The sequence below is a fragment of the Sturnira hondurensis genome, unplaced genomic scaffold, assembly GCF_014824575.4.
Source record: "Sturnira hondurensis isolate 20B ecotype Veracruz unplaced genomic scaffold, ASM1482457v3 Scaffold0022201, whole genome shotgun sequence".
Lineage (NCBI taxonomy): Eukaryota > Metazoa > Chordata > Mammalia > Chiroptera > Phyllostomidae > Sturnira > Sturnira hondurensis.
Genome location: NW_028094832.1, coordinates 11034764 through 11160335, shown reverse-complemented (window position 1 = coordinate 11160335; position 125572 = coordinate 11034764). Strand labels below are relative to the sequence as shown.

Genomic DNA, 125572 nt, shown 5'->3' with positions numbered 1-125572 from the left:
GCGTCTTTCCTGCCCACTCTTTATATTAAGAGGTAGCAAATCAACCATAGCAGGTTTGAAAATAGGAGATTATTTGAGAATAAAGTTTCAAAAAATAATTTATAGGGAGAAAATGAAATAGGCTTTCAAATGCACCAAGCAGCCTAGAATTGTAAAACTGATAAATCAAAAAAATCAAAAAGCTGATAAATCATTAAGAAATAGACTTCTGGTCAATATGGCAGAGTAGGTAACCTCTGAAATCACCTGCTACTGACCAGAATTACAACTAAATTATAGAAGTATCACCACTGAAAACCATCTGAAGACTAGCCATACGGAAGTCTTAACGACGAAGGATATAAAGAAGAAACCACATCAAGACTGATTGTAGGGGTGGAGACGTGGCCTGGGGAGGTCCCACACACAGTGTGACAATTAAGAAACAGGAGGGATATCTCTACTGCAGAAGCCCCCTACTGAGAAACAAGGGGTCCTGCCCTCACATCAGGTGTCCCAGCCTAGCGTACCGGAGCCATGAAGTCAAGTCCCTATAACATCTGCTGTGAAAACCATCAGGGATTCTGTCCAAGAAAAAGCTGCCAGAGATGAGATGCTGCCCTTAGAGGGGCCACACAGAATCACTTGCTCACAAACTCCCTCTGAGCACCAGCACAGGGGCAGCAGCTTGAAAAGTGCCTGAGACATATGGGAAGGAACTAAATTGACATACTTCAGGACAGTGGCTGAAGGGGTAGGGATTGGGCACTGTTCTCCAAAGATAAGTCCTGGCAGACACCACTGTTGAGCTCTCCAACTTAGCTGGCCCAGCTAAGGTGGGCACCAAATCTGTGCTTTCCATTAACTTGACTAATACCATTCACCCCTCACTGGTGATTCCCTGAGACCTTGTTCTATCCACACTGCTTGCCTGGCCCAAGCGTTTTCACTGGCTGCTCCACAAAATCAGCTCACCTCAGCTTGTGCTGTGGACTTGCCCCCAAATCTACAAACCTCACAGGAGTGCTCTAGTTTTGCACTGCAGATTTTCTCAAATGTCTACAAATTCCACATAAGTGGCAGCTGCCCCTGAATCCTAGACAAGTAGTGGCAGGCCTCAGTGTGCACTGTAGCTTCTGACAAGTGGCCCCAAGCCCAGCACAAATGGTGACTGGTCTCAGCTTGCACGGTAACTCCCAACAGTTGGCCCCAAGCCTGGCATAAGCGGTGGCCAGTCCTGGCCTGTAACATACCTCCAATTAAGCACCCACAAGCCTGGCACAAGTGGCACCTAGTCTTGGTTCTCAGCGTAGCCTCTCCCAAGTACCTCCAGGCCTGGCACAAATGGTAGCTGACTTTGGCCTGCACTGGGACCCCTCCCAGAAGGCTCTAGATGATACCAGTTCCATAACTGACACACCTGAAAGGCAGCCTCAGCTGGCATCAGAGTCTATGTCATGTGGACAGTCCCCATGTAGTCCAATGTAGTTATAGCCAGCCCTCACAGCCAATCAGCTGAAGACAGCTCCACTCACTGATTAGCAGCAGTAACTGAGGCCCAATACAACCTACACAGAGGACAACCCTAGAGCGCCAGAAAGACTGACTGCCACTGAGCCCTACAGAAAACCTACATAAGGCCTCTCTGTCAAGACTGGGATATGTAGCAGATCTACCTAATACATAGAAACAAACATGGAGTTGACCAAAATGAAGAGACAAAACATGTCCCAAATGAGAAAACTCCAGAAAAAAATACTAAATGAAATAGAGATAAACAACCTACCAGATAGAGTTCAAAACATTGTTTATGAGAATGCTCCTTGAACTATGGGAGAATACATGAACTCAGTGAGAACATAAAGAGAAAACATGTAAAATGAGATAGAAAACATAAGAACTAATCAGAATTAAAGATACAGTAACTGAAATGAAGACACTAGTGGGAATGAACAGCAGATTAGATGAAGCAGAGAACTGAATCACTGGTCTGGAAGACAGTAATAGAAAATCCCCAGTTGGAACAGCAAAAAAAAAGATTTTAAATGAGGGTAGTTCAAGGGAACTCTGGCACAATGTCAGGTACACCAACATTCACATAATAGGAGTCCCAGAAGGAGAAGAGGATAGGGAGAGGGATTGAAAATCTGTTTGAAGACCTATAACAACTGTGTGGTTAAGGATGCAGAGGCAGGAGCACATTTCTTTACTTTTTGACGTTAGAAGATACTCCATGTATCTGATGTATTTCCTGTCCCAGTCCTAGAATCAGCCATTTTTCCAAGGAATCTTTGTTTCACTTATTGAAGAATGGTATTAAAAACTAAGATCTCGTAGTCAAGGAGGCATAGATAAATACGGTTTGCCTCCATACACAGCCACAGCAAAAATTACAACTAGGTTACAAAACAAATAACCCAAAATCATCAGAAAATCAAGCTGTATGGAAGTCTGATAACCAAGGAATTATGCAGGCTGACTCTCTTCCTTTAAGATGAAAGGGAAAACTTAAAGGAAGATTGCTCTGCCCAGTAAGGCTGTCATTTAAAATCAAAGTAGAGGTCAAGAGTTTCCCAGGCAAGAAAAACACTAAAGGAGTTTATCACCACCAAACCAGAAATGTTAAAGGAACTTTAAGTAGAAAAGTAATATGAGCCTGGCTGGTGTAGCTCAGTGGATTGAGCACGGGCCTACAAACAAGACAATTGTGGTTCGATTCCCAGTCAGGGCACATGCCTGGGTTGTAGGCCAGTTCCTGGCGGGGGACCCACAAGAGGCAACCATACATTGATGTTTCTCTCCCTCTCTCCTTCCCTTCCCCTCTAAAGATAAATAAATAAAATCTTTTAAAAAAAGAAAAGTAATATAAAAAATATAAATAAAATATAGGAAGGAAAAGTTCTTACTGACAAGACAAACAGTAAAAAACAGTAGATTAACCAATTATTAATCTAGTACAAAGGTTAAAGAAAAAAGTAGAAAGATTGTGTGCTTACAATAGATTAAGGGGTAAGAAGAATAATGAAACCAAAAATCTCTAAGAGATATATAAGAAATAAAGGAAATCTAAACAAAACACTGTAGAAAGTCATCAACATACAGGAGAATAGTAACCAAACAGAACAATGTAAAACAATCAGAAAACAAGGAAAGGGCAATAACTATTTACCTATCAATAATTTCTTTAAGTGTAAATGGATTAAATGTTCCAATCAAAATATGTAGGGTGGCAGCCCTGGCTGGTGTAGCTCAGTGGATTGAGCCCAGGGCTCTGAACCAAACGATTACGGTTTGATTCCCAGTCAGGGCACATGCCTGGGTCCCAGGCTGGGTCCCCAGTGGGGGCCATGTGAGAGGCAACCACACATTGATGTTTCTCTCCCTCTCTTTCTTCTTCCCTTCCCCTCCCTCTAAAAATAAAAAAAGAAATAAAATATTTTTAAAAAATACATTGGGTGACTGAATGGATTAATAACAAAAGACCTATATACTGCCTAAAAGAGACCCACTTCAGATAGAAAAACACACAGACTGAATATGAGGGATAGAAAAATAGTTTATGCAAATGGAAACAAAAGGCTAGAGTACCAATATATCAGAGAAAATAGACTTTAAAACAGGCTACAGCAATCAAAACAGCAAGGTACTGGCATAAAAACAAGACACGTGGATCACTGGAGCAGAATAGAGATCCTAGAAATAAACCCACACCTGTAGGCCAATTAATCTATGACAGGCAAGAATATAAAATGGGGTAAAGATAATGTCTTCAAAAATGGTGCTGAGGAAACTAGACAGATACATGCAAAAATTGTAATTAGACCACTTTCTTATACTATATATAAAAAAATAAACTCAGTGGATTAGAGACTTAAGTCTAAGGACTGAAACCGTGAAACTCCCAGAAGAAAACAGGCGGTAAACTGACATTTGTCTTAACAATATGTTTTGGATATTTCTCCTCAGGCAAAGACAGCAAAAGCAAAAATAAACAAATAGGACTACATCAAACTAAAAAGCTTTTGCACAGCAAAGGAAACCATCAACAAAACAAAAAGGCAACCTACTTAATGGGAGAAAATATTTACAAATAATATATCTGATAAAGTATTAATATCCAAACTATATAAGAACTCATACAGCTCAATATCATAAAAATAAACAATCTGATTTAAAAATGGGCAGAGAATCTGAATAGACATTCCTCCAAAGAGGACATATAGATGGCCAATAGACATGTGAAATAATGTTCAACATCACTAATTATCAGGGAAATGCAAATCAAAACCCAGTCAGATATCACCTCACAGCTGTCCAAATGGCTATTATCAATAAATGATTAAACAGCAAGTGTTGGTGAGAATATGAAGAAAATGAACCCCTTGGGATGTGGGATTGTAAATTGGTACGGCCACTATGGAAAACAGTATGGAGTGTCCTCAAAAAATTAAAAACAGAACTATGCTATGAGCCAGCAATTCTACTTCTCGGTATTGAAAGAAGAAAAAACAACACACTAATTAGAAAAGCTGCCCTGGCTGGTGTGGCTCAGTGGATTTAGTGCCAGCTTGAGTAAATTGGTTGCAGGTTTGAATCCCAGTCAGGGCACATGTCTAGGTTGCAGACTGGGTCCCCAGTAGGGGCATGCAAGAGGCAACCACACATTGATCTTTCTCTTCCTCTCTCCTCCTCCCTTCCTCTTTCTCTAAAAGCAAAATAAATAAAATCTTTAACCAAAAAAAAAAGAGAGAGAGAAAGAAAAACTATATGTACCCTTAACGTTCAATTCAGCATTATTTACAACAGCCAAGGTGTGGTGGGAGCAACCTAAGTGTTCATTCTTTTTTTTTTGTCTTAGTTTCTCTTTTTAAAAATATAGTATATTGATTATGCCATTACAGTTTCCCCATTCCCCCCTTCATTCCCCTCCACCCCGCATAATCCCTCTCTCCACACATTACCCCACTTTAGTTCATATCCATGTGTGACAAGTTTTTTAGCTTCTACATTTCCCATACTATTCTTGCCCTCCCCCTGTCTATTTTCTACCTACTATCGATGCTACTTATTCTCTGTACCTTCTCCCCCCTTATCCTTCTCCCACTCCCCTGTTGCTAACCCTCCTTGTGACCTCCATTTCTATGGCTCCAGTCCTGATCTAGCTGTATACTTAGTTTGCTTTGTTTTAGGTGTGGTTGTTAATAACTGTGAATTTGCTGTCCTTTCACTGTTCATATTCTTTATCTCCTTCCTAGATAAGTCCCTTTAACATTTCATATAATAAGGGCTTGGTGATGATGAACTCCTTCAACTTGACCTTATCTGAGAAGCACTTTATCTGTCCTTCCATTCTATTTTTTGTTTTGTTTTTAATATATATATTTTATAGATTATACCATTACAGTTGTTCTATTCCCCCCTTCATTCCCCTCCACCCTGCACACCCCCTCCCCACCATTCCTCCCTTTAGTTTATGACCACGTGTCTCAAGTTCTTTAGATTCTGTATTTCCCCTACTATTCTTGCCCTCCCCCTATCTATTTTCTACCTACCGTCTATGCTATTTTCTGTGCCTTCTCCCCCCCTTCTCCTCCTCCCACTCCCCTGTTGCTAACCTTCCGTGTGTTGTTCATTTCTATGGTTTCTATCCTGATCTAGTTGTCGTCGTGGTTTGCTTTTGTTTTAGGTGTGGTTGTTAATAACTGTGTGTTTGCTGTCCTTTCACTGTTAATATTTTTCATCTTCTTTTTCTTATATAAGTCCCTTTAGCATTTCATATAATAAGGGCTTGGTGATGATGAACTCCTTGAACTTGACCTTATCTGAGAAGCACTTTATCTGTCCTTCCATTCTAAATGAAAGTTTTGCTGGATAAAGCAATCTTGGCTGTAGGGTTTTGGATTTCATGACTTGGAATACTTCTTTCCAGCCCCTTCTTGCCTGTAAGGTCTCTTTTGAGAAATCCTCTGACAGTCTGATGGGAACTCCTTTGTAGGTGACTGTTCCCTTCTCTCTTGCTGCTTCTAGGATTCTCTCCTTCATTTTAATCTTGGGCAATGTAATTATGATGTGCCTTGGTGTGTTCCTCCTTGGGTCCAACTTATTTGGGGCTTTCTGAGCTTCCTGGGCTTCCTGGAAGTCTGTTTCCTTTGCCAGACTGGGGAAGTTCTCCTTTATTATTTGTTTAAATAAGTTTTTCACTTGTCACTCTTCCTCTTCCCCTCTGGTACCCCTATAATTCAGATGTTAAAATGTTTAAAGATATCCTGGAGGTTCCTAAGCCTCTCTTCATTTTTTTTTTTAAATCTTGTTTCTTCCTTCTTTTCTGTTTGGTTGTTTCTTTCTTCCTTCTGGTCCACTCCCTTGTTTTGAGTCCCAGTTTTCTTTCCATCACTATTGGTTCCCTGTGCATTTTGCTTCATTTCATTTAGTGTAGCCTTCATTTTTTCATTTAATTTGCAACTAAAATCAACCAGTTCTGTGAGCATCCTGATCACCAGTGTTTTGAACTGTGCATCCAAAAGGCTGGCTATCTCTTTGTCACTTAGAAGTGTTGGCTCTGGGGCTTTGAACTGTTCTGCTTGAGCCATAATGTTTTGGTCTATTCACATCTGTTAACTACGAGGGGCAGAGCCTAGGTGTTGACCAGGGCAGGGCAACCTAAATCACTGGGTTGTGATGCTGTATGTGGGGTTGGGTTCAGAGAGGGAGTGATGGTGCTTGTTCCCCTCTCCCCCAGATTTTGTTCCCCTCTGCCACTTCTTACAAGCTAATTGGGCCCTTCTGGTGCTGGTTCCTGGGTGTGTGGGCTTGTGTACATTCTAGGACCCTGTGGGTCTCCCCAGTGAACTCTCCTGTGAGGCTGGGATCCTCTCCTGGCACCTCAACCCCAGAAAGTTTTTTGAATCAGTGCTTTTAGGCTTTATTTCCCGTCACTGGGTCCTGGGTTGTGCAGTCTGTCTCACTGACCTTTTTAAAACCTGCCTCATTTATCTGCATACAAATGTGTGTCCACGGTCAGCCAGCCACCTTGCGAGCCTTACTGGGTTTTCGTCCCTGCGCCTGCCCAGGTCCGCTAACCACTGCCTTTTTTTGCTGGGACCCCTCTCCACAGGCCACCAACTCCGCCCTTCTTACCAGTCTGGATGAATGGTTTGTTGTTGTTGGACTTTGGTACAGTTCAATTTTCTAGCTGTTTTGGTTGTGTTTGTTTCTAAATCTTTGTTGTCCTTAAATTTGGTTGTGCAAGAAGGTAAAGTGTTTCCACCTATGCCTCCATCTGGGCCAGAAGTCTAAGTGTTCATTGATAAGATAAACTGATAAAGATGATGTGGTACTATAAACAATGGAATATTACTCAGCCATAAAAAAGAACAAAATAGGAGATCATCCTTGATCTCAGGCTCTGACTGCTGTGTGAGCCTTCTAACTCATCCTATGAAGCCTATGCCAGCTATACTTTTCTTCCTTCCCTTCATCTCCAGCTGCATCATTGCAACTCAGCCACCATATTCAAAATGTGCCTGGTCCAGGGTTCTGTCATGAAAAAGACACTGGAGGCACTTAAAGACTTCATCAATGGAGCCTGCTGGGACATCAGCTCGAGTGATATGAACTTGTCTCACTCCTCTTTAGTGCAGCTCTGTTCTCTGGAGGCTTCAACACATAATGCTGAGACTGCAGACTGGCCAGGGGTGTGAACCTCACCAGCACATCCAAAATACTAAAATGTGCTGGCAACAAAGACATCATTACCCTAGGGCTGAAGATAATGTGGACACCTCAGCACTAGTATTTAAAGCTTCAAATCAAGAAAAGTTTTCGGATTATGAAATGAAGTGAATGTATTTAGATGTTGAACAGCTTGGAATTCCAGGACAAGAGTATAACTGTATAGTAAATATGCCTTCTGATGAATTTGTACACCTGTACTGATATCTCAGTCATATCAGAAATGTTACTGTTAATTTCCGTGTCCAAAAGACGGAGTGAAATTTTCTGCAAGTGGGGAACTTGGAAATACTAAATAATGTTGATAAAGAAGAGGAAGCTATTACCATAGAGATGAATGAGCCGGTTCAGCTAATTTTGCACTGAGATATCTGACCTTCTGTACAAAAGCTACCCTACTCTCTCCCACAGTAACGCTCAGTATGTCTGCAAATGTAACCCTTGTTGTAGAGTATTAAATTGTTCATATGAGGCATTTAAAGTACCATCTACCTCCCAAGATCAAGGATGAAAAAACTTAGACATTTTTAAAATCCAAGAAAATAAAATTGAGCTTCTTGAGAACTGCTTCTGAGATTCCAACATGTCCTTAAGTCTCTTCTGTCACCAAATTTATCACTGAGTAACTACATAGATAATGTTTTTTGTCAATTACCTCTTCCCCAATCCCTTCCTCCATTCCCTACAATTTAAAGGATAGAGTCTCAAGTCAAATTTGGTCCTATTAACCTAGAACCACTTCTACCTTAACTAGAAATATCCTTTAGGATTTTTAAATAAATGGTTTTGACTGTCAATGCAGTTTTAAGAATTATGTTTTCAACTTAAAAATTATTTGAATTTCAAACATCACAAGACAGTCCCTTTATTTGAACCATGACTGTTGCAAGTAGCCTGGAGAATTCACAGCAAATGCTACCTTTTTGTGTAAATGTGTTTTATTTTTTCAATCTAGAACAGCCAGATATACAGTAGATGTAGCCATTAAAAGTACACCAAATACAGTAGGTAACCAGATACTTGGGGGGATTCATTTGCCAAACTTATTTTTAAATTATTCTAATTTGAGCTTAAGAAATGAAGAGGGGAAAATAGAACTGGTTCTAGATATTTTCATTATTTTAGCAGAAAGTAACATTTCTCTTAGCAGAAACTAACACTTTTTCAGAAGCACAATGTATTCAAAGTTGTGTGGACTTTATAAGACTAGCATTATGACAGGACGGTGTTTCTCTAGCCCAGGGAACATTTTATAAGAATCTTAGAAGTTTTACTAGATCTGTGATAGGGCTCAAGGAGTGTGTTGGCACTATATATATATGTATACACACATATTTTTTTTCTCCAGTATAAATAGCCTGATTGGGACTTACTCCCTTAAAGGATGAAAATGGCTTATATCCCATGGATATGGGATTCAACCAAGAGAGTGAAAAGGCCCAGCAGCTGTAAAACAAGGGTTGTTTAAGTGTCCCCAGTAACTGTGCTACAAGGTCACAAATTGGTATCCTACATACCGAGAACTGCATTATTACAGTCCTTTTCCTGTTGCATTTTGTGTTTGGTGGATTAGATGACTGGTTTCTTTGTTGTTCCTCGACCAAGTTCCAGTTACTGGACTGAAGAGCTCACTGTATCCAGTGAGTAACTACTACCTTCAGTGTCTGGGAGGAAGGAGACTGGCAGCAGAGGGGTGATGAAAATATTTCCTCTAGACTGCTGATGGTTCCAGGACTACACATTTGTTAAGGTGAATAATTAGATTCTGGGTTGTGATGCTGTATGTGGGGTCGGGTTCAGAGAGGGAGTGATGGTGCTTGTTCCCCTCTCCCCCAGATTTTGTTCCCCTCTGCCACTTCTTACAAGCTAATTGGGCCCTTCTGGTGCTGGTTCCTGGGTGTGTGGGCTTGTGTACATTCTAGGACCCTGTGGGTCTCNAGTAACTACTACCTTCAGTGTCTGGGAGGAAGGAGACTGGCAGCAGAGGGGTGATGAAAATATTTCCTCTAGACTGCTGATGGTTCCAGGACTACACATTTGTTAAAATTCATCTAATTATACTTTATTGTATATAAATTGTAAATTATACCTTAATAAATCTGACACTTTAAAAAAAGAATGAAATCTTGCCACTTGCAACAACATGGATGGACCTAGAGGGTATTATGTTAAGTGAAATAAATCATACAGAGACAGGCACATACCATATTATTTCATTTATATGTGGAATCTAAAAAGCAAAGTTAACAAATCAAAAAAACTCATAGATACAGAGAACAAATTGATGGTTGCCAGGTGGGTTGGGGGATGGGCAGCAAAGGGGAGAGGGATTAAGAAATACAAATTGCCAGTTACAAAAACCAGTCACAGGCATGTAAAGTACAGCATAGGGAATATAGTCAATAATATTGTAATAACTGGGTGTGTGCCAGGTGCGTATTAGACACATTGAGGTGATCACTTTGTAAGGTATATAAATGTCTAATCACTGTTGTACACCTGAAATTAATATGATATTGTATATGAACTGTAATTGAAAAATAAAGTTAGAAAATTAAATAGACAAAATATTTTTAAAATATATTTTATTGATTATGCTGTTACTGTTGTCCCATTTTCTCCCTTCATTCCCCTCCACCCTGCACACCCTCTCCCTCCCACATTCCCCCCCTTTAGTTCATGTCCATGTGTCATAAGTTCTTTAGCTTCTACATTTCCCATGCTATTCTTGTCCTCCCCCTATTTTCTACCTACCATCTATGCTACTTATTCTCTGTACCTTCTCCCCCTCTCTCTTCCTCCTACTCCCCTATTGCTAACCCTCCATATGATCCCCATTTCTGTGACTCTGTTCCTGTTCTAGTTGTTTGCTCAGTTTGTTTTTGTTTTAGGTGTGGTTGTTAGTAATTGTGAGTTTGCTGACATTTTACTCAAAATGATCTTTAAAAAAAATCATTGAAAATATTTCTGCTGGCCATGCAGGTCCTTTATTCAGAGCCCTGAGGTCTCTGGCCATGGCGTTTGTTTAGCTAAGCCAGGGTGGAGGAAACTGAAGCAGAGAAGTGGGCTTCCACATCGTATTTCTTTCATATGTGACTTAATGCCCCATTGCCCTGGCTGAGCTGTCATTTTCCTCACAGAGGCCACCACTGCAGACAGTGGCTCAGTGACCAACAGAGCTGAAGGATTCAGATAGCATTGGGCCTCCAAAGTACAGACTTCACTGAGAAGATGTGGAACTGTCCACCTTTATTTTTCTGAGCATCCAAATTCATCCTCAATGGACATTTCCCAACAGAACATTCCTGTGACAACTGGAAGTGTTGAATTGTTTTGCTGAGCATGAAAGTCCCAAACCTGAGAGCAGCTCACTCAGCATCCATAGTGGCTGGAGCCGTGTCCCACGTGAAAACCAAGTGAAAGTTGATGGGTGTCTTAAAAAAATCTACATCATGGTGTGTGATGTCAGTGAGCTGGATCACTGTCCTCTGGCGTACTGGGTGGGCATAATGGGCGGGCACCTGGGTGGGAGGGTGGAGGGGGTGAAGGGTCAGTCAGGATGAATCTAACCCCAAAGTGAGCCATCCCCAGGAATTCTTTTTCACAGTGGATCCTGGAAGTAACTGACAGGAAGTGTGTGCTGCTCTCTTAAGAAGGCTGCTAGAAAACTTACTAGTCTCAGGACAAGTCTGCATACAGGCTGTGGTCAGGAGGCTGAGGAGACATCCATTTGCTAAGGTTAGAAGAGAAGTTCAGCTTTATTTTTGACAGGTTTTGGATTATGATAGGCTGCTATGCTATTAAGAATGGTCATTCCACAAATCATGTGTCCGTGTGGTTATAGGTTGGGCTGCATTGGGCCTGGGCCCTCATCTTCACACACATGTGGTGGGGGCTCTGGAGATGGAGCTTTCGTAACTAGACTCAAGCAGGTGTAACAGTCCTCTCGGCAGATCAACCCACTGTGAAGAAAACGACACGGCACCAGGAGATGCCTCAGAGAAGCTGGATGCCCATGGCCGATGCTGCAAGTGGACAGTGTACACTCAGATCTTTACAGTCCGATACTAAGATTAGTGAGGATGAACACAAAGACGTCAAATCTATGGCAGCTCCCATTATAGACCTAAGCGTCACTCAAGGTCAAGGCAATTTTTTTGTTTGGAGTCTTGCCTTCCCTCCACTATAGTGCACCTCAGGGTAAAGTGGCTGAGTTTGAAGGAGGGTACCAGAGGCAGGCTCCATTTACAGCAGTTAAGCCTGTAGGAGGGGCCTGTGCTGACACCATCAGTTCTGGGCAGTTAGGCTAATCACATAGGAGTGAGTGATCTGTAGAGGATAACAACAGTGCTTCTGGGAAGGAGCTGTCATGCACACTGCTGTCTGAACCAGTCTGTTTCCAGCCCATGAACCGTCCTGGTTTCCTGCTTCTGCCAGACAGACGTCCTATCACATGTAAGCACCTAATTTACAAACAAGTTCCAGCTACTATCCCATAGGTCTAGTTGGGGCTCTTTGCCCTCCTTTGCTTTCAGCCCCAAGGTTGCATCTGAGCAGGCAAGTGACAGCTCCCTTTTGGGCCTCTCCAGGGGGTGTGGCAGGTGGCATTGGTCATCACTGTCTCCTGGTGGCTAAAAGGTATCCTTGTTACAGCTTTCCTGAAAGAACAATGTGTTTAAATTCTTGGCAGGACAGTGGGCCTCTCCTCCTCTTACCCAGTTTCCCCACAGACTGTCTCAGGTTTGAGCAAAGGCCTCAAGTCCCCTGTCCTGTGTGCTCTCCCTCGGGTCTAGAAGGGGGCCCTGTGGGAAGGCTAGGCTTGAAGGAAGAGTCACAAGCAGCCTGCTGGCCACAAGAAGGGACTTGTGCAGCCCTTTCACCCAGGACACTGTAAGACCTCAGGTTTGAACTGTCACAGCTGACCACTCCTTCCCATGATAATCTTGCCTGGCCTTGAGGTGGTAGCCAAGAAGGGAGCCCAGGGCTGGATGCCTCTGCCTCCTTGGGGTCTGCCTGGGAATGCCTGTTCTGTCGCCTCTGTGCTAGGATGAGCATGTTCCTTGCCCACGTGCCTGCAACCTCTGGGGCTCCCCCAGCCGACACCCAGCCAAGTGCTGAGGCCACAAGCAACTGCTCTCACCAGCACCCTATATTCCACCTGCTCCAGGTTTCTGCTCTGTCTGGGAGGTGGGAACACAGCTAACCAGAAGCAGCTGGCCCTGCTCTTTACACCCACATCCCTCCTGTCTTTCCTGACTTCAGTCTGCTGTGAGGGCCCACCCAGTGGGAGAATGGGCCCCAAGCAATCCCCTCAGAGGGGCAGCTGTCCTTGGGCCACGTACCCAAACCTTCCTCCAGCTCTGCATCATGTGTTCATGCTCCCCAACCATGGCCCTCCAGGCAGCAAGTTCTCTGGTCCACTTCTCCTGCTGGGTCACCTCTGCAAGACAGAAGTGGGGCTCAAGGTCTCAGTTCCGTAGGCCTTTGTGGCACCTTGGGTGCTCACCATGGGGTAGGTGCCAGCGAGTGGTAGTTGACCATCCCCCTGCAGAGGCCCCACTGCTGGGCTGAGCCAAGCCTGAAGCCAGGTGGTGGTGTGTAAGGGATTTATTTACCCCTGAGGGCCTCGTCTTCTTGGATGTGGGGACTACAGCCAGTTAGTTATTCCTCACCGCTGCCCTTCTCCAGGCTACCAGCTCTGGTGGCAGTTGCTCCCCACGGTATGCTGGCTGGCCCTGTCCTCCACATCTCACTTGCACTTCCTGCCCAGGCAAGAGAGAGGCTAATCTCTCACACCTCTTGGAGTAATGCAGAGACCCTGGGCCTCGGGTGGGCAGGGCTGAGGCTCAGAAATCAGCCTGTGGCCTCCCAGTAGGCCAGCAGACACTGCATTCTGGGAACATTACATCACCTGTTACTGGATCCTCACAGCCTGCCAAGTGTTTGATCCTGGATTATGAAAACGAGTTACAGGGATGTCTGATGGCACAACCCTGAGCCAGTTTTTCCTTACAAACACAAAAATGAGCTGTGTTGTTGCTTTGGACAAAAAATAGTGCCTGCCAGTAGTTTCAGAAAAGGGGTACAAGAACCTATTCCCCTCAGGAAGCAGAGCTCACATCCTGAGCAGACCTGAGAGCCTGCCTGCAGCCTGTGGTCATTTACTGCAGGGCCCTGCAGGAACCCCTGACAGAGCACATCCTAAACTTATCCTGCTCCCATACCTTCAGTAAGGTCTGGGTGAGATAAGAAAATGCTGAGGTGTCTTCACTGTGATTATGTCTGCTATCTGTAGAGTGATTTACCCAAGCAAGTTCCATCATCAAAGTCAGATTCTACCCAGTACTGGCTGAGAGTGGTGTGACCATGGGCAAGTTATTTAACTTTCATCATCTGCCAACTGTGGATAACAGTTCGTACTTCATAAGACAACTAACTGACTTAGATGAGGTAAAACACAAATGGGCCCTGGCTGGTGTGGCTCACTGGATTGTGTGCCAGCTTGTGAACCAAAGGGTTGCCCATTGGATCCCCCGTCAGGGCACATGCCTGGGTTGTGGGTCCCAGTAGGGAGTGCGTAGGGAGGCAACCACACATTGATGTTTCTCTCCCTCTCTCCCTTCCTTCCCCTCTCTAAAAATAAATAAAGTCTTTAAAAAACACACATCAATGGGCTTCAGCTACCTAGCTACTGACAGCACTGCTCACCTAACTCCTGGATAAGACGTCACAGTTCACAGCACGTTTACACGATTTTTCTGTTGTTACCCTGACAGCAACAGGCAGGACATTTTACAGAAATGAAAAGACCAGAGGTTCTGGGCGGTAGTAAATTTCTACAATGATTTTTTCTGCCTCTAAAACCCCAGTTAAAATGATTTAAAAAGCCATTTAAATATCTATCAATCTACACACACATACATACTTTTGAAAACTGGGGAGGAGCAGAGGAAACAGCAAAAGCCTGGTAGTTGAAGCCTAGAGGGGCCACTGGAAACTGCTGACTTAAGGAAGCTGAATCCCAGGCTGAATGTGGAAACCAAGGAGCAATCTCACAGAATGGCCTGGAACCTGGCCATTGCTGCTAACAAGCAGCCCTCTTCAAAAGCTGTTTAGAAGCAGAATCATGTCCCCCAGGGTCCTTTCCACTCAACCCAGCCAGGGAAGTTCCCTCCCTTGCTCCACAAGAAATCGATCCATCTCAGAGGGCACAGGACTGGAGGGCTTGTGCATGTTCTCCTGAGGGTGGGGCTTACACTGAAAGCATAGAGGTTCACTGCTTTCCATGGTAAATGACGAGGCCCTGGCCTCCTGCCTAAGTTAAGTCCCCACTGACATCCCAACGGAAATCCTGGAGGGTCTGTCGCTCCAAGTGTGGGCTGCAACCGGATGCCCCCAGAGGACTACAGCACATGGGAAAGTGAAGAGGTACTGTAACAGGGTGCAGCCAAGAGGGGAGCCCCAAATAGGGATTTGGAATGGGGTCCAGAACTCAAGGTGTCCAGGAAATATTAGAAAAATATATAGGATGTCCTCACCCCTCCCCCACCACAGGTTTAAGTTGAGGGAAGGGACACTTGGAGCTGGGCCATTGAGAGCTATTTTGTACAACCACAGCTTTGCAGCTAACCTCTGGCATGGTCATTTAACCTATCTATAGTCTTTAACTGGTTTCATAGATATGTTAAATAGCTGCGGCCTTGCTTTGAGCCAGGGGGATGGGAGTGACTTCCACCCAAGATGTAACTGGGAGGTAGCTCCCCTCTGGTTACAGAGCCTGCGTGAGAGCTTGGAGAAGATTGGCTTCATGCCATGAGGCCACATCTGCCCAGACTTACGATGGCAGCCCGGTAAAGCTGGAAGAATACGTGAATGCTGGCAGGTGTAACTGACTGTGGGAGGAGTTAGAAATGGGGCTTCAGAGGAAGATTAGCACTAGGATTTAAACCCAGACTCAGTAGTCATGTGAAGAGGGAACCACGTGGCTTTGGCAGAGTGGGGACCCCCACAGCTTTGGGGTGCTCCCTTTTGCCACGTGGCTTAGGAAGCAGGAGAGACTGCCTGGAAGAAAAAGAGTGAAAGGACTCTTGCTGGTGGGCCATGAGAAGGTGCCACATGGTTTTGGATTAACTGGAGATTGTGGTGGCGACACAGCTGATGGTGCTGGGAGCCTGAATCATGAGTTTCTGCTTCTTTTCCTGAGATATGGTACCCCAGATTAGGGCAGAGGGAGAAGGAAGGACTGTGTGTGTCTATGGGTATCCTAACAGACTTTAATATTTTAATGAAGACATTGGATCACTACTTTAAGTCTGTATAGTTCTAAATAAACATTTACTTTCCTTTTCACAAATCTCTGGCATTGAGAGACTCCTCTGGTGGCGGGCATAGCACACCTAGTGCAGGGTCCTTTCGGTAACAGTATATCATACCCACCCACCCCCTGGCCCTGTTCTGTAACAGTACTAGGCAGACTGATTTCTCTGATGTTGGTGCCCACAGGCATCATCTAGAGAACTTTGATTCAGCAGCTCTGGAGCCAGACCCGATACTCTGCATTTTTAACCAGTTTTCCAATGAGCTCCCAGATAATGCTAATGCTGCCAGCACCCAGACCACACCTTGGGTAGAAAGGGCTTCGGCAAGAGGGATCTTTGTGTCTCTCTTTTAAATGTAAGCAGACAATCAAGGGCCACGAGATTTCTGAGGAAAAGAGAAGACAGAAAAAACCAGCAGAAATGGAAACTTAGAGGAAGAAGAAAACAATAAATCAATCCACATCCTCAGAGAGTAAAGCAAGAATACTATATCCATGAACCAAGAACAGAATTTAACGACAACAGAACAATACAAAGCTCTTACTAATAAAAATGTGATAGATGAAAGCTCAGTACAGGTGTGCATGATAAAGTTAAGAAGAGCTATCAGAAGTAGAGGGAAAACGGAGAGACGACAGATGACAAAGAGATGATGGACGGGCAGTGGGCCAACCCAAGTGGGCCAGCATCTTAGAAAGTATCTTCAGAGAGATAACAGCCAATGAAGTGAAGAACAGTGAGCAAATGTTCAAGAAAACCTCCAAGAATTGAAGGGCAGGGGCTTCTACATGTAATGGGCTCTCCAGGAATAAAAACCTGAACTTGCTTGGTGCTAAAAGTGACAGTAGTCATATATAGTCACAGGTAAGGTTTGGGAGCCAGAGGTTCCCCAGGCCTTGGCTTCATGGAGCAAGCCTTCAGACGCAGAGGTAATGACTTTAGGCCAGAATTGTTCCCCCAGCCAAACTCTCATCTGAAGTGTGAAGACAGAGGAGAAACATAGGCTGTGGAAACACTGACTTCCCAGATGCTCCGTCTGAGGTGGGCTGGAAGACAAACTCCACAGAAAAACAACGTAAGTGTGCCTGGGACACAGGACACACAGTCTGAAGTCTGAGAAACAGACCCTCCAGCCTCCAGGCATTAGCCAAGGGAGGCACTTGGCCCCTCTTACAGAAGTTTGGGAGGCTGAGGAGAGGACAGGACACCAGTTAAGTCTGCTGATCAGGGACTTAAGACAACTTGAGAGTCTAGTGTAAAATTAAGAACTCAGAACCAAGCAGATGGAGCTCAACACAGTGGTACCTATGCGGGAAGCAAAAGCACAGGAAGGTCCATCATAACAGACCCACAGGGCTCAGCCATCCCAATAATGTCACACACTCCAGGAGGACAGGAGACCAATATCTGTGGCCTGGGGAGGCAGGCTGAAGATGAACTTTCATCTTTCTTAGTGACAGCAACACTGAAATGTCACCCCACAGCCTGCTGTTGGAGACACAGAGTAAACAGTGAAAAATCCTGGCCTAGGAGAGAGCTGCAGCAGGGTCGGGAGGAGGGGGGCACCACTTACCATGCTTCATCACGGTGACCTGCACTTGGGAGGTCTGGCTCCCCACTGATGAAAGGATGGAGCAGCGGTACTCAGTGCTCTCATGGATGGTGTCCCGCAGCCAGCTGAGCATGTAGGCCCTGCCATCTGGAAGCATGTGGGTCTGCACGGGGACACATGTCTCCAGTTTGTGCCCATTCTTCTCCCAGACAAAGCGAACATCCGCAGGACCTGGAGGCACACAGGCCAGCTCCACCCTGTGTCCAAGGACCCCGCAGGGACCCACAGAAACTGCCCTGGTGCAGGGGCAGGGGCCGAGAGCCCGAGAGCCCGTCAGATTGGGGAATTCTGTTGTCCCAGCTGCACTTGAAGTGACAGGACAGCATTCAGCTCTGTCCCTGGCCTGCCTCTGGAGTAGGCCCCAGGGCAGTGCCTGCTGTGGTCCCCAGTGACCCCAGAAGAAATAGACATACATGCTCAGTGCTCTCACTACCCCGTGTGCCTGCTCCTCAGCCTCCCTCAGGTGTGTTTCTCAAAATGTGTCTGCACGCTGTGATCCCTGAACACATGCTTAGGCCATTAGGGGCTGCACTTGCTTCTCCTTTCTCAATGAGCTGTGCACCCAGTGCAGTGCCTGGTGGCAGTGCTCTGGGGGCAGGGGTCTGTTCTGTGCTGGTGCTCTGGGCCTGGGCACTTCAATCCCCTCCTCCACCACCACCTGGTCCTGATGCCATCACCTTCAGCCAAAGCTTCTGCTCCTCAGAGCCACACCCATTATCTCCACCAAACAAGTGACCAGAGCTCCTGCCCTTTATGGGGCCTGGCTGGGCCTTGACAAGCAAATGGGTGTGACTGTCCCCAAGAGCTCCTGGGTAGGCCAGGGGACAGGCACCACAGCACTGAGAAGGGCAGAGGGTCCATCCCACATAAATAAAGACATGGAAGAGAATAGAGAATGGGTCCCCCCACTTTCCTTCCACCCCTAGTCGGGGCTCAGTTCTGCTTAGCCAGCCGTGGGCCAGGAATGCAGCATAGGCACCCAGGCTTCCCGCCACTGGGACCAGGGACCAGCTTCCAGCCTAGTACTAAGGGGAGAGAAGGGTGGGCAGTGAAAAGCAGTGCATGAAGATTCAGAAGCAAGATATAGGCAAGACCTGGCTTCTGGTCCCAGCACTGGCAGCATCCTGTTGGGGCCGCCTCCTCATCTACAGAGCAGCTGGGTGGACCTGTGGGTTTTAGGCCTCAGCCCTAGGCCAGGGGCTGTGCCAAGACAGGCCCAACTTCCATCCTTACTGAAGGACAAATGAGCAGGACACCTCCACTGTGGTCGGTGTACACACTGGCTTCCATCAGGGTTTGCTGAAGAAAGGAGTGAGCACCACCAAGCTCCTGCTGGGGTGTGTGCAGACCCACTAAGTTAGGACAACCACAAAAGCCAGGCCAGGCCCAGACAGGCACAGCAGCCTGGTCTAGCCCCGGAAGCCCAGGCCAGTCATAGCTCAGTGAGAGCAGTGATGGAGGCACGCCTGCAGACTCCCTCCAGGCACGCTGCCCCTTCTGCTGCCCCTCACTTCCATCTGCACTGGGCAGGCACCCCAACAGCACAGACTAGGGGACACCCACCAGCCCCCTTGCCCAGGAACCTGGCTCCCTGACAATTGTCTCTTAGTCTGTGTGGACTCTGCCCACTGCAGGTGGGCCAGAGCTGCCCCACACCACCCGAGACTCAGTTTTTAAAGGCCAGATTCTTCCTAGATGCCCACTAATCTAGGAAGGATGAAATAAAATGTGCCTTTGTGGAAGACAGTCAGCAGCAGAAAGAACTACATCTGTTTTCCTATGGCTGGAGTCCACAGAGCAGAGAGAACATATCACGGAGCAGAGTGATTAACAAACCAGCACAGACAGCAACAGACGTTTGGGTGTGTGTGCATGTGGGAGTGCGTTCATGGCCATATTCAGGGGGAAGCAGATGTGGAGGAGGCCCTGAACACAACCCAAGGAGGGGAAGGTATTGGGCAGACATTTGGTACATCTTTTAGAAAAGAGGAGACTTCTACTTAACAAAGATTACTTTCCGTGGATCCTTAGCACCATCAGGTCCTTGCACGGCTCCTCTCAACCCCTGTGCAGTCCCTTCATCAGCCTTCTACCATGGGAAGGGTCTGCAAAGAAACTTCCTCCCCAGGGAAGGTCAGATCCTTGAACCACACGGTCCTGAGAACAATTCCTGAGTTGATGATCGGACCCCATGGAGGAGAACTGACGCTGTGCCTGTGAGTGAGAAGTCGGGAAACGTCCAACAGGGGTCCCATCAATGACATGACAGCTACCGTGTTGTCAAACTAACATGATGGGTACACAATGTGAAGACACAGATATATTCACAGAAAAAAGGCCTAAAAATGGCCAGAATGTTAGTGGTGACTACCTTTCAGTAGTTTAATTTTAGGTCATTTAAATTTTGCTCTTATACTTTCCTGGAGTTTCCGAATTCATTATAACAAACAGTACTTTTATAATAAAAACAAAATGCTATCTTGAAAAAAAGAAATGTGCCATAGACCCTGAAGGAATTTTTGAAAGTTGTTCAAAAGTGCTTTGCCCGGCAGCCCACTGGCTGTCCTGGCCTAGTGGACAAGCCTTCCCAAGTTTTTTCACTTTTTTTTTATTTTCTTACTCTGCCACCATAACTTTTTGTAGTTTTGTGCTCTGGCCATAGATAACATATAGGCACACAGGCACATGTGAACATATACAGTTATCTTCCTCTACACGTAGGCATGTTCAGGTCTACACACACCTGTATCTACAACCATAATCGCACAATGTACTTCATGACACAACACCCTGTTTGGGCCCTGGCTGTCAGGCATCTCAGTGGACTCTCTTACTTTAAAAACTGATTCTTGTGAGGCATTATAATCAAGAGCAACACTTTGCTTTGACCAGACACTGTGGTCATTTTTAAAAAGGCCCAGTCTCCTTCCTCATCCCCTGGTACTGCCTGCTGATGACGCCCCCTGGCCTGGAGCCCCCAAGATGAGTCACAGTAGCATCTGGAAGGTTCTCACAACCAATGCTGGGATGAGGAACCTGGGTGGCCTGAGCTGAGGACTGACTTCCCACCCCAACGACATGGGCTGGGACCTTTCAGGGGCAAAATTGCCCAGAAACCACAGCTCCTGGGACACGAACAGTACGAAAAACGCCATGTGCGCCTGTCATGAGGACATCCTTAATCAACATCAAATGTTCTTTAAATGTGTATTTAACCACAGTAAACAAAAATGTTAAAGAAGTACTTACGTTCCACTTATTCTTTAAAAAAAAAACTATCCAACTCATTCTGAATGCAGAGGAAATTAGAGAGAGAGGGAAAGGGAAAGTTAAAACTGGTCAGCAGGGTCACCACACTGCAACAGCAGTGGAGACCCAGGCAGCCCAAACCTATCTCTCCCACAGGAGCTTGCCCCATGGAAATTCAGCATGCGGGGCCTGATTGCATGGCCACCCGGACTGGCCTCTGTGGGCAGGGGCTGGTGGGAGCCTCCATTCCCAGCATTCACCTCAGGGTCCATGCCTTCCTACCCAACCACGGCCCACGTCATATGAGGAGGCCACTGGTGTGGAGCTTGTTCTACTTTTTAAAAAAAGATTTCATTTATTTATTTTTAGGGAGGGGAAGGGAGGAAGAGAGGGGAACATCACTGTGGGGTGGCCTCTGGCACACCCTCTACTGGGGACCTGACCCACAACCTAGGCATATGCCCTGACTGGAAATTGAACCAGTGATCCTTTGGTTCTCAGGCTGGCACTCAATCCATTGAGCCACATCAGCCAGGGCTGATTCTATTTTTTTGACAAAACCAGAAACCCTGACACCGGTGGCTTCTCCCTGAGTAGTGAGACCAACCCATCCTGGAATTGGGAGCTTGAGAGCCCAAATGGAGGGGATGTGATGGGGATCCACCCCAAGTACTTGGGCCACATCCCTGCCAGGTGCCCCCTAGCTGTCAATGCAGCTCCATGCAGGAAAGCCTCATCCAGGTGCCCCATGCATGTGGTCTACCCCAATCCCAGGGCCATCTGCCACTGAGTTAGCCTACCACCCATTCTCATGCCCAGGGTCCTGACAGCAACTAGAGGCCTGGGTGCACCTCTGGGGGGGACATTCTCGAAGCACCCAGAGGCTGCATGCACCAAAGACACTCATGCCAGACTCCCAGGACCGTGCATTGCCCTGCAGGTCCTGGAGTCCACAAAGGCACAGAAATCAGGCAGACCCAGCTGGGAAAAGGAAAGGTGCTCTGCCAGGTCTCCACCACCCAATTTCCTTGCCTGTCCTCTTCAGTGTGTCTCATGTGCTGGACTGTACCTGGCAAAGATGTATTACAATGTTGCAGAGATATGGGGGGGGTGCCTACACAGTCTCTTAGCTTCATGGGGGGGCCCCTTCTGTGAATGAAGCTCCTGCACACAGGAGACTCTGAGGAACTACAGGACAGCACCACTCTGTTGTGAAGGCATATGGATTATCATATAACAGAGAAGAGACTCAGCTTCTGGAAAAACCACCTCACCAAACATGCTAAGCATTGCGACTCTAACAAGGTGATGGTGGGACACCTTGCCCCCAATGTGGAGAGACAACCATTTCTGGCAAATGACCAACTCATGAGTCAACTACCCCCCACAGGTCATCCTTGGCCTTTCAGGAACCCCAACACACACACTCGCACCAACCGTCCCTGCAGGAGCTTGGGCACTAGGACCCTCCTGAGATCCAGGCTTCCTTTTGCTGCCCCTCTGACCCCAGGGGCTAATGGGGCTCTGAGTGCTGACATTGCAGTTAATACATAAAAGGCCATTCAAACCTGAATATCCAAATGTTACCTAAGGTATAGGAGGTCCATTCTTAGCTTTAAAAATGACACTGGTCTAGCTATGACTTAGAAGGGCAGTCACATCAAGGATGGGGACAAGGCCCACGGGATAGAGAATGGTTCCGCCTTTGTTACAAAATTCTGTAGATCTAGTTCTGCGTCTGTAGACCTGCACATGCAAGTGCATGGTCTGCATGTGAATGGATGTGGACACATCACTGTCCACTGCTGCCACCTCTACGTCCACATTTACAACAAAGCTACATGTGCTTACGTGCAGGCAGTGAGGTTATTTCACTGCTTGTCTGTGAAATTCTAATTTTGCCACAAGGAGCACAGATTTTCATTTCAGAAAAGTGAAACAACTGCATGCTTACTTATTTCTTCAGTTTGAACCCCCTTTTCTTCCTTTTTCAGTATTCTCCTATCTCTGCATAGTGCATGTAGACCCCTTCCAGATGGAAGGCAGCAGTCTGGACAACCACTCCAGAACCCAGAATTCTTGCCATGTTCAGGCCTCAGACCCTGAGTGGAGGCATGGCCACAGCACAGTGTGCAGGGTGCTTCAGACCAAAAAAGAACACACACATAATTGTACACATACACATCAGTATGTGTGTACATGCACATACATATACACATGCAAAGGCACATATAGGCATGCACATGCAAACATGCACATACACACACATTACACTGAGAAGTCCAGAAGACAGAAGGAAGAGTCTTGTTCTGACTCTTCTTGATCAGAGTCACTGAGCTTTGAGGCTGTGGCCACCTTTAGAAACCAACCTCGTCTTACCTGGGCCAGAGCCTGAGCCCCTGTGTGATGGTTTCATAAACTGAGCTCTGTGGTGACTTCACAGGAAGTCACCTGGAAAGGGAGGAACCTTGGCTATAGAGGAATCAACCAACACTTGTGTAGACCATGACTTGAAGAGTGATTTGGCCTTTAGTCCACCATCTTCCAGGACTCAGGGTTTGGGGTGGCCGGAGACACTGCCACGTTAACCATCTACTTGAGCAACCACATTGCACAGTGTGAGCCAGCATTGGCTTGTGCACTAGGTTTAGGGGCAAGGGGAAACACATGCCTATATTGGACGTGTCACTGGAGTCACCCAATGCCTATGGCTGTGGTAGAACAGGCCTAGGAAGAGGTTCTATGTGGGGCCTCAGAGGGCCCCACTCATCTGCTTCATCCCTCAGTAGCAGATTGCTTTTAGGAGCAGCAGGTTGAGGAGTGGGTGTTTGAAGGCCCATCAGTGAGGCCCCTGAGGGCCACTGCCTGGTTTTTGCCTGCTGAAAAGAGCAGAGAAGGGAGTCTTTCTAGAGTGTGGAGTAGGAGCAGGGCTTCGGGGTTGCCAGAGGCCACATGAGGATGAGGGGTGGTCTGGGATGAGGCCTGGCCTCCCCCAGCACTGTCTGGTGCACTCACTTCTCCCTCACATGCTGCCAAAGAGGATCTGTTCTTGGGGGAGCCACAGGCACCACCCTATCTCCAGGAGGCTCCAAAGATTCCAGATTGGGGTGTGGTGTGCATATTTGTGTATACTTTGTGTGGTGTGTGTGGAGTACGTACCGTGTATACTGTGCTGTATGTGTGCTATGTGTGGTGTGCATGATGTGCATGGGGTGTATGTGATTTGGGATGGAGTGTGTGTGTGTGGAGTGTGTATGTGTTTGGGATGTGTTTGTGTGTGGTTTATAAGGTGTGTATATGTGGTATGTTTATGTGGTATGTGCAGTGTGTGTGGCATGTGTAAGGTGTTCAGTTTGCAGACCTCAGCCCATTGGGGGCAAATGCAGAGCCTTGGACTCCTTGGGGTAGCCTTGACCCTGAATATGACCTAAAGAGCACCCCCTCCTGGATGGCTCACAACAGGCTCTCTAGAAAGGCCAATCCATCCCAGGCCACTCCACTGTCTCAGGTTGTGGCCTCAGTGGAACTAGGGAAGGTCCATGGTGGGGCAAACGACTCTGGAAAGAAACAGTAAACCTATGAGCAGGAGGGCAATGGAGGGCTGGAGGTCCTCAGTTTCCCTGGTCCAGCTACCCTGAGCACCTGCTCCTCCTGCTCTTTCAGATCAGTGGTGCTGAGGGGTCTGCCCTCTTGCCTCCTCACTTCCCTCTGTCCACTTTACCTGCTTGGGCTGCAAGGCCACCAGCATCCCTCTAGGACCCACCATGCAGGCACTCTCAGAAAGTGGGCAGGCTTCCTGAAGCCCCTCAGCAGCAAGTGCAGTGAAGGCATGGCCATGTGGTGGGGCGAGGACTGCTCTGACTCCTCATTGCTCCTGCCCAACAGCTGCAGGAGGCCACCTGCAGTGCATTTACTATGTTTTGAGCACCCTTCCCTCCCTTTGGCCCCAGGCCTTCCATAATCTTTGTAACTAAAGCTCCTGCACTAAACTTGCCATGTCTGAAATACCCAGAGTAGCTTCTTGTTCTGATCCAGCCACGACATCTGTTTTCCCAGGCCCCAGTCTTCACCCTTTCCCCACCCCAGAGGCTGTGTGCATGCATACACCCAGAGAACAGGTAACACATACCTGAGAGCTCACATGTAAAAGTGCATGGCTCCCCACCACAGGGCCTGCCTGCATCCATCCTCTGCCAGGTAGTAGGAACCCAGCACCATTTCCCCCACTTTCCCACTGAAAAGAAGGGTGCCAGTTTGCCCGCAGAGGCCAGTTCCAGGGGCTGGAGAAGGTCCTGGGTGCTGCCCCAAGGGAATCACTGGTGTAGGAGCAGTAGCCAGGTGGCCTAGCCCAGAGCAGAGGCCTGGGCCATGTGGACCTGTCCTTGAAGTCTGGCTTTACCACCTCCCATTCTTAGGCAACTTCCCCTGCCCACCATCCATGGCCTGTGCAGAGCCACCAGTGGCCACACGTGCTGGTTCACAGCAGACAGAGGACGATCAGAGGCCAGTGAGCTCACTCAACAGGGGGATAAGCAGCAGCTTGACATTCTTAGCTTCTCATAGTTTAAAACCTCAGAAAACTAAACAAAACAGGATTTGCTTTTTTCCGTATTAAGTTCATTCCTCTTCTCAGTAAAGGACGGGGCTGCCAGGCCTATAGTGTCTTGTTTTCTCTTTATGGCCACTTAGATGCCCACCCACAGGCTCCAAAGGTGGGTGTGCCTGATGTCCCATCCCAGTACTATCCAATGAATGCCTCCCAGGTCTGAGTGGCATCTGCTACACTTATGGTCTTTTCTGCATTTAAATATCACCAAACAAGTTGTTAAAGCAATTCCTATTCTGGAAATTCTGAAGTTAGTTTTTGAAACATCCAAAATCCTCAAACCCAACTTGTTTTCAGACATGTAAGTAATCCTATCGACCGGTGATTTTCAACTGGTGTAATTAGCTTTTGTGTGCCATGAGATGAAAAAGGTTGAAAATTGCTGCTATAAACCAGTGATTGGCAACCTCATCCTTTGGGCCACATCTGACCTGTCTGATGCATAGCTTTCACTCACTGGAAGCTGCTCGGCAGTTGGGACAGAAACGCTGGTCTGCTAAGCCTAAAACAGTTAACACACAGCCTTTGTGGGACAAGTTGGTTGGGCCCAGCTGCTTAGAGAAATAGCTATGGATCACTGAGGTTGGCAGCTAGAAAGGTAGTGTTGTTGAAGGAGGCCCCTGCAGCCCCGCACCCCACCTGGACAGGTGCCCCGCTCACCTGTGGCCTGGCAGAAGAGGTGGAAGGTCCCCAGGGCATGCACGTGCTGGGCCTGGTCACTGAGGAAGGGCGGCAGCAAGGTGACCCGCGGGCGGCTGTCAGGCCCAGAGCCCAAGGCCAGCCAGGGGCTTCGGGGAGAGGAAGATGAGTCGGGGCCCAGACAGGACAGGGAAGAGGGCCCCGGAAGAGGGAAGGACATAGGAGATGAGGCTGCGAGACAGAGGACAGAAAAGAGAGAGGGTACTGAGACAGAAGTCATCGGGAACACATCACATGCAGAGAAGGAAAACAAGCTCAGGAAGAAAAAGGTACCCAGCGCTGTCCTGGCCTCCTGCCTAGGCGTGCATGGAGGGGACGAGACATCCATCCTGCCCATCACACCCTCTGGGGGAAGGCCCCATGGCCTCAGCAAATCACGTGCCCACATTTAGGATATAAGCTTCTCATTTATTTGGTTACTTTCCAAATATATACAATTCCAAGTAGAAAAATAAAAGCAAAGTAAATCTTATAATAAAACACAATTGTTTACACCAAAACAGTCAAATCCTATCATGCTGGAAGATGAGACTGTCCACACAGGCACACAAAAATCCAGAGTTTATTGCTCTTTGCCATGGAAAAAAGTCTCCTCTTGTGGGTATTTGGATAGCGGGAGCTGGAGTGTGAGGTCAACGATGTTAAACTGAACCACTTGTCACATCTTAAAGACAATGCCAGGCCATGCAGGTCTGCCACAACGATGTCTGTGGGCAGCTGTGGACACAGGCCCATCTTTCCCTGCTGCCCAATTCTCTTCTAGCTGTGGACGGCTTAGGTCAGCCAAGTGGAAAGTCTGGGTGGGTAAGAGGTGTGAAGTGGAAGCAAAAAGAAAAAGGAGATGTTCAGACAACCAGAGTCTGTCTGGGCAGGAGGCTGTGACCAGTGGCTACAGGCAATGGAGTGTGAAACATCTGCCCCCTAAGCCCTGGGCCGGCCCAGCTCTACCCAGTGGGGCTACCATCCCTCCCGCAAAGCCCTGCCTGGTGGTCATGGAGGGCCTCCATGCCTTCTCTTCGAGAGTTAAAAAGAAAAAGAAAGTATAGAAAGAAAATCTCTCTGAAATGATGCTTCCCGGAAGGAATTAAAAAGAAAAAGTCAGTGTGCTCAAAAGACGGCTTTGTCTGCATTTCTAAAAGCAGAAAGAACATGTTTAGCAAAATTAAGTTTATCCCTGAGAATCTGAAGCAACGTAAGCCATATCTTATCCAAACATAACAACAAAATCTAGAAGATGTACATCTTCTGAGTATTAAAATATCTGCTTTAGTAATTTAAAAAGTAAATGAGCTAACACGCCAACACAATTAAAACAAAATCCTACAAAATAATTACGCAGAAGAAAAGCTTTGTGCCAATCTGGACAACAGGTGATAAGTTACCAATCTGATAAACTAAAAAGTCATTTCCAATCTGGAATTAAATTATCTTTCAGTGGCTGCTTTTTGAGGAGGTGACGCTCAAGGTACTATTCTTCCCAGGTCAGTGGCAGTCCAGCCATCTTCCCGCTACCTGCAGGTATGGCTCACAGTGCTCCAACTGACCGAGGGAGCCCAGGTGTGATGTTTGCCGTTTTCCGAAAGGACAAAGAGAAACCAAGTCAAAGTGGGACTCAAGAGAAAAGACACAAGACTGAGATTTGTGGAGGATGGGCTACCTACATGGCACAGGACAAGGTTACTGCATGGGAACACAAAGACCTCTCCACAGGCAACACCTCAGTCCCCATCCGCATCTGAGTCAGCAAACTTCAGCTCGCATTTGACGTCAAATGGCTTGTCCCTGACAGGAAGGTCATCGATTCTCTGCGAGTCCTCCCTGTCAGTGGGTGCTCTGCTGGCCATGGTGTCCTGTTCTGTCTCATAGCCAGTGTCCGGGGCTGGCTTGGGCTGCCCTCCGTTCTGCTGGGAGAAGCTGCCCTGCTCCACCAGTGTCTCTTTCACACTCTGTTCACAGTCGGAGAAATCTGAGGTGGGCTGCTTCTTCTCCAGCAGCATGACAGAGCGGAATTTGAGGCACTGTCCAGGCAGGTAGCCCTTGTAACAGTTGTAAGAGAAGAGGCAAAGGCAGAGGACAAAGAAGAGAAGGAAGAGGAACATGAGGAGGCGGGTGTCACTGGACTTGAGATACATTGTCTTCTCTGACTGCACCTGGGAGACTGTGTTTATGACGATCTTTGGTTCACAGGATGTACTGGTGGGTGCCAGGCTGGAAGGAGTGGTAAGCTGCACAGCTGGGGTCTGGGGAGAGGAGCCTTGGATGGGCCCTGTTGATACTTCAGGGGTGATCCTAACACCTTTTGTCCAAGTGGTTGGTGAGGAGGAGGCCACCGGGCTCCATGAGACCATCTTGACTGCTAGAACATGCTTGGCTACCACCTGTGAGACCGTCTTGTTCTTGACCCTCTCCTCTGACAGGCACTGGTATACCCCACTGTCTCCTTCTGACAGATTGAAGATGAGCAGGTTCTTCCTACCCACCAGGCTGTACTTAGGGCTCTCAGCCTTTAGAACACCATTCTGGAACTTCCATACCACCCGTGCCAGGTTGGACTTTTGGGAGCATTTGAGTTCTGCTGTGCTGCCATGCTTGAAAATATGCTGCTGGTAACTTCCCTTAATTTTATCTGGAACATCAAAATAAATGCGCAGAGCGTCAACAACCCTGCTTGCTACTTAAATTCTTTTAAAAATAGGCAATACGCACAAGAGGACACAGAAGTTTCACCCACTGGAGCAACATGGAATCTTCCAGAACAATTAAGGAGATAAAGACATGTATGGCCAAAGAGCAAAGATGAGCCATAAATGGGAGATTATGGAGACAAAGAAATTGGAGGCATCTCTGAGCAGTAGAATTCCCATTTCACACCCTGGTTTCCTGGGAGAAAATGCATCAGGCGGGGAGGGGCTGAGCATCGGCCAGCTGCACGTTCTGAAGCTGCACTCTGAGTCAAACATGACATGCTTTTGCTAGTGGCCACTGCACACATCATCCTGAGTGGTGTCTCCTCCTCCTAAACCTGTCTTTACTGATAACAGTCATCAGGTCAGGGACTCGAGGGCAGAAGCCCATGGGCATGTCTGCCTTCTAATGGGACACACCTGGCCCCCTGGCAGGGAAGTGGGATCACCCAAGGGGAACACTACCCGTGTCTTGATTTGACTGCTCGAGGACTAATCTTTCCTCCAGTTCACAAGAGGTACAGGTTTCATTTAACAAGCCCAAGCTAAGAGAAGAGAGAAACATCTTAAGAGCAGACATTACAGCTTGGGATAAAGAGTGATTTCCAGTATACAAAAATACTATGTGGCTTTAAACATCCTTTTCTGCAATACAAGGTTCAGAGAAAGGTCACGAGGTCTGCCAAAAGATACCGGGCCTCTGTTCTGAGTAGAGCAAGAAAAAATGCAAAATGCCACATCACCAAAGCATCATGAAATGTTTACAAGACTGGCTAATCTTGAAGGAAGCACAGAGAGAAGGAGAAACTTACCGGGACAAGCAGACGCATCCCCGCTCATCTCCTGAATCAGACCCCTGCAAAACAAGGGGCACAGAGTTCACACACATGCTCTTGAGGTGGGGCAAGTGGGGCACCTGCATGCCTCACATCCCACCGCTGGGTACCTGCTTGAGCTATGGGTCTCGTGAAGGACCACACAGGCTGTCTTGGCAGGGCTCCAGGCACAGTACGGGTCCCGGGCCAACACGCAGTCCTCGCAGGTGCTGTGCTTCCCGCAGAAGGCCACGGGGGTCTGGACCACACCTGAGTTGGAACCGGCATAGATAAAACTTCTGTCCTGTGGGTGTAAATAGATGAGAATGGGTGAGCTCCAGGCAGCCAGCAACATGACAGGGAGGGTGACAAAGTGCCTCCTGCAGGAGGAGCAAGGCAGGGTCCCAGAGTGTGAAAGCATGAGCAGCACATGATTTTCGAGCAAGATCTGCACACTTAACTGGGCCTTGGCCCAGACCCCTCCATCCACATCCAGGCATCTGCCACCCTTTGACCACCAGCAGAGCACATCTCTGAGCCTGTTCAGCCCCCTCTGGGAGAAAGACCCACCAGCTGGACACACCCGGCCTCACTGAAGGCCAGAGGCCGCAGGGCACAGCCTCAGAACTCAGCGTGAGCCCTGGAGTGCAGAGTGCAGTGTCCTGTGTCTGCATCCAGCCCAGCCCACAGCAGGGGGCACAAACAAAGGTGGCTGGAGAGTGAATATCATGCTAGCAAATGAAACAAAAGTGATGAGGCATCCGCTTGTCACATGTCTGTATTTATGAGGGAGGAACATGCAGATGAAAACCAGACTGCCACACTCCGAAGCAGAGCAGAGCAGAGCAGACTCCCTGGTGCTTGGTTTGGGATGTCCCCACCCTCTGACCCCCTGGGTAGTGCCCAGAGCTGGCAGAGGGCTGGTACACAAGCCATCAGGGCTGGCTGACTTCCTCACTGAGCTGGGCTAAAACAATGCCTCACACAAGTCCACAGGAGCAGATCTGGGACTTGTAATGTGGCTGTTGGCGTTCACTCTCTCCTTTGCCTGGGAGCCTACATGTCATCTTGACATCCCAGAAAGATCTTCTGGTTAGCATCAGAAGATTTCAAGTTCACACAGAGCTTAGTATTTTGACTCAGATGAGACACAACGGCCTTCATCCTCAGAGGACAGGTCTAATTAACTTCAAAGTCTGGCTGAAGCTCAAAGTCCCTGATGTGGCCCTACATCTCCTGGCCTGTGACGCATCTAAGGTCACAAACCCAACATGTGCAAGCACAGCTGAGAGGAGGGAAGTCCCCTCTGCCATTCAGTCACACTGTGGGACAGACAGCAGAGAAACCAGGCCCACTGCCCGCCTGTGCATGTCAGAAGAGACCTGGGCAGAGGAGGCCACATGCCCACCATGGTCAGAAAGAGTGAGGGTGCCACAGAGCACAGTTAGGGAGTCATGTGGCTTGAAGAGGTGAGGAAAATCTCCTGGGGTGAGAGGCCAAGCAGGCAACTTCAAAGGGCCATCAGGAGCTACACAGGGACCCTAGCAAAAACATGGACATGATACAGCACAGAATGGGTAGCCTGGGCCACCTGGAGCGCCCCCTCTGGAGCCCACAATGACACTGTGGGAATGTGGAGCATCCACCAAGAGCCCTGGGCCACCAGATCCTCTCAGATGAAACAGGCGTGTGCCGGGTGAAGGGCCTATGGGGACTCCCGGCACTATCATCCCAACTCTTCCTTGAATTTCAAATTATTCCAAAATAAAACACTTTTAAAGGCCAAGGAAAAGCCTGCTGACAAAGGACTGTCCAGCATCTGTGAGGTTTATAGAGCATACCCAGCCCTTTGCCCCTGCTCCTTGGCTGCAGCACTGGGCTCACCCTGCCAGGTGTAGTCTCTGTGCACAGAGCACACATTCAACCCTGCGGTGGGTGCCTGGTGCGTGTGGACAGAGCTGAAAAAGCTGTTTAAGATGTTTTCTTTCCTTTGCCATGTAGGCAGTGTCTTAAGACCAAAGAGTGTCCTTGTGAAAAAAACACAGCTTGCTCGGTGAGCTCAATGACGATGGTGCAAAGCACATTTGCCATTCATTCCCCAAAGTATTCAAAGCAAGAAACCAAATATTTGTACACCTATGTTCATAGCAGTGTTATTCACCAGAGCCTAGGAGTGGAAGCAACCCAAGTGTTCCTCAGTGGATGAATGGATAAACAAAATGTGGTCCATCTGTACAGGGGAATATCATTCAGTCTTAAAGAAAAATTGTGACACATGCTACAATATGAATGAACCTGATAACATTACATTAAGTAAAGTCAGTCAGTCACAAAATATAAGGTCCCTAGAACAGTCAAACTCAGAGACAGAAAGTAGAAGGGTGAGTGCCCGGGGTGGGGATGGGAGGACTGGGGAGTTGGTATTTTAATGTGGAGAGAGCTGCATGACGATGTGAATGCACTTACTGCTGGTAAAAGTATACACTTAGAAAAGACAAAATGGTAAATTTTATGTGGTATGTATTTATAACATAAAACAAATCAAACGCACTTGTCATCAGGGAAGAGACAAGGAAATGAGACGAGGAAAGAAGAGGGGCCACGTGCTATCCTGTCTGCGCTTCCACAGCCCTGTGGCAGCAGGGCCAGGTGTGAGTGACACTGAAGACCTTATTTGCGGTGAGCATGGGGGCTCTTTTTACCCTTGAACACCTTCTTCCTGCTGTACCAGCAGCATTGCTGGCATCCCCCTGACCCACCCTGAGCCCGCCAGCCTAAGGACAAGGCAAAGTAGGTCATGGTGTGCAGGGTGCATTCCCACCTGTTCTAGGCAAATGAGTCACACCACAGTGTGGGGGGCTCTTGTTGGAACAAGCCAGCTGCTCCCCTGGGGTACCAGGTCTTCTTGCACTGCCAGGCCCCACTCTGGGCATAGCTATGTAATGAAATTCTGGCTGAAGGCATGTGAGCATAGGATTGATCCATAACTACCCACACCAGACCCTGCCGCCTTCTCCCAACTACTAGATCAGCATCCACCCAAGTACCCTGCAAGCCTTGTGTTCAAGATGGCAGGGCCTGCCTGGGTCTCTGAATGACATGTTGAGCCGAGTAGAGCCTCATTGTCACTGTATGTCTGCAGTGGGGCCTGACCTTTGTTCTGATGAGCATTCACCAATTTGGAGGCCTCCAGGGTGCTGGCCCCTGCACCTGAGCAACATGGTGGCTGCTGGAAGGGCTTCTGGTTCTTCTTTCAACAATGCCAGGGGGTCCACAGTTTGGAGCCAAGGAAAAAGTGGGTTGGAGTGGGCCTGACCCCATAAGCTGAGTGGAGACTCTTGCCAGCAACCAGGCTGGAAGAAAGTACTGAGGGGCTGTGAAGCTCCACCCACACCCAGAAAGGGAGGGCCACTTGAGAGGGCAGAAGGTCACACCCAGAAGCTCAGCAACAGAGTAGGACAACAGTCAGGCCTGAGGCCCTGGACAAGGCTCTGAAAAGGGCTGCAGGTGGGAGAGGCTGAGTGATGGGTATGTTGGCAACCAAGAGGAATAAGCCACAGGGCCCACCTATGATTTCTAGTTATTAACCCTGGCACTGCCAAGGCCCTAGAGCCCATCAGCGCAGGGGTCACAGTGTGGGGATACCCACAAGAAATGAGGTCTTGTGCCAGTCAGAGGGTAGGGCTAAGTGAGGCCCCTTGTGTATATGGTCTGCTATTCTCACTGTACAGATCAGGAAGCTGAGGCAGGGCTGGCCTGCCCAGACTCATACAGTCAGGCACCATGGGACCAGGATTCGGACCAGATGCCCTAGTGCCCAGCCTGCCCTCTGCTCTACACAGTTCTACCCCAGCTGTAAAATGGGTACACATTCCCCAGGCCACTGTGGACAGATGGCAGGAGATGGCCTGTTGCCAGTGGGGCAAATCCAGCCCCTTGGCTATTTCTATACAGCCCAACTGCTAATAATTGACTTTGTATTTTCAATTGGTTAAAGAAATGAAAAGGCATATTTGTGACATGAGATGGAAATTTCATGACCTGCAAGCTTGGTGTTCATAACGAAGGCTTTGCAGGAGTACAAGCGGGCCCACTTGCTCATGGGTGGGCCCTGCCACCCTGTGCCAGAAGACAGAGACCAAGACCATGCAGCCCTCGGAGCCTCACAATCTTGGTCCTTTACAGAAAAGGTCTGCACACCTGATGTAGGAGTTACTGCCCCATCTAAGGGGAGGGAGTGGCACCCAGAGGAAGGTTTCTATGCTGATGTGTGGGCCACATCAACAGCATACTGCTGATAGGGTCTCACCTTTGCCAAGTTCAGGTCACTGTAAGTGCTTTCATTGTAGGCCAGCATGTAACCCCTCAAGCATAATGTGGGCTCCAACTCAGTGAGGGTCTGCCAACTTTCAGAGCAATGTTGCATCTCCCCAGACTGCTCTCCCCTAGCCCAAATTTCACAGAGCAAAAGACTCTGTGAGAGCCCAGTGGTGGGCTGCTCTGGGCTAGACAGACAAAGGGGCCTGGCCATCCCCAGCCCGGTGACCACTGAGATGCCAGGCCATGAAAATGCCACCCCTGCCTATAGCCGTGCGGTCACTTTACCTTCTTGGAAGACAGCAGCAGGGTCTGAACTGGCTCCAAGTCCTGGAAGAGCTGTGTCTCCTCGATAATGTGAACGTCGTTCTCAAGGCTAATGGCTTTGTGCAGGGCACCACGGTCTGCAAGGTCAAAGCACAGGTCAGTGACTTGCTCTGGAAGGAGAAGACGCTGCTGTACTATCAGCCAGAGCTGTTGGCAGTCACCCGTCTTGCTCTCTACTCCTTCCCTTTGCAAGAGACGTGGAAACACATGGCATTTTTGTATTAGAAATAGAAAAAGATAAGCCATGGCAAAACAAACAATGGAAACTCAAGTGGTATCAGTTACTCCCAGTGTTCTATGAAGAATAAACTAATTTTCATTTTCGACGCCAATTTCCCTATCAGTGCAGCCAACATTGTGACATAAGACCAACCTAAAGTGGTTTTTGGGCTCCACCAACTCCCAGGAGTGTCATCCTGCAAGGTGACCCCTGACAGATGAGGGTAGGGCCCTCTGTGCTGCTCAGAGGTATGGCTAGAAGGCACCCGGGGCCACCCTCAGCATTGCCAACCACGACTGTGCCAGCCACTGACTCCCATTCCAGAAATACTTGTTTCCTAATCCACGGGCTTCCAGGAAACAGTGCTTCCCATGGCAAGTTAGGACAGGCAGGAGAGAGGTGCTCTCATCTGGCTCTCTTGGCACCGACCCTGACCTACCAGACCTGAATTTCCAGGGCCAGGACTTGCATTTCCAACAAGTGCCCAAGTGATCTGATGGTCACAGAGATCTGAAGCCACTAGGGTGTGGAGACTTCTCAAAAACTGAAACTGCCCCGTGCACCTGAGGGAGATGGTAGCTCCACTCAGCAAAGGCCAGCTGGATTTACCCGAGGCTTGGGACCCACCTGTGCTGAGAAACATGACGTCATAGATGGTCCCATCCAGGGCCTGGATCCGGTCCACCACAATCTGTGTATAGTTCACACCACTTTTGATCAGCCTGGGCCTGTTGTCTATCGGGGTCACGGAGTCATCCATCAGAGGGTGGTCTTTGACAAACTGCAGCGTCTTGTCAGGCAGAGTGAGAGAGCTGGAGAAGTTGGCTGCCCGCGCCTCGTGGTTGATGCACTGCAGAGAGCAGACACTGCTGTGTTAGCCATAATCTGCAGACAGTCCCCATGTGCTCTGCACAAAGCGAGGCTTCCAGGAGGCGTAACACTAGGGACTGCAGAGTGGATTTCTTGAAAAAGGGGAAGAACCAAGATGCTCAGAAATCTGAAGACATAGTGTCACAAAGTATGTAGGAGACACAGTGCCCTTTTACTCACAAGACATAATTATGTTCATAATACATAGTCAGGGAGGTAATTTTTTACCTATTTATAAATGAAAAAATATTAAGTTTTTGAAATAAAAAATAAGTACTTATTATTTGATAGCTTTCCCATAAGAGAAGACTGGTAAAAAATTGCTAGAGATGGTCCAATTCTAAACAGCATAAAGGTCAAGAGCATGAAGTATTCTTTTTTCTGTCCTAGGTCCTGATGTGCACAACCCAAAACTTGTGACCCAAGTGAACATGTTTTACTTAGTAATACGTATGGAAGAAGTAATAACTGGCACCAGGGAGGAAAGACAGTCTTGAGGGTGAGCCCCAGGCACTAGGCCACCCCCTTAGGTCACAGCCCCACTCCTGGGCCATGCACACAGTCTCACACACCAGTCACAGAGTGAATGCTCACAGCCAAATCAACCTGGAAACTGAATTGGTCTAGAAACTGATTTCTACACAAAATTTACTACTTTTTTTAAAAAAATATTTTATTTATTTATTTATCTTCAGAGGGGAAGGGGAGAGGGAGAGAAACATCAATGTATGGTTGCCTTTCGTGCGTCCCCTGCTGGGAGTTGGCCTGCAGGGAACCGGCCTGCAACCCAGGCATGTGCCCTGACGGGGAATCGAACCGCGATCCTGTGGTTCGCAGGCCGGCGCTCAATCCACTGAGCTACACCAGCCAGGGCTAAAATTTACTACTTTTAAGAGACAAAGTATGATTCATATTAATAAGTAGAGAGTACATGAAATCGTGTGTTTCTCTACAGAAAATAGAAAATGAAACAGATCTAACTATATTATGCAACATTAATTCCACAGAACACCCTGTCCCAGCCAGAACAGAACCCTGTTGGGGTAGTATGTGGCAACAGCAGTTATACAACATGCCAATGAGAGGAAGTCCCATGGGGATGCCCACTCCCTGCAGAGACAGACATGGACCGGGGCGCAGCATATGGGTATGTGCTAGGTGGTGCAGGGGGTGTAGCATGGTCACCCCACACTAGGTTCCCACAGCCTGGGCCCCTTTCACTTACCGCCCCTGGCCTCGGCGTGGGCACAGCCCCATTGTAGCGTACCCACTTGGTGTGGGACTGCTCCACTGTGGCACTCTGCATGTACTTCCCTCGGGAAAAGACCGCCTCGGCTGTGGAGAGGTTGTAGGTGCACACGGCCGACAACCCCACATTGTTCCTGGGGAAGAAAGGGCCACATGACTGCCCAGAGGGTGGGAGCATGGAGGAAACCCCCAAAGCCTTGGCACTTACAGCTGTGGGGTGAAGACCCCGTAGAACACGGGCTCCTTTAGGCCTGGAGACCTGAGGATGAAGAGGGCCCGCAGCACATTGAAGATGAGGTTGCTCTCTGGCTTGGAGCAGATGAGCCTGGCCTTTAGGAAGGACGTCCACTTCTTCTGTAAGGTCCTTAGGCCACCCTGGTCCCCCTGAAATGCAAGGATGTGCAGGTAGGACAAGCGCATGCTCCCAGTGCACAGGTGACAAATCAGGCACTTGGGTCCAGAATATCTCTGTCTGAATGGAATGAAGCCATGCTGAAAAAAGCCAACTGCAGACAACTACGTGGCTCGACACTCCTTCCATGTAGCTTGTGCTGTGGATTAAAACCAACGCAACAAAACTCCGCTGATGAAAAGCCACCCAAGGCAGCTAGAACAGCTGTTCAAACCTGCCCACATTCAGTGTCAGAGCGCCTCGCTGTCTCACACTTTCATGGCTCTGACCCTGTGGCCTCTGCATGTCCATGAGTGATCTGTCCTGAGTGACCTGTGCAGTCAGGACCCAGTGGATGCATTGGTTCCTTAGTCCATCTCAGGCCAGTGTGTGCAGGTCTGATCTTCTCCCAAAAATGTTCCTCGCGGGAGAGCAGGATCTTTACTTCCTTTCTATCCCCAACATATTCTGCTGAAGTGCTTTGGACCTACCAGATTCTCCATAAACACTTTTTAGTGACAATCATAGAACACACCTACTGTGACCTGACCCAGAGAAAAATATCGAAACTCAGAAATAAGGATACAAAGGGATATAAAACTAAAGCATCCTTGTCTATTTTGTATACAACTGAAAGTGAATCCCTCACCAACTTTACACTGAAATGGTGAAAGCCCAACTCCAACAGAATTTGGTTAATATGGTGAACAAAAAGTAACTTTCTATAACTGCTAATTTGTACGTTTTAACCCCTTCACCTTTTCCACCCATCTCCCTAACCCCTGTCCCACCTGGCAACCATCAAAATGTTCTCTATATCTATGGTTCTGTTTCTGTTCTGCTCTTTTACTTTGTTTTGATAAATATGTGTTGCCATTTTATTGTTCATATGTCTGATCTTCCTCTTCTTCTTAAAGAAGACACTTTAACATTTCATATAACACTGGTGTGGTGATGATGAACTACTTTAGTTTTTTCTTGCCTGGGAAGCACTTTACCTGCCCTTCGATTCCAAATGACAGCTTTGCAGGGTGGAACAATCTCAGTTGTAAGTCCTTGCTTTTCAATACTTTGAATGGGGATGTAAAGTACAGCATAGGGAACAGAGTAGCCAAAGAACCCATATGCATGACCTATGGACGTGGACAAGGGTGTAGCGATTGCCTTCTCAGTGGAGAACAAAGGAGGAAAAACAAAAAAGTAACTTTCTATAACCCAGGTGAGGTCTGAGGAAGGTGTGTCAAAAGCAGACCCTCTGAGGACAGGAAGCCAATTACCGGTCACTCAGGGTGCCAAGCTTCCTAGGTTTCCAGCTCCTTCCACATGCCCCAGAAGGAAGAACCATCCACACTGACCCCTGTGGCACTGAGGAACAGCAGATAAACTGACCTTTTGAGGGAAGTATGGGGCCTGGGCGAGGTGACTAATCCTACATTGTGTCCCTACAGATGGAAACAAAGAGAAATGAAGAAATGGCCTCACCTTGCACACCCTCGCTACCCGGGGGATCATCAACTTGAAGACAAACTCATATTCCACAGACACCTCTGTGAAGAAGAAGTAGATCTTGTCGTCCCCACCCTCGGTGCTCTCCGGGCTCTCTCGAATCACATCAGCATAGACAAAGCTGGGCTCTGCAAGAAAGAGACACCTGGTGGTCCTCCAAGCCCCGCCCCGAGGAGTCCGGGCAACCCCTGCACACAGAGAAGTTCCTGGGCATATCCCTGAACATGCCAAGGAGCTTGGGCATGTTCCTACACATCCTCCCTGCAAGACACGGAGGGTGCATGTGTTGTGCCCCAAACAAACTTCAGTGTCCAGAGTGATGATGGTGCCCATCTCGTCCTCCTCAGCCCAAAGAGGTGTCCTGATGTGGTTCTGAAGCACATGCTCCTGATTGAGTTCATGCCCCAAGAACTCAAGGCTGGGCCTTCCAACTGACAAGCAGCCTGGGGCCCAGGAGAGCCAGATCCCACCACCCCAGAGACCTGCTAGTAGATGTGTGTTTGCTGGTTTAAATGGTACATGCCTCAGATAGACAAACCCCTGACCAGCAGGCCATCCCACGTAAAGGAGGGACATGCTGTCCCTCACATTACCTGACTCTGAGAGTCCAGGATGCTTCCAAGCCCAGGCCCTGTTGGCTGGTGCCCAGGAGAAAAGCCTCGTGTGAGTGGCCTTGAGCCTTCTGCACCGTGAAAGCAACGTGGGCACATGCGGCCCAGAGGTAGCAAGACAACAACATACACTGGTCTGACCAGCCTGAGCTCCCATGGACTATCAGATCCTCACTTTAGGAAAGCATCCTTGATCCATTTTCTAGAAGGGTAAAGGCAGCCTTAAATACTTATCTCAGTGGGAAAGAAAACATGGAAGCCCAGGTGGCTGGCTACGCAGCCCCAAGCAGTTCCAGAAGCTTACCCACCACACCAGCTGACAAGAGCTCGGGCCCACAAGAAGTCAAGCCACCAAAAGGTTCTAGCATTACAGGGCTATGGGGCTCTCCTGGAGAGGAGGCCACCTGTATAGAAACACACCTTCAATGTCACCGCCTGCTTCTTACCGTTGAGCCAAGGTATTGCATACTCCGTTCTCAGAGGACTATGGGAAGAATTTCGGGAGATGATGGGCTCACTTCCCAAAAAGTTGTATGATGTCCCAGAATAAAGTTCTCCATCTTCAAGGCCCAGGAGGAATGAGGAGAAGGGAGTCAGCACCAGTGCTGGGACGGACACTTAACCCCCCACTTTCCTTTACACTCCGACCCCAGCCCCGCAGGACACAGAGGGACCATTGCCTGCTCCTGGGACACGTTTCTTTGACAAAGATAATCATATGCTCCTTGTTCAATTGTTTTATGAGAGTCAGGGATAATAACTAACAGGAACAAGTGACTCCTGCCTTAGGAAAATAAAGGGTGACGGGGGGACACAGGCTCAGGGCCTGCTTGTCTCAGTGCCTGAGACAGCTCTAGGGCTCAGTCGCAAAACTCCCTGCCAACAAGAGTGTCATCTCCAAGTGGCCAAGTAACCCAGACAATCTACACAAATGATGGCAATAAAACAACCTCTCCCCACAGGTCCAACTTGTGGACCATGGTGGGGTTGACTGTCCTTTTGACAATGAATTCAAGCTCATGTCACAGGGTCTAAGGAGAGGCATGCGTACCTTCGCAGAGGACAGTGAGTATGGGAGGGGATCAGGGGGAGACTATGGTAAAGGGAGGCACTGAGAATCCTGTGTGGCTGTTCCGTAGGCCCTGTTCCAGGGCCGTAGGGCCCTGCCAGTGACGGCCATCCCATAACACAACTCACCAACCATGACAGACGTGTAGCTTTGCGCTGGGTCAAAGGGGCATCTTCCTTTGCCATCTTCATTTCTCCCAAGAAATTGAAAAGACGTTAGGTTCTACAATTGAATGGAAGAAAGTATCATCAGATGCCTGAATTTCAGCAGTAAGAATGCATTTCTGTTGTATCATCAATTTTAGACTTGCTGTTTGGGGCACTGAGGGAAGAGTGCATGTGCAGTGGGCCAGAGCAGTCCAAGGTCCAGATGCCAGTGCCCTGGCACCCTGACTCTGAAGAGCTAATCAAGACCTTGGCACCTCAGTTTACTCATCTGTGAGATGGACATGGAAGAGCCGGTGCCTCTAGGGTTGTAAAGTCCGGACTTTGACACTTGATAAAGACCTTTGTCATAGCCAGGCCACCGTCACAAAACACAAAACATGACAAGGAGAAGAAGGCATGATGTTGGATCATGGCACATTAGTGCTTCTTTCTATCAATACTGTACTTCCCAGAAGGATTCCCATGCCAGCTCTGTACCAGGGGTCACGGTCCCATGAGTCTTGCCCTCAGTTATGACAGTTTACAGACAGGACGCTGGGGCCTGAGTGGGTCCCAGCTGTCCCTCCTCACACAGCTGAAAGTTAGAACAAGTTTCTGTTGTGTAGAGTGGAGACTGCCTGACACCTGCCAGGAGCCCCACTCTACTGTAAAGCTGACCAGGGGAGGGGCCCAGGCCTTACCAGGTGGTCACAGGCTGGCTGGAAGGCATTGGTCCCACACACATAAAGGGCGGTGGCGCCAAGTGGCTGTAGCACTCGGATATAGTTGAGACATTCAGTCTAAGAAGAGAAATGCACAGGTCAACCACCATGAGCTTCCAATGGATGCCCCCCACATCCACACTCGCCACACTGCTCACTTCAGAGCTCTAAATTAGCAGAGCACATGCTGACATCAGCTCCTGCATGAGCAGCTCCGCTCCAGCTGCACCCTCTCTCTGATGCTCCCCCTTTCTGCACCAACCCCACCCTGGCTGCCCTCCCTGTTGCTCATGGAGATCCTGTCCTGCCCCTAGGCAAACCTCAATCTGTAGCCAGGCTGAGTGCTTTGGTCTCTGCAATGTCCATAGCTGGCTGTCAGTGCTAAATGGGGAGTTTCACTGCAATCACTAATTTATGGCCAAAAAGAAAAGATGTGCTGGCCAAAAAAGCAATGCAAGCTGACCTCAAGTCTTATCACCCACCACAGAAAAGGTGTTTTTACTCACAGAACACACAAACCCTGCATTACTGACAGACTTGCAGAGGCGCATGCTGTGTAGGGTTCTTTTGGCCTCCTCTTCTGGGGGACCCCACCCTCCTTACCCCAACACATGACACTGGAAACACTGCTTGGACATTGGCTGTGTTTGGCCTGCCCAGCCTGGGGGTGAGGCTCAACTAATGAGGGGGCTCCAAGCCTAGCCCCACATCAGAAAGGCCACAGGAAAACCAGGTGCCACTTAAGAACCCACTTTAGGCTGAAATGAGATTGGGTTACATGCACTATCATTTGAAATTCTCACCACTCAGGAAAGTTTTTTTTGTACTATAATTGCTTTTAATCTGGTTGGAAGTAATTTGTGCTCCCTGCAAGAGCTGGGAGGGACCCCTGTCCAGTGCACGGCCTTAACCTGGGCCACACAAAGCTCTGGCCTAATTTAGCTTGAAGACAACTCCCTAAGACATCTGTCATTACATTGAGATGCCTACATTTCCCTCATTTCCTAAAGTAACATTGGATTTAGTGACTCTAGTGAAACGATTTAGCATTTTGCTAAAAAAGTTTAGCAAAACATTACTTGTCTTTTAAAAAAAGTTTTAATCATTTTGAAAACAGCCAACAACTGCTAAGATTTACCATAACTCAGCTGTCTGGACCAACTACCCAGGGAGACAGGGCTCTAGGAGCTCGAGACCCTGACATTTGTCCAGCACAAGCTGGGGGCAAGGCTGCCCTGCGGGTGGGGGACAGCCCAGCGCTCCAGAGGGAGATGAACACTCAGCTCACCTCTTCCCTTGGCCACCACACCAACACTGACACTTAGTCCAGCGCTCCCTATATGGCCACCATGTTGAGGAGCCCAGTATCTCCCGGAGAAAGAATGAGTGTTGCCAAAAATCCAGAAATCCTATCTTAGCCCCTCCAGGCTGCTGGGATATAGGGGGCATAAACTCCATATTTTACACCATTAGTCAGCAGGCACCAGAAATCACTTTCCATTGTTATAGTTTTAGGTCATTTGAATAAATTCATTCAGTTAAACTTTAAAAAGCATTTATCAAATGTCTATGTTTGATTCTTATTGTGAGACCTAATCTCACCATCTGGGAATAGACGGGTAGGTGAGTTGTGAGAGACCCAGGCTGCATCCCAAAAGTAGTGGCATTCATCAAATCAGTGAGGTACTTACTTGTGTGTTTTTGTAGCTTGCAAAAGAAATTACCTGTTTTGATTTCCCCTTTTCTGCACATTTTGCTTTTTTATCTTCCGAAACCTCCCAATATGCCTGTCAGGAGGAGTAAGAATCTACTTCAGTGCATAGTCCTCCTTTTGAAAGCAGACACTGGTGTAAGAATGCACAGTTTACAAAGCACATGGTGGTATGACAGCAGATTTCTCCCAAGACAGTGAAACACAGGACTGCAAAGTGAGGCTGAGAGAGCAAACACTGAGTGAAGGTTCTAACTCGGACCCTCGTCTCAAAGTCAGAGGGGCCTGGGAGGACTCTCCCAGGTCCCTGTTATTCACTGCTAACAACAGCAAAAACTAAACTACTGAAAGTGGGGAGGATTAAGTTTATTAAAAAGCTAAACTGTGGGTACTTTCAAACATCAAAGTGTATTTCTAAAATCCATTCAATGATGACAGGGAGCAGAGAGGTATAAGGGGACTAAATGGTAATGAAAAAATATAATAAAGATCGTATGTTAAAAATAAAAAAATAAAATCCACTTAAAAGTGGCCCTAGAGCCCAATAAAAGCAACCTCAACATTTACTTCCATTATTGGCTCAATGGCAGGATCGAGGGGCTTCTGTGAATTTTACATGACAGCAGCAGCTGGACATGCCAAAGCAATATCGCTCAGGTCGAGCAATGCCCACTGAGATCTGTGTTCCTGCTGCTTACACCAGGTGGACTCATAAATGGGACCGTGAGGCCAGTGGGTCGCTTGCCCTGCAGAGGATGGACAGCAGCAGGCCACATGACTGAGGGCTGCTGCACCCCTGCCTTTCCTCTCCCATGTGGGGCTATGCCATAATTGATGCTGAATATATATTTTTTCTTTTTTTAAGATTTTATTTATTTAGAGAGAGGGGAACGGAGAGAGAAGAGAGGGAGAGAAACATCACTGTGTGAGAGATTCATTAACCGACTGCCTATCATACACTCCCAACTGAGGACGAAGCCTGCAACCCAGGCATGTGTCCTGACCGGGAATCAAACCAGTGACCTTTTGGTTCACAGGCCAGCACTCAATCCACTGAGCTACACCAGCCAGGGCCAAATATATATATATTTTCCACCCAGAGAATCAAAGCCAGCAACTTAGGCTCAAAGGTCAGGAAGCAAGCAGGGTTCTCAATGGTAAGGAGGTGAATCCCTGCCATGTGTCCTCCACACTAACTCAGTTTCCAGTCAAGGACTGAACAGCAGGCACAGCAACAGAACAGCACGTTTTCAGAGAAACAAAGTCCCCATTAGGACACCTGAAAGCAGAATCAAGTCTCATTTCAAACAGCAACTTCCTTTAGAAATGTCAACACATGATTTCATTATTTACACGAATTGCACAAAAACGGGGGGACACGAACTTGACAGGCCCTTGATCCCATTGATGGGATTCACTGAAGCCTGGCCATGGCTTTCACTTTTTCTTCTCTTTTATGTGGAGGAAGCCCTAAAGCTCTCCCTCACCCTACTAGGCTATAATGACGCCATGCACAGAACAATGACAGCTCTGACTGAGCACCCAGGTGGTCACACATGCACTTTATTTTCAAAGGGTAATGACCAGAAGCTCATTTATGTGCCAAACAGAAATTGGTACTATGTGCGCCTTGGCTGGTATAGCTCGGTGGACTGAGTGCCAGCCTGCAAACCAAAGGATTGCCGGTTCGATTCCCAGTCAGGGCACCTGCCTGGGTTGCCAGGTCCCTAGTAGGGGGTGCACAAGAGGCAACCATACAATGAATTTCTCTCCCTTTCTCCTTCCCTTCTCTGCTCTCTAAAAATAAATAAATAAAATCTTAAAAAAAAGAAACTGGTACTATGCTAGACTCTGGAGATTAAGACAAAATAAAAAGTCTGGGGTAGAAAATGCACAAGATTAGCCTGAACCATCTTGATTTCACAGACTGAGAAAATTATACCACTCACTAAAAACTCACAAGCCAAAGAGAAGCTGCCACTGGTCAGGGAAATGACAACCTGGGCATCAAGTGAGGACCTGAATGCAAATGGATCAAGGGGCTTTAAACACATTTAAATCCTTGAATCCATGGTCATACAAAACAAGAAAAAGAAAAAAACTCCCTGTCTCCTTGGGATGCAGGCATGTCTCCTTTAAGGGTGATTTATGGCTCAAACATGGAGAAAAAAAATACAGAAGGAAAAATACAGAAAGTCCCACTTTCTAATGCTTGACAGTGCAGGACTGCAATGGCTGAGGGCCAGGAGAGGAGCACCTGCCTCGGGGGTGGGGGGCCCTGCCTGTACTAAGGACGCCAAGAGCCAGACCTGAGAGGCTGGGGGCGACAGGGCTATGCTCTGTAGCTGCTCCGGCTGTCCCAGCAAGGGCACCCAGGGAGGCTCCTAGAAATGGGGACTCGAAGGACAGCGTGCCCAAGGACATGGATAGCCTGATCGCCACCCGATTTGAACTGTATAGTCTAATATCACTTGTGAGAGAGTCTGTGAAATCTGAACACTGACTACTTGACAACATTAATTTTTTGGATATGATAATTGTATTTTGGTTATTTTGAAAGAAAAAAAAAGGAGTCCTTTCCTTTAGGAGATACCCAGAGAAACACTTAAAAGATGAGGACCGTGTATGTGGGTTTTTGCTTCACAGCTATGAGAAGGGAGCAGAGCATGGAGATCGAAGGGGGGCCAGGGGTGGGGGCACAGGGTGGAGGACAAGGGACCTACCCCATCCACAGGAGCTGCAATAGCCAGAGGGTCCAGCACATCACTCCCTCCCCTCCTGTGTACCTTTGAGCTCGTCCTTAATGATAACCGCAGATATTCAAGCTGAAAAGAGGGTGGGTGGGTGAGGCTGCCAGGGACATCTGAGATTGGGGCTGCGTGGACACAGAGCAGGAAGTAAGCTGCCAGATGACAGGGCACTTGGCCCACTGACCTGAGGGGAGGCTGATCTTTAGACAGGACATCTGAGGCCTGTCAAAGGATAAGCATGGCCAAGGAAGGGCCCGACGATTGGAGAGGAGCTGCATGTGCTGATTCGAGCAGAAAACACTGCAAAGGTCTGCAGCCCAGACCACAGGGGAGCTGGACGCCAGGCCATACCTCATGCTGCTTCTGGGCGATGTTGAGTGCATTCACAGCAAACACAGCTTCCCGGGCGCCCACGTACAAGGTGTTCTTGTCCTCACTCAGCAGCAAGGCTGAGTAGTTGAAGATGCCGGGCTGGTGAAACTTCACCAGCTGCACCTCTGGGGAGACAGGGGTCAGGGTGAGGGAAACACATTAGGTATTTCTGAGCCTGGGCATACCCTAAGCCTCTGTTCTCACTTCAGCACTGTCATATTGCCATACCCCGACCCTCGCAGGCCAGAGCTCAGGCACCTCTGGGTGGAAAAGTTCTGATGAGGCAGCCACCAAGTGCGTGGGTCCCCTGTGAGGCCCCACTGTGCTTGACTAGTGCTGTGGTCAAACTTCTCTTTCTGCTCCCTCCAGCCGAGTTCCAAACCCTGCACTCAGTGTGGCCTCCAGCAGAATGACATCCCAGGAGCATGGCCTTCTGGCAGCGTGACTGCCTGGCAATGTGACCTGGGACCTGCCAGGAGTCTGTAGAACAGACACACCTCAAGCTGCTGACCATGGCAGTTCCTTCCACCTTGTACGCATCTCTTGTCTATGTGTGTTGAACCATCCACAGATTAGGTACATAAAGACTTTAGCTATTTAGGATTTTCAGTAAAAAAATTACCTTTAATAAAATCAACTTAGTGAATATATCCCTTAACCCAAGTATTTTTCAGGGATAACCAACACAAACTTACAAATCAAGAAAGAAGTGACATTTTCCCTTACTATGTAATTAATCGATCAACAGCTATTTAGGAACAGAAACAATGTAATCATTAGCTACTAGGGGTTATATAAATATGTTGGCATTGTTTTCTAAGGAGCTATTTCTTCTTTTTAACCACTCCAGCATCAATACGAATGTTCTGAACTTGGCTTTCTGTGTATTCATTCAGGGGTTAGGAGTTCATGCCTCCTGCTTTTCTAAGTACCAGCATCAGAGACTAAGGACACAGGACACAGGCCCTCCCAGCACACCGCCTGCCCACAGCTCTTGAAGACAGTCCAGCTCTGCAGGCTTTGAGCCTGGAAAGCCAGGGTCCCAGTCCCAAGACACAGCTCCCAAGAGAAGAAATAAATATAAAAGAAACTAATAAACAGCAAATGGGAACCCCCTGAAGCTCTGCTACACAAAATTAATGTCCTCAAAACAGGACCCAGTGTGGTTTTTCCCAAGACAGTGGGCACCAAACATCATGGGGCAGGGAGATGGGTTTCCTTTAGGGCCCTGGATTTAGAAACCAGATCAGCAGGTCCTACCAGTCCCACGAGTGTTTCCAGTTACCAAATACTTCCTGCAACACAGTGGTGCAGACTGCCTGCTCACACACAGGTGCCAAGAGCACAGAGCCAGCCAGCCAATGGTGCACATGCATCTCAGCATCACAAGCAGATGCCCTCAGCACCTGACTCACTTCTGCCCTCACCTCTGTGCTCCCAGATGATCCTAGGTATGGGTGCAAATGCTACAGCTGCCTCAAACACCATGGCAAGGGCAGTGAGCAGCCCCCCAGCGGGGGCACACATCCTCATCAGCAGGGGCTGCAGCAAGGACTTCAGCAGCAAATGCCTGTGGGCAGGGGAGGCCACAGCGAGGGTTCAGGTGGAGGGTCCGGGTGGAGGCTGCTCAGAACCCTGGAGCTGTGACCTGTAGCACTGCCTGGAACTGATAGACACTGTGACTCCTGAGGACACACATTTCCCAGCACAGTGGGTGGGGTCAGGTGGCTCTCCCCACTGCCAATGTCACAGGACTCTCGGTTCTATTCTTAAGTGGTGTGCTTCTTTCCAACCTTCTGCAGAAACTCTGGAAGAAAGCCAAAAGGAAGAGGTGACCAGTCAGGATGTGTGGCAATACGGCCTACTTTCTGTTTGCTCAATACCCGCCACAGCTCTGCTTTCCCCACAGCTCCAGCCACGGGCTCTGTCTGCTGAGTCGCTGAGGGTGCAGGGATACACAAAACTCCAAGGGGGACAGACACTGCACCCCAGATGCTCTGTAGCAATGCCAGAGTTACAAGAGTTAATGCTTCCCTCCCCTCAGGCCACCAGGAATGCAGGACAGACAGGGGAACCCAGATCTGAGGATAAATGCTCACCTGGCTGCCCAGTTGGTAATGCGATAGAGAGGAACAGAGTTTCAGTTTCCCTCAGAGACTTTGGCTTCCCAAGCTGTACTGCTCATCAAGAAAGACAGCCAGAGAGAACGGCCAGAGGGCAGCACAGAGGCTGAAATGTGTGCATGTGCACATACAAGCACATGTATGACCTTGCCACGCAGGAGTGGCTGACTTCCTGAAGGGGACAGGGCCTCCATCCCCAGTGGGCCCATTCCTCCAGCCTCCCTGCAAAGTCTGTGTGCCAGGGAAACACTGGCTGTGGGCTCTGATTTGTCACTGAGAAGAAGTATCTCATTGAAAGCACAGGCCTGTGCTGAAGAGAGAAACTGTGGAGCTGGGGGCCCACATGCCTCCTGGCACCTGCACTCTACCTGTCCCAGGTGCCATCTGCAAGGTTCCTTGATGTGAGCTGCAGGCTAGCTGGCTCCAGATCAGTAAATCAGGTGATCTATCACAGGGCCTGCCCTGACCCACAGGCCCACTAGGATCCCAGTAAGAGTGTGAGATGGTCTCTTATTACTTCTCAGGAAGGAGCTCCAACCAACACACTGGCTGAGTAGAGGCAGGACCCTTGCCCAGTACATTTGGGGAGTACAGTTAAGTTACAGCAGAACCCATCCCACACTTTGCAGTCACGCTGTCCCCAGAAGGCTCCATGGGTTCGCCGGTGCTTGACCTCCTTACTGGGTTTCCCCTTCTTTAAGATAGGCCCTGGGAGCTGGCCGTCACCACCTCCTTCTCATCCTCCTACCCCCAACCAAGCAAACCACTCCCAGGTCTATCAGTCCAACTGACACCCCAGGCTCCTCTCTGGAGCCTTCCCCTTACCCCATCAGCACTGCTAGACTCCTGACTTCACCACGCCTCAACGATATCCAAGGGGCAGCAAGCTTACTCATTCCCTCCCCACAGAGGGCCCTCACAACTGCCCATACCCTAGTACTTATCCAGCTGCCTGTCCTACCTTGCTCCCCTATACATTAGGCCAAACCAAACCTTCCAAAAGGGTTTTGGGAGAAGTTTTGGCTTCCTGTTCAACTAGTCAAGTCACTGCTTCCAGGAAGCCCTTTCATCATCCCATCTGGGGAAGTCACCTCCTGCATCTCCTCTTGTGCCCCCAGTGTCCTTGTCTGGCCCCAAAGCTCAGCAGATAGCATACTAGTCCTCAGTAGCCCTCTGAGCTTAAAGGGTTCTTTTTTCTTTTTCTTTTCTTTATTTTTACATGTGTCAATGGGGCACAACCACTGCCCAGCTCCACTTTCTGAGGAAGAACTGATGGGGACTTTCACCAAAGGCACTCACCCACTGGGGAAGCACCGGGTACCACTGAGCCTCTTCTGCTCACATCTTCATCTTCTCCCACCTTCCTCACCAGCACCCCCTATGCACTTATCCTTCTGGGCCTGGAGGCCCACCCAGCCAGGCTCCCACTCATCTGGCGTCTATTCCCCATCCTGACCTACTATTAGCCCTTGAGGTCAGGGAGCACCCAGTTCTTCATTTTCTCCTGGGACTGGCACGTTCTGGGCAGACATGGCACCCCTTTGCCACAAAGGACAAGAGAGACATTACCGTCAGCTTCTCAAGTCCTGTGGTGTCATCCCTGCTACTCAAGTCCACCATGATAGTGTGTGGCTGTACACCAACACAACTATTCACAGAAATGGGCGCAAGTCTGTAGGCCAAGCCCTGCTCTTGGGATCCAGAGGGAAGACCAGCCAGGTACCCTGCAGCAAGGGCTTAACCCGAACTCTAAGTGTAAAACCAGATGCACCAGGAGGAAGAGAGGCTGCCTCGTGGAGACTCTGTGAGTGCTCACTGAATGCAGAGGAACTCTCAGAAGTGCTCCCCATGTAGGAAAGACATGTTGCCCTTGGCCCCTGGCCTTGGGTAGGGACACTGCTCTCCTGCCCTCCATAGGAAGTTGGGCACCAGGTGGGTCCAGGAGCCCAGGCCAGGTAAGGTCTCACACAGTGCTGTGCTACTAATGCAACCTATTCGTTAAGCAATCCCAAGTGCCCAGTGACTGCTGACTACTCTGCAGAAACTCCATACAGCTGTAGGACACTGAGGTCTGTACACATTGTTTTTTATAATTTAAAACTGGCTGAGCAAAGCACATCCCACACCTACACAGACACACTGCCACCACGCACTCCACCAGCAGCCTGGGCTCTGCAACCACAGAGGGGGTCTGGTATTAGGAATCACAGCCTATATATTCAAATGGAAACAATAGGATAAAATGCCCATTCTGCTGGCTTTCCTGGGCAATTCTGAGGAGTGGAGGTACCTTGCTGTGTCAGCAGTAGTATTTCGCCTTCCCGTGTGAAGTGCTTCCTTTCACACGCAGACAGGGGGCCCCTCGGGAAGACAGGGTCACAGATGACACTCCCATTACCTACACACAATTGTGCTGGTTCACGAGGAGTGACAATCCCAGTTCTATGCCTGGAGAACAACAGCCAGGGGGTCTCTGAGCCCATCACTCAGTGCCATTCACATGGCAGCTTGACACCAGAATGGCCTTGAATCAGCCAGGAGACTGTGGCAAAGAACACAGGCATACTCAGCAAACAGCAAACAGCAAGCAGCAAGGGTAAGGGCTGCCTCACAAAACTGTGTACATACATTTCTGTGTACACACATGTGCATACATGTCCATGCACTTACATACACCTGAGTTCTATGTGTGTGCATCTGTGTGCACATTGTATAGGTGTGACACTCATGCATGAGCATGTTTGTGTGCACATGTGTGCAATCAGCTATGCACACATCGCTGCACGTGTACATCGTGTGTGTGCACAAATGCAGGCCCATGTTGTGCATGGTCATGTGTGTGTGTGTGCATGTGCATGCATGTGTGCCTACATGTGTGTGGTNCATGCACTTACATACACCTGAGTTCTATGTGTGTGCATCTGTGTGCACATTGTATAGGCATGACACCCATGCATGAGCATGTTTGTGTGCACATGTGTGCAATCAGCTATGCACACATCGCTGCACGTGTACATCGTGTGTGTGCACAAATGCAGGCCCATGTTGTGCATGGCCATGTGTGTGTGTGCATGTGCATGCATGTGTGCCTACATGTGTGTGGTGCAGTATGCACAGTGTTCTGATGAGCACAAAAATCTGATCTGGTGTTGCATTCTTAGATGCAAATGGTGACTGCTAGCTGGCATCCAGGGAGGCAGGAACTGAGGACTGCAGGTGTTGTCTGGGGTCTGCCACACCCACCTCACACCTTGGCTTCCCTTCCTAGGACCAGCTATCTGGGCAGTAGGGGTGGGTCACAGAGGGGATACTGCTCAGCACCACACATAAAGCATCAGTGCTGTCAGCAACAGGATGCCAGCTGACATTAAAAGTGCCCTCACTGGACTCTCCAGGGAACCTGTGAAAGGGGATCCAGGTGACAGCTGTGGATGACTGCTGGGGCAGCCTATTCTGGCTTCTTGACTAAGGGGTTTATGTAAAAACAGGACAGTTGAAGCCCTCCTCTCCCTCCAAGCCATGTGGCCAGGACAATGGAGGACATGCCCCTGCCCACACCTTCTCCTCTCAGCTAACAGCAAGTGTGAGGTAATCACCTAAGACTATATATATCCTACCAATGTCACCCCCAGACTTTCCCCAAGGTCATGTTCCCTTGCATAACCCCGGGCTCTCCTAACCCATGTCCCCACCTATACCCCTGGCCTCCCCGACCTCATGCTCCCCCCGTCACATCTCCCTCTCCCATCTCTGGGGGCCTTACCCAACTCTAGCTATGGTGCTCATGTCACCACCTCAAAGTAATGGCCTTGTCCCCTCAGGAATCAGTAGATTTCAGGAGCTCTCTGTGTCATATGCCCACAACAAAGAGTTTATTGTTTCAACTGCAGTTTCCCAGGGCAGATCACTGGGAGCAGCACTTCAGCTGCACGGAGATGTGCGCAGCCCTGGAGGTGGGCTGCACCCACTCTGGAGAACGTCATCCAGGGCACCACCCCAGGATGCCTACTTCCCTCTCCAGCCACCTTGCAGGGGCACAAACAAGCCAGTCAGGTTGCCAGACACACCTCAACCTTGTTCTCCCACCCAAACCTGGCACATGTGTGCTGTGTATGTTGATGGGAGATAGGGAGGGAACAGGGCAGTGAGGTGAGGGACACACATACACACACCAACCAACTGACCATGGATCAACCATCAGTGATGACAGGCATGTGCTGAGAGGGGCATATGCAGGGTGGGTATCCAGAGAAGTGGGTAACCCCGCCTGGCCTGGTAAACTGACGGGTGCAGCAAGCAAAATCCAAAGACAAATGATACAGGGGGAAAAATCCTTGGAGCATAAATTCTAGAGTTTGGAATTCCTAGTTAATGCCATGACCTAACACACCAATAAGAAACTTTGGGGCTTGGCCCAGGAGACCAGGTCATTAACATGTGTGTGTCTGTGACCAGCCAACAAGCAAACACTGCCAAGTGTCCAGAAGTAAAGCTGCATCATGACTGCTGCCCATCAAACTGCCATGAGCTGTGTCTCACACGCATGGTTAACACCCAGGACCCTGTTAGCAGAGAGCGACAGTCCTGCCGGTCCACTCATGACACTCGAGTCACAGAAGAGGGTGAGATGAGATGTGGGATTTCCTTTTGTTTTTTTAGATTAAACTGGCATTTCTCTTTCCTTTAAACCTGAAAATACATGGTTAACCATGTATTAAGGTACCAAAATTAAAATTAATCACAAAACAACCCAAATCCAGGGTACAATGACACCGAGAGCCCTCTTTTTACATTAGACCTCACAGACAACACCCACGTGCCCCCAAAGAGAAGATGGAGCATTTCTGGGCTCAGAGAGCAGCCACCAGCCAGAGAGCTGGGGAAGCAGCACAGGCCAGGAGAGGCGAGGGCGGGGGAAGGAAAGCCGAGGGATGCATGGAGGTCCAGGTGCACAGTACCTCCTGGCCCCTGGGCTCCACCTGGAGCCAATACAAGGGACAGCAGCCAAGCCAAGGTCTGTGCCCCCCCACAGGGTGCAGGGACCGACATGCAACTTTCTGCTGAACCTCACTGAGGCTTCTACAAAGTGTCAACTTTGATAAGCTGGGATACAGATTAAGGGAAAAAAAAGATTTTACCTGTATCTTGTGCCTCCTGAAACTTCCCAATCGTTTCTAGGAAGAAGTCTTCAGAAATCTTTGTTCTGGAAATAATGGAAAACAAGAGCATTTAAACACTTAAGTTGTCCGCCCACATAAAGTCAGCATCAATTCTGGAAGAGTACTAAAAAGAAATGTCTAGCTTTTTTTTTTACGTTCTGGACCTTCTGGCAGCTGACTCTCTGACCCGGGATCGGCATGGCATTTCTGCACCGGTACAAATGGAGTGAGTGTGTAACTGTTCATCCATAAATAAGGGACATGCTACTCAGCTGGTCACCCAGGTACAGCGCTCATCCCCAGCCCCTGACAGTCACCGCTTCCTCCCAAAATGAGCCACAGTCAGTCATTAACTAAAAGTATCCTTGAATTGTCCATTAACTTCAGATATATCCTTTAGAACTCATCCTCCTTGAAACCCAAAGGTGTGAGGCAATGAAAGAGAAAGCAAAATATAAATACACAATATTTACAAGAAAATAATTTCCTAAAGAACCTGTTTAGCCTCCTAATTTTCTTTGTTTTTTTTTTAAAGATTTTTTATTTATTTATCTTTAGAGAGGAAAGGAAGGAGGGAGAGAGAGAAATACCAATGTATGGTTACTTCTCATGTGTCCCCTGCTGGGAACTGGCCTGCAACCCAGGCATGTGCCCTGACTGAGAATTGAACCTCCATCCTCTGGTTCTCAGGCCCGCGCTCAATCCACTGAGCTACACCAGCCAGGGATAATTTTCTTTGTTTTTGATTTCTGTTTTTAAGCCAAACAGAAGAATTTCCACATTGGTGCAGCAAGGTTTCTGGGTTGTTTGTTACCCCTGCACAGTGCAGGACAGAGCCCTCAATACAGGGGCCCAAGTCCAGTAAAATCACCAACCCCGCAACAAAGACAATCAGAATGGTGAAACCAGAGATCACTGTGCAGGATTAACGAAGGCTTAGCAGCTGGTTAAAGTGATGCTGACTCCTCTATGGCTGCATATGATCCAGCATACTTTTTAAACCTGAGAATCAAATTCTAGCATTATTTGTCATTGGAGTATTAATTTCTTTTGCTTTAAGAGCTTAAATAATTCTTGCCATTTCTCTGAAGACAGCTAGGAAGTAGGAGGGGCTCCCAGGAACAAGGCTGGTGCCCCATCTCTCCCTCAGAGCCTCGTCAAGTGGGACTAAATGTGCTCACAGAACAGAGACCAGAGTGCATACCACTCTGACAGGTCCACCAACTACACACAATTTCCAGGGTCACCCGGGGCTCCTTGGAGGCTGACATGTTCCCATGAGCAAACACCTCATGTCAGCAAACGAGATCCCAAAGGGACAGGAGAAAATGGTTAGGATTCACCAGGACCCACTGTGGTGAGGCTTTCAAAGACCGAGTCCAGGTCTTCCCCGCAGCAGCAGCTGTCTCTGACAGTTGCTTGTCAGCAAACATAAGTTCACATCTTAGCAAGCAGGCAAGTGTCCCAGACAAGGCCACATCCACTCAGCACACAGAACTGCTGTCTTCCATTTGAATGCCGGGGGAGACGCTGGCTTAACTGATGGACACGAGGGGCGAACCTGAAGAACTGTGAGGTTTTCCCGTCACTCAGGCAGGTGGGGCACAGCAGCCATCTGGAGATGTCTGGGGAAAAGACTGATTCATGTAAACAACATGAACACTAAGAACCATAAACAAAAAAATGCCTCTCTTCTAGAAATTCAATAAGGCTTTGTCATTTTAATAAATAAAAGCCCAGAGCTACTAGTTCTGTGGTTGGACAAGCACATATCCTAGTCACCTTCATTTCCTGGTAATGAACACACGGCGCAGGCCAGGGGTCTGCACTCTTAATAACCTCCCTCAGCACACTGGGCCCTGGCATCCTCACTTCCTCCTTCAAGCCAACTTTCCACATGTCACCTCCCCCAAACGGCTTCTAGCCCCTGCAGCTCCTTGGTAAAAATACACACTTCTGGCCTCAGTCAATCACAGAGACCTCAACCCCTAGCTGTCTGCATCCTTCATCACGGCAATTTTTCTTCCTTCTCAAACTAAAACCACACAAGCTCTATATATTAGTTATCACACACTGAAGATCACAAGATACATATTCCTCCTGCAATTACTAACCATCTACAGTTTTCACTAGGTTTCTCCTAACTTCTTATAACAGGTATGTATAAAGAATGTAAGCTTTCTTTCTTTGCAAAAGAAAACAGTGAAATTAAGTCAGAAAAGAATTGTTTCCCTCTTCCTGGTGAGAAGCGTGGCCTTTACCCTTCACCAGCCCCCCCAGCTGGGCAGGAGTGTGGGAATCTCAATGCCCAGGCCTGATGGCTGCTCGTGACAGCAACACAGGGCCAGGGTGCAACGGGCCTTTGCCTTTGTATTTCCCCTGAGTTCTGCATCTGTGACCTCCCCTTCAGAAGTTCCCTTACCCAGCAGCAGCCAGGTCTTCTCTTTAGCATGTGGAGAAGGCATGGGTAGGATGGGGTCAGAGCATGGGGCTCTGCAAGAAGGATGACCTGGGTTACAGGCCAGGCTTCTCCATTAACCAGCTGTGTGTCCTTGGGAAAGTTTCTGGGCCTCTCTTTCTTTATCCAGAAAGTGGGCATAACAATAGTGCCTACAACATTTTGTTGTTTCAAGAACCCAGAAGTAACCTTGTGAAGAGCTTAAAGCAGAGTCTGGCTCCTTGAAAGCACCAGTGGCTTGAAAGCACTTTGAAAGCACCAGTCTGGCACCACTGGTACTACCTAGGTACCAGTGGTATGACTGGTACCCAGGTATGACTCTTCATACCTGGGAATGGCTGCTGAGAAAACTCTGTAGGATATAAAAGCAGGATTTGGCTGCCAGTACATCTAAGCGCCCTGCTACAAAGTGTCTTGGGGCTCCACCAGCCTCCTCCTGCCCAGGGGAGCTCACACTCAGCACCCTGGTGTCCCTGAACCCACAGCCACACTCTGCTGCTAGAGATTGGGAGGAGGTCTCAGGTCCCTTCTGCTCAATCTCCTTACCCAGCCCAGAACCCCTCTCAGTGCCCAGGTCAGTGAAACGGAGACCATCAATGGCAATCGACACTCCACCCCAGTTGTCCTGGGTGGGGTGGGTTTGTACATTACAGCCAGATGCCATGTCCCACCACTAAGAAGAGCAGCACGAGATGGCTGGCTGTGCTGTGCACGGTGAGTGGCTGGGCAGTACTCACATGCACAAGGCAACTTCCTGTGGACCCCTTGGCAACACCTGCGAGAACCTCTGACCTAGCAGTTCTCTGACAACAACCAGTGTGGACACCCCCCAATGTGCAAAAAATGCCCAAAAGTAAAACCTAGGAGTCCATCTGTGTTTGTATGTGGATATGTATATTTCTGTAGAACACGTATGTATACTGTATATGAACTGTGGCAATCCCTAGGTTGGAATACTATGTGGCTGTTGAAAAGAATAAGTAGCCACTAAGATGAAAGTCTGTCCAAGATACTTAGATCAGTAAAAATCAAGGTTCTAAGCAGTGTTACAGTATGTTCCTATTTCTGCAGGCACATGATATATGACCATTTGTATATACATATAACTTAGTCAAAAGAGAGAGCTATTTGATTAGATCAGAATTTAATCTAGGACCTACTGGGAGTGAGAGAGTAGAGAATGGCTTTGGTCTGGAGTAGGAGTATATTTCATTTTTTAATCCTCACCCATGGACATTTTTTCATTGCTTTTAGATAGAAAGGGAGGGAAGAAGGAAGGGAGGGAGGAGTGAGAGGAAGAATAACGATGACCGGTTGCTGTCTTGTATGCACCTTGACCATGAATACACCCACGACCTTTCTGCCTATGGGAGGAAGATGCTCCAACCAAAAGCCACACTGGCCTGGGCAGAGTGTATTTCACTTTTCACAGTTTGTGTTTTTAATACTATCTGAGTTCTTACCCTAAGCATGTAGTTTCCTAATTAGGATATATACATATTTTTATTTTAAAGATTTTATTTATTTATCTTCAGAGGGGAAGGGAAGGAGAGAAGGAGAGAAATATCAATGTATGGTTGCCTCTCATGAGTCCCCTGCTGGGAACTGGCCTGCAACCCAGGCATGTGCCCTGACTGGGAATCGAACCACGATCGTGTGGTTCGCAGGCCCGCGCTCAATCCACTAAGCTACACCAGCCAGGGCTAGGATATTTTAATCTGATACTAAAAGATATATTAAATGTAAAAATCCTGGAAAATAGAAAGCATATTTTTGACAATTTCAAAAAAGGGCTATAATAATTGTATTATTAATAATTATATAATTCCCATTGTGAAGTTTACTACATAGATTTCATCGGATAGAAAATTTTAAGAGCAGCAGACAGACCTAACATCATTTCCAGTTATTCTGTTACTTTGTTGGAACAACTCCTAAACAACTGAAACAGGGGAGAGTATTCACTCATGACCACTTCTAGAAGACAGGGCTGAAGGGAGTGGGCGCACAGGGCCATGGGGAGGGCAGGCCACAAGGGCCCCACAGTACCCTGGTGAGGGGGATTTGTGGGGGAGAGGCAGGCTTGCAGCCACAGGGCAGCAGAAACAGAAACCTGGAAGCCCCCCAAAGAAGCAAGCAGCCACTGCCCATGGGCAGGCGGGAGGCTGGGCGGGGCCCCTGTGGGAGCTGTGCTGCATGTGGCATCATCTCGTGTGTGTCCCCTGCCCTCCAGCATGATTTCACGGCTGTGTGATGTTCCAATGAAATTTGACAATGTTGGAAATCAGATCATTGCCAATTATCAACTAAAATGCATTTTTAAAGACTGACTTTAACCACCAGCAAAACTTGACCAAGAGGCTTTCCTATCTAGACTGCAGAGCCTATTTGCAGACGTCTGGGTGTCACACAGCGGATACCATGAGACAGTGGTAAAGCTCTGTCCCCAGGAAGTGGGAAACAGGCTCAAGACTCATACTTTGACTCATCGTACTGACAGGTTTGCTTCCTCCTTCTGGGATTCATCCTAGACAACTTCCATGACTTACAAGGTGGGGACTGAAAAACAAACCCATTAGTAAACTAGAAAAGAGATTCCTCATTCATGCTGAAAGTTATCTCATAAAATGAAAGATACACCCTTAGTAATGATGTATAGACCAAAAATTAAAGCTGAGACCATATTGAAGCTAATATTCCTTAGGGTTTAAATAACTAATTTTTAAAGTTTGCTCAGGGTCACAGGTGGTGTCATAGACATCTTCAACACAGCAGGGACTTGCTTTCTCCTTTCACTTTCACTGAATTTTCTTTTCCCCTTTAAAACTCTGTCAAATTAGACAAAGTCTTCCACTCCCAACTTGACCACTTCACAATGCTGATAATCCAGTCAAAGGGAGAAATGCACACCTCATAATTCCTCCTTCAGACAGGAGCAACTTTATAAATGAGCCAAGCCATCAAGCAACCAGGATGGGCATAACTAGAAGCAGGGCACTACTGCCTTCAGAGCACAGCTGAAGGGCTGAACAGGCCACCACAACAGCGAGGAATCCACAGACTCCAGGAGATCCTGTATACCTCTCCTCAGTGACAGATTTTAGGAGTCACTTATTTTTCTGGAGAGATGCATCTTCTGAGATCAAACACCATAAGCATTAAAGAACCATATTCCACTGAAATCTGCTTCCTTATAGCAAAGCAGGGATACAGGAGAAGCAAGCAAACCTGACCCCCAAAACAAAAGGGGACCCCACAGGGCTGACAGCATTCAAGGGCCTGTTCTATGACGGGGACCCCCCAAAACCAGAATTATGTTCAGGAGGGTAGGCCCTTTTTAGCACAGACTTCCCCTGCTAGGTAAATGTTCTAGGAACCCATCTGTACCAGTGTTCCAGCTGGTGGTGTTGTGAGAGGCTGCTTTTACCTTCAGTTAATTTTATTTGAAGATTTCTTCAACGCATTTGTCCACTTCATGATGGGTGGTTTACGAGTGCCCCTGCCCACACTGCGCTGAGTATTGAGCAGTTTTTGACCAAAAAACAGCATGACCCCCATGCCCCAACCTCCCTATTCACCCAGCCTCACCCCAAATGACTCTTTTGGGTGTGTCCTCAGATGAAAAAAGCCCTCAAAGGGAAACATTTTGCCAATATGGAAGAGGTGAAACAAAAATGGCAGAAGCACTAAAAGGCATCAAAATCAATGAGTTCAAAAACTGTTCTGAGCAGTGAAAAAAACATCTCGATGGGTGTCTTGCACCAAATGGAGAGTACTTTGAAGGTGAATGAAGTTTAAACATGTAAGAATAAATGCACATTTTTAAATAAATAAATTCCAGTTATCTTGGGGTACCCTTTGTATGTTCATCTAACCATCTAAGTTTTCCCAGTTTGTTGAGCTGTTTTTGAAAATGCATACAAGTACGTGGTCTGCAATAAAACATAATCAAGTCATGGAACACAAACACTTTTCATACCTCTTTCAAGTCAATTCAATGCTTTAATTCAATTTGTATTTACTCTCCCCCTAACAGGAGAGGCAGCAAAGTGCCCTGATCAGGTGTGGGCTCTGAGCCCAGCCTGCCTAGGTTCATTCAGGTCTGATGCTGCCCCTGACCTAGAACAGGTCACTGTCCCTTCACCTCTCTCAGCTACTGCACCTTTCCCAGGTACTCTCTCAACCCCTCCCCCTTTCTCACCTACTTAACCTTCCCAGCCACTCCCTCAGCCCCTCCACTTTTCTCAGTCTCTCTACCTCCCCCAGCTATTTCCCTGGAAGAGGCTACAATGCAGCCTACCTCTGCGGACAAAGCTACGTGAACTGGGACTTACAAAACATGCACACACACACACACACACACACTATAGGAGTGGACTTAAATAAAATGGTAACACAGCCACACAGAGTGGCACCATGACCTCATGATACACATGGACACTCCCCAGTGCAGAAAAAGTTCTGACCAGAATCTCATGGCCACACCGGCCACATCCTAACAAAAATAAGTACAAGAGGGGAAGAAGCAGGTTTTCTTAGGCACACCTGGTGAGACAGGTTTTAGGAATTGCTGTCAAGTAGAAAGAGACTTAGAGAATACAGGAAGTAGTCTAGGGCCATGGTCACAGCTGCAACGCTTCCTCCAGGGCCATGTAATCACCTACAGGCCAACCTGGCTCTGGAACAGTCCTCAGCACCAGGGATGGAGCATGCAAACTTCTGTCTCCCTCTGTGCTTCCAGCTGAAGTTCCTGGTGCCTGGTGCAGCAGCCCCCACCCGTTCTCCTCCAGGAACTTAAGGCAGAGACAAGAAGCATCCTGGCTCCACAGCAGGCACTTGAGAAATGGTGGCGCTTCCTTCGCTTTGCTATTTTCCAGGTGGTGAATGCATCACCGAATCTGCCCAGAAACATCTAGAATCCGAGACTGGCTCAGGATTGCACTCTGGGCTGCCTGTGGCAGCACCGTGCACCCCCAGGTGCTCACAATCCCTCCAAGTACCCACAGCTATGGGGCTGGGGGAGAGCAGTTGTGGTTTCACCGGGGACTGGCTTCCTCCTGGCCTGGGCCTGGCCCCCAGACCCAGCCCAGTGGCAGAGGGACTAGGCAATCTCGTCTCCACTGTGGCAGGAGGGACTGGCCTCAGAGCCTCAACAAGCTGAGGCCCGAGACAGGATTTCTTTTAAGTCTTAAAACCACAAAATACTGTTTTTCTTAAATTTCCTCAAAATTGTACAGCAGAGTCAGAGGCAGGGCAGCTCAACCACATGCTGTTGTCCAACTTGGGTCAGCACAGCCTGAACCAACACAAAGCCCATCCTTTTACCCTGACCTCCCCTGAGGCCATGGCCATTAGAGAATCCACACACTGGCAAATGTTCCATGAAGGCCGAGGTCACCTCCCTCTTGGCAAGACAGAAGGAATGTTGTTCACCAGTCCTTCACCTCAGGCTGCCAATTCCGCCTCAGTCTGATGTCAGACTTCTGACTGTTCACTCCCTGGTGCGGGTACTATCTGCACAAGCCTTCTATTCTGATTCGCCAGCATCCACACCTTCCACAGTGACCTCCGGGAATGCCTGCTCAGCCCCTAGTGTCTGTGAGCACCTTGCAGCCAAGACTGGGCTGCCTCTGAATAATGGTCAAACCACACCAGCCAACACCTATCAATGAAGACGGAGTGGCCACTGCGGAGGGGTGGACTGGCTTCCCAAGAGCACTCAGACTGGGTCAGCTAAGAGGAGAAGGAAGCAAACACTGCTGCGCCCCACCTGAGGCCTGGAAAAGTTCCAGCTTTTCCTAACCTGTCTCTGCTGCTAAGATACTTCCTGTCCCACCATCTATCTACATGCATGCTAATGGCATAATTGCAATCATTCCCACTTTCTGCATTGCCAGGTAAGCACCACCACCGAGGAACCCCTACCTGAGTTAGTCACTCTGCCAATCAATCTACCCTCAAGGCTCTTCCAGATGTTTGCCGGCCAGTTGCTCTGGTTCCTCCCTGGAGTCTGGCACTTACAGGAAAGGGAACAACCTAAAATGATGTTATCCCGGCTTCAAGGGGCCTCAGTCTGTCTGACCCCAAGATGGTACAGAAGCCATCAGGAAGGTCAGTCTCAGGAGGGTGTGTCATCCAGGGCCTGAGGCCCATATTGAAAATCAAATGCCTGTATCCCTCAACATGGCATGAAGAGCCTGGGAGTAGCTTCTGCTTCAGTCCCCAGTGTGAAGGGAAGTCACCAAGTACCCAGATGCCAGAGATTTGCTCTGTAGCCGTCACACAGGGAGTCTACCCACATTCCACAAGCCTTTGCTAGCTGCACCCGTCCTATGAACCTGTGACCAGCTCCCAAACCTGGGCCTAATATTCCCCAGAGCCCTTTGGAGGCCTGTCCTTCCATTTCACAGGGGGTGGGGCATCCCCATCCGGAGCCCTGTGTCATCTTCCAGATGAGTCAGAAAGTGTGAGACACAGAAGAGCAGTAGCTGGTGCCTCACCATCACCACGTTATCCTCCAGGGAAGAGAATGGCCAAGGAGGGTTAACAGGCCCTCATTCTGTCTGGCCATCCCCAAGGAGGCCTCCCCTTCTGGGGACTGCTGTTAGGGGGCAAGTTAGGAATGGAGGTGAGTGGTCTCCTCAGTTCCTGCCAGGAGCGTTGATCCTCACTATTCATGAGAACTAAAGTCAATTACTGGAAAATCTAAAAGAGGTTCTAGAACATTCTTATGTTATCATAAGCTGGCCACCCCCTCCACAGCCACCTGTCCCAGCAAAGGACTCATCTTGGCCCAGAATAACTAAGCTCTCACTCATACCAGCAGAGTCAAGATGCCCTACTCTGCATGGGGCATGGTCATGTTGGGTGCTGGCCAGGGATGAGACGCAGTCATGCTTGCCACACTGGGAACTCTGGGCACCCCCATCCAGTGACCAGGGACATGAGGAAAGGATTCAAGGACAGAACAGAGGGGACCCCATATGTGAGCCTTGGAACAGTGCCAGCAAAAGGAAAGGGCTCCATTTTTCCACATTTCAGCGGGACATGCTTTTTATTGGGGGATAGGCTTTTGGTAAAGGAAATGTGGGTAATTATCCTTCACTATCCATTAGACTTATCAAGCTAATAGAAAATGGGCATGTGTGTACACACCACACTGTACAGTTCTATGGAAGGTGACAGCTTAGAAGCCTTGTTTCCCACAGGACTGAACCTGGAACATCACCAGCTGGCTACACCAGCCCCCAGGTGGGGCCCGAGGCCACCCCACTGCACGACTCACTCCTCTGGCTCCTGGCAGCCTCTCTTTGCTGAGTGCCAGTGGGGGTGTCACAGAAACATAACTAAGCCACTCCCTTTTGCTACCTTTCGATACCAACCCACACTCAAGCCAGGTGCCTGGGTCTTCCTGTGAGCACAGGTACCCCAAGAAATACAAGTGCAGGCCTGTCATGTCCAGTGGGCTCCTGATGACCCCCAGCCCCAAGGAGAATCACTGCCTTTCCTGTGCCGAGGGACACCAGGTGAGAACTCCTTGGGGCACGTGGCCACCTGCAGACCACCCAACAGGCAGAACCAGCACAGTAGCCTGGTCCCTCGGGTGGGCTGCTGCCCTGTGCAGACACGGGTGCCTGGTGTGCGGACCTCAGACAAGCGTGGCCTGGTCATGGTCCCAGGTCTCTGGTCCTGGGGACAGGTCCTCCTCTTGCCTACAAGCCCGCTGCTAGCTAGGCTGCTCCGGCATTTCTGCTTTCTCCAGACCAAATGGCAGGACATGGTCCAGACAAATTGGGGGCAGCATGGGTGCACTTCCTGAGATGGCACTTCCTTATGCTCTTGATGGTCACAAGTTAAGGACGAGGCAACCCCCACTGTCACGGCTTCCCTCTGGGATCCATACTCAGTGTCAACCAGTGCTGCCTAGTCACATCCCTGACAAAGAGGTCTAAGCCTCTGTGTGCCAGACACAGCAAAGGACGTGGGCCAGATCTACGAGGGTCCATTAGAGGGGCCAGTATGGGCATGGCCATACCTGTGGCTGTCCAGTGGGGTGCTGGACTATTGAGGAACGGCAGGGAGTCCTCAGCCAGGTGCAGGCAGGGCTCTCACTATGGTGCAAATGTCAATTCAGCAAGTCCTCAGAACCCCTGCATCCCAGACAGGAAGAAACTGAGGCAAAGGCAGCTCCCAGCCCTGTCTAGCCCTCCACCTCCACCAGGACACAGTCTCCTCATCACTGGGACCTGACAACTCTCATGAGAGCCTGACATCCAGGCATGGGATGGTGGGTGCCCTGGAGAGGAAGTACCTCCCAAGGAGAGCAGAAAAGATCGGACCTGGCCCACCATGCGTGACTAGGAAAAGCAGGATGCTCATTGTTGTTTGACCTTGTCAGTGGCCAATGCCATTCCCCTTGGGACTGGCTGGACCCACCTAACCTAGCTCCATACAGTCTTTCATGTCCCTCCCATGGTCACCAGAAGCTCTGGGTCTAGAAGCTGTTATGCATCCCAGGGTAGGTTGGAGAGGGAACACACAGGGGACCCTGGGTGCAAGTCTCCTTGTCTTAGGCCCAGGAAGCACCTAAGGCAGCCCCAGCTCTTCCAAGATGATGATCACCAACCAGGCACCTGACCACCTGACCAGGCCTAGGGCAGTCCCTCCCTCCACCCACCAGAAGTCACTCCCCCACCCAATGCTATTTGGAGGCCACACCTCACCCTCTGGTTCCTTTAGTCTTAGCCTTGTCCGTCTCCTGTGAGAGGGCAGGGAGACACATCTGGGAAGCACAGACTTCCCCATCACTACAGTGAGAGCCTTCTGGGGCAGGAAGATGAGTGAGTCAGGTCAATGACTGGCACCAGGGATGTGCTGACTCCTCACAGAGACTCCTGCAGCAACCTGATTAGCCAGCAAGCATTATGCCATCATCCCCATTTTCCATATAAGAAGACCAAGGCTTAGAAACTTCCAGAAGCCACACCAGCAGAGGAATCAGTGTCCAAAACCCAAAGTCTGACCAGGGCCTGCTCCCAGCTCCTTAAGGCCTGAAAGCCTTCTTACATGAGACCCTGACCCAGGGGACCACCAAGTCCCTCACCTGGCTCACTTACTTCCAGTTTCTTATCAAAATCTCCAACTTGCTCCAAGTGAGGAGTCCAGCAGGCACTTTATATAGGATGGAGATGTCCTCCCAGGAGTCTGGGAGGGTCCCCTTGCCAATAAATGCAATATTGCTAATCAGGCCCATCAAGAGTGTACCCTACTCACTTTTTCTTGGCAGCTTTAAGGAAAAGCACAAAAACACAATGAAATAAGTCACAGGAACTGAAGTCCACACAGTGAATGAAGGGCGACTAGTCTCACGGTCAGAGCACGTATCTGCCTTCTAGGGCTCTAGTCAAAGTTAAGCAAATGACAATGAAACCTGATTGAAAACTCTAACTAAAATCTTGCCTGGGCATTTCCAAAGTTGCTACTTCACCCTGACCCGTGGTCAGAGGGGCACTGAGCAGCAGCTCTGCAGGGGAAGAGGCCCACACCCAGCTGCCCAGGACAGGCACCGAAAGTGACAGAAGGTTCTAGAAATATTTAAGTCACAGGCAGGGGGACTACTCCAAGCCAAGGACATACATCACAAAATCTCAAAACTGGAATTTTTTTAGATAACTCTCAACTTGCCAACCAGAACTTGAAGCACCTGCTCCAGCTTGTGCAGCTCACCCTGGCTCCCCAGCACCACCCCCCAAAGATCCCTGGGAGCAACTTTCTTCTAATACACATAAAACAGCGTGGACCCCACCACTGTGCAGGAGTGGCCCCTCAGTCTTCAGTGGGAAACAGTTTCCTGTTCCCCTGGGAGATGACTGCCACCTCGCTACAATGCCCCCATCCAGGGCAAGAGCCCACACCTGGCCAGATGCAGGACTTATGAATCACTGCTTCCTAGACCCAGAAAAAGACCTGTAGAAGCTCCAGCTCACAAGCGAGGGCGGAGACGAGGGGGCCTTCCAGAAGAGCCCGACTAGCTCTGCCACGCTGCTTCCGCAGCCTCAGCAACCCCACAGGTGCCAAAGGATGCCAGCTCAGGAATCTCCACACCATTTAACAGTAAAGATATATCATCTAAATGTGTGCCCATCGGGAACTGGCTAAATAAATAATAACATTACAGCACACTGCGTAGGCAACACAAACCATCAAGTCAATGCTTATTGACAAGTATGGATGAACACAAAACATTAAATGCAAGGAGATGATAAAGCAGCACTTACAATGTAAGCTTATTCAGGTGGAAAAAGGACCACTCACGCTCAGAAGGGCCATAGGTGGCACAAGCTCCAAGTGCACAGCACTCACCCTTGACTCCTGGATCTTGGCAGGACTGCACTACCTGCTGTTCCAGGTGAGCTGGATGATGCACCTGACGTCAGAGTCAAGACTACCTCTCAGAGGCAAAAGAGGAGCATAAGGTGTGAGCAGTGCCCAGTGCTGGGTGGACCTTCAGAGAAATCCTAAACTATCTTCTTTGGACTGCCCTGTATTTTCTAATTTCTTACATTAGATAATGCGTTTTTCAGTATTATTCTTTTTTCCATTTTCCAGTATTTTTCTTATAAAACAATCATGTCCCAAATAGCAGTTTCTTCAGATTCTCTCTTGAGGACTTCTCAACCCACATACCCACAAGGCCACCCCACAATGAAGGGACGGTGGTCTGAGTCCCCCTAGGACACAGTCCAATCCTTCTGTCTCCACACTTTCAGATCCTCACACCTGTGCTGCCATGCCCAGTCAAGGTCTGACCTGTCCATTTACCCCCATGAGAGACATTAATCATACCGGACAGCAGGCCCAGCTGCCCATGTGACATGGACTAGCTTGTCAACCCCTCTGCCCTTGGCTTCTGAACTATATGACAGAGCAGACCTCAGTGTGTGGGTTGTTCCTAACACCACTTAGCAACTGCCAATGTTAGCAGTGTTAGAAAATTGGCCATGAATGGCCTGAGTAGCAAAGAACCTTTAACTTGCTCGTCCAGTAGCTGTCTGACCCAGCAAAGAGCCGCACTCGTAACAAACCACCCCTGCCAAGTTTCACATTGTGCTTTTTCTACAAGGACATGCCACAAAGAAACTGATTAGAGAGGAGCAGAGTTTGTCCTGGTCACCTGATGAAACCCACCTGTCTTTGCACCTCTAGTGGCTCTGCTCTCATTCTGTAACTCTCACATCCTGTCCTAAATGATGTCACCCTGCAGGATGGCACTGGCTCGCCCTTGAGCACCTGAGCACAGGTGTTGCTGATGTGAACACTTCCTCACACAGCAGCCCAATACCCTTGTTTGAAGCAGAAGGATGAAGAAGACTACAGAGGGTTGGAGGGTAGGAGGGTTTTCCGTTGAACAGAGACAGCCCCGTCAGAACAGCAGGAACACCTGGCAGACTGTACTGCCCTCCTCAGGACTCAACCATGGCCCCAGCCACTTGTCCCCATCCCCCTCATCACCTCTAGCACTGGCAGAGTGAGGCCCATGGTAGGGACAGCAAGAGTAGTGTCCATGGCTGCCAGCCACCCCAGACCTACATTCCATCAGGAACCATTTTAATGATTAAACTCTGAAACATTTAGTTAACAAGGTGCTGTCTCTTGGAGAATAAATCTCACAGCCTTTCCCAACTTAGATGTGGTGCCATTGTATTACCAAGTGTTTAAGTGCCTGGGGTTTGAGCCTCTGAAGAGATGAAGTCATTATTGTCCATAAAGGGAGAGGACTGGTGCAGAGCGGACCCCATCAGCCAGGTGAAGGCACAGCTTCTGCCATGTCTCTGTTTCTCCATCCCTCCATGTGACAGCAAGGCCCATGCCATGCCAGCCCCGTGCAAGGCGGACCTGGCCCCACCATTCTGCTCCTGACACACTTACAGTTGAGGGGGAGGAAGCCCCAAGGGACGGCCACACAGGATCCACGCAAAAACTGCCCTTGGGCTCTGTGGAAACCAAACAGAATGAGGGTGGTGCCAGCAAAGTGCAGTCAGTGCAGAGTGGGCAGCTGCTCATGCTGCTTTGAGAGGGTGCTTTTTGTGCCCAAGGAGCCAGCATGAGACCCAGCCCCACAAGCATGAGACCCACCCCTACCCCCGAAGTCTGAGGGGACAAAATTGGGCTGCCTTAGTGAGGTCCTGAAACACTAAGCCATGCATATGCGGATACCCCTCCACTGTTCTTGCCTAATGGCAATAATAAGAGTAACAGATGAAGAGAAAGACAAATGGGGCTGAGCAGTGCATCCCACAACAGGTAAACCAGGAAGTACAAACCCCACAAATCTCACACCCCAAACCATACCAACAGCACCACTAAGACTGCAGCCACCAAGGTGTCTGTCCGTGGCTTCACCCACCTCCCCAGGGCAGAGGCAGAATGAGGGCCAGGCTGGCCTGCTCCCCTGCCTAGCACCCACTGCTGAACACATCTAGGCCATCCTCCCTGTTCCCTGCCAACCCCTGCCCATGAGTTCCCCACAGTGCACAACTCAGACATCCCTCTAAATGTCTTTTACTTTTCAGGGACAGTTCTTTCCATGAGGAAGTCTGGTGCCTGGGTTAAGATGGTGACTTCAGTTCCTACTCAGATAACTGAAGGACGTCAGGAAACAGCGGGGCTGGTCCATCTCTACCAGATCTCCCTGAAGTTTCCAGGCCCAGAGTTCCTTCCTGGGAGCCCTGAACTGCCTCCCAGGCTGTAGGAGACTGTTCTGTGTGGCATGGGCCCAGCTCCCACTCGGAGATGCGTATGACCCACGCCCGTGGATAGGTTTTCCCATGGGGAATCAGGCTTGCATTGTACCTAGGCTGCTTTGAGACTTGCTTTTGCTAAAACTCCCTCACCTTGAAATGGGGCAGCAAGTGCTTACTCTAACTTCCTAAAGTCTATGCTAAACCTTCCAAGGATGAGTGTAACCAGTTCAATCACTTTTCCCTTTGCATTTGCAAATATCCGTCTTCTATGATGTGATTAGCGGCATCCTCTCCTTTGTTTTCTATAAAAGGTAACCACCTAAAGTGAACCTGTGCATAGTAAACGAGGACCATCATGTAATGTGCCCAGAAAAGCAACAAAGGCCTATCAAGGCAAGAGCTGAGGCTTTTTCTCCTCTTGAGAGAGAAGCCACGCCATCCCTTTCCCTCCACAGGACTCAGTAGTCTGTGTGAATTTCTCATATCTCACCCACAATGTCATGGACCCCATGATCCAGGGTCCTCATCACCAGGCAAGAGCTGGAAATCACTCTCTACAGAGCTCACAACAAGAGCACTTGCTAACCCACTCCTGAGAAGATTGTGACACTAGGCTAACAGATGCAGATACAAAGGATTTTACATGTGTGTAAAAATTAAATCATACGTGTGTGCACACACACCACACAAACCCCACACATACACATACAAGCAACTGTGCACAAACCCAATACACACGCACAAACACACCACACATGCATGCACATACTATATGCTATGCACATAAACACCCAGATGCATACACATAAACGTGCACACGTGAACACATATACACATATCATGTGTGTGCATGAACACACCACATAATGTACACAAACATATAATACAAATACATTGTGTGCATGTACACATTTATCAGACATGTAGCAATATACACCGCACGTGTGCAATACATCACATACACAGAAACCCATCACATACATATCACACACCACATGCACACACTGCACACATGCATGCACACATACGCTTACACTGTGTTCACATACCCACACCTACATGCATATACCACACATGTACACACACACCCAGAGGCCAAGGACCTGGGTGAGAGTGCAGGCAGGGAGGGAGGGAGCCCCTACGTACCTGCACACCTGCCTCACGTGGGGACCGGTGAAGGCAAAACATGAGCTATGAGGACTGAGGTCTCAGATGGAAACCAAGAGGAAGCCACACAATGTGAGCTGGCCTGTCTCTTACTCAGCTTGAATGGCCCCAGGAGAGTCAGGGCCATGACCCTCCCCTCCACTGAGTCCTGAAGCAGTGTCCACAGCCATTTGGCAGCTGGGACTGACCCAGTGCAGGACAAGAGGTCCTGGGGCCAAGGGCACCCTGGTTTCCCCTCCATGGCTGTGGGCTCGGCATCCAGCTGTGTCCTCTTAAGGGCTCCCCCTCGAGCTGCTGGTCACCAACACAGCGTGAGACACCCCTGGGACTCACAAATCCCCCAAACAGACATGCAGCACTGCAGAATGATGCTTAATAAGCGTGTGAGATTCAGATGAGTTTCCAAACTGAGGCTTTAAACACAGAACAATCAATCACCTCTTACTGTTAGGATGGCTACTTCAAAACAACAAAGAACAAGTGTTGGTGAGGACATGAAGAAAACGGAGCTGTGGTGCACTGCTGGTGGGGATGTGAAATAGTGCAGCCGCTGTGGGGAACAGGACAGTGTTCCTCCAAAAATTAAACCTAGCACCACCACATGGTCCATTGATACCACTTCCAGGTATCTACCCAAGAACTGAAAGCGGGACTCAGACACTTGCACACCCATGTTCATAGCAACACTATTCACAACAATGAAAATGCGGAAGCTGCCTGAGTGTCCACAGATGGAGGAATCGGTAAATAAGATGGGATCTGCCCATTCAACGGAATGTTACTCCATTCTTGGAAGGCAAGGGAGCACTTAGCCACATGCCTCAGCACCCCCACCTGCTGTCCCTTCAAGGTAGCCCAGCTGGCTCCACCCCCTCCACCTAGCACTTTGATCACCACTCAGGGGTGCTGCAAGCCAATGGGGTGTCACTCAGGGGTGCACAAAGCTGCCACTAACAAGGAAGCACCGGCATTCTGGGGCCTCTTCATGATTCAGGTCTACGTGACACTAGAGGGACAGGACAGGCTGCACATGGAGCGCAGTGGAGGGTCAAGGCAGCGTCTAGGCGTATCTGAGATAGCACAGGAGTGACAGCAGCTTGCTCCCCTTCTAGAACGCTGTGCTCCTGCTGGCATGGCCCTTCTGCCAGGATCAATTCCAATGAGTGGACCTTTGCAAATGGAGAAACACATACCACACTGCTACACAGCAGCACAGGTGCTATCTGTCTTCAGGTGTTTGAGTTTCAAAACAACAGACCTTGGCCAGCGAGGCAATGTTTCTGAAAAGAGGACCCTGGTTGCCTGCATGGCCAGCCAGGCTTATCCTGTATTTACTTGGTTCTCATTCCACAGCTGCCCCAACCCCACAGGGTCAGGGGTCATGGTCCTGGTGTGAACCAGACTCTGGGGAAATTCAGGAAGTGAGGACATTAGCAGCGGGGTGCAGGATGCCTTCTGGGCTAAAACTTGCTTTTCCCACCAAGATCTCCTGGCCACACACTCCAGGATGACTTCTGGAAGAGATCTGAGGTCGGCTAGGATGCGTGGAGGTGTGTGTGCGTGCAAAGGTGTGTATCCTAAATAAAGTGAGAGATGACTAAGATGAACCTCCTCTAAGCACAAGACCATATCTTAAGGGACCTGTTATTGGTTTCCTATGGCTGCTGTAAAAAAAAGTATCACAAACTTAGTGGCTTAAAACACCACACATTTATTATCTGAATAGCTTGGAGGCTACAAGTCCAACATGGGATGCACTCAGCAAAAATCGAAGCTGGCTGTGCTCCTTCAGGACGCTCTAGGAGAGAGTCTGTTTCCTCGCATCTTCCACTTTCAGAGGCTGCCTGCTCCTTGGTGCAGGGCTTCTTCCTCTACCTTCAAAGCCAGTGGAGAGGATCAGAACACGCCACCCCCAACAGGCCGCTTTGACATCAGGGTTATTTTGAGCTGCAGGCAATGAGATAGAGAAAAAGCTCCCTGCCATTACCCTACCTGCTCAAGAGCAGGATGTAGTTTCCCTCTGTAAAGGTGTGTCAGAGACTCCCACAGTGAGCCCGCCTGACAAACCTACTACACACATCCCTTACCCACCATGTGTCTCTTGGTCGCCTTCCCACAACTTACTGCCCCTGAGGCCAACCCTCCTTTCCTTTGTCTGGTCTCTGTAGGATTTCTTATCCTTTGTTAAAAATGGTATATCAGCCTCCAGACTTTCGGTTTTTACTTTTCTTCTGTGCTACCCCTGTTCACCCAACAGTATTAAAATCTGGATGCTTTTTTCTCTTGTTGACCTGTCATTTGTGAATTTATTTCACAGACCCCACTGACAGACTCTGAGAGAGCATAGGACACTTCCCTCCCTCACTCCAGCAGCATCTCCTCTCCTCAGCCCTCCTGGCTCTCTCACTCAGACCCTGTGATTACACTGCAGGCCCACCACGGTAACCCTGCTCAGCTCCTCATCTCGAGACCCCTGATCACATCTGCCAAGCCCCTTCACCATGTAAAGTAACATTTGAAGGTTCTAGAGATTAGAATGGGGACATCTTTAAGGGGCACTATTATGCCTCCTGCAAACCTGTAACAGACCTCTACTGTCACTCAGTGATGTGGCTCAGTGTGGGCACAACTACTAATTTTTTTAAGGAAAAAATTAGATTTTTAAGTAGTCTCCCAATTCCTCAATGCTGAGAAGTAATTAATATATATTTTTCAAACTTGGAAAGGCTAAACAAAACCTATCTGCTACTGAAGGCTAATGTTATCCCAGAGAGCTCAGAGCCCACTTGCAGGGTGGAGGGCCTGTGGTGGGGACAGGGCCTGCTGGGGACCCTCCAGGAGACAGCGTGTGAGGGGCAGATACAGACGTCCACAGCCAGAAGTAGGGACAAAGGCGATTATAGTGTAGTATTAATTTTAAGAATGCTGGCTGAATAAAAATGCAAATGACTGTTAACTGAAACTGGAAATCAGCAAGAAAACCAGAACATTCTATGGCAATCTTGATTAGATTAGTCATTCAGATGCAAATTTTACCCCAATTCTGGAAGGATCACAAGCACCCCCATTCAGAGCCCCAGTCCACAGCTCAACACTTTCTTGCCACTGTTTCTTTTCACAAGGCCCCAAACACCAGTGGCAGCCTGCAAGTAAGTATTGTGGAGTTTCTGAAGCACTTTTTTCTCCCTTTGCCCCCCAGCTTTGTTCTCCAGGGACAGCACTTGCCTCCGATCTCTAACTTTCACACACTTGGGCTATAGTGGACACAGTCCCCAGCATGCACCTCACCACTGGAACTGAGTTTCAAAGGAGACCCTGGATGGCACCAACACTTGCTTCTTCATACAGAGCCATCAGGGCCTTGAGCCAGCTCCAAAGATACCCCCCACACTTGCCCTGCTGGCCACCAGCCCTTGGAAGGCCTAGCCTGAGCGTCCAGCCCCACCCCCCATGGCCACTATACTGCTGGCAGGTTAGTCAGTGCCCAATGCCTCCACCTGCTTCCTTTCTGAGCACATAGGACATAGAGAAACCAAGGAATAGAAGCAATCCAATCAAAAAAGGAGGTAGCCAAATTAAAACCACAATGATATATCACTTTACACCGGTCAGAATGGCCATCATAAAAAAAGCAACAAACAACAAGTGTTGGAGAGGTTGTGGGGAAAAGGGGACCCTAGTGCACTGATTACAGACTGGTACAACCACTATGGAAAACAGTATGGAATTATCTCAGAAAACTAAAAATGGATCTGCCTTTTGACCCAGCAATTCCACTGCTAGGATTATATCCTAAGAACCTTGAAACACCAATCCAAAAGAACCTATGCACCCCAATGTTCATAGCAACACAATTTACAATAGCCAAGTACTGGAAGCAACCTAGGTGCCCATCAGTAAATGAATGGATCCACAAACTATGGTACATTTACACAATGGAATTCTATGCAGCAGAAAGAAAGAAGGAGCTTCTGCTCTTTGTGACAGCATAAATGAACTGGAGAGTATTGTTGGAAACCATCCAGCCTGGTTTCAGAAGCTGTAATCCCCCCGTGGCTAAGGTTGAGTGAGTGACCTTCAGACCATAAACCACTAAGGAGACAAAACTTATCTCCCTGGCAGGAGCACCGCTTCTCCTTTTACTTCATCCATAACTGGCCCCCAATGCTTGGCCGGTTAGCATTGCAAAGTCAGGTAAGATTCCCCAAGGGGGGAATGACCTAAGGCAGGCACAATCATGTGGAGGCCCCAGGGAAAGACTTGGAGGGCTATAGCAAAAGGGGGTGATGGACCCTCACCCCTTGGCTTTGACATAGCCTGAGTCCTCATTCTGTCTGCAAGAAGTCTCCTAATCCTTTGGCTGCCTTACTGCCCTGCCTGACTTAAGCCTAAAACAATGATGGAGGGCAGTGCAGCCCTATGCTGGAAATGGCAGGTTCCCCGGGTGATTAGGCCTAAGAAAGAATATGAAAAATCCTGTGAAACCTGCTTTGTTTAGAATGGTCTCATTTAAATGGTAAGGGTTCATTCGAGCGAGAAGTTTGTTCCGCAAAGTTTTGTGGCTCTTTAGCTATCTGACCCTGATTCAGAATAAGCCCTCGTAGTTCTTTGAATGCTATTGTTTGAGCCTTACCTGTATTCTTGCGTAAAATGAACCCAATAAAAGCCCACTGAAAAAAAAAGGCTCTTGGCCCTTCTCTGAGAAATCAGCCACCTTTCCTCCCCAAGCAGATCAAGTCTTGGTAGACTTATTCTCATCTGTGGGGGCGGGGGCAAGGTGGAGGTCGGGGAGGGGTCCTGCAGGTGGAGTTCCCCCAGAGTATTATGCTAAGCAAAATAAGGCAGGCGGTGAGGGACAAATACCATATGATCTCACCTTTAACAGGAACCCAATCAACAAAACAAACAAGCAAGCATAATATAACCAAAGACATTGAAATTGAGAACACACTGACAGTAACCAGAGGGGAGAGGGGAGGGAATTTCAGGGGAAAAGGGAAAGGGTTTACAGGAACCAGTACAAAGGACACATGGACAAAAACTAGGGGGTGGGGTAGGATGGGGGTAAAAGGCAGAAAACTGTACTTGAACAATTAAAATAAAAAAAATACAACTGAAAAAAAAAAAGAAAGGAGCCAGCCAACACTCCCAGCTCCCTGTCCACGTTGCTGTGATATGTCCACAGGGACCTGAAGCAGCTGCTTAGGGAAAGGACCCAGGAGCAGCCCAGGCCAGTGACATGTCTGCCCGGGGTTACAGCCTCAGCCCTACATGCTCACTAACCAGCTGTTTGACAGACAAAACATCTCAGAGAGACTCCTCATTCCTTGCGAGGGTGGCCGGCCATTCGGACCCAGTTGCTTCTGGGCAAAAGATAGAAGGACGCCTGCTTGCTTACTTGCTCAACCCTACCTACTCAACTGAGCCCTGAGAACTAGGAACATGAAAGCCCAGCCTCATGAATAACAAGGAAACTTATTATTCCTTAATCACGCGCTGGGTGCTCAGAGTCCTCATCAGTAAAATGGGGCTGATTGTACATCACCCCAGTTACTCAGGATTAAACGAGATCACACACATCAAGCACTCAGAACAAAAATAACACTCTGACTTTTACGCATCCTGTGCCCACTAGTTCGTAGATCCTCTTGGATTTTTCTAGTGAAAAATAACAAATCATTCCATCTGTAAAGAAAAAAAAACAAGAAATGTTGGGCCTCTGGCAATGAAACCTGTTGCCAGGCCCAGTGGCCTCCCCAAAGACTGGGGAGGCCAACAGCCACACTGGCCACAGAGAGGACAGTGCTCAGCACAGACCAGTCTGGCCTGGCCATCCCATCCTCACGGGGACCTCTGCTGCCTCAGGGGTCTATCCTGACACCTGGGGGGCTCCAGAGCACAGCCTGGGTGGGCCTTGGAGATGGGCCGTGGGCAGCTGGACCCATTTGGCCACAATAAGGTTCCATTCAGCAGTGGGACAAGTCCTGCAGTGTGCCTCCCCGTGGGCCGTGGGACAGGCTGGCCCCATTCTCATTTCTTTGAATGGTAGGCTGTACAAGATGTGGGCTTGATTGTTATCCTGTGTAGTCTCATTCAAGGGAGCAGGGCAGGGCCCAGCCTGGCTGAGGAAGGGCGAAGGAGCTCCTGTCCCCCAGGAGAAAGATACCTCAGAGCCCTGTTGGGGGGAGAAGGGGACCCACCAAGGCCATGGCCCCTCAGTGCTCAAGGATCATGTAGACCTGACCACAAAGGTCCCCATGGACCTCAAGGCTCCAGGGAGGGGATGGTTGAGCCGTTCTTCTTGCTGGCTCTCCTGCAAGACCCTGGGCAAACCAATTAGCTCCTCTGAGAAGCAGTGTCCAGCCCTGAAAACAGAGAGTTGAGGTGCCTGGTTGCCCTTTTGCAGAGGGAAAGTAAGGAGGTGATATGCCCAAAATGCTTCTTGACAGAGCTCCCAACACACCTGGCAGGGTGAAATCAATACGGGAAGCTGGTGCTGGCAAAGACACCTCTTCTTCCTGGCTGCCCACTGCCTATACGCACATTCTCCCACAAGTGGGCCAAACCTGGGGAATATCGTATGGCATCTATGAGGGGTGGGCGGGGTGCACTGGATGTCCCTATCACCCTTCAGGGCCTGGAAGGAGACACAGCTTGGGGATGGTGGTGCCCACACCTGGTGGTGAACAAACAGGAGGCAGTGGGCAGTGGGCAGGAAGGCTTGTCCAGGTCTCAACTCCACAGGCTCAGCCTCCCAGACCCTAGCCAGCAATCTGCACGCACCCCTTCCCCACACTGCCACTGTGTGAGGGGAGGATGTGGGCCTGGAACACAAACATGCTCAGTGATGATGGGCACCAACCCTTGTGTGCCATCTGTAATGGGTTCCTGGTGCCCATTCCAGGTCACTACAGTCACCAGGACAGGGGTCTGGTGATATGTCCCATGCCGCAGGAAGCAAGACCATGACCTGGGTGGGCACAGGTAACTGTCCCAACACAGTAACTGTCCCAACACAGTGAATGTGAGTCTTGGTCCACAGAGAGACAGGGACTGGCCAAACCTATTTGATAGCAGATACTGCCCTAGGGTTGCTGCCCCAGCAGGACAGAAACATGCTCAGGCCCCAGAACCCAAGTCTAAAATCCCCTAAACTAGCAGCAAAGGTTCCGGTCTATTCACCTACTGAAACCAGCAGTGTCAGGCAGCTGCCAGCACTGCTGACCTCGCCCCATCGAACAGGGTGGTTTCTAATCATCCAGAGACCACTGGAGCAGGCCACTCTTCGAGAGATAGAGATGAGCACAAGAAGGAGGAAGGATGCAGACCCTGCGAGGATGGGCCACCTGATTCCAGGCATCTGTCCCAGCAGCCTCTCATGCTAGTGGCAATGCCCTAAGTGTCAGCCTCAGAGATGAGATGCAGGGCATGTCCGGTGGCATGGCCAGTGCCATCGTGGCTCAGAGAGCATGTCGCACCCAGTCTGGCTTGGGGATGACTCTCAGAGCCTTGCAGGGCCTTGTCAGAAATCCAAAAAGGTGTGCTGGACAACATTTGACCAGGGAGTCAGAGAGCCTTACTAGTAACAGGGTGTGAAGTTAGAGAAAATATTCATCTAGCCCATCATGAATTCAAAGCTGCTCCAACCAAGCTGGCAATATGAAAACATCTTATTCTGTCACTCATGAAAGACAAAGAATGTCTCTGGCTTTAAAAACATTTTGAGGCAATGAACTCAAGTGTTCTTTATATTCTTTGACTGGAATTATGTGTACGCATTTTCGATACAAAGTTGGGAATTGGAGGACCAACATAAGTTATACGTGGATTTCCAACTGTGTGGTGGTTGGCGCCTCTAACCCCCACCTTGCTCAGCTGTAATTTATGTACAGGGTGGGGCACAAGTAGTTTACAGCTCTGAGCACACAGAGTATGCAAAACAGAGTTTACTTTTGTATTATTATTTGTTACTGTATTATTTTTCATATGAAAACTGTAAATCTATTTTTGCCCCATACTGTATTTAAAAACTTTTTAAGGTCTGCAACATAATTTTAGGATATTTTCCTAGATTTGTTACATATGCATATCTGTTTTAAAGAACAGTGTTTTTTAAATCCTTTTTACCTTTAAGATCTAGCTATTGAGAGTGAAACCACTCTGGTCTGCAAATTGCCTAAGAAACATTCTGTCCCCCAAAGAATGTGAGGCAGTTTTCCAAAGTAGCAGTAATGTTAAAAGAAACACTTATACTTGGGGAAACATATTTCTTCTGTGATTAAAGATTTTACAGAAAAATTAAGGTACCCAAGGGAGGCTAAGGGTTTCAAACAGCAGCCTTCACCATCTATGATGCAAAACTTCTACCCCACTCCCATTTGAAGGTGCTCCTGGTGCAGTACAAACTCAGCAGGTAGGTCTCAAAGTTCATCACAGCCTACTAGATTCCAGGCCCAGAGTGCCTCCTCAGGGCAACTGGATTCATGGAAGAAGATGAGAGAAGTGCCTATTTTTAAACACCTATTTCCCTTTTAAAAAGTTAGCTAATATATCCACTGTATAAATTTTGGTCAAATGAAAACCCCATCCAACCATGTTCAATTAAAGTCTATCACATCTTAGTATCAATTTTTAACACTAATTCACTCTAGCCCAAGAATGCACTGTGTAATTGTGCCATCTGTGCACAGCCACAAAGTACACGCGAGAGCTAGGGTGAGGAGAGGCACTGGGGACACAGATTGCCTGCCTTCAGTTTCACCAAGAATAACGAAGACACGCAGCAGAGGCCCAGTGGTTCACAACCAGCTGCCTGAACCAGGACACGAAGCATCTCTCCCCGACCCCTGACCCGCACACACCTTAGGCGTCACCATTCCTGGACACAGACCCCCTCGGTACTGTCCTCTGCTTGGGCTCCTTCCACACAACAGCTACCCAGGGCATCCTCCCCACCCTTCTCATGTAGCCCAGGGCCCTGTATGTAAGTGGGCTCTTTCCAGGAGAAAGTAGGCTCTCAGGACGCCTGTTAGGGAACATGCCATTTGAGGGGGGGAGGCTAAGGGGGCCTGTGTTGGGTACATGGGCCATCATCCTATCAGGGGAAACAGGGAGAGAACCCAGAGGCCCTGAGGGGAGATCTGGGCCTGGGATATAGTGGGTCTTGCATGTTAGGGGCACAGCTAGAAGAGCGGGCAGCTAGAAAGCTGACATCAGAGGAGGGACCCGGAGTCTGGCCACTGTGCCTGTGCTCCCTGCTGTGTGTCATGGCTAGGATGACCTAGCCATGAGAAGGGGATCCTGGAAGCAAGAAATGAAGAGGCACCAACCTCCCAGCCCTGGGGGCTCCTCCCAGGGCTGTATAGTCCAGCACGGTCAGCCCCTTGGCCCACTGTGACTGTGGCTACTTCCTTCCCACAGACATCCCTGGATTCTTCTCACCACTTCAGTTTCCACTGCAGTCCATTGCTTTCTGCTTCTGGCTTTCCTCACTGGACCCTCACTAACACCCCATTAAATTGTGGCCTCTAATCAGCAACGTAACATCAGGTCCCACTGAGAAGACAAAGGGCTAGGGGCTAGCCAGAGGGGACAGCTCTGATTGGGGCAGGAGGGGAGGAGGCAGATGTAGGGGACAGCTTCCATGAGACTGGCAGTGCCTCCTACAGTCCCACAGCTGTGTTTACATGACTCTCGTCCCACTGGACATAAGGGTCTGCGTGCACATGGCCAACTCACGTGGGTTATGCCATGCAGATTGTCACAGGTAAGGCGGGCAGGCTGCTATGTTACTACAGGCCCATACCTGGCCAGGGCACCATAGGGACCATGTGGCCTTCCCTTCCCTGCTGGCCTCAGCCTTTGGTCCTCAGTTTGGCTCACCTCTCTCGTGTGGCCTGGTTTACAGTGAGTGGGACCAAGGCTGGAGCTGCCCAGTACCCACCCACAGCCCCACTGATGGGAAAGGAGCAGCTTCAGTGTCAGTCTATGAGGTGCAAATAGCTCTCTGCAAGGAGCTCTGAGCCTTCCATGCTGATGTAAAGAACAGGAGAAATTACAGGGCAGCCAGGTACCTTCAGGGTCTCAGAGGAGTCAGGTGCTCTTGGCAGGAAGGGGAAGGGGCCTGCCTTGCCAGTCACCTCCTCTGCTGGCTGAAACTATAAAGTCCAGGGTAAAATTTGGGAAGAAATGAGTTTCCTTTCAACAGGCACCACAGTAAGCAAACAATCAGTACAACCCCTTAACCCCACCCCATTGAGCTCTTCTGTCAATATACATGTAGGAGTTACGGTCCCTGTAGCCTTCTCCCAGGAAGAAAACGACCAGACCACTGGGCACAGATCCTGAGTCAATGGTGGGACCTGGTTCACATGCACCAGGCAAACCCCCACCCATGGGGTGCCAGGCACCATCTGCACCCTTGAGGACAGCCCAACATATGGCCACTCCCCGTGTCCAGACAGCTGAAGATAGCCACAGAAACACCCTTAGGAGTAGGTTGATGCCAGCCCTGCACCAGCACCAGCTGCTCCCCACCCTCTTGAGTTCTCCCCACAAGGCCAGCTCTCTACCCTCCTCTCACAGGGAGGCTCCTGGTTCACCTTCCCCTGACCTCAGAGCAGATGTGCAAAGTCTGCTTGTTCCTGCAGAGCCTCCAGTCACACAGGTGTCTGTGAGACAAATGAGCCTACTCTGCAAAGTGTGGACCCCACCTGTCTATGACTGCCACCTGTGAAGCAGGCTGGGCCACTAAGAGCTGCCAAAGGAGGACCTGCTTGGGACACAGAGTGATTGGACAGCCCTGGGCCTGCAGTGCATACACCCACCCTACCCAACCCCACGCCCACCCCTGCTGAGGCATGTGAGTCTGCTGCTTGTCAGGCCTGGGTGGGGCTGACTGTGTGAACCTCAAGGTACACTTCCACTTGCAGGATGGGCAAGGCCAGGGCCACAAGAGGGTAAACCCTGACCTCATCAGGTCCCCAGCGTGGGTGTGGCCAGTCAGGCTTGGGCGGCATATCACAAACTCAGGCATAGAGGGCATGCAGGGGACACAGAAAGCATTTGGGGGACAGAGAATGCATCTGCAGACACGGGAGGCTGCCTGTGTCTAGGGAGCTTGAGTCAGTGCAAAGATGTGAGCTCCTGAGGAAAGCCAAGGTCAGACACAGGGTTCCTGGAACAGCTATATTTGCTCATGCCAAGGGTACAAGTACCCCACCACACAGATGCACGTCCCACCATGCACAGAGTGAGAACACCCATGTCCAGAGAAGCCCACGCCGTGGCACGTCCCCAACACAACGGTGGAGCTGGTGCAATGTGTTACCTTTTCGCTCGACCATGAAAAACTTCCTCTGCTCAGTGCCTTATTCCTGGGATACGGCAATTTCACTTGTTTAATAATCTTTTAAAAATTTGTGTGCACAGAGTGATCATTTTACACAGCAGAATGGTCTCTGTATCCTGTTTTACCTGGCCTGCCCTCCACTTCCACCCTACCTTCCTCCTCACTGCCAAAGACAGCACAGCCATCGTGTGTCCATCCAAATCTTCCTCTGCACAGGAGCCATGAGAAACATGTGAATGTGTGCACAGAGTCATGGGTGTGTGTGCATGGGCGCTCCTAGAACACCCCTAGAACACACAGAGCACAGCTGGGGAGGCTCCTTCACCAGCTCCGCTACACAGCTGCTACCTGTATGAGGTGGGCACGTGAGAGACAAGCCAGTGGTATGGAGGGGAGAAGCCCCTAAGAACCAGTTTATATGAGACCGTAATACACCACAGAGTTGACTGAAGTTCAATAACTGGTCAAAGAATGGATTATTGAATAGTGCTAGCACCCTGGAAGAAAATCTCACTGGGCTTCCTTCCCAAGTTGTCATAAGGACAACTTATTCTACATTACACAATAGCATTCTAGACATACTCAAGAACTGAATTCAAGTACACAAAACAATAATGCACCAGCCAGCAGACCAAGAGAGAGCTGTGTCATCTTCCTAACAAACACAGGTGCCCAGAAGTCATAAAGAGAGAGACGTGTTCAAATGCAAAATGATTTAACCTTGATGGCAAATAATACATTATTAAAAGTAACTATCAAACAACAGAATTGAGAATACATGTTTTCAAGGCAGAAGAGAACCATCAATTTCTGTAACCAACAACCACTACAAATGGGTGAGAGAGGGAGAGACCTTCTGAGAGGAACATGGGCCAAGTACACAAGAGACAAGTCGCAGATGAAGGAATGCAAACCTGTAGGGTCTTCAAGCAAAGGTCCTAAGCTCACCAGGACTCAGAGAGACACGCGTCAGGTAACAAGGGTGCCTTCCCAGGAGACAAAGTGGAAAGACCCTCACATCCACTGCTGGGGGAGCATGCTGGGGTCAGGGTCCACGTACAACAAGACAAGCTATTGGATCTTTTTGAAAACTGATCTGGCAAGATCTATAAAACAAACAGGAACACACCCTGGCCCTGCAGTGACATGCAGTAAATGATGGCCTTGTGAATGCAGCCAGGGTATTTACGGTAGCACTGTTTATAGTGGCTGTGTTCTTTTCCTGTAGCAGCTCTAAAAAATAAGCACAAACTGGGTGGCTTAGAACAACAGAAATCTATTCTTTCACAGTTCTGGAGGTTGAAAGTCTGAAATACGTTTCACTGGGCTGAAATCAAGGTGTTAGGAGGGCCTACTGCCTCCAGAGGTTATGGAGTTGAATCTTTCCTTCCTCTTCCAGCTTCTGGTGGCTGCTGGCGGACCTCGGTTTTTGGCCACTGCATTAGTGAGGATCCGCAGAGAAACAGAAACAATAGGATGTGGAAATAGAGAAATTTATTATAATGAATCAGATCACATGGAGGTCGACAAGCCTTCAGATCAACAGTCAGCAAGCTGAGACCAGGGGAGCTAATGGTGTGAGGGTGGGAGAGGATCAGCACACCAGCTCAAAGGCAGGACAGAAAGGAAATTCTCCTTTCTGCTCTATTTAGGCCCTCTACTGATTGGATGAGGCCCACCTACACAAGGGGAGGGCATCTGTTTACTCAGTCTACACACTCAGTGCTAATCTCCTCCAGGAACACTCTCACAGACACACTCAGACCCATGTCTGACCAAGTATTTGGGCATCCTGTGCCCCAGTCAAGCTGACACACAGATTCAGCCATCACACCCCATCACTCGAATCTCTACTTGTCTTCACATCATCTTCGCCTCCTGTCTTTTCAATCTCCTCCTGCCTCCCTCTCGTGAGGGAACTTGTGATGTCATTAGGGCCCACCAGATAACCCAGGATCACCTCCCCATCTCAAGATTCTTAACTGACTCTCTTCTGCAAAGACCCTATTTCTACATAAGGTGACAGAGGTGCCAGGGATTAGAACCTGCCTTCTTTGGGTCTATTCTTCAGCTTCCTACCAGGGGCCAAAAAAATCAATTGTGGAGCCTGAGGGAGAGGCTACAAGGGGAGCACGTCCAAGTTCATAATGGGGTACTACTTGGTTGGTGATTAACTCTCCTCCCAGTGTGGCCAAGAAGACAGGACATATGATTTTGTCTCTGTGAATACAACTAGACATCTCATATTTGAATGAGGACAGTGGGTAAACTTTTCTACGCACAGCATTTTTTTCTGTAAAAATGAGCCCTGCTGCTTGACTCAAAGGTGTGGGGCATCCCTGACCCTGGGTCACCATGCCTTTCAAAGGAGGCAGCAAAAGGAGCTGATGAAGGCATGGAGAGTGTCCATGTGAGTCCCATATGGGAAGAAGGAGGTGCTGCCTTCCTAAACCCACTTCCTGTGTCCCACACCATTCTGTTCTGAGTTCTACCCAAAGCCTAGCTACGTCCTGGCATGAGTGAGCTCTGCCTCACCCACAGTCAGACCCCCGCCACCAGCTGACTCAGTGCTCAGCCACTCGAAGCACCCCACAGGGCTCAGCTGGGGTGCACCCCAAGACTAGTATCCTTGAATGCCACTATATCCTCTCCTTCCCACACATCCACCTGTCTGAGTCTCCCACCCATCAAAGGCCATCTCACCTCTGAGCAGCCTGGCACCACGGGGAACCTCATTTCCCCACCCTTTGTATGCCTTTGTCCTTGTCCCTCCAATCTTGATGGAGGCTTCCTCAGGTCTGGGCCCACTCTGTGTCCTGCACAGCCAGCCTCACTCATCTAATGGATATATCAATTAAGCCTACTCCCAGGTGAGGTGGCGGTTCTCTGGGAGACTCGATGCTCCAGCAGGGACCCAACCTGGGGCTGGTCCTTGGATGTCTCCCCAACTTCTGGGCCTCCTCCCTGCCACAATTCATACTTCCTCAGGCCTCACTGCCCACATCCCAAGGGTGGATGCCTCCTAGACAGCCTGGGGGATCTGGTCTGTATGTGGGCCCTCCATCCTTCCAGGTGCTTGGCCAAAACCCAGGTGCATCCTCAACCCTCACCCCAACTCAAATTCAACATGGCAGCAAGTCCCCTGAGCCCCACCTCCCAATAAATGCCCAATCGGGCCATGCTCCGACCCTGACTGCTATAGCCAGGCCCGCACCATGTCTCTCTAGAATCACCTTGCAGCCACTTATTGGGGCTCCCTGTACCTCTTCCATGGTTCATCCTCCCTGGAAGCCTGCAGTCCTGTCCAAATCCTGGGGTCCCAAAACCCAAGGCATTCTCCTGTCTCAGGGCCTTTGCACCTGCTGTTCATGCTACTTGGAATGCTCCTCTCCACAGCCAAGCCCAGCTCCTGTCTTTCCTCAATTAGCTACCCCTCCTCAGAAGGGCTTCCTGCTGCCCCTTCTCAACCTGAGTTCTCTCCTTTGCACCCTCACATCTCACTCCTTCTATCTGAGCTACCAATTTCATTAGCAGTCTGTCTTCCCAGCCACTAGAATGCTTCTTCCACGTGAAAGGCCCAGTGTCCAGAGCATGCCAGGCACGGGGAGGGAGTTCAGTACACTGGAGAGATGGGCCTGGGGAAAGTTGCCCCTCCTCCAGTGTTGGGAGAGCCGGGGCCACACTGGGGGCCACAGAGCTCTAACCAGGCTCCATACATGCAGTCAGACAGCACCAAGGCAAATCTGAAACCTGAGGCCTGTGCGTGAGGATGAAAATGAGCCCAGTGTACCAGAGAGTCATTTAATGAAAGGTCTGTTTCACTGACTTCACTAGGGTGCATGACAGCATCGCCACATGCCCACTCTTTTGAGAAAAACAGGCGTTTGTGGGTTATAAATAGCTGACCAGATGTGGGAATGTAGCCTCCCAGGACTCTGCATGTGCTGCACAGCTGCACCAGCAGCAGGACCTCAGAGGAGGCGACTGCACATTGAGAAGCAGATGGTTAATGGGTAGTGCCTCCTCCCACGGGGCGAGGCAGGGCTACATTGGGACATGCAGGCTCTGCTCAGCACCACCCTGTGCAGGACATGGCTGAAGTGGAAAGTCCAGCTGCATACACACTGCATGTCTCTTTGTGCACAGAAAATGGGGAGGACACCTAGAGAATGGGGAGCCATTCAGGGAGGGGCATACTGACCAAAGCAGAGTGTGGGTTCCCTGTGCAGGAGAAAGCAGACTGAGCAGGGAACCCATGTCTTTGATAAGGCCCAGCAGCCTATCAGTAATTGTCTGTGGAAGTGCAAAAACAACAGCACTTACAATGGGTTTGAAGGTACTCTCAAAACCTGATGTCTGTTACTGACCAGTGCCTACCAACCCAAAGGCTGGGCCTTGAGGGAAAGGGGAGCTCAAATGCAGAGGCCACCGAAGAAATAACTGTCTATCTAGATCTGTGCTTCCCATAGAAGCCCAGGGTGAGCTGCACTTGCAAGCCCCATGTGTGATTCCAGATGTTCCTAGAAGTCACATTCAGAGAGTTAAAAGCAAATGTAAAGTTTTAATAATGTATTTTATTTAACCCAATAGAAACCCACACACAATCACTCCGACACATAAGTAATAATCACAAATAGGCTATTCTGCAGTCCTAAGTCTGGGCCTTGGACTCCTGCCTACTGGGTGTTTACACTTTCAGTGCTGTGCTGCTTGGCTCTGACCGGCTACATGTGGACCGCTCCACCCATGGGTGGGGACAGCCACAGCACTGGACAGCACAGGTGTAAAGCACAAACCAGTTGCATACTACATGTGGCATTACCACATGTACTCTGATGCAGGAACCAGCACAAGTCCATGTGTAGTTGAAGGTATGGAAGCTTATGGTCACTATAAATGGACCCAACAAGGTCAGAATTGAGTAACTGTTATGGACAGAGGTCCTGGATGGCAGCCCTCTGCTCACTTGGGTCCTGGTTCCTTAGAGCCCCATCTTCAGCAAGTGGACAGAGCAGCAGTGCCCATGGATAGCTGGCCCAGGGCCAGCCCCTGGGTGTCTGGACAGTGCTAGGGTTCTGTCCTGTTACAGAAGCTTTTGGACACACTGCTGTGCACAGGCCTCCTCATCAGGATCCTGCTGTTCCTGTAATATAATCTGGACCAAAAACCTTAACATGATGTTTGGCTAATACCTCACACAGATCGGCGTTAGGGACAAAGTTAGTGTGTGTAGTTTTCTACATCAGTGAATCACGAACTTTCGGTGTCCCATGCCAGTCTTCACAGACTAACAGCTCAGACCACTCGCTATTGGCCAGGGCAGTGCCCAGAGGACCCTGCTCTCTCAGGGGTGGTCCTGGTTTCTGTCTAAATAACAGCCTCACTGCATTGCAGCCGGGCCTCTGACACATTACAGAAGTAATTAACTCCCTTTCCAGTGTCATTTAATTACATCTACGGTGGTTCCATTCTCAGTTCTGCAAGACACCAATGGCCACTTGCTGAAAATGAAGCATGCTACCTGTGGGTGGGCACCCCTCTCACACCTGTGGAACCCCACCGAGGCAGGCAGAATGCAGGTGGCACAATGCAGGTGGCACACTTGGTAAGACAAAGCCCCAGGGTGTTAAAGACCAGGCAGCGCTGCAACCACAGACTCACAGTAGTGGCCTATCTGCCCTCACAGTCTCGGCATAAAAAGTCTGGGCTTCAAGAGCTTGGGTTTAAGAGAAAAAGTCACGGGTGAACAGAAAATTATATCCTGTGGTTCTGTGGCTCCCCAGACATATGTCCACATGAACCCTCCCCTGGAAGACTACAGAGCCCCTTGTGGCTCTTCAGTGGTACCTCTGGCATCCCCAGCCACACTGTGATACAAAGCCAGGTCTCCCAACATCACCTGGTCCCTGCTTTCACGGAGGACATGCGATCCCAGAGGTCAGCTCCTCACAGAGGCCATTCTAGGTTCAGGCAGTATCCCCAGGGCTCCTAGATGAATGGGCCCACAGTGGCAATGGAAGCACAAAATTGTCCCCATACAAAGAATGCAGTGTCGCAGCTTTTCCATAAGAGCTGCTTTACATTGGAAACAGTGAGTTTCTTAAGTGAGTTGGTTTCCCACTTCAATGCAACTTCTAGAATATACAGGGTCTGGCACAAATAATGGCCCCTTTTTATTACAAAATATTTTATTACAAAATCATAAGTGTGTAATTCTGTAACATAACAATATCACACTCAAGCACACCATATGACATTTTAGGTGAAATGTTCAAATTACAACTATAAATTGTTAACACCCATATTATTACCCTGCCAACTACTCCCGAGCAGGCCTTACTTCTGCTGGACCCTTTATTTTAATCTTCTTAAGCATTTCATTTTAAATTGCCTCTTGTAATCACAATATTTATATTGTGAAAGGTGAAGCTATAGCATCTTCCTAACATGGGAAGGTTGGGGAGAGTTCCCAGGGCTGCAGGGACGGGGAGGGGGCACAGACCAAACACCCAGTGCCACCCTCACCCTCAAAGCAATTCAGTTAGCATGATGGGCTTTCTGGGGGAGGAAGTAGTAGCTTAAATATTGTACACACTGAAAACAAAAGTCTCTCCTGGAAACTCCTTTTAATGCAGACATGTCTGCACAAGCCTTTAATCTGGGACAAGCTGCAGGTGGCCACAGGCCTGGAGTGTCCGTGTCCCCTCCCAGCTCTGGGTGTGGCTCAGAGGCTGACAGGCACCCTCACACCTGACTCCTCCACCTGCTCCTCACTACTGTACCCAGGGACAGTCCTTGCCACTTTCCTGGCTCTCCTGGCAGCTAATGCTTAGGCTGCTGGCCCCAACCCAGACAAACAGACCACTCCCTTTGCAGCTCTCCTCTCTTCCAGTTCCGTCATAGCAAGTTAACTCCATAGAACCTTGAGCTGAACATGAGCCCTCCAGGCTGCAGTGAGCAGCTGGGGATGCTCAGTCAGAGGATCAAACCCCAGCTTAAGTCCCAGAGCCACTCACGGCAGCTGCAGGACACAGGGCTTGACCCACTGAACCTACCTTGTGGGTCTCTGACCCCACGTAGAGAGCAGAACAGAAGGCAGACATGGACAGAGAGCAAGGAGGTCTAGAGCCTGTGTTCAAGCTAACATTGGGCAGTGGTCCCATTCTGCAGCCCTAATCCCGTCCCCTCCCACCCAGGGAAGCTGGCACTAACCACTGGGCACCCACTCATGGGCCTGAACCCCCAACACTGCTCTGCGGGGCCTTCCACCCTCGTCACATGAGGCATCATGTCCTCTGTAGACAGAATCCCCCAGGAGGACTATGAATAGTCGGGCAGAGCTTTCTGAAAGTTTAGGTCAATTCAAAAAATATATGGAATAAAGGAATACTGAAAAGAACTTCCAATAGGCACACTACTGGCTTTTTCCATGGGAGGCAATCAGGTCCTCCCCATCCCTCGCACTGGGGAGAATTCATTTGTATGTCTATAGACGTGTATGACTGCACAATCAGCCTACACAGCTTTCAGAAATCAACTTTCCACTCTAACCTTCCACTCAAAGGCCACTCACTTCAAAGTCCAAGGTGGGAAGAGGGGAAGGGAGAACTCTGAGACTTAGGAGGAAAAGGTGTGGGGATCAGGCAATGGTGCAAAATTTGATGAAGAGTTAAAGTGCTAACTGCTGTCAGGAAAACTTATGCCCCCTTACTCAAAAACAAGAGCTGTGAAAACAAGGAACAGTGACACCAATTCACTTTCAGAAATGCCTTTTCTTCCTGCCAATCTAGAATTCTCTCCAGGTTCCTTTAACACTTCCCAGAAACCCTAATATCAGAAAGGGACTTCCTCGGGCCTTCTTCTCTGAGTAAAACCACTGCCCGAGGAAACCTGGGGTCTCCACACGGCACAAGACCCATCCCAGAGGGCTAGTATCTGCTCAGACAGGCTGACGCTGTGCAGACCATCCTTCAGAGGTCAGAGATGTGACATTCTGCAGAGGACCACGCTTACCCACGAGGCTGCCCAGGGACTGGTGAGGTCCCTTCTGTCCAGAGCACACAGCGTCACGTTGAGAGCATGTGCTTCTTCTGTCTGCAAGGACCATGCTCAAGAAACATCTCTCTCAAGGCCCAAGTTGTGACATGCGTGTACAGCTCCTCAATTACAGCCAAACTGTACCCATGCACTGAGATTAGTGTGACTGATCAATACCTGAGTGGTCAGTGCCCATACAGCACGTGGAATGCTGTCTGCAGGAACAAAGGTCAGCATGGCAGCTGAGTTCTGTTTCCATGTGAAGCCGAGGACGGTGACTGCCAGGCCATAAGGATCCCTTGCTGGGTTCACGTGACAATGACAAATGTGAGTTCCATTTTAATTACTGTAACCTTTTGCAAGGACATCACTCCATTCCCACTGCCCTTAGTTACTATGTAACTAACTATAAGGCTGTAAGGCATGAGTTCTAGAAAGAATGGCTGGAAGAGGGTTTTATAACTCTTTTACAAGCAATCAGAACAGAAACTAAAATGTTACCAATCTCCTAGAAAAAGAGTGAATGAATAATCTGTAGGTGTCATGGCTGAAAACCCTCTGTAAAGAGAAGTGGGCACTCCAGTCCCGACAGGTCCCACCTCTGCCCCACACCTGTCTCTCTCCTCACGGCCACACAAGGTCTTGGTCACAGGAAACTCTTCCCAGGTGAGCAACCCCACACACTTTCATGGCCCCCAAGCTTGGCTGCCCATTTCCTAACACCTCAGAACCTAGTGATCTCATGGTCACACACCAGCATTTGGTTCCTAGAATTGAACCCCACAGGAGATGAGGGCTGCAAGTACTGAAAGGATGTACCCCAAACTTGCTCAGTGAAGAGGCTGACTTGAATTTCCCTTCTTTCTGTACTTGCTACAGTAAATATGTGTGAGTTTTATAATCAGGAGAAATTGTACCTAGAAAGGCCACAAGTCTTGTCAATTGTTGGAAGGATATGACCACAGGGAGCACACCCCACACCCCACATTTGGAAGCTACTCTCCTGGAACCTGAGCAGTCCCAGTGTTACTGGGGAAAGACCCAAGTCAGGAGGCACCCCTCTTCCTCCCACCCCTGGAGTTTATTCTTCAGTTCCTGTCCCACTCATACGACATGAATTCAAGCGAGAGACAAACACCTATAGTGGAAATAAGAGCAAGTTTATTTATGAAACATGTACAAGCACAAAGCTACAGGCAGGCACCTGGCTATTCTAAATGTCCCATGTACAGCGGAAATAAAGTCGTTAGTAAATGCGTTCTATACACTTGAGCTGAGGCTACAAGTGTACACTTAGCTAATCTGAGTGCACCCACTATTGGGGTTCAGGAGTTACATACCTTAGTCAGCTTTTAGGTTCCCCCTCGCTCCTCCCTTCTAAACCTTGGGAATAATGTACAGCTATAAAGGTTTTAGTTTGTCAGCTAGTAAAGGCTTTGTCTTGTTAGTGAAGCTGCTACAGGGGCTCCCTTTCCCAGCACAGACTCTCAAGGACTCCCCTCCTCCTTACTTGTGATGTTCGGAACACCAGGCAATCTTACCAGACTCAGAATGGCTGAGTTAATTGGTATGACATGATTTCCCTTTGTTTCCATCCTCCTGTTTTAACTTCTTTGTTGGACTGTACAAGCGGTTCATTTCTAACTGCTACCTATAGTAACACAGGCACCTGTTGCTGAAGGCTCCACACCTCACCTGAAGTGTACTGATTTTCTATGCAACACACACAGCCTGTAGTAGATGAGCAGAAGGACAGACTGAGCTACCACAGGACAGTGAGACAGGCAGCAGTCAAAGTGAGCAACTGAGGAGTCACTGTGCCAAGCCTGGTCATCCTAATGGCCATGCGCCAGACTTCACACAGATGGCTGTTCTCTCTACCTTCAACGTGGATTTCCAAACTCTTCTGCATTTGCAAAAACCTTTATCCTCCTACTGTCATACATCCCTGTCCTATTTTAAAGCCCAGAGTGGCACAGATATTTTAATTACAGGAAGCCAAATTATCTTGCTTGAGAAATTACTAAACAACTGTGACCTTTTCCCTCACAGAGGAAGATGCCACAACATCCAAGTCAGGAACTGCTGTGGTCTGAGTGTCTGTGTCCTGAATACACATGTTGAAATCCTAACCCCAACATGATGGGGTTTGGAGGTGGACCTTTGGGAGGTGACTAGGACACGAGAGTGGGGCCATGGGAATGGGGTTAGTGCCTTATAAAAGTGACCCGAGAGAGCCTGTCACCCCTTCCACCTCATTAGGACACACAGAAGTCTGTGACCTGGAACAGGCCCTCAACTGACCTTCCTGTACCTGATCTCGGATTTCCAGCCACCAGAACTGTGAGAATAAATGTGTTGTGTATAAGCCACCCAGTCTGTGTTATTTTGTTGCTATACCATGGACTTAAGACAGCAACAAAATCCACAGTCTTTGCCATTCTGAAAACATCTACTTTGGACTTCACAAGGAAGAAAGACAACATTTCACAGAGAACATACTGTCTACTCTCATCCATTCTCAGCCACTAGCACCAAAGAATCTCTGCTTAAACCAGGGTTTGTAAGGAAGCTAACTTGTGGCCTCGCTGGAAACACACAAGACATAAGTCAGTACTACACACGAGACACTCAGAACACTCCCCTTAAACATCACTAACATGGACTGGAATCTCCTCCACATTTTAGGGAGATTCTCCTTGTGTGAAGCTGTTCCCTGGAAGCAACCTGACACCTCCGGAGACCCATGACGATGTGCAGGTCACTGCAAGCTGCAGATTAACTTCCCATGCCTGGCGCCAAGTGCTGTCAGTGGCGTAAAAGCCTTAATGTTGCTCTAACACATCTCATTTGTGGCTCCCTAGGGACATTTCCTGACCCCAGGAAATCTAGCCTAGAAAGTGGGGCAGTGCCTTCAGCTGTGCTGCTCACCCAGTTCCAAAGGCTGCAATTCAAACACTGGTCTAACCAATATCCACTCCCAGTGCTGGGAGACAGAAGTGTTACCGCTGCAAACCCTCGGACACCAGTGGTTAGGGGAGTGCTGCAAACCATCCTGTGCACAAGTGCAATCCAATCTGTCAAAACCACAGACTACCAAACTCACCATGATGAAGCAGATAGCCTGAACAATGCTATAATTATTAAAGAAACTGAATTCATAGCTAAAAACCTTCTGAAAAAGATATCTCCAGGCCCAGATGGTTTTACCAGCAAATTCCAACACTTAAGAAATAATAATTCCACACAACATCTTCCAGAAAACAGAAGAGGAAAAATGTTTCCCAATGTCAATGGGGCCAGCATCACCCTCACAGCAAAACCAGACAGAGACTGCACACAAAGACCAACATGCCTCAACACAAATGCAAAAATCCTTCAATAAAACATCAGCAAATTTGGCCCTGGCTGGTGTAGCTCGGTGGATTGAGTGTGGGCCTGTGAAGCAGACGATCGCGGTTCAATTCCCAGTCAGGGCACATGCCTGGGTTGCAGGCCAATTCCCAGCAGGGGACACACAAGAGGCAACCATACATTGATATTTCTCTCCCTCTCTCCTTCCCTTCTCCTCTAAAGATAAACAAACAAAAAGTAAAAAAATCAGCAAATTGGGTCCCAGTGACTATATATATATATATATATATATGGTACCCCACAACCAAATGCAGTTTATCCCAGAATGCAAGGCAAATGCACAATCTGCAAAAAATCAATACATGTAATTGACATATCAACAGTCTAAAGAATAAAAATACACACAAGCATGTCAACATATGTAGAAGAAGCATTTGAGCAAACTTGGTATCCACTCATGATGGAAACTCTTAGCACATAAGAACAGAAGGAGCTGCCACATCTGACAAAGGATGTCTATGAGGAAATGCACAACTGATGTGACACTCAGTGGTGGTGACTTGAGTGCTTTTGACCAGACACAAGGCAAGGATGTCCCCTCTCACTGCTTCTGACCTGGAGGCCTGGGTGGTGAATGAGGAAAGAGAAAGACATAAAAGGAACACAGATTAGCAAGGAAGAAATAAGACAGCCCTTTCACAGACAACATGATTGCCTATGTAAAAAATTCCATAAGGAATTTTCAAGGAATCTACCAAAAAAGAAAAGCTCTTAGATCTAACAAGTGAGTTTAGCAAAGTCACAGGCTACAAGATCAGTAACATGCTCTACCAACATTTGGTAAGCTGATAATGAGAACTTCATCACAATTAAAAATGTGATGCTCTGGCCCTGGCTGGTGTAGCTCTGTGGACTGAGTATGGGCCTGCGAATCACACGATCGCGGTTCGATTCCCAGTCAGGGCACATGCCTGGGTTGCAGGCCAGTTCCCAGCAGGGGACTCACGAGAGGCAACCATACATTGACACTTCTCTCCTTCCCTTCCCCTCTAAAGATAAGTAAATAAAATCTTTAAAAAAATGTGATACTCTGTGAAAGATCCTGTTTAAGAATTAAAAGCAAGCTACAGGCTGAGAAAATATTTACAAATCACATATACGACAAAGAACTTATATTTAGAAAATACTAAAAAACTCTCAAAATTCAAGAAGAAGAAAATAAACCACCGAATGAAAATATGAAGAAAAGACTGGGACAGACATTTCACCAAAGTCGATATATGGATGGAAAATAAGCAAGTGAGAAGATACTGATATCATTAGCCACCATGAAATAGAAATTAAAATCACAATGAGACACTGTACACACATTAGAATAGCTAAAACCTACTTAATATCAAGTGTAGTTGATGTGGAGCAAATGGAACTCACCCACTGTTGGTGAGAATGTGAAAGTAACAGCCAATTCAGAGAAGTTTCTTCTAAAGTTGAACACACACCCACCATCCCATAGGACCCAGCAAGCCCTCTCCTGGGTATCTGTCCTAAGGATCCAAAACCACCCATTCGCATAAAAGCACACAGCGCAATGTTTTGTCAACTCTATTCAAGCATATAGTGGAACACTACTCAGTGGTCAAAAAAGAAACAACAGTTCAAGCCAGGCATTTTGCTGAGCGAGAGGCCAACCTCGAGACTACCTACTGCATGACTTTTTACAGGACATTTATAGGACATTCTTGAAAAGGTAAACTTCAGGGACAAAGAGTGATCAGTAGTGGCACAGTGGTACAGGGGGCAAAAGTAGGTTTACAATTATCAGTATGTGAAACAGTTTATTCTTGTACTATTATTTATTGTATTATTTTCCACACAAACAACTGTAGATCTACTTTTGCCCCACCCTGTATGTGGCTAGGGGTGAGGGGAGGGTGTGAATATACAGGATAATACAAAGTTTCGGGGTGATGGAATTGTTCTGTATCCTGATTATGGAAGTGGTTAAACAAATCTATACATGTATTAAAACTCACAGAACTATATACCAAAAAAATAATTATTCCTGTATATTAATTTAACATGAAGAAAAAAAGAATAAAAGGACTATACCAATTGGATTGAAATGCTTTAAAAATGTTTACATTTAGCCAGTCACAAAAGGGCAACTTCTGTGTGACCCCACCTACATGAGGTCTCTAGAGTAGTGAGATTCACAGAGACAGAGAAAGCACATGGTGTCTGCCAGGGGCCGGGGGTGGGGCAATTCGTGTTCAGTGGGGACAGAGTTGCAGTTTGAATGTTGAAAAGCTCTGGAGACAGAGGCTGCACAACAGTGTGGATGAGTTTAATGCCACTGAACTGCAAACTTCAAATGGTTAATTTTATGTTACGTATATTTTACCACAACAAACACCCTTATTCTTCATCAGCAAAGTAGATTTATAAAGCTGTATTTGTGTAAAAATGAACAATAATGGGAGTTTTAAAAGCAAGAAACTAAAGGCCTGAACTGCAAGTCAAATTGTAGAAAAACCGCTGTCCAGTCTGGCATGTGTCACTCCAGACATGCCCTGAGCATGTCGTGCACACAGGCACCATAACACACGGGACAGGGCCTGCTCACACTGAGACCAGGAACTAATTCGAAACCACAGTGGTCAATTTGCACAACCCCTTGGGCTTTCAAAGAAGCATGCTTTTGCTTCCCAGAAGAGGCAACCACAAAGTAAGAAAATACATCCACAGCCAGAAGCAGCAGCTTGCATTTTCAGCCATACCCGAGTCAACCAGAACCTCAAACAGGCGCACATGTAGACAGAGGGCTACAGAGGCGATTCTTCCTCTCCATCTTGAGGCCCACGCGGGGGAGGAAAGTTACACCCTGAGCAGTGTTTGCGGATCAAGGCGCTGCACTGTCCAGGTATCTGAGTCAGAGAAGTGTCAGCTACTTTTCAGACTAACGGGCACCAGCCTCTGGGCATGCATCTTCCTGCCTCCCCACCACTGGTTGCCAACAGACTCAACCCTAAAGATGTTCAAATGCAAACTGCACTTTCTAGACACTTGTCACTAAGAGACATCAAAGACAAACATAACCCGGTTCATTCACCCAGCTCTGTGCATCCCAAGTGTTTCAACAGGAATTAACCTTTATTTAAACTGTGTTGCTGGTTGAGTCAAGAAATTACTGGCATTTTAATCCAGATATGAACAATTCCAGAGATTATGCTGGACAAAAGAAATACAAACAGATCTGAACATCTCGCCCTTCTTAACATCTAGCAATATTCCCTTGATAGAGAGATGGAAGAACCAAGTAAATAATCTCTGTAAACTCATTTAAACTAGCTTCTCTTTCTTCCCTGTGGTTTGGCCCAAACTTGAGAACACGTGTACCATTTTTAAAAAACTAAACAGACATCATTATTTCCCATTTTTCAATTCCAAGAACAACCTTACCAAAGAATGGGCTGAAAGCATGGAAAATTATCAAGCCACTGTTTCCCTAGCCTCTTCCTGATATACATGTGTCCCTAAAAGAGGGGAAGTCAAAGAAATTATACTTTACTCTCCTGTTCCCCCTGGCCAAACCTTTCCATAATGAATGCTGAACCAGACATTCTGGTCTCAGGTCTGTCACCCATGGGAACTCAGGGTTCCAGCTTTGGAGCCCCTGGACGCCTAGCTGGGCCACCTTGGGAAGCTCCAGATGGCACTTCTGAGAGGAGTGGGCCTGGCACTGCCACACAGCTTGGGCACTCGTCAGCAAGTTCGTCTTCCAGCACATGATTTCCACCCAAAACCGCTCTCTGGCGTTGCAACTGACCCCCCAGCTATCAGGCTCAGGGAGCCCACAAAGGCCCCACTTTTCTTAGAAATAGTGAGACCAGAGTCTTCACAGGAGGCCTAAGGCCTAGGGCAGGTAGAGCCCTGCACTGTGCCAGTGCAGTGTAAGGAGAGCAAGGACAGGCCTGTGGCTCCAGGTTCCTAGTGATGGTCCTCTCTGAGCTCAGCCAGCTAGGAAGCATAAGACACGCCAAGCACCAACCCCAGAAAAAACCCATGTTCACCTGGGTCACAGCCCTGGCACCCATGTCCCCACGTCACGTGCCCAGTACATTGCCAGCCACACTGAGCCCTTCCAGCCTCTGGGACTAATGCAACCATTCATGCATGCATTCAGTCATTCCCCTCAAACACACCCAATGGAAAAGAAAGAAGAACCATGTTCCTTTGTCAGTTCTGGGAACCTGCAGTGCTTCTCTTTGCTTCCATCCATTTACCCACTGAGTCCCTCATCTCCAAAACCATGCACACGGTAGGCTGAGCCCACCTAAACACCACATCACATGTCTTCTGCTTCATTGTGATTATTTATCATCAAAATAACAGGATAGCCAAGAGGCCTGATAAGCATAGGCCTGGAGGACAGAAGGCCAACACCAATAGCTCACAAAGCAGGGACAGGATGGCAAGACTGGGACCAAACAGAGTTTCTTTTCCCAGAAGAAGAAAATATGGAGGCAGAGAACCAAGGCTTTCCGTTCACCCCCTACCATGTTCAAGTCAGGAAATGAAGAATTTTCTGGAGGGAAGACAAGAGGAATCACCACAGAGGCACTGGGGGAGTCACTTAAACCTGAACCTGAGGTCAGAGGTGACAGGAGTGAAGCAGAAGTCCTGATGAGGCACATGCCAGAAAGTGTGGGGCTCAGCTGGCACAATGCCAATCCACTTTCCCAGCGCCCTCTGAAGGCAAGAAATGTGGGCTTCCTCCATGCTGAGGATGGCCCTGTGGCCTCTGGGACAAGCCAGAGCCTTAACTGCTAGGGAGCAGGCGACCCCTCATCCTCACAGCCCAAGTGAGCTCACACACCTTAGCTGCGGCCCACCATGGGGTCCAGGCATTTGGTGTACTGATCAGCACTCTGGTCAATTTTACTTGTCATCATGGCTGGGCCATGTGTCCAGATATTTGGTCAAACATTACTCTAGAGGCTTCTGTAAAGGTGTTTTTATATGACATTAACATTTGAACAAGCAGACTGTAAGTCTCCAGGTACCCTGGGTCTCCCCTGCCAGCCTGCCCTGAAGATTTCAGACTTGCCAGCCTCCCTAGCCAATTCCTTAAAATAAATCCCTCTCCATATGCACACATGGTCAGTTCTGTTTCTCTGGGGAACCCTGACTAACACAATCAGGGGCACAGCTTCTGAAAGGCCACCGGCCTGGGCTTCAGAACAAATCTTCGCTGTACAGAGAAGGCACCCATGAGCCCACAGCACCCCATGGAGGGTTCCACTGAAAAGCCACATGTGCAAATGACTGGCAATACACCCCACAGCATCTGGTTGGGACGCACAGCTGACTCTCAGGAAAACATGTGGCATGACTGGTGGTGGCACAAGGAACTGTCACCCATGCATTATCATTCTAGCTAAGCAAGAGGCAAGGGAGAGGAGTGGGGGGTGAGTTTTACTATTTGGCTAAAAAACAGTTAAAACTCAAGGAGAACAGTTCTATAAGCCCCCTCCCGGGCAGAGACCCCTAAATCCACAGAAGCCTTTGATAATGCAGACCTTGAGCTGTGCTGTGCAACGCCTTGGAGGAATGTGCGTGCACCCATATACACATGTGCACACACGCACAACGTGCTACAAATACCACCAATCCCTTTTCCAGCCCCACCATTCACAGGGGACACTGCAGTCCTGCTAGCATGGTAGATCTAACTGACTGATGCCTTTCCGAGAGCAAATGTCAAGAAAGGGCCTGGCCCTCAGGATACCCTGACCCCTACCCCCTAGACAAGCCCCAAGAGGCTGGTGATGGTTCCATTAGTCTCCAGTCTAAGTTCATTCATGTGTATTTGAAAACTTACAGATAAAATGCTTTCAAGTAGGCTTTCCTTTTCTCAGCACACTCCAAAATGAAAAATTCTTCAGATCAGTTAAATTAGTAAAAGAATGACTACCCAATTTATATAATAAACGGTGAAGCCCAAGCATAGGTGCTTCAGGAGGAAAATAGAAACGACCAGTAAGTTGCAAAGAAGTGATCGGAGACCTGTAATCTCCTCTCTTCCCCATTATCCTGGTGAGTTCTGAACTCACCAGTGACTCTGAGGGGTGGGCACAATGCTGTTCTGTCCACAGGCCAGCCACCTTGGGTCAAAACTGAACATGCATATGCCCTTGACTCCAACATTTTGATTCTAAAATTCTTTCCTATAAAAACATTCACGGAGGTACACCAAGGAAAAGTTTCAAGGATGTGGCAGACTGGGAGGCATCCACACTTCCACCGGGGCTGAGGGCACATGCCCCACGAAGGACATGCAGCCCTCACAGAGCAATGTCGGGCACACAAAGCAAGTGTGTCTCTGCCAGAGTGCTGAGTGGTAAAATCAAGCTGCAAAACCCTGGTGGCCACCCCTTGGGGAAAGCACCATCCATGTGAACATGTCCTACCATGTGTACATGTGCACACACGTGTGTGCGTCTGAAACGCATGGAGAAGACCTGAGGAACACAGCTCTCAGGGGCAGACACCTTGGGCACAAGGCTTCTACTCTTTGTTCTCTTTATTTTTAAAACAATAAAAATGCCATTTAAATGAAGGAAAAGTTAGTCAGCATATCTGATTTCCTGTTCACACTAAAGATTCAATGAGTATTTTTGTAGAAACACCATTAAAAGAAAAGGCCCCAGCAGCAGAGATAAAAACTCACATAAAAAGACAGAAAGCCCTTTCCTGCTTCCTTTCTGAATAACACAAAATTATCATACAAAGCAGCGAGTTTCCACAGTGCTCTTTCTATACTTCCCATGAATGCAGAAAGCAGCTGTGGTTTCCACTTTCCTGCTGATAAAGCCTCACTGGAACACATCCTGGTGAAGGCGAATGCCTGCCAGCCTTGCCTGCCCTGCCTGGCCTGGCTGCCGCCTCGCTCCCCACCCCAGACTATTCCACTGGCTTCTCCTGTGATCCAGTAGGCTGCAAAATACATCCACCTTGGGCTGTGCATATGGCCAGGTCCCTTTGGAAAAAGGGTCTTTGCAGATGTAATTAATTTAAGAGTGTTAGGATGAGACTGATCATTTCAGGTCATCTGAGTGGACCCTACATCCAATGACAAGTGTCCTATGAGACACACACACTCCAGAGAAAAGGTCATGTGGTGATGCAGCAGAGATTGTAGTGCTACGGCCATGAATTCAAGGGTGCCCGGAGCACCAGATGCCAGCAGAGGCAGAGGGTCCTCCCCAGGGCCTTCAGGGAGCACGGCCCTGCCCACATTTTGATTTTGGATTTCTGACCTCCAGAACTGAGAGAGCATACATTCTGTTCCTCTAAGCCCCTAGTTTGTGATGTCTTGTTACGGCAGACCCAGGACACCTATGTGAGCACTATGATTCAATGAGGTTGGGGCATATGGCCTTCATGACCAGTTTGCAAGGAGGGCAGGAAGGCCTCCCTGCTACACAAACCATAAAACCATGTAGTATGAAACTCAAGCAGTTATCCTCATAGCACTATTAGGGTTCATCCTCCACCTTCCTACTCAGTGCCTATGTCCTGGGCTGCCCCTGCCTACCCTCAGGCTCTTCCCTCTCCCTGGGAGCCATAGGTGTCCCAGCCATTCCTGCCCTATAACACTCTACTGCGGACTTGGCAGCCTGATCACTTCACAGGCTCATGGTCCTATAGGCTGGAAATCCCAACAGACCATTGTGGAGCCTAACATGGCCTTTCAGGGGCTCAGGATTCTTCATAGCACAATGGTCACAGAGCCGTTAACCCCTTACTAGGCATCTTGGGGATCCAAGATCCAAGTAATCCTGAGGCCATGGGGGTAGGTGGGGCAGACACTGCATTCCAGTGACAGCAATGCTGATGGATTTGCAACCAAGTTTGTAAAATTGCCAAAGCCCGTTGCCCCATTCAGCTTCCCACTGTTTTCCACTCACTATTGAGTTCTGATTCAGAGTTCCTTGTTGGTCAGTGCCACTTTCAAGATTCCCTCCCTGATAGCAGGCATCTCCCATCAGCACCTATATGCCGTGGTCCAGCTGGAAGCACCTCATCTGGTCTGCTCTCCCTCTGCCCACGACTGCTGGGTCTTGACCCCTACCACAAACACAGTGCCTAGGACATGCCGAGTATATTACATGAAGTGAACAGTGGATATCTAAATGACAGGGGTCAATGCAACAAGAAACAGAACAATGCAGTGAGAAGACCCACCTGCACTGTAGTAACCAGGGGGGTTTCCTCAAGGAGTGAGGCGCAGGTAGAGAGACCCCCGAAGAGTTAGCTGTGGGGTAGAAGAGGAGGAGGAGGGGCAGCTCCTGGCTGAGGCACGGGCTTTGGAATGAGTTGGTGACAGGATGCCAGTCGGGAGGTCTCAGACTGGAACTCCGGGAGCCCAGCTACAGGTAGAAGTGAGCTGTGTGCCCTGGGAAGTGAGCTGTAACAATCAAGGACCCTGTGTCCTGAATGGAGAATAAAAGTGCAAAAGTGTTCACAACATATTCATAATGGCTCAAGCCAGAAACTAAGCCAAGGGAAACTGTGGCACATGACCACATGGCATACCAGACAGTAGGTTCAAAGAAGAGCCCAGGTAAGCCGCCCAGCCCTACCCCACACCCGGGAGTGACAGAACTGAAGCATGTGTAGAACCCATGGAACACAGGAACGCAGCCAGGATGTACCTATGTGTCAACTGCACGAAAGTGGTACCCCAGGGAAGCAGTGAGGAGGACCCAGGAGCTTCGGGCCACATTGTTCTGTGTGTCATACGGTTGGGCTACACTTGTGAGCAAAGCCAGACCGTGTGCCCATCACTATAAAGTGTGCAAACATCTCACTAAGGAGAGGAAGAGGAAAATGGAAGGATGAAAATGGAGAAGGAGGGCAGATCAGGCAGTTCCATTAGTGGTGACCTTCCCTTGCATTTCAAGATAGGAAAGGGACCGAAAACAGGTGCCACCACCAAGTTAGGCCAAGGGACCAACTGGTGGTGGGTGGCCATGGGAAGAGGGCAGCTGGAAGCCAGGTGACCTCTTCCAGGTGGACCCGACTCCAACAGGCTCTTCCTGGCCTCAACAGCCAGAGGGTGTGTGTCTTTGCCCATCAGCTGCCTATTTCCTGCTGTTCTCCTGGAGCGTGTCTGCAGAAGGTGTCCCAGAGAGTAGGTCCCATCACACAGGCCCTGCTGAGGCTGCACACACCACACACAGGGTGGCAGGTCAAGGCAGGGCCTCCTGGCTAATGCACACTGCCTAACAGGCTCTCCTGGAGCCGAGCACAAAAGAGCCTGTGCCCATTGCCAGCCCAGCAGGCACCTCTGGTGCATGCACACAGCAACCGAACACCCCGGCTCCAGTAGCTGGCCCTCGCCTTGTCTGGGAGAGGCCATCTTGGCTGTTCTGCTTCCCATGGGATGTTTTTCACTTAAAAGGACAAAAAACAATAAAACACCCACCTGGTTTTTTAGACAAGTATAACAAGAGAAGTATCAGACTCTTAGGACATCATATTTGTGTGTCTATGTGTGTGATTGAGAGCTGGGTTTTCCATTTATTTTTCTTCTATGATTCCCTTACAAGTATTCCTGCAGAACACCAGAGACTGGCAGACGAGCATCAAGAGAAGACATCATCAGCATGTGATCAAGTGCTCGTGTGACCACCACCCTGGGTGCAATCTCTCTAGTCATTGAGCTGCTCTAGAATTCCCTGAGCTGCTTGTCAAACCTGCAGATGCACATCCCAGAAGGTTTGGATGTAACTGGGCAGGTGCGGGGAGACACTGGGGCTTTGTTTTGTTCATATTTTATTTAACGTTTACTGTATTGTTTTCCTTTACCTTTTATTCCCTTTATACTCCCCTCCCCCCAGCAATTACCACACTGTTGTCCATGTCCATCAGTTCTATTTCCTTTCGCTCAATCCCTCCATGCACTAACCTCCCCTGAATTAGCTGTCATCTGCTCTCCATCTATGAGTCTGTCCCCATTTTCCTTGTTAGTTCAGTTTATTCATTATATGCCACACGAGTGAAATCATATGGTATTTGTCTTTCTCTGACTGGCTTATTTCACTTAGCATAATGTTCTCCAGGTCCAATCATACTGTCCCAAAAGGTAACATTTTCTTCTTCTTTTTTGACTCAGTGGTACTCCATTGTGTAAATGTCCACAGCTGTTTCTTAAAAATATTTTATTGATTATGCTATTAGAGTTGTTACATATTTCTGCCTTCTTTTACCCTCCACCTTGCACCCCCGTCCGACCCACATTCCCCCTCTTAGCTCCTGTCCATGGGTCCTACCTACAAGTTCTTTGGCTTCTCCATTTCTCATACTATTCTTAACCTCCCTGTCTATTTTGTACCTACTATTCATGATTCTTATTCCCTGTACCTTTTCCCCCATTCTCTCCCTCTCACTCCCCACTGGTAACCCTCCACGTGATCTCCACTTTTATGATTCTGCCCTGTTCTAGTTGTTTGCTTAGTTTGTTTTTGTTTTCTAGGTTTGGCTGTTGATATTGTGAGTTTGTTGTCACTTTACTGTTCAGTTTTGATCTTCTTCTTTTCCTTAGCTATAAGTCCCTTTAACACTTCATATAATAAAGGATTAGTGATGATTAACTCCTTTAACTTGACCTTATCTGGGGAACACTTTAACTTCCTTTCCATTCTAAATGAAAACTTTGTAGGATAGAGCAATCTTGGATGTAGGTCCTTGCCTTTCATGACTTGGAATACTTCTTTCCAGCCCCTTCTTCCCTGTAAGGCCTCTTTTGAGAAATCAGCTGACAGTCTTATGGAAATGCCTTTGTAGGTAACTGTCTCCTTTTCTCTTGCTGCTTTTAAGATTTTCTCCTTATCTTTCATCGTGGGTAATGTAACTATGATGTGCCTTGGTGTGTTCCTCCTTGGGCCCAACTTCTTTGGGGCTCTCTGAGCTTCCTGGACTTCCTGGAAGTCTATTTCCTTTGCCACATTGGGGAAGTTCTCCTTCACTGTTTGTTCAAATAAGTTTTCAACTTCTTGCTTTTCCTCTTCTCTTTCTGCCACCCCTATGATTTGGATGTTGGAATGTTTAAAGTTGTCCCAGAGGTTCCTAAGGCTCTCATAACATTTCTGAATTCTTGTTTCTTCATTATGTTCTGGTTGAATGCATATTTCTTCCATCTGGTCCAAACCATTGATTTGAGTCCCAGTTTCCTTCCCATCACTGTTGGTTCCCTGTGCATTTTCCTTTATTTCATTTTTCATAGCCTTCACTCTTTCCTCTATTTTGTGACCGTACTTAACCAATTCTGTGAGCATCCTGATTACCAGTGTTTTGAACTGTGCATCTGATAGGTTAGCTATCTCTTCATTGCTAGTTGCATTTTTTCTGGAGCTTTGATCTGTTCTTTCATTTTGGCCATTTTTTTTGTTTGTTTCAGCATGCCTTTTACGTAATAGGGGCAGAGACTTAGGTGTTCACCAGGGAAAGTCAACCCATGTAGCTATGTTGTGGCACTGTATGTGGAGGAGGGGGTCCAAAAGGGAATAATGCCACTTGCTGGACTCTCTGCCAGCTTGCAGTAACTTTCTCTACTACCAACAAGAAAATTGGCCTGTTCTGGTGCTGATTCCAGGGTAGGTGGGTTTTTGTACCTTTTAGGACCCTGTGGATCTCTCCAACAAATTCTCCTGTGAAGCTGGGAGATTCTCCCACTGTCAAAACTCATAGGATTTTTCAGTCAGAGGTTTTGAGGCTTTATTTCCCTGCGCTGGAACCCTAGGTTGCATGGTCTGTCTCATTCCCCAATTATTCTTCCTGGTTTATCCACATGTAAATGTGGGACTGCCTGCTCTGCCAGCTGTCACCTCACCTGGTCCTCATGCCACCACCTTGCCTGCCCAGTCCTCCAGCCTCCAGCTGGCTGCAAGTCCTCTCTTCCCAGCTTCCCATCTCCACCCTTTTCAATAGTATGGATGAAAGTTTCTTCTTTAACTCCTTGGTTGTTGGACTCCATATAGTTCAACTTTTTGTCAGTTCTTTTTGTTTTTTGTTTTTAAAATTGTTGTTGTTCTTTTTGGTTGTGAGAGGAGGTACAGTGTGTTTACCTATGTCTCCATCTTGGCCAAAAGTCCATATATATGGGTATTGTTTTCTTACCCATTCAGCTACCTGATGTCTTTTGGTTGGAGCATTTAAACCACTTAAAGTTAAGGTGATTATGGATAGATATACATGTAGTGCCATTTTATTGTTAGATTATTTTCCTCTTTTTTATTCTTTCTCTTTTTCAAGCAAGCCCTTTAACATTTGTTGCAGTACTGGTTTGGTGTTAACAAAGTCCTTTAGCTGTTTCTTATCTGGGAAGCTCCTTATTTCTCCTTCAATTTTAAATGATAGCCTTGCTGGGTAAAGTAGTCTTGGTTGTGGGTCCTTGCTTTTCAGCCTTGAATATTTCACTTGAATATATGCCACTCCCTCCTGGCCTGAAATGTTCTGTTGAATAATCACATGACTATCTAATTGGTGTTCTCTTGTAGATGACTACCTGCTTTTCTCTTGCAGCTTTTAGGATTCTCTCCTGTCTTTAAGCCTTGTCATTCTATTTATGATGTGTCTTAGTGTTGGCCTCTTTGGGTACAACTTGTTTGGGACTCTGAGCTTCCCGGACTTGTGTGTCTTTTTCTTTTACCAGATGAAGGAAGTTTTCCATCACCATTTCTTCAAACAGGTTATCAATCCCTTGCTCACTCTCTTCTTCTTCTTCTGGTATTCCCATGATGTGGATGTTATGCTTCATGTTGTCCAAAATGTTTCTTAAGCTCTCCTCATATATGCTTTTTCCTTTTTGCTGCTCTGCCTTTGTGTTTTTTCTACCTTGTCTTCCAAATCACTGATGTGATCCTCTGCTTCATCTAACCTATTTTTTATTCCTTCCAGTATATTATTTATTTCAGATTCTGCATTCTTTATTGCTGACTGGTCTTTTTTTAATGGTTTCTATATCTTTTTTCATGCCTTTGAGTATTCTTATAATCATCACTCTAAACTCTATCTATCAAATTGTTTGCCTCCATTTCATCTAGTTCTTCTTGTGGAAAATTCTCTTGTTCTTTCATTTTAGGCTTGTTTCTTTGTCTTCCCATTTTGGTTGCTTCTTTGTATTTTCCACTTTTGTTGTTAAACTAATTAGCCACTAAACCAATCCGTTAGTTAATATAATCAAGCTGAAATCAGCAGCCTAGTTTAAGCACCACAGGGTGGGGCAGAGTAATTTCTGTGGGCAGGGCTACTGCTTCCCCGCAGGCTGATGCCATTTGGAAGGGAGTGGTCTGCCTGAGAGAGGTGGCTTCTATGGGGAATGAGTCAGCACAGGGATCCTGGTGGCTGTTCCTTCAGTTCTCTCCCTAGAGCCACCAACCTCACACTCTCCTCGAGTGTCTCTAGTCCACTCTGCTCTCTCTTGGCAGAACCCAGGCTAAGTGGCTTCAAACAAAATTGTACGTGTTGGCCCTTTAAGAGGCTCTGTGTGTCTCTAGCCATCTCTCCCTGGCAGACAGAAACCCTGCTGCTTTTCACAGCTGGGTGTTATCTGGGTTCCTTTCTGGCTCTGGTGCTGTAGTCTAGGGAGCCCAGCTTGGGGTTTAGACCCCACGCTTCTCAGGGGGAACCCCCCGGCCACTGAATTATCCCTCAGAATCTCCAGTTGCTGCCTGTGGGAGCCCAGCCAGCACTCTCACATCTCCTCTGCGCTTCTTACCATTCACGTTGTAGTGAAGTGGCTTCTTCTGTCTGTCTATGGTCATAAGGCCTCTCTCCACCTGGTGTTCAGTTGGTATTCAGGATGATTTTTCTACAATTTAGTTATAATTACAGGTTGGTTCTGGGAGTAGGTTAGGGTAGCTTCCACTTACTATCCAGCAATCTTGGATCTCTGTTTTTTTTTTAAGGATCCCAGGCTCAAGAATGAAAGAGGGGCCCTGACCAGTGTGGCTCAGTTGGTTGGGTGGGCATAATTCCACAAAGTGAAGTCACTGGTTTGATTCCCCATTAGGGCACATGCCTAGATTATGGGTTCAATTCCTTGTCAGGTGTGAATGAGAGGCAACCAATGATCAATGTCTCTCTGTCTCTCATCAAATGTTTCTCTCCCCCTCTCCCCCTTGTTTTAAAAAGAAATCCTAAAAACATAAATAAAAATAAAAATAAGTAAAACCCTAAAAAAAGAGGGAGTTTCCTGAAGACCCTACAGACATTAAAAAGATAATAAAGAAATATTATAGGTAGGGGGATACACTCTGCCTCCTCACACAACCGAAAGAAGGACAACAACAAATTTAAAAACTGAAAGAAACCAGAACTATCAGAAAATCAAACTGTATGGAAGTCTGACAACCAAGGAGTTGAAGAAGAAATATTCATCCAGACTGGTAGGAGGGGTGGAGATGGGCAGCCAGGTGGAGAGGACTCACGCCAAGGTGGAGGCTGAAGATCCAGTGCCGCCAAGATGGTGACTAACAGGGCAGGTGGTCCCACATTTGTGTGCGATGAACAGAGAGGAACAACTGGGGAGTGAGACAGACCACACAACCCAGGGTTCCAGCAAGGAGAAATAAAGCCCCTAAACCTCTAACTGAAAAAACCTGTGTCAGCTGAGGCAGCAGGAGAAACTCCCAGCCCCACAGGAGAGTTCATTGGAGAGACCCACAGGGCCCTAAAAGGGAAGAGGTTTGCTGCGCCCCGGCAAATACCTAAGGCTCTGCCCCTTACTACATAACAGGTGTGTCGAGACAAAAAAAAATAATAAGTGGCCAAAATGAAAGAACAGATCAAAGCTCCAGAAAAAATGCAACTAGCAATGAAGAGATAGCTAACCTATCAGATGCACAGTTCAAAACACTGGTAATCAGGATGCTCACAGAATTGGTTAAGTACGGTCACAAAATAGAGGAAAGAGTGAAGGCTATGAAAAATGAAATAAAGGAAAATGCACAGGGAACCAACAGTGATGGGAAGGAAACTGGGACTCAAATCAATGGTTTGGACCAGATGGAAGAAATAAGCATTCAACCAGAACATAATGAAGAAACAAGAATTCAGAAATGTTATGAGAGCCTTAGGAACCTCTGGGACAACTTTAAACATTCCAACATCCAAATCATAGGGGTGGCAGAAAGAGAAGAGGAAAAGCAAGAAGTTGAAAACTTATTTGAACAAACAGTGAAGGAGAACTTCCCCAATGTGGCAAAGGAAATAGACTTCCAGGAAGTCCAGGAAGCTCAGAGAGCCCCAAAGAAGTTGGGCCCAAGGAGGAACACACCAAGGCACATCATAGTTACATTACCCACGATGAAAGATAAGGAGAGAATCTTAAAAGCAGCAAGAGAGGAACTTCTGGCCAAGATGGAGGCATAGGTAGACACAATGTGCCTCCTCACACAACCAAAATAACAACAATTTCGAAACAAAAAAACAACCAGAACTGACAGAAAATTGAAGTGTATGGAAGTCTGACAACCAAGGAATGAAAGTAAACACATTCATCCAGACTGGTAGGAGGGGCGGAGTTGGGCAGCGGGTCAAAGAGGGGTTGAAGCAAAGCAGTGGCTGGCGGACCCGGGGCATGCAAGGAAGTGGCTGGTGGACCCAGCAAGGCAGTGGATTGTGGAGGGGCACAGTGCATAAGGCGGCTGGCAGAGTAGGCGGTCCCACATTCACACACAGAAAAACCAGGCAAAACTGGGGAGCAAGAGAGATCGAGCAACCCACGGTGAGTGCAGGGAAATAAAGCCTCAAAACACCAAGTGAAAACACCTGTGGGGGTTGAGGTGCCGGGAGAAACTCCCAGCCTCACAGGAGAGTTCGCTGGAGAGATCCACAGGGCCCTAGAATGTACATACATTCACCTACCGAGGAATCAGCACCAGAAGGGCCCAATTTGCTTGTGAAAAGCAGGGGAAGTGACTGAAATCCGGCAGAGAGCTGAGCAAATGCCATTGTTCCCTCTCGGACCCTTGCCCCTCATTGTGTCACAACACAGCGATGTGGGTTGCCCTGCCCAGGTGAACACCTACAGCTCCGCCCCTCACCATGTAACACACATGTCAAGACAAAAAAAAAAAACTAATACAACTAAGCGGCAAAGAGATAGCCAACCTATCAGATGCACGGTTCAAACCACTGGTAATTAGCATGCTCACAGAATTGGTTGAATTTGGTTGCAAATTAGATGAAAAATGCAGGCTAAACTAATGAAATAAAAGAAAATGTACAGGGAACCAATAGTGATGGGAAGGAAACTGAGACTCAAATCAATGGAGTGGACCAAAAGGAAGAAACATCCAATCAGAAACAAATGAAGAAACAAGAATTCAAAAAAACAAGGAGAGGCTTAGGAACCTCCAGGATATCTTTAAATGTTCCAACTTCTGAATTATAGCAGTACCAGAAAGAGAAAAGAAACAACAACAAGTAGAAAAGTTATTTCAACAAATAATAAAGGAGAACTTCCCCAATCTGGCAAAGGAAATAAACTTTCAGGAAGTTCAGGAAGCTCAGAGAATCCCAAAGAAGTTGGATCCAAGGAGGAACACACCAAGGCACATCATAGTTACATTAACCAAGATTAAAATTAAGGAGAGAATCCTAGAAGCATCAAGAGATAAGGAGACAGTCACCTACAAAGGAGTACCCATCAGACTGTCAGCGGATTTCTCAAAAGAGACCTTATAGGCAAGAAGGGCCTGTAAAGAAGTATTCCAAGTCATGAAAGGCAAGGACCTACATCCAAGATTGATCTATCCAGCAAAGCTTTCATTTAGAATGGAAGGGCAGATAAAGTGCTTCCCAGATAAGGTCAAGTTAAAGGAGTTCATCATCACTAAGTCTTTATTATATGAAATGTTAAAGGGACTTATATCTAAGGAAAAGAAGATCAAAACAGTAAAATGACAACAAACTCACAACTATCAACAGCAAAATCTAAAAAACAAAAACAAACTAAGCAAACAACTAGAACAGGAACAGAATCACAGAAATGGAGATCACATGGAGGGATATCAGTGGGAGAGTGGGAGGGGAAGAATGGGGGGAAAGGTAGAGGGAATAAGAATCATAAATAGTAGGTACAAAATAGACAGGGGGAGGTTAAGAATAGTATGGGAAATGGAGAAGCCAAAGAACTTGTATGTAGGACCCATGGACATGAACTAAAGTGGGTGGGAGGACTGATGGTGGGGACGTGGAGGGGAATAAAAAGGAGAAAAAAATGGGACAACTGTAATAGAATAATCAACAAAATATATTAAAAAAGAGAAAAAGAAATATTATAAACAACTTTATGCCAACATGCTGACAACTTAGATGAAATGGAGAGATTCCTTGAAACATACAATTCATGAGGACTGACTCAAGAAGAAATAGAAAATCTTAATAGCCTTATAAAGTGAAGTCATAACTAAAAGCCTCCCCATAAAGAAAATACCACATGACTTCACTAGTAAATTCTATTAAACATTTAAGGAAAAAACAATACCAGAGCTACACAATCTCTTTTCTAAAATATAAATGAAGAGGGAACACTTCCTACATCATTGTGTGGGGCCAACATTAACCTGATACCAAAAGGAGACCTGTACACTGCCCACTACAAATCACTAAGAAAAATGAAGGAAGAACAGAGAGATAGTCCATGCTTATTGGTGCAATACTCTTAAGAAGTTAATTTTCTCCAAATTGATCTAAGGAATTAATGCAATGCCAGTCAAAACCCAAACAGGCTTTCCTGTGAAACACGAGAAGCTGATTTTAAGTTTGTATGGAAATGCAAACAACCTAGAATAGACAAAATAACTGAAAACAAGCAGAGCTGGAAGGCTTACAGAACCTAACTTTGAGTTACTATACAGCAACAGTCATGAAGACAGCATGGTGTGGGGGCCAGCGGGGAATAAGCCATAGTGGACCAGAATCGAGTACAGAAACAAAGCCACACAGCCATATTCAATTATGTTCCAAACATGCCAAGAGACATCAGTGGGAAAAGATCGTTTCTTTAATAAATAGTGCTGGAACAACTGGATATCTTTATGCAAAACATGAATCTTAATCCTTAGCCCTTTACAGTTAAAAATTTGTCTGCCCTTAAAAGACATCATTAATAAAATTAAAAGGCATGCCAGAGACTAAGAGAAAATACTTGTCATAAAAATTCTGACAAAAGATTTGACTCCAGAGTATGTAAACAACCCTTACAACTCAAATATAAGGCAGCCCAATTTGGAAGACAGCAGAAGATTTGATCAGATACTTAAAAGGATACACACAATACAAATAGCTAATAAACAAACACTGGCAAAGATATTCACTTAAATGATACAACATTATAACATACCCACTAGAATAGCTAAAATTAGAGACTGACGAGAGCAAATGTTGGCAAGGATGTGAACAACTGCACTCACACAGAAGCAGTAGGGGTGGAAAATGATACATCTACTTTGGAAAACAGTATGCAGTTTCTGATAAATTAAATATACACTTCCCACACAACCTGCTCATCAGGATACCCAAGAGCAAACGCATGTCCACACTAAGATTTGCACATGAATGCATAAATAATTTTTATTGTGGTGAGAAATACGTAAGATTTACCACTTCAACTATTTAAAAGTGTACGATCAGTGACATTTGAGCACATTCATCATGTTATGCAACCACCACATGTTAAGCAGTCTCCCCCTTGTCCCCTCCTTCAAACCCTGGCAACAACCTAATCTGCTTTCTGTCTCTATGAATTTGCCTAGTCTTGACATTTCATGTAAATCAAATCATAAATATGTGTCCTTTTATGTCTATTTTCACCAAGCATGTTTTTAGTGGTCATCCATGCAGGAACATGTGTCAGTGCTCCATTCCTTTACGGTCAAATAATATCCCCTTGTCTGGATGGACCACATTTGGTTACCCATTCAGTGGTGGACAGACGGGTTGTTTTCATCTTTTGATTGTTCTTAATAGTGCTGCTATGAACAGTTGTGTACGGTGTTTATTTGGATTTTTCAATTCTTTTGCATACATGTCCATGAGTAGAATTGTTGGGGTATATAATTCCATTTTAACTTTTTGAGGAATCTGTACACTGTTTTCCAAAGTCACTGCACATTTTGCATTCACATCAGCAGTGTAGGAGGGTTCTAACTTCTCTATGTGTTCATCAACACTGATTTTCCTTTTTTTTTTTGACAAAAGTCATTCTGGTTAGTGGGAAGTGGTCTCTCATCGTGGTTTTGAGTTGCATGTCCCTAGTGACTAATGATGTTGAGCATCTTTTCATGTGCTTATTCATCATTTCTATATTTTCTTTGGAGATATGTTTTCTAATGTTTTAACTAGCTATCTGTCCTTTTGTGTTGAGTTGTAGCTCACAGCACTCACATTCACAACAACCCTGAATAGGAAGCAATCCAAACATCCACCGACAGGTTAATGAATCAATAAAACATCGCATACCCACAAATGAAACAGGACTCACCAACGAAGACGTGAATTACTCAGCAACACATAAGAATCTCAGAAACATTGTGTGGAAAGAAAGAAGCTAGATACACAAAGGCTGTAACACATGCTTCCACTGTGAAACTCTTGAAAAACAAATCTCATCTATAATAATCTAATCTCAACAGATCAGTGATTGCCTGGGCAGGAGGAAGGAGCTGAGTGCAAAGGAGCAACAGGGAATTTTGGGAGGACTCACAGGAAAAACAACCGCTGTCTCCGGTGCTCAACTCTGGTGCAGCAGCAGGCGGCCTCCGACAATACCTGAATGGGTGAATGGTCGTGGCACGCTGACCTGCAGGCCAGTGTTTATCAACCCTGGCCTCCATCATGATTACAGTGGCAGGTCCATAATGATATACATTTGTCAAAACTTACTGAACAGTGTACTTAAAACAAGCACCTTTTATTGTATGTAAATTATACCTCAATAAATTTGGTTAACAAAACACTGTTTCTACAGACAAGCACCAGAGTCTAATGTGCACCTAGAATGAGGAGCATGCCCAGCCTCCGCCTTCCTGTCTGCCCCAAGACTGCACTCAGGAGGGCAGCATGTGCTTAGCCCAATGCCTCTTACACTCCCTGATGTGTCTGAATCCCCTCCATGGCCTGTGAAAACAAAAAGCTTCTGACTCAAGGGGTTCGGGATGGAGCTGAGAACCTGCACATCCAACCAGTTCAGAGGATTCAATGCTGCCAGCATGGGGACCACGCCTTAGGAAGTGCTCTCTCCTGTTCCTAGTGTTCAGTGCATGTGGAGTTAAGTTGGTGTTGTATGTAAAACCCTGGCCCTTGCTAGGGGCTGCAGCCTCGCTGTAGGAAATGACAGGCTAATTCAGGAGGGAATGCTCACAGTCCACCTGACAACTGGACAAGCACAAGGTCAAGGCCTCACTTTCAGCCCGTTTCCCAACCCCATGCCCCTGTGGACCTGGCCCCTTTCTCCTACCCCAAACAGTTGTGCTCTCTTCTGAGAGCGCAGCTGCCCCTGCCCAGGGGCTGGGCAACTCAGTTCTTAAGGCCTCCTGAGCCCACCACCCCTGAGGGCCCCTGCTGTGCTCACGGCTCAGCCCTCTGAGCTGTCATAACCATTCTCTGCTACCCGGGCCCCTTCACCTACCTCTGGACCCAAGGGCCAAGCAGAGGCACCCTGCATACTACAGGCAAATGACAGCTTACAGGGAACAGCTGGCCTGACTCAGAAACCCCACTCATTTGCCCAACTCATCTCCTAGGACTGGAAGATCCTGGCAGGAGCTCCCCTCACTTCCTTCCCCTCTGTTCCATCCTGCCGTTCAGGGACAGACATAAGCCAGAGGTCTTCTCTCACCATGCCTTTTGCCCATCAGATCATCCTCTTCTGTCTTAAACTCTTGGCATCCACCCCCGCCCTCCCCCCCAAGGACCACTTCTCAGGTCACCAGTGACCTCCATGCTGTAAGGTCAACTCTCAGTCCTTGCCTAACTGGACCGCTGGCTGGGCAGTCCTTCCTCCCCAAGAACCTCCTGCCATGCTTTCCCCACCCCACACCCCTATGGCCTTCTCCTCTCTCCCTGGCCAGGCCTTCCTGGTCCATCAGCCTGAGACCTCTCTTCTCCTCCATCTACCCACCTCCCTGGAGTCTGACTCACAGCTTTAAAAACATCACATCTGTGTGGGCATCACCCAGCTCAGGACTCTTCCCTCAGCTCCAGTTTTTTTGTGTGAGGCAAGCCCCTCACCACCTTTGTGTGGATGGAGATGGAGCATACAAGGCACTGCCTGGAGAGCTGATCATCCTCTTGAGTTCTCCATCTCAAGGTGATGCTGACCTATCCCCTTGGCTGTCTGAGCAAAGAATCCCAGGGTCATCTGGACTCTTCTATTGCTCCAACCATCCTGTTAGCTCCATTTTCATGACACACCCAGAATCTGACAAGACCTGGGCTCCTGCCTCTCTCAGTGGTCACGCCACCCTCTGGCCTCGCTCCATTGTGCTTGGATATCCCCTTGTCCCCAGTCACTCTGCACCTCTTCCACACCACTGGCTCAGGAAGGCCCACTGGCTGTCTGATTTCAAATCCCAAACATTCCCAACTGTTGGCTCCTTGAGTGTCTGGACCCACACTTTCTTTCTGCAGACCACTAAGGCCCCATAGGTGACATAATCTTGACACATTGCTCTCTGTAATCATCCATCTCCCTCAACTTGACCTGAAGCTCCCAGTGGGCAGGCCTTCTGTTTCTTGGTTTCTTGCTATAACTGGTGCTCAAAACACATTTACAGGGGAAGCAGTGAGACTTCATGAAATGAACAAATTTGTGAGTGGAGAGAAGCTTAAAGATCCAACTCCTTCAACTCAAGAAAAATGAGCAATGGGATATCACCTACCAAGGTCACAACCTGCTGAGTTCCCTGAATGCCTGGATGGCACAGCTCTGCTTGGATAGGACTTCAAAACCCTTCAAAGAACTGGGAAGCACAAACTGCACCAGAGGTGAATGGGAAAAGGGGGTGTATGCTGTACCCATCCTCATGGCAGGTGGCTCAAGGCGACACAGACATGACCCAAGATTCAGGGTTTAGCACAGCTGTGCCCTCCCTCAGCCACAAAAAAGCATTGGTCAACAAAACACAACAACCAAAATTCCCAAACACAAGGTGAGAACAAAGGAACACAGCTTCAGGCTCTTATTTAGGGCAGGCCCCTGAATACAGTGTCCCTCCAAACAAAACCAAAACACACACCCGGCCTAAAACCCCCAAATGCTAGAATCTGGAGATCAGAGCAAATTATATTCTGGTGTTAAAAGCAGCTCAAATTTCTTGTAACAGGGCAGGAAAATAAAATACCCCAAAACTAGCCCTGGCTGGTGTAGCTCAGTGGATTGAGCGCGGGCCTGCGAACCACACGATCGTGGTTCAATTCCCAGTCAGGGCACATGCCTGGGTTGCAGGCCAGTTCCCAGCAGGGGGCTCATGAGAGGCAACCATACATTCATATTTCTCTCCTTCTCTCCTTCCCTTCCCCTCTGAAGATAAATAAATAAAATCTTTTAAAAAAAGAGAAAAAAATACTCAAAAACTAGAATTTCAGGCAACTTATACTTTTCACTTTGTGGACTTACCATTTTTATACTTTTTCTGTTGTTGTACATTAAGGAGAAAACAGACAAAACCTTGGAAAATTAGGGCAACAGCCCACGGTGGCAGGCTTTCCCAACTGGTTGTGGAGACACCTGCAAAGGCCCTGACCCACCTTTGCTTTCACTTCTGAAGTGGAATGTGCTTCTCCACCAGAACCAGGGCTGTGGTGGGTCTGAGGTGAGTACCTCCTGCCCCACAGCCCATGACCCAGGACAGCACGATCTCTGCTCACGCTCCCATTGCTGGGTCATACACTGCTGTTGAACTTTCAGGGTTTGGGTTTTGTCTACCTTCTGCCAAGAGCAGGGAATCTATCAGTGTCTGTGTTTGCATGGTTTACAAAGCATTATTCAGAGGGTACATGACTCCTGATTCATTGAGTGTCTCATGTGTCTAATTTTCCAAATCATCTCTCACGCTTTTTTAGAGAGAAAAAGGGGAAGAGAGGAAGAAAAAGAGGGGAAGAAACATCAATGCAAGAGAAATATCAATCGGTTGCGTTTCATACATACCCAAACCAAGGACCAAACCTGCAACCCAGGCATGTACCCCTACCGGGAATGGAACTTGTAACCTTTCACTTTGTGGGATGACGCTTAACCAACGGAGCCACACCAGGCATGGCTAAGTCACATCATCTCTTATTAAGGTGTGTAAGGAATTTCTACAAATCGAATGCCATTTAAAATAAATTTATATATATATATAGAAAATTAGAATATTTAAAATAGGTTATTATGTTACTTAATGAAGACCTCTTCTTAAAAATTATTTTTAAGATTATGAAAGTAATTCCACTGTAAAAGAAATAAACCAAACAAATATATGTAAGAGATATAAGTATCTGCTTCCCCCTCCCCCCTTCCAACACACATGCACAGACTCACACGCACCTTCCTCCCACCCATCCCTGACAGTGGATACTTTTGCTCAGAGCTGTGTCCCCAGAGCCTGGAGCAGTGGCCATCCCACTCATCTACACAACGGGCACTCCACAAAGACCTATTCCATAAAGTGTGTGACCTTTCAGATGGGTGTCTCTGCACGGGTACCTACACACGTGTGACATTTTTACTTCATATATGGATGCTTCTTTTACAGTAAACCTTTTAACTCTTTCATGAAGTGAAGAATTTTATGGCATGTTTTTTGGGGGATATGGGGTTCTTAGACTATTATTAACCTTTTATTATGGAGAATTTTGGAAATACACAGAAGTGGACAGAACAGCAACAAACCCTCAGACACCCTCACCCAGACCCAACAACTGTCTATACATGGACAGATCCCAAACCCAGTATCATGTCCTCTGCAAATATTCCACTGCCTTTGGTAAAAGGTAATGATCTTTTCCATTTTAAACACAGCCACAGTGCTGTTAAGGAATATGATCATTCTTTAAAATCATCATTTGCACAACAAATGTCCAACTGTCTCGTAAACACCATGCTTTTTGACAGGAGTGATTTTTGGAAATGCTGGTCTGACTGCATTTCATTCAAAGCCTGAAATCCTGGGGTGCTGCTAAGATGTGATCCAGGATGGGATGCAGCCTCTGCTTTCATAGGCATCTGAGATTTTTAAGCCAAATAACAGAGTCTGTCCCAATAGACAAAGACTCACACAGGTGTGTAGGTAGGGGCACGGCACGGGAGCTGCTGGAGTGCCTGGGCAGTAGCAGGGAGCTGCCATGCCTGCATGTAGGAAGGTTAGGCAAGTGGGAAAGTGACCCACTTCAAGGAACTGGGATTAGCCAGTTTCCTGGTCCTAAGGTGGACCTTTACTGGCATGCTGAAATCACCACCCTAGCTCTAGGCAAGGCCTGACTGGACATGGCTGTGAGTTGTGCCATCCCCAGTGCAGAGGAGCCAGCCTGACCTGCCCACTCCTAGTAACGCCCAGAGACTCGCCCTAAGACAGCCAGGGCAAACAGAAGCAGAGGAAGAGAGGGCCTCCCACCACGCCTCTGTCACTGTTTTCTCCACTTTCCTTCTTACCTTCTATTCTCCCTTCTGGAATGGTGAAAGGTCAAGGGAGAAACAGTTGTCCCCAGCACAGAATTAAAGGACCAAAGCCTTTCTCTTGGGAACAACCGTCAACAGTCAGCACATGACAAATTCATTTGTATATTTTACAGACAGCCTCACCACACCCCTGCCACCTTGTACTCCTAGACAGGTAACGGGTCACTGTCGTTGCTCCTAGAAGAGACTAGGGGTGGGGGATGGGGACCACTGCCTGCCATCTCAACTTCCCAGGAGTTCTTTTTACCAAGTAAATTCTTAGCATGAAGGGGAAAGTTGCTATAAATTCTAAAATAATCAGGAAGCCAATTTACTTGCACAGCTGCAGGCACCTAACCCACGGACACTAGGGACACCCACAAGACATAGGTCCCATGAGCTCTGGCCCCAGGCTCACCACACAAGACATCAAGACATGGGTCAGGAGGAGGCTCTGCGACCACCCTCCCAGTCCCACCCATCCCTCTCCTACCACCAGACGTGGGACAGAGGAAGGGGTGGGAGGCTTGGGCCTATCCACACTGGGTGTAGGAGAGATGGATTCCCTCCAGAGGCAGAGACAACCATTGATCTTTGCAATGCATTATTGATTTTGCTGTGTGCTAGCACCAATGAATAGTCATCCCCACACTCAGAGCCAGCCATTAGTGTGCACTCCCAACCACTGGCCTAGACATCTCTCCCTGGTGTGGAGAAGGTGCTTGAGATGCAATCAGCCTAAGACTACTCACATGGTGGGGCTCATCTCCCTCCCCAGACACACTGTGAGGCCCTGCACCCCACATTTCAGCCTGGAACTCTAGGCAAGGCCACCAGAGCACCCTAGTCACCAGAGGAGAAGTCTCTGCAAGGCTCCATTTCCCAGCAGATATGTGTGCTGGTCAGGAGGGTGAACAGAGGAACTCAATGGTACCCTTTCAGAGGGCACAGACAGACTCATGGTGAAGCTCATCAGAGAAGCCAGTCCCATCCCATGTCAGCTCAAAGTCCTGTAACACCCTGCAAGGGAGGGACCCCGAAAAGGAGGGACCCAGCAGTCGCCTCTGTTCTAGCCACTTGTTTTTATTTCTCAATTTTATTTACCTGGCAGATATACTATAGACACATATCATCAGTCTGAGGGTTTGGCCCCATAGGGGGACAGTCCTTGCCCACAGAAATGCCTGGTGTGTCCTCTCATTCCTGTTTTTTCTCCCCGGTAGCACACAGTGCCTGGACTACTCAGAGCAGGACTGCTTTATTCTTCTTCACTCTTGCAGGCAATGTGCACAGACATCAACCGTTCAAGTGACAACTGGGGCATTATCTCTTCTAGAATCCTGGCCCCACTGCTACTGCCTGAGTTGGCCTATTTCTGGGACACAGTAATCACTCCCAAATAACGGCACCCAGACAGCCAGCGGGCAGGCCCCAGGCCTGGGGCAGATATGAGTGGACAGGTCGGCAATGTCACTTCACCCCCTGGGACCTTCAACTCGATGGCACCTAGTGGATTTAAACAGACTCAGAACAGGAGGGCCAGCTGCTTGGCCACAGGCCCCAGGTCCGGCCTGGCCAACAAGGCCAGGGATGTGCTCCACGTAGAGGGAGGTTTACAAAACAAAAGCAGCGCTATTTCATGAGGCACACACTCCAGAAAGCAAGGCCCAGCCCTCAACTACAAGCCTCATTTTCAGTGCACTACCCACCTACAGACTTCCATGCACCCCCACCACCCAATAGTAAATCCAATAAATTAATAAGGCAACCAGGACCCAACTCTTCCTTTCCTTGTTTGCACAGGAGAACCTGCAGCGGACTCAGCACGCCACGCCGCCCACCTGCCCCCGTCACCGCCAGCTCTCCAGGCTGCTGCAACAGGTGCAGCCAAGCCAAGGCTGGCGATTCTCCTTGGCAGTTCTAGAATCACTCAGCGAAAAACCTAAAGGGAGACAAGGCCTGAAGCACTCGCCAAGGGGGCCGACCTGCCCCACCTGTCTGAGTGAGCGCCCTCGGGTAGAGCAGCGGCCTCCGAGACAGAAATAAAGACGTGGGGCCCAGCCAGGCCGGAGTGGCAGGAGTGGGGCCGCACTGGCTGGAGCAGGGCGGGGATGGGAGCCAGGAGAGCGGCGGGGGTGGGAGCCAGGAGAGCGGCGGGCCCAGACTGAGCGCGCCAGACCCCGCTCCCGGCCTGGGTCTGCCGCAAGCCCCACGACCCCGCGTCCCGGAGCCTAGCGGAGCCACCTGCACGCTCGAACCGGGAGCCAGGGAGGAGAGGAGTCTTGGGAGTCCGAGGAAGGTCCCGACGTCCCACACACCTGCCAGCCTGCGTGCTCCCTGCGACCGCCCGCCCTTACCTGGTGAGGAACCTCTTGGCGGTGCCCGGTCCGCGACCGCTGGCGCAGGAATGGCGGCGGTGGCGGCGGCAGCAGCAGCGGCGGACGCGGAGGCGGAGGCCGGGTGCCGAGGGGCGGCGCAGGGATGCTGCGGAGATCTAGGGAGCGGGCTGACGGGAGGGAGGAAGGGAGGGAGCGGGGGAGCGGGATGGCGCACAGGCCCCTCCTCTACTCCCGCCTCCCCCCTCCTCCCCCTCTCCTCCCCCTCTCCTCCCCCTCTCCTCCCCCTCTCCTCTCCCTCTCGGCTCCTTCCCCCGCCCCTCCCGCTAGACTCACCTCCCTCCTCCTCTTTTCCCCACCCTCTTTTTCCCCTCCCCTTTCTTCACCTTCCTCCACTTCCCTCTTCTCCTCTCTGAGGCCCCCAGAGGCTGCCCACCGGTGCCTGGGCCTCTGCTGGGCTCAGCACGAATTTTGATGAAGTACCAGTTACCCCTCCTTACTACCTGCTAATAGACCAACTTGCCTCTTCCGGGAACTGTACCATATTTCACCCTCTCCAGGCCCCCCAAATCCCCAAGGTTCTGGGCCCCCAAGGCCCTGGTACAGCACTGCTGGGGACCTCCTGCACAATGTGTGAGCAAAGCATTGTGTGGACCTCCAGGCCACTTGTTTGGTTGCTTCTAAGCAAATCTGACTTTGGGCAAGAACATTTCAAACCAGACCCACTGCCATTTTCTCAGGTTAGGCAAGCAGGTGACTCCTCCAATGTTGTTTTCCAATGCCCTCCTGTGCCCCTGTGCCAAGGGTTCACCATCTTCACCTCATGGCAAAGGGTTCTCTAGTGCAGCCCCTGGTGACACACCTTTGTACTAATCCATGGGTGCAGGGTCCTGAGTGCCCTCAGAACACTACTTGCCTCTGCAGGGCGAGAGAAGTGGTGGGCCTGGAACCATGGCTGGTGGGTAGGCCTCATGAGGGACACCAACCTGACAAAGGGAAACAGTTCCTGAGTCAGGAATTAGGGTGTGTGCCCATCAGGCCTGGCCAGCACTCTGTGGGCTGCAGAGTACACATGGGAGCCGGAGGCTGCTTTCCTGATGACCACTGGCTGCCAAGAGCCAGAGAGAGCTTTAAAATGAAGCCATTTCTAAATGATCAGTAATGGCCCCAGAGCTTCAGTTCCTTCAGGGACCTCCTGCCTTCCCCTGCTTGGCCATTCCACCCTCCACCACCACCTCCTGGTGTTAGGGCCAGTGGACCAAGATGGTGAAGACCGAGGTGGTGAAGTGAGTGCACAAGGTGCAGACAGGGTTTGGTCGGAGCTCACCCTCTCCCACTGTGAGTGGGGATCGTGACCAGAATCCGATAGATTGCTGTTTGTCTTGACTCTGGTGCTTCCAAGGTAAACTTGGGAGCTCCCCAAGGTGAGGAGCCCATGACCATCTCCAGGGTCAGCTGCACTTCAGGGAGGAATCACCCTAGAGTCCACAGCACCGTGTGTCTGCATTAAGCGCTGGGAAACTGTATAGGGAGTAGGGGTAGGGGGATGTCCTTCCCAAGCTCTCTTCCAGCTGGAGGAGCCTGTGGAGTTTGTGTCCTATCTTATTTGGATTAAAGCTTTATGGAAAGTAATTAGGAAATCGTTGTTTTAATAGCATTCCATGCCAAAAACAGGGATCTACTCTTGTCCTTAAATGCATTGCAGAGGTTGGGGGGTAGGAGGCTGCCCTGTATTCTTTACTTGTTGGAGACATCTAGAACAGGGTGCTCTTGCTTGGTATCTAAGGACAACAATCAGCAGTCCCTGTGGGGTGGGGGGTGGGGGGTGGTCATTGACACACTCAAATACTTCATCCTGGAAAATGGATGTGTGGTGCACAGAATGGTGGAATCCACATATTTCCAAAACTCTCTTGGAAGAAGGATTACCCTGAGGGGCAAGGAAGAGCAGAAGGAGGACAGATGGGTGGAAATTAGATTAAAGAGTAGGTTTCCGCCCACTGTGAGTGCTTTCTGGCAGATCTGCCTGCCAGAGGATCCAGCCACCCCTGGAGAGGTGTGTCCTTTAGGGTCAGTGTCTAGACAGGTTCTGGAACTACCATAGGGCCTGCTGGAGGTTTCTGCAGCTGGGGGATGCCAGCTGGGACCTCCCCAGCTGCTAGATCCATTCCGTGCTTTCTTAAAACCACACATACAGCAGGTCCTGTTTTCCTTCATACTGCCCCAGCAGAGCAAGCAGCCCTGACAGGGAAGAGGCTATTTAGCACACCTGGCCTGGAGCCAACACTTCTGCTTCAGGACCTTCAATACCAAACCTCTTCTGGCCTGTTTCCTCATTTGTGTAAAGGAGACAGGAGCGAATTCTATGAGATGATGACAGTTCCCACCACCCAGCACCTGGGAGGTCCTCCTGTCCTGTGGTCTCGTTAGGGTAACACAAGGGGGTCGAATTTGTCTTTTCGTTCTTGTTGTCTACTATGGGACATTTTAAATATGTCCCTAGACTAGCCAAGTGACCTTCCTCTCCCACACATGGGTTGGCGATCTTGAGTCACCCACTCCTCATTCCCCCAGCATTAACTTGTATTTTATTTTCATCTTATTTCTTTTAAATATATATTATTGACTGTGCTATTACAATTGTCCCATTCCCCCTCTTTATTCCCCTCTGCCCAGCACCAACCCCCCCCCACTACATCCACATTCCCTGCCCCCTTAGTTCATGTTTATGGATTGTACAAATAAGTTCTTTGGCTTCTCTATTTCCTATATTATTCTCAACCTTCCCCTGTCTATTTTGTACCTAACATTTATGCTTCTTATTCCCCGAACCTTTTTCCCCATTCTCTCCCTCCTTCTACCCCTCCCTGCTGATAACACTCCCTGAGATCTCCATTTCTGTGATTCTGTTCCTGTTCTACTTGTTTGCTTAGTTTGCTTTTGTTTTTTCTGTTTGGTTGTTGATACTTATGAGTTTGTTATCATTTTTTATCATCTTTTTCTTAGATAAGTCCCTTTAACATTTCATGTAATAAGGTCTTGATGATGATGAACTTCTTTAACTTGATCTTATCTGGGAAGTACTTTATCTGCCCTTCTGTTACCTTTGCTGGATGGAGTAATCTTGGTTGTAGGTCCTTGCCTTTCATGACTTCCAATACTTCTTTCCAGCTGTTTCTTGTCTGCAAGCTTTCTTTTGAGAAATCAGCTGATAGTCTTATGCAAACTCCTTTGTAGTTAACTGTCTCCTTTTCTCTTGCTACTTTTGAGATTCTCTCCTTATCTTTCATCTTGGCTAATATAATTATGATGTGCCTTGGTGCATTTCTCCTTGGGCCCAACTTCTTTGGGACTCTCTGAGCTTCCTGGACTTCCTGGAAGTCCATTTCCTTTGCCAGATTAGGGAAGTTCTCCTTCACTATTTGTTCAAATAAATTTTCAACTCCTTATTCTTCCTCTTCTCTTTCTGCCACCCCTATGATTCAGATGTTGGAATGCTTGAAGTTTTCCTGGAGGTTCCTAAGCCTCTCCTCATTTTTCTGAATTCTTGTCTCTTCATCCTGTTCTGGTTAAATGCTTATTTCTTCCATCTGGTCCAAACTGTTGTTTTGAGTCCGGTTCCCTTCCCATCACTGTTAAGTTCCCTGAACATTTTCCTTTATTTCACTTTTCATAGCCTTCACTTTTTCCTCTATTTTGCAACCATACTCAGCTAATTCTGTAAGCATCCCAATTACCATTGTTTTTGAATTGTGTTGCTTAGATGTAATTTTTCCTGGAGCTCTGATCTATTCTTCTACTTAGGCCATATTTTTGTCTCAGCACTCCTGTTACATAGTAAGAGGCAGAGCCTTAGGTATTCACCAGGGTGAGTCAACCTGTGTACCTGTGTTGTGACACTGGTTGTGGAGGAGGAGTCAGAGAGGGAACAGTGCCACTTGCTCAGCTCTCTGCTGGCTTTCAGTCACTTCTGCCACTACCCAAAAACAAATTGGCCCCTTTTGATGCTGACTGCTGGGTGGGTGGGTTTGTGTACATTAGAGGACCCCGTGGGTCTCTACAATGAACTCTCCTGTGAGGCTGGGAGTTTCTCCCTCTGCTGCAACACCCATAGGTTTTTTCAGTCAGAGGTTTAGGGGCTTTATTTTCCCACGCTGGAAACCTGGGTTGTGCAGTCTCTCTCGCTCTGCTGTTATTCCTCCTGGTTTATCTGCATGCAAATGTGGGACTGCCTGTTCTGCCAGCTGCCACCTTGCCTAATCCTCTAGCTATGGTCTTGCTGCAAGTCTCTCTACCCTGACTGCCTGTCTCCGCCCCTCCTACGGGTCTGTATGAATGCTTCTTCTCTAACTTCTTGGTTGTCAGACTTCCATACAGTTTGATTTTCTGGCAGTTCTGGTTGTGTTTTGTTTTAAAATTTGTTGTTGTCTTTCTTTTGATTGTGCAAAGAGGCACAGTGTGTTTACCTACACCTCCATCTTGACCAGAAGTCCCCCCCAGCATTAATTTGAAACATATCAAAGACCAATTGGAACCAATTTGTCTTCAAGCTTCCCCAGAAATGCTGAGTGGACACTTAGGTCACATTTGTGAAGTGTCTCTGCATCGCCCATTGGCATGTGGATACCATCTATGTGTAAGTGACCACAGTGACTGACTAGATGATATTTAAATTCCATATGAAAAGAAATTTGGTGTGGTGGCTTAGGCAGCACAGGCTGCACTCAGCTTCTGCAATCACCTGAGCAGACACAATGGTAGACACCATTTCTCAGTCTCTGCTCCTCTGTGTGAGGTGGAACATGTTGTGTGATAGGCTGGGTTTTAAGATCTTATTTTATCCCCATGTGGACCAGTTTTAAGATCTCCCACATGGGGATATTTGAACAAGGAGAAATGTTTTTGAGAAGACCTGGCCTGTTACGTTTCATCTTCAGCTGCATATGCAGCCCTAGCCCTAGCCCTAGCCCTAGTCCCAGTCCCAGCCTGTGACCAGTGCTTAGCACATGGGCCGCAGATGAAGGGAATGACAACCTCTGGACAAGTGGGCTCTGAGGGCTGAGGTAACATCTGGGGAGCCTGTGTGGCTTCCAGATCTGGGGAAATGTCTTTCAACTGTGGCTACATTGTGCTCTTCATACATGTGGGACCAAGCCTGTGCTGTGAGTGCTGCTGTGGCTCTTGATATACAGCTGCCACTCTACACCTCATTGCCCTCCCACCCCAGAAAAGGCCCACCTCATGCTTTCATCAGGCTCTCCACTGGGCACCTCATTGCTCGTTTTTAGAGCAGTTGCTTCAGCCAAAGAGGGAAGTGTCCATATGCCCCCAGTGCCCTGCTGTGCCACTGCCTCCTGGGACCCCAGTGATTGCCGGGCTCTTTTCTTGAAAGCCTTGTTCTGGCGTACACATGAAGTGGCTGAGCTGCTGTCATTGTTGATTGTTGTTGTGTGCCCACGCCCAGTACTCTGGCTGTCACACCACTGAGTGCCAACTCCCTGTGGTGAAAGGGTATAATCTAGTCTCATGCACACTCTCCCAGTACTTTTCATGTCAGAGTGCAGGGCATGGCTTATCAAGCCCTCCTTCATTATACTCAGGAGAAGGATTCCAGATAGCAGGGCTGGAGAAAGTGGCTGAGTACCACCCTACCTGGAACTGGGGTAAAAGTGGAAATCAAAACTCCTCCTCTGCAGAATGGGATGCTGGCATGCTGCCTGGGCTGACCACTAGCTTAACCAGAGCTGGCATCCTCATCGACCTGCACCAATAATACCTTCCTCACCCCCAAAGGCCATTGATACCACTGACTACAGAGCCACCCTGCTTCCCCATGCCCCTTGCAAATGTCTGCCAGGCATTACAAACCCTACTCGGCCTGGCATCATCTCTCCAGCTCCAGCCATGCATCTCAGCCCAGTAGAGCATCCCCTCCCACTGCAACGTCACCTCTTATGTCTCTCAATTACGGCCTGTACCGAGGCCCACTGTGGTTGTTTCTCTGATCTTTCCTTTTGATGTGGCCTTCCTTTTGAGTTTCTAGAGCTTGGGGAAGTCTGTTGACCTCTTTTTAGTATAATGCTTTTAAATACATAATATAAAATATAGGATTAGAAAGCAAACCTATTACACTGAAATCAGTTATCAAAATATTTTAAACTGTGATCTATTTGCTTTATT

General features: G+C 48.3%; 1 protein-coding gene and 1 pseudogene across 9 annotated transcripts; one reads left to right on the top strand and one right to left on the bottom strand.

Moving 5' to 3' along the window:
* Nucleotides 1-7394: 7394 nt before the first annotated feature.
* Nucleotides 7395-8729, top strand: LOC118978964 (proliferating cell nuclear antigen-like; annotated as a pseudogene).
* Nucleotides 8730-10616: 1887 nt separating this feature from the next.
* SEMA4D (semaphorin 4D) lies at nt 10617-119580 on the bottom strand. 9 transcript variants are annotated; one of them, XM_037034819.1, is made up of 20 exons: nt 119414-119580; nt 53215-53279; nt 47651-47760; nt 47381-47523; nt 45933-46078; nt 42845-42907; nt 41100-41198; nt 40381-40474; nt 39630-39743; nt 38549-38700; nt 36884-37059; nt 36653-36809; nt 35185-35407; nt 34299-34414; nt 29825-29997; nt 29691-29734; nt 26156-26365; nt 17602-17811; nt 13053-13150; nt 10617-12368 (listed from the first exon to the last, which is right to left on the bottom strand). In XM_037034819.1, coding segments are annotated over exons 3-20 (2247 nt in total). In that variant the 5' UTR covers nt 47653-47760; nt 53215-53279; nt 119414-119580; the 3' UTR covers nt 10617-12341. The 9 variants fall into 9 exon arrangements, with proteins under 9 accessions (XP_036890714.1, XP_036890715.1, XP_036890716.1 ...); XM_037034820.1 differs by having other exon boundaries at nt 10617-12363; XM_037034821.1 differs by lacking the exon at nt 17602-17811 and having other exon boundaries at nt 10618-12368; nt 119414-119578.
* Nucleotides 119581-125572: the final 5992 nt, after the last annotated feature.

Bases quoted from the DNA above. Each gene is read 5' to 3' on its own strand.
- SEMA4D (XM_037034815.1), bottom strand. The intron at 39,744-40,380 runs GTGAGTTGTGTT...TGGGCCTTGAAG, and splicing joins CTACACGTCTGTCATGGTTG to ATGGAGAACTTTATTCTGGG. The intron at 29,735-29,824 runs GTACCCAGCGGT...CTTGTTTTGCAG, and splicing joins GAGACCCATAGCTCAAGCAG to GGGTCTGATTCAGGAGATGA.